Source organism: Dipodomys merriami, unplaced genomic scaffold, assembly GCF_024711535.1.
Source record: "Dipodomys merriami isolate MVZ:Mamm:240054 unplaced genomic scaffold, mDipMer1.0.p SCAF_6, whole genome shotgun sequence".
NCBI lineage: Eukaryota > Metazoa > Chordata > Mammalia > Rodentia > Heteromyidae > Dipodomys > Dipodomys merriami.
The window spans coordinates 4,720,260-4,862,711 of record NW_027206179.1 but is presented as its reverse complement, the minus strand read 5'-3'; the positions used below and the strand labels follow the sequence as shown (position 1 = coordinate 4,862,711).

Genomic DNA, 142,452 nt, shown 5'->3' with positions numbered 1-142,452 from the left:
TCAACCTCAGTCACTCCCAAATCTGTCTAATTCCATTTTCACACATACTCATTGAATGTTATGTTGATTTTCCCCACTCATCCATTCCTGATCTTTTGAATTTATCCTTTAACTGCTACTCCACTACTCCAAGTGTTCGTTTTTTACACTGTCAGTAGATCAGAAAAGTTAACCATGGAGTTCTATCCCTCTGTATATCATACTTTAGTCAGATTGATCATGTATATATGTAAGTGGCTATGTGTGTGTTCCATATTTATTCATAATACATGTTCATATTTTAGATCTAACATTCACATATGAGAGAACACTTTTCTTCTCGTTCTGAGTCTGTTTACTTCATTCAACATAATATCTTGTGTGTGTGTATGTGTGTGTGCGTGTGTGTGTGTGTGTGTGTGTGTGTGTGTACATATGAATGCCAATACAGGGGCACAAATTCATGGCCTCTTGCACTTCCTTGGCAATTTCCCTGAGGACTTGTGCTGTACCAATAGAGTAACACATTTACCTTGTGGTCTTTGTTGGTTAGAGATGCAAATTTCCTGATTAGCTAGGGTAACCTGTGTAAGCATCAGTTCCTTGCTCAACATATCTTCATCGTGCAAAGTCATTTTCCATTTCCTGATTTATTAAAAAATTGTTGATAAGGTTTCAAAAAATAAATTATCCAATTATCTGCTCAAATCTTCCATCAGTTTTTCCAAACTGTGTAAAGATATATTTCCAACTACCTTAGAGTAGTTCATGAATAGAGTCTTTTCCCATCTTCCTCTTCTAACACCTAAAATACCACCAAATTAGATGTTTTTATACCTTTCACACCTCCCATCCGCACCTGTGGAAATCTATATAGTCCTAACAGTGTCCCAATCTGGTCAGATGTTATTCCTCATGTTCCTTTAAGTACTCCTATAGACCTGCTGTCTCTCACACAAGAGTAGTTTGGAATCTTGTATTTCCCAAAGAGACAAATGAAGGGATTCTTAAACATTGTCCAAGCTCTGAAGTGAACATCATAGATATCAAATCCCAAAGTTAAATGATGTAAAAGATCATGGTTGTTTTTGATTTCCTCAATAGCAAAAGGCAAGACCAAAACACACTGATAGTTCTTGAAGATAAGCCTGCATAATGAGTAAAGAAATCGAAGAGGAGTATTTAAAAATTAAGGCTTTGATACATGAAATGATTGCTTCTTTGCCAATGAATATGTTCAAATATTACTCCAATTAGAATGGATGTAAATGAAGTCTCTTATGCTTCCATATAGAATGAGGTAAGGACACAAAGGACGTTTGTCATGAATGAGATTCACATACTTATTTAAATCAAGGGAGAGTTTGTTTTTCCCTATTACCACATGCATCACAGCAAAAGGTTTTTGTCTGTTGGATTCGGTTATCATGAGACAGCAAATGTATTGCCTTTACATTAGAGCAACAAGCTTCACCTCTATTGAAAATAATTTTTTGTGTTTTCAGTCACCCAGTTTATGTTATGTGTTAATATGGCAGGTTAGGCTAACTAATGAATGTTTAAATTAAGAGCAATATTCAGATGCAAAATGTTATTTATGAATGATTCTATAGCAAGCTCTGCTCACAGACACACTGAATAGCTCTTACTGATAACAACCAGAAAAAGAGCTAAAATATGAGAAGAAGAAATTTTACTTTCATTTATGTAGCAAAACAAAAGGCATGCACCCAATTTCAAGGAACTAATTTTAGAAAGAGGAACCCATGATGTGAGTGTTGAGGAAAGAATGATAGGTAAGCTTTGTATGGAAATCCCAGTTTTAGGGCTCCGTGTAAAATGAACAGATCACTGCACTCTTCCCAATATATTTAGATTGACATACATAAAACTACCCAATGGAAAGAAAGAAAGATGATCAGTGTATGTTTCTTTCTTTCTCTGTGTCCTGTTTTTGTGCACAAGGTTATGTGAGTGTGTTTGTGTGTGAGTGTGTGAGGACATTCTAAAGAAATCAACATAATGAAATAAACCAGCATTGTTTAAAAGGAAACAATGAAGTCACATTGGAAATACAAATGAAAGGATGAAAATTTTAATGTATATTATACGTATATGTGAAGTGATCACAAAGAATACTTATCATGTTTTGAAATATTCTAAGGAGAAGAAAATAGTGACCTTGATGAAAATCTAATTGAACATACATATTTGGAGGAATAAAATGTAGGAATGAAGATATGTGAAAAACGCTTGTCAAAAGTTGTCAAGAGTATTTTCCAAAACACCAAATGTAGAGATGCACACAAACTAAAAGACCAAAAGATGAAGGGTTATTCAAATTTTTGAACATGATATCTATAACAAGCTGCGTTCACATGAAGCACTCACAAATGAAATACATATACAGCGATGATTCTCTAAAGTATAACAGAAATGGGAACCATGTCCCATACGTGGGCACAAATTTGCACAATAGATGATGTCTCAGTAGAATCCATGTACGTCAATAGAACATGGCAAGAAGATGTTTAGAGTTCTGAAGATAAAAACAATCTAAATTATCCACCAAGGGAATTGAACATAGTCAAGCTTTCCTGTTGAAATGAAGGAAGGATAAAGATGTTCCCAGAGAAGCACAATTAATAAAATGGTTCTCCACTAGACCCTTCCTACATGAAATACTAAAGTTAATTTTTTCAGATCACAAAAAAGAAGCATTAATAACAAAGAACAATACACAAGAATGTATACTTTGTGTCCTGTGAACACAATGAATCACAGAAAATACTCAAACCCAAGGAAACTGGGCAATTCATTGATGAGTTTTTATGAGTTCTTTGAAGAGAGAGATAAGAAAGGAAATTTAATCATTTCTGGGACTCAATGTGAAAGCATACATAAAATATCAACTCCATTGGCCCACAACAAAAGCATGTCTCAGAGGATAGTCCATTATCAACATATAAGATAAACCTCATCAGTACCTAAACGATGAATTTCATAGGCAGAACTGACACTTCTTGGAAGATTGTGTAAACTACTTAGATGTGTCTGACAAAACAGCTATTTAGGTTCCCTGCATCCACTTCACCTCGAGAGATCCACAATGATCAAACTTTAAACAGAGACTCATTCAAATACAGAAGAAATTTCACAGCAGAAACACAGCAGCAGAAGACAGCAAGACAGCCTGCAGAACCCTGCAGAGTAGCTGCAGCCTTGGCCCATTTCTTCTCCCGGCAGCCCAGGCAGACCCAGAAGGACATGCCTGAAGTGCCACCAGTCCAACCTTAAACAGAGAACAGTGTGATGCTGACAAAATCACACCACAAACACTAACCCTAGAAACACAAGGTGGGAAAGTGGGGAAGACATCGGAATCAGCTTGGGGACCCCTATTGAGAGGCTTCTGCTGCAGCCAAGCAATACAAAGGAGGAGAGACACCACAGGACCAGTGTAAGGTGAAACAGTCAGAGGAGATTGAGACTGCCACATCCAGGCACACAGGCACCTCAAGAAGACTCCTGCAGCCCAGCTCAATAATTTCTCTGGAATCTGTGAGTACCTCATATGAGACTCCATCCTTGGAGGACCAGTTCCAGGTGATGATCTTACTAGCCAATAACAATTAAGGCAAATGAAATGGCAATAAAAGCCTCCCATTCATGAAAAGCTCAGGAGCAGATAGATTCACATCAGGACTATATAAGGTCTTCAAATAGGAACTCACTTTCTTATTCGTCAAACTCTTCAGTGAATTAGAAAGGGAAAGATCACTACCAAAGTCATTTTGTGAAGCCAACATAACACTCATTCCCAAACTACATAGGATCTCATCAATAAGGGATGGCGCTGGGGAGGGGGGATTGGATGAAGATATGAAGGTGTGGGAAGGGGAAACAAAAGAGGAGGCAACAATGCTTGAAAAGAAATGTACCCATTACCGTGCCCATGTAATAGTAAGCCTTCTGTATGGTATTTTTACAATATAAAAAGAACTAAAGAATCATTTTTTGATGGATGGTGATGCAAAACTGCTGAACAGAATTCTAGCCAGCTGAATTTAAAAATTAACCAAAACATATCATACATATGTTCAAATGGGGTTCATTCCAGGATTGTAAACCTGGTTTAATATACACAAGTCAATTAATGTAATTCAACATATCAACAGAGATAAGAGCCACATGTTCATTTCAATATATGCAGAAAAATTATTTGACAAGATTTAACATCCCTTTATGATAAAACCTCTAGAGAAGCTATGAATCCATGGAAGGTTCTTCAATATGATAATGGCTATCTATGCCAAACCTAGAGTCAGATATATACTTAATGGGGAAAATTTAAAACCATTCCTTCTAAAATGAGAACAAAACAAGGATGTCTACAAACTCCATTCCTGTTAAACATGCTGCTGGAATTCCTAGGAAGAGAAATAAGGCAAGAGAAACGCATAAATGAGTCTAAATAGGGAAAGAAGAAGTAAAGGTATTCATCTCCAAATAAGACAAGGCCACACTGAGAAAAGACAACTCTTATCTTTCTCCTCGATGAACATTGATGCAATACCCCTCAACAAAATACTGGCCAATAGAATACAACAACTAATCCAGAAAGTCGTGCACTATGATCAAGGGGGATTCAGACCAAGGATACAAATCTGGTTTAACATATGCAAGTAAATTAACATATTACAGCACATCAGCAGAAGCAAGTGCAAAACCCACATAATTAACTCAATTGAAGCACAAAAACACCTGTGATGATATCCACATCCCTTTATGACAAAAGGTCTGGAGAAGCTAGGAATCTTTGGAACACTCCTTAATGTAAGCAAGACTGGAAATGGATAATATATAGCCACTTTTATGCTTTATGGTGAACAACTGAAGGTATTTCACCTAAATTCAGGAACAAAACAAAGATGTCCATTTTTTCCATTTCTCTTCATCATTGTATTGGAATTCCTAGGAAGAGCTGTATGCCGAGGAAAAGCATTGAGGTGAAGGAAGAGTAAAACCATCACTTTTTTACAGATGACGTGATCATGTATTTAAGGGAGCCCCAAATCTCCTCTTACAAAGCTACTAAAATTTATCCTGAACTTTGAGAAAATATCCAGGTACAAAATGAAGTTACAAAAATTAATTGCCTTTCTTTATTCCATTGACAGAAGATTAAGGCAGAAATTACAATAGCATCCTATTTGCAATTGCCTCAAAAATATAAAATACCTGGGAATGAACCAATTGGGGAAAGACCACCATAATAAAAATTTAACAGTATGAAAAAGGAAAGCGAGGAAGACTTAAGAAAATGGAAAGATATACAGTGCTCCTAGGCTGGAAGAATTCGCATTGTGAAAATGAAAAAAACTGCCCAATATAATTTACAAATTCAATACAATATGCAAAGATCTCAACAAAATTATTCAGAACCAGAGAAAGTGCTCCAAAGACTCATAGTGAATCAGCAAAGACCGTGAAAAGCAAAGCAATTCTTAGTGGTCAGAACAATTGCGGACAAATAACAATACTGAACTTCAAGCTGTATTAGAGAAGCCTAGTGATGAAAACAGCAGGGTATTGGCAAAAAGATAAGCCAGGAAACCAATGGAACAGAAGTCCATGAAATGAACACAAAGACCTATAGCCAGCTAATATTTGTAAGGGGCCAAAACCTGGCAAGGAACTGGTCACAAGGGAACTCTATTGCATTGGTTGTGGCACTCAAAATTTGTTCAGCCAGTCTGGAAAGCAGTATGGAGGGTCCTTAAAACAGCAAGCATAGAACTACCTTATGACAGAACAACTCCACTTCTGAGCATATAGTCAATGAAATGTTAAAGCTACCAACCCAATTATGTTTTCATTTGTATGACAATAATATTTCATAAACTTTTAATAAGATCTGTACTATTTTAATTTTATTGCAAGTGTGATATACAGAGGGGTACTGTTACATAAGCACAGTGATAATTAAATTTCTTGGAGAACATGGTCCCTCTCTTATCTTAAAATGCTAAACAAAAAGTTTCATTAAATATTAAAGAAAAGGTTTCATTATAACATGTCTCTATCTTCAGTTAGGGATTTGATCAGAGCCTTTACTATTTGTGTATGTGTATCTGTGTTCTTTTTCTATTATCCTCATCATCGAAGATAGTTGTCATGATTTTTATCTGTCTATTTTAAGCCCCATAAGTACCATAAATTCTATAACAGACAAATGAAAACTCATAATCCTAAAGTCAAAACTCACTACTATTGAACTCAATAAACACTGAAGTTTCTAAATAAGATGAAGGGAGGAAGACAGTTCAATAAACCAGGGTAATAAGGTACATAATGGTAATGTTAAGAAGTGATCTGTCAGTAATGATTGGGAAGTCAAAATCTACACATAACAGTTAGAATGCCTGGATGAATAAAAACCTCAGTCCAAAAGATAGTTTGATTCCAAAAAATGTCAGTTCACGATAATGGCTTTCAATGAAACAAATGTAAGCCAGATCCACAGAAACATGTGTTGTATGCTTTCTCTAAATATAGAATGTACCTGCAAACCTACAAGAAACCAAACCAAATGGTAAAAAAAAAAAGAAAAGATTTGCACATGATAAAGCATACAGGTCGCTAGGTATTCCCCACAGAAAAAATAAAGGAGATTATACTCAGGAAAGGAATACAGAGGTGTAGTATGTCCATCTGATCATATAAACTACTTTTCAAAAAGAACTCAGGAAATGGGAAAAGGAGAGTTTTATTCTTTGTTGTTGTTTTGTGAGCATGGAGTCACAGAAAAGTTGGAATAAAAGCTAAAACAATTCAGCAGTGCTACTCACTGAACACTCTGTTGAATCTAAACTATGGACCTGGTGGGTGCAGATGGGAAAGAAAAATAGAGAAGGAAGGGTTGACATTATGCAAAATAAATGTTCTCTTCATCTTACTTATGTAACTGTAACCTCTCTGAACATAATCTTTATAATAATGATAAACAATACATCAAAGGAGGAAAAGGAATGGAATAAGGCAGTGCAAGCAAGTGAAAGAGAAAAGAAAGCATAAATATCCAGAAATTATCACATCAAATACACCTTAATCAAAGCAATTAAATGTGCTAAGTTTGTAATCCAATGAAGAAGCAATCCTGAGAACAAGATGACTTAACCATTGTAAATGAGTATGAACACACAATCAAAGCACTTACCTCTGTGTAAGAAGACTTTGGGATAATTGGCCACAATAATAGCTGCAGATTTCCTGGAGAGCCCCTCCAGACCAAGTCAACAGAGAGGTATCATAATTGAATTTCACCCTCTATCAGATGAGCCTCACATACACCTACAGTTCATTTCACCCAAAATCTGAATAAACCATCTCTCGCCAATTTATTTAGCATTCTCCTGGAGAGTTAATGGGATAGGACACAAAACAGCCAGATTAGAAAGAATGCATTCAGAAATAAAGCCTTTATTTGGCAGTTGTTTCTTTGAGGATTTGTTGTTATAAAAGAATGAGTGAAGAAAATCAAAGTATGTGCCATGCAGTGTGGCACTACAACACGAACAAGGTGCAAACATCATATTGTATCAAAATTGGCAAACATCAGCTAACATCAGTGGGCATAGACTTGAGTCAAATCTCTCATCTACTAATGTCTAATCGCAGTGCTATATTTGTTTATGAATAAAACTTAATCAATAAATATTTCCATGAATATATTACAGGAAGGAATAGGAAAAATTCTAGGGCCCCAGCTAGAATGGGTATATTCAAGAAATCTAATAACAACAGATACTGGAGATGATGTGGCCAGAAGGGAACCCTACTACATTGTTGGTGGGAGTGTCAACTTGTTCAACAACTATGGAAAGCACTATGGAGGTTCGTCAAATAACTCCACATAGAGCTCCCTTAGGACCCAGAAATCCCACTTTTGGGCATTTACCTAAACAATCACAAACAAGGTCATACCAAAGCTACCAGCACAACTATGTTTATCTCAGCATTATTTACCATAGCTAAGATATGGAACCAACCCAGATGCCCTTAAGTAGATGAATGGATCAAGAAAATGTGGTACATATATACAATGGAATTGTATGCCTCCGTCAGAAAAAATGGCATTGCCTCTTTTGTTAGGAAATGGAAAGACTTGGAAAAAATCATATTAAGTGAAGTAAGCCAGGCCCAAAGAAACAAAGGTCCTATGGTTTCCCTTGTTTGCAGTGACTAGTACATGTCTAGATCAAGCAGAGTATGTCAAAGTGTATGTACATATGAATCACATGAGTTAATGTTAAGCAAAATGTACCCCATGACAGGGACATAAGGTTTTTTTTTCTTTTTCTCTTTCTTGCTAGTGTTCTTAATGTATTTACACTATACTATGCGATTCTTTTGTTTCTAGTGCATGTTCTTCCCTGGTATAACCCCTGTTTTCACTAGTTTTGATGCTAATGTTCTGCACCTTGTATATATTTTTTGTAATTTGGGGAGGGGAAGGGATATTGTAGAACACTTAAATGCGGATCAGACTGATCCATTGTGACGAGATGTACAGTACACTATATTGAAAACAAACTTTACAATGTCAGAGTGGAGGGGAGTGGGAGGTATATGGCAGGTGGGGAGGGAAGTGATGGTAGGGAGAAAATGAAGGAGGAGGTTAAAATACTCGCTATGAAATATACTTATTACCCTACTCATGTAACTCTAACCCCTCTGTACAACAATTTTACAATAAAAATAAAAAAAACTTAGTCAATAAATATTCTATCTCTAGGCAATCATATGCATAAATTTTTTACTAACCCAGACCAGATTTACTTTGTTTCCAGAGCAGCAAATATTCAACTGCTGAAAATATACTAATCAACATGTCTATATTAACAACTTCACAAAAATACTCAAATATACATTGGGAAATTCAAAGAATGAAAATCAGCTAAACATGGGTAAATACTGCCAAATACTAGAATAAGCAAAGTTTGACAGTAGTGCCTCACACCTTTATTCTTAACTACTCTTAAGCCTGAGACCTGAGGATCATGTTTTCAAGGCAGAGTGGACAAGGATCTCTGTGAGTCTCTTATCTCCACTTAGCCACAAAAAAATGCCACAAGTGGAGCTGTTGCTCAAGTGCTAGAACAATACCCTGAAGAAAAAAATGCTCAGGGAGCCCCACAGGCTCCAATATCCCAGAACCAGGACAAAAGTAAGAAAGATAAACATATCAGTGACATATACAACAATGCCATGTAACTTCTATAGCCCAGAAAAGAGTAATTCCTATCCTGGGACCTTTGTTCTCAATTGTGGGCAGCTGCCTCTGGCTATAGTTGTCAAACCAGCCCTTAAAAAGCAGTGCCAATGATGGAGAAAATGACATTTTCTTTTGCAATAGTATTCAGAGAGTTTGCTAGACTTTCTTGAAGTTCTGTTTAGTCAATTTTCTTTTCTTTTTCTCTTAGTACATCCAATTATTAATGAGAGACGGTTACTGAAGAAGTGTCGAGAGTATGCAGGTGCACAAGGAAAGAAGAACTCATCGGGAGCAGATAAAATTTCCCCACAAAGAGTCTTTCATAACAATGAGCTGCCTGATAACACCTGGTTGTGGAGTCTATCTGACATGAAACAATGCCACAAGGCTTCATTTGAAACCATAACTGCTTGTGTACACTCAGAATGTGTGTGTATGTGATTGTGTGTGTGCACATGCACATGTTCACACCAGTTCTAGGGCATAAATCAGTTCCTGGGCACTATTCTGTAGCTTTTCACACAAGGTTTGCTGGCACTTGAGCAACACTTTTATTTCCAGCTTTTGTTTGGTTAATTGGAGATAAAAGTCTCACATAATTGCCTTAGCTGGCTTCAAACCTTCATCTTCAGATATCAGACCCATGAGTAGTTAGGATTACAGGCATTTTATCAACATTCCCAAAATATAGGTGTTACTAAAGATATCTGGTTTACAGGTAAGGAAATATAGTGGCAGCCTTTTAAAGCAGTACTCATGCAAGTGACTCAGGTTGATTGTAGTAACATCATTTCATTTTCCATATTGATAACTCAAATGGAATACAAATAGGCATGCTGATGAAAAGTGAAGAACTTACAGTCGTTGAAGGGAAAAGCTACATGGAAGGGAATAGAATCCTTTCTTGCTAGCAGGCAGAAAATCACTCAACAGGAGATGTAAACAACATAATGAAACTGAGCTGCTCCAGATCCAATAAGAATGGAAGTCAGTATAGAGGAGAGAGAGATCATTGATGTGTGCACCCAGAGTTCCCTCTCCCATCAGACATCCTCAGAATAAAACAGTAAATGGAAATGAAATATTAAATTACTTACATCTTGTTCTCTTCTTTCCTGGAAGTATGGATGTTCCTATGATCTATTCCCAACATGTAGAGATCATTACATCTCCATCCATGGGTGCTTGGTGCTTCATTGTAGAAATACAGTTAGTGCCAGTCAAGGATCTGACAGGGAGGGGAAGATAGAGAAGGAGGAGCATGAAAGCCAAAGGGCACATCCCTGAAGCATCTGTCTACCAGAAATGCTAGCCAAAAGTGAGGCACACAGTTTCAGGTACATATATTCAAATATCTTTGTATATGTGCATATGTGTCTTTTTTTTTTTTTTTTTTTTTTTGGTCGGTCGTGGGGCTTGAACTCTGGGCCTGGGCGCTGTCCCTCAGCTCTTCAGCTCAAGGTGAGCGCTCTACCACTTGAGCTACAGCGCCACTTCCGGTTTTCTGGTGGTTTATTGGAGATAGGAGTCTCGCGGTCTTTCCTGCCCGGGCTGGCTTTGAACCGCGATCCTCAGATCTCAGCCTCCTGAGTAGCTAGGATTACAGGCGTGAGCCACCAGCGCCCGGCCATATGTGTCTTTTTATTGACAGAGATCTACACTATAGCTCAGCTCTAATCTAAGTCTCTTTTGGGTCCTCAGAAATAATGTGTAAGACTATTCCCAGGGGCTCTACATTTTTACCCTTGCCTCAGGTAGAAAAACATGAGTTAGAAAACATGTTTGCCAATTTGTCTTCTTCATCACACGGGCTGTGATTTCACTGAAGACCACAGATAGTAAGGCCCCAGAAATGGAGTTATCTTGGTTGGAGATTTTCCCAAACTCTGTGTCAAAAAATTACTTGCATGAAAGTCATTTGGGATGATGCAATTGGATTGCATGGGATGATGTCATGTCATGTGAATGACGAAATAGCCACAAATAGTCTAGCCTCTGAGTTGTCAACTAAATTTATGAGGTCATTTTACTTACAGGGTGATTCATGCACAGCATATCCATAACATCCACAGAACATTGATAGATTATACAGGCTGCCTTTGATAAGAATTCCGTGTGAACAGGCAGGCCCACAGCACCGCATCCATTTACTATTTCCTGAGGAAGCAATAATGCTGTTGAAACCCACAATACACATAATTTAGTACAGACATGGAATTAGGATGAAAAATCACATGATTATCTTGATTCATGCAGAAAAATTACTAGATACAAATTGTTTTCCCAATGTGCATGTTGGTATCCTTAGATACTCAGGAGCCTGGGATTGGAGAATTGTGGTTTGAGGCCATCACTGGGAGGAACTTCTGTGCGTGGCTTATGTCCAATTAAGTACCATAAAAGCCAAAAGCAGAAATGTGGCTCAAGTGGAGAGCATTATCGTTGAGCACAAGAGCTCAGGGACAGTGCCCATGACCAAATTTATAATCACAGGCTCTACACGTACACTCCCACACTGACTCACGTGCTTGCACATTCATGTGCATGCAGATGCAACACACAGACATACAAATTCAGTACAGATACAGACAAGAAGGCAAACATCCTCTCATTGCAAATGATATTTCAAAGTTTCAATGCCACAAAGCTGACAGCAGAAAACTTTACACATAGACAAACTCACTGATGAGGAAAGAAACCCTTGTAACCACCCATTTACCACAGCCTCCAAAGATGTCTAGGGGAAATTGAACCTAAGGCATTAAAGTCCTCTATCAATGTTAAAAACCAGAGGAGGGAGGAGAAAGCATCAGAGGAGAGAATAGAACAGGAAGCACCTCCCATTTCTATGGATGAGAAGGAATACTGGTGAAAGGCCCAATTTACAAAGAAACTCACAAATTGATTTCCCTTCAGAATTCCAATATTTTTCCTCACAAAATTCAAAAACACCTTAAAATTTATGTGGATTCATACAATTGATGCAAGAACAAAACCATGAGGAACAAGCACAATGCTGAAGATAGGGCAAATCTGATTTCTAACAGCTCACACAAAGACTAGGCACATTTTTTATGATGACTGTATTTCCTAATCCATTGGCTTCCCTCGCCAGGCCAATCCCATTATTCTCAAATTAGGCTTTCTGATTGTATCTTGTATCTTTTTCTCTATGTAGTCTAAACTATCTTGTGCCTCAGAAATTCTGTCTACTGCTTCCTCGATTCTGCTTTCAAGGCTTTTTACTTTGCTATTTATCTCCTTTCCTTCTTGCTGGTATTTCTTAGTGGTAGCCATAAATCTTGAATAAATTGCCCTACCTCCTAGAGTTGGTTTTTGACTTGTCTTTCCACTCCTTTATCTGGGTTTGTATCTTTTCATTGGACTCTTTCTCCTCCTATTGGAGTTCCTTTATCTTTTTACTTGTGGAAGCCATGAAGTCATCTATAAGTTTCGGTTGGCTGTGTCTCGTTCTCTTATATCCCTATGAAGTGTGTCCAACTTTTCATTCAGCAGATTTACCAACCATGCTTTTAAAATATCTTGAGCATTCTCCTCTAGGTCACTCTGGGTCTGATCTATAACTTATTCATATGGAGATGGAGTTGGGGTTAGTTGATGGGCCATGTTTTGTGCATATCTGCTGTTAGTTCTACCCATTTGGAAGCAAGGGCCATTCCAATAAGACAATAGGATGGCCTTTTAGGGCAGAAAACAGCCCCACGTCTTGTAGATATACAGATCTTAGGGTTTCAAAAATATGGGTAGGTGTTTCCCTATTTAATTCTTTTTTTTTTTTGCTTGGAGAGGGATGTTATGGTTCCTGGGTAGAGATTATGTATGCTTGTAACTTGTGAGATGATCTGGGTTTGGCTGACAAGTAGTCTACACCTGAGTTTAATAAGATGAGACCCTTGTACTCAGTTAAAATGGAACCAACTGCAAGTTACTTCAGATATAATCCATTAAATATCAATGTACTGAAGAAAATGGAGATGAGGAGAGTTAGCATTGGAGAGATATAAGATTAATTTAAAAAGAGAAATTGGATGTAATGATAGTAGAGGGATAAGAACAGCTTAGAGGAGAGGTATGTGTAGTAGGAAGATTATAGAGACCTTGCTTCAGAGTGTAAAAGGTAGAAAAGAATTTGAAGAATGATTATGCAAGGAATAGCTTAGAAATCTAGATGAAGATAAGAAAAGAAATATATGGGGCCGGGAAGGTGGCTCAGTGGTAGAGCGCTTGCCTTGCATGCTCGAGGCCCTGGGTTCGATTCCTCAGCACCACATAAGTAAAAAGAAAAAAGCAGGAAGTGGCATTGTGGCTCAAGTTGTAGAGCCCTAGCCTTGAGCTGAAGAGCTGAGGGACAGCACCCAGGCCCAGAGTTCAGGCCCCACGACTGGACCCCCCCAAAAAAATAAATATATATGTAAGTATACATATATATATGTATATATATATATATATACACATATGTATTTGGAAGAATTGCTGATATTAGAAAAAGTTCAGGGGTGGTGGAGGGAGGATTTGGGGAGGGAAAGGATGTTAGGGGAAAAGCAAAGGAGGAGGTTACAATGCTCCATACAAAATGCACTCATCACCTTACTCATGTAACTGTAAACTCTCTGTATAGTATTTTTACAATAAAAAATACAAAGCCCCCGAAACAACAACAATGAAGAAAGAATAACGAGGCTATTAAAGATATCCATTTTAAGTACCAAAAATATTGGAAAGTTGATTAAGAAAATTCTTTTAATTATTATGTTTATATACATAGAAGCCCTTTCTTTGTGCATAGAACTAAGCAGGTTAGCTCTGATGGACTAGTAGTGCAATGTGGAGTGAAATGAAGAGGTAACAGTGAGAGGCAAAAAATTAAAATTAAGAAATTGAAAATTGGAAGAAAGAACTAAATAATAGTTAACAAATAGAAGACAAGTAAAATAGCAGATCCTAAAAATACGACAAAAAAATAACACAAAGAAACAAAAACAAAAAACAAGCAATCAAACAACTAAAAATCTGAAGAGTGAGTTTTTTGACTTGTTGAGAGAGCTTGAGAATCCAGAAAGTCCTCTTGTGTGCCTCCAAATAGTCAACTTTCCTAATGGGTTGGTTGGATCCAGATGGCCTTTTGACAAGGGAAAGTGACTGCTACCTAGAATCCCACTCTCAAGCCTGATGGCCAGGAATTGGAGGGATTTGTACTTGTAATCTGGTATCACAGGTGTGGAGCCACAGGACGTTTAGGAATGGAGCTTAGATCTGTGTTCACTTTTGATGTGATCCAACCCTTTTGGGTGGAGGCTTGTGTTAGAGGGCTTTGGGACCCTACAGAGAATTGCCATCCCCCGAGATTGTACCCAATTGGATTCATTCCAAGATCTGTAGCTGGTGATGCGCTGGACTACAGAGTGTGTGTTATGCTGGTCAGGATGGTGTTAGTGGGTTCTCAGTGGGAGGGTCTTGGCATTGGCAGGACCATCTGGGGGATTAGCATGTATAGCAGCTGAAGAGTCATGCTCTTTGGTGTGGGGAGTCTGGGCCATTGGGGGACCAGGGGGGGCTTGGGATGTTGGGCTGTGGTGGATGGGCAACAGTGGTGCGGGGCTGCAGTGGTGGTGGTGGGCAGGGTGGCGGCTGGCGGCTTCGGGCTCTGTCAGAGGCAGCGTGGCAGGGCAACCTAGTTTGGCGGGTGATGCCATCTATAGCAGCTCTAGACTGTGCTGGCAGCTGGTGATGAAGGCACAGGCTTGGCTTGTGCAGGGTTGCAGAGCCTGCAGAGTGATGCCAAAGTGACTGTAGGAGCCTGGGGTCAATGATCAGTGGTGGCAGAGAGGGAGCAGTGTCTCAGCAAAGTGCCCAGTGGCCGGGCAGACAGCCCCTGGGCCCAGGGATTGGCTGGGCTGAGGTTCGCAGGTGTCCTTGCGTGGAGGTGGCGAGGTGCACAAGGATCCTCCCCGTGCTGCTGACACAGATCCTTACATTGGGTCCAGCCACGACTTTGGTGCTCTTATCCGGTTGTGCCAATCTCTATCAGTTGCACTGGTGGTATTTTCTGAGTCCACTCCTCCTCCGTAGCTGCCCAGCAGGCGAGTTGCATCTGGGGTCCACCTGCCGATTTTCACTTCACCAGGTTCCCTCATACCTTTCCACAGTCCTCGGATTGAGCGTTATCTTTAGTTTCTCTGCGAAAAATCTGCAGAAAGTCTCAGCGTGGCACAGAGCCACATAGTGTGTCACTCATCAGGAGTCCTGCTCACTTTCTATTTTTGCATTCCTTGGTAGCCTGTTGAGATATTCCTCTTGCAGTAGGAAAACTGTAGATATTTAGAGTTTGATTCGAGTGGGTCACTTGAGGTAAAGTGTGTGCTGTGACCCTATATATTATTTTGGTCAGGGACACATAGTGACAATCTTGCCTAGACCTTTCCCCTGTTTCTTTTGTATAAGTTTATCTGATTTGAGAAGGGAAGGGAATTAGGGGAATAAAAGGACAGAGTGAACCATTGCAACAGTGATATACACTAGACACTATGTAGAAAATGAACTGGATATGTTGTGGGTAGAAATGGGCAGGAAAGACCGGAAGAGAGTGATGAAAGAACAGACATGATTCAAAAAGAATTGTTCTCCTTACCTATGTACCTGTAACCCCTCTGTACATCAACTCTACAATAACAGTAATTCATGATAAAAAATAAAATCCATAAATAAAATAAACAGGCCCTTCACAAGCAATGAAATTGAATTGGCAATAACAAACCTCCTTCTCCAAAACTGTCCAGCACCTGATGCTTTACAGCCAAATTCTAAAAGACCTTTAAAGGAGAAATGTCACCAGTGATCCTCAAACTCTTCAATGAAATAGAAAGGGAAATAACACTACTAATTCTATTAAGACAGCATTACACTCATCTCCAAACAAGAGAAGGCGACACTGAGAAAAGACAACTTTACATCTTCTTCCTCGATGAACATTGATGCAATACCTCTCAACAAAATACTGGCAAATAGAATACAACAACTGATCCAGAAAATCATACATTATGATCAAAAGGAATTCATTCCAGGATGCAAATCTGGTTTAACATATCTAAGTCAATTAACATACTATAGCACATGGCAGAGAGGAAGGGAAAAATCCACATGATTAACTCAATTGAAGCAGAAAAAAACCTTTGGTGATATCCACACCCCTTTATGATAAAAAGTCTGGAGAAACTAGAAATCTTTGGAACATGCCTCACTGTAAGAATGACTATGTATGAACACTCTAGACCCATTTTGTGTGTATTTGTGAACATCTAAGGATATTTCACCTAAATTCAGGAACAAAATAAAAATGTCTTCTCTCTCAATTCCTCTTTAACATAGTACTGGAATTACTAGCAAGAGCAGTATGCAGGAGAAATGAATTTAGGTGAACCAAATAATGAAGGAAGTGTAAAACCATCCCTTTTAACAGATGACATGATCATGTACTTAAGGAATCCCCAAATCTCCTCTTCCATGGCTACTAAAATTGACCCTGAAATTTAACAAATAGCCAGGTACAAACTCAAGTCAAAAAAGTTAATTGCCTCTCTTTATGCCATTGACAGAAGATCAAGGCTGAAATTACAAGAGCACTCCATTTCCAATTGCCTCAAAAATATAAAATACCTTGGAATGAACCAATAGAGGAAAGGCCACTATAGTGAAAACATTAATAATTTGAAAAAGGAAAGTGAGGAGGTCTTAAGAAATAGAAAGATAAACTGGGTGCCTGTGGCTCATGCCTGTAATCCTAGCTACTCAGGAGACTGATATCTGAGTATCACAGTTCAAAACCAGCCCAGGTGAGGATGTCCTTGGGACTTTTATCTCCAATTAACCACCAGAAAACTGAAAGTGCTACTGTGGCTCAAATGGTAAAGCTCTAGCCTTGAGCTGAAGGGCTAAGGAACAGCACCCAGGCCCAGGGTTCAAGATCGACGACTGATGGAAAAAAAAAGAAAGGGAAAGATACTCTATGCTCCTGGACTGGAAGAATTAGCATTATGAAAATGGAAAAACTGACAAAAGTAATTTACAAATTCAATGCAATATGCAAAAAAAAACAACAACAAAATTATTCAAAGACAGAGAAAGCAATCCAAAGCCTCATAGAGAATTAGGAAAGACTGGAAAAAGCAAAGCAATTCTTAGTGGTCAGAAAAATGTTGTACTAATAACAATTTCAAACTTCATCTCTTTTAAAGAGAAAGAATAATAAAAAGTGCATGGTCTTGGCAAAAAGATAAACCAGAGGATCAATGGAACAGAAGTTGATAAAATGGATAAAAAAAAACCTATAGCCATCCAATAGCTGATAAAGGCATCAAAAATATAGACTGAAAGAATGATGCTGCCAAAACTGGACATCCATGTGTACAAAATTTAAATTTTATATATATATATATATATATATATATATATATATATATATATATACACACACACACACACACATATAGATAGATAGATCGATAGATAGATAGATAGATAGATAGATAGATAGATAGATAGATAGATAGATAGATAGATAGATAGATAGATAGATGTACCTTGTACCAGTATCTATTTAAAATGGATCAAAAACCTCAATGTAAAACCAGATAACATGAAACTTTACACAGAGACAGGTAGGGGAAAGAGGACTCCTCAGAAGAAATTAAAAACTCTCTAAATAAAATTCCTGAACCAGAACGAATAAAAAATTGATAAATGTGACTAAACCAAACTTAAAATTTTCTGCACTTCAAACCACATAGGTAACAACCTAATAGAAAAACCACAGTACAGGAGATTTTACAAGCTTTCCTTCAAAGTCCCCATATCCAAAATATACATGAAGCTCAAAATGCTGATTCCTCCAAGACTAAACATCCAAACTAATAAATGAACTAATGACTCAAGAGTAACATCTCAGAAGAAGAGATAAGAATGACCAACAGACACATGAAAAAATGTTCAACATCTCCTGCCATAAACAAAACACAAATCAAGACCAAACTGGCATTGTGCCTCACCCCATGTAGAATGGCCATTATCAAGAAAGTAGTAAGAAAGGCTGGTAAGGAAGTGCCCAAAAAGGAATTCTATTATATTGGTTTTGAGACTGAAAATGTGTTCAGTCAGTCTGGAATGCAACATGGAGGGTCCTTAAAACACCAAACATAAAAGTAGCCTATGACAAATCAACTCCACTTCTTAGCATATATCCAATAGAGCATGAACAAGGATATATTACAGCTACCACCACTATCATAGCCACAATACAGAATCATCCCAGATGCCTCTATATATGTACCGGGGGAATGCATTAGATAGAATGACATTGAGCGATTCTTAAAGAAATGGAATGACTAGATTCTGTTAAGTGAAAAAGCCACACCCAGAGAAGCACAGATTGCATGATTTCTGTCTTTAATTGAAAGTAGAATAAACCTATAAATCTAGAAGTAAGCTCACTGGATTGTACCCAAGCAATTATAAATGAATTAACTGAAGCATAATAGAATCTATGGGGAGCACAAAGCGTACAATTCCTTAGCAAGATAAAGGCAAAGGCCAACAAAATGAATACTACGAATACCTGCGGGGTGTGGGAGGCCAAATGTAGAGCAATAGATGCATGAATGTGGGAAATGAGTACAACACAGTCAAGAATGCATTGTATATGCCACAAAACTGGGGAAAATAAGGGAAGGACTGGGTAGAACACGTGAAGCATATTGAAGGGATGACACAGACCCAGATGCTTTGTATACATGAATTGCTTTGTTAAATGGCAAAAATTCGAGACATAATCTAAAATTAAGAATAGTGAGGGATGGGTTTGTGGTGGGAGTGGTGGGTGAGAATGTTAAAAGGGGTGACATTGATCTAAACACACTGTATTCATCAACTGCTCTGTTGAATGGTAAATCCTTTATAAAACTACATAAAGAAAATAATATTTAAAATGTATTAAGTTTATTGGTAAGTGTATATATAGTATATATATATATACTATATAAAACATGTATATAAGTATATATATAAAACTTTAGATAATATATATATAACTATATATAAAGTACATAAATTTTCTGATTAATGGCAAAATGTATAATACATAATCCAAAATTAAGAAAAAGATTGAGTGGGTTTGGAGATATGTGTGAGAATGTTAAAAGAGTTAATATGGTTTAAGAGTCACTGTATTCATAAACTGGTCTGTTGAATGACAATTCTTCATAAAACTACAGAAGGAAAATAAAAATTTAAAAATGTATCAAATTTATTGGTGAGACTGAATGTACAAGTGAACTGAGAATATTCTAACATTATAAATATGGTAGACAAATCTTACACATAATTTTTATGAAGAGGGAAATTATTAACAGACTTCATAATTTCCATAAAACAATGTAAAATTAAATATTCAACTTACAAATGATGGGAGGAATAGAATGTAGTGGCAATTTTCACTTGTATGGAATGAAACCTTAAATATATATTTTATTTTAATTTTATTGCCAAGATGATGTACAGAGGGGTTCAGTTACATAAGTAAGGTAGTAAGAACATTTCTTGGAAAATGTTACCCCTTCTTATCTTAAAATAATAAAGAAAAATTCTTTAAAAGTTAAAGGAAAAATTTCATTATATCCTTAATTTCTCTACATTCACTTATAGATTTGATAATAACCCTCTAGTATGGTGTGTGTATGTTTTCTTTATTTATTATTTTTACTTTATTATTTATACTCCTAAAGTCAAAACTCACTACTAATGAATTCACTTAATAAACACTGAAGTGTTCAAAGGAGAGGAAGGGAGGAAGAAGTTTCAATAAACCAGGAGAATAAGATATATATAATGGAAATGTAGAGAAGTGATCTGTCCATAATTATTGGGATTGCAAACTCTTTTTTTAATATTATTTTATTTTATTTGAGAACATACTGTACAGAGGGGCCACAATTACATGGGCAAGATAATGCATACATTTCTTACCAAGCATTGCAGCCTCCTCCTTTGTTTACTCTTCACCTCCCTTCCCAGCCTCCCCCCTCCCCCCACCCAATTATACCCCCCTGCCCCCCCACCGACATTGTAAAGCTGGTTTTGACATGACATTTTGTACTTCTCATTGTTGCAACAGGTCCACCTGAGTCCTTAAACGACTTGTTTGCCCCCATCTCCTCCACAAGTTATGCTGACATCAAATATAGTGAAAGCAGGGGTTACAATGTGGGGGAGGGACATACAAAGCAACAAAGAAATAATCTTATAAATGCGTTAGAAACATATGCATGAAAGACACGAAAACATTAAAATAAATATTTAAGGGTTCATTTTCCTAACATCACATTATCTGACCTTTTCTGCTTGACTCATACCTATACTAGATATTGCAAATAAGGGAAACCATGGGACCTATGCTTCTTTGGGCCTGGCTTACTTCACTTAATATAATTTTTTCCAAGCCTTTCCATTTCCTAACAAATGGGGAAATGTCATTCTTTCTGATGGAGGCATAGAATTCCATTGTGTATATATACCACATTTTCTTGATCCATTCATCTACTGAGGGGCATCTGGGTTGGTTCCATATCTTAGCTATGGTAAATAATGCTGCAATAAACATAGTTGTGCTGGTAGCTTTAGTGTGGTCTTGTTTGTAAACATTTGGGTAAATGCCCAAAAGTGGGATTGCTGGATCATAGGGGAGATCTATGTGAAGTCTTTTGAGGAACCTCCAGACTGCTTTCCAAAGTGGTTGAACAAGTTTACATTCCCACCAACAATGAAGTAAGGTTCCTTTCTGTCCACATCCCCTCCAGCATCTGTTGTTAGAGTTCTTGATTTTTGCTGTTCTAACTGGAGTGAGGTGATATTTCAATGTTGTTTTGATTTGCATTTCTTTTATGGCTAGGGATGTTGAACATTTCTTCATGTGTCTATTGGCCATCCTTCTTTCTTCTTCAGAGAAGCTTCTCTTTAAGTCTTTTGCCCACTTTTTTATTGGGCAGTTGTTTCTTTGAGGATTTGTTGTTGGGTGGTTTAATTTTTTGAGTTCCAAGTATATTTTAGATATGAGACCCTTGTCCGTTGTATGGCTAGTAAAGATCTTCTCCCAATCGGTGGGCTTTCTAATGATCTTGCTAGCTATGTCATTTGCCCTGCAGAAGCTCTGCAACCTTATGCAATCCCATTTGTCCAACCTTTCTTTGATTTGTTGTGCTTCCGGGTCTCTATTCAGAAAATTTCGGCCTGAGCCAAGGAGAACTAGGGTTTCTCCTATTCCATCCGGTAATATTTTCAGAGTGTTTGCTTTGAGTTCAAGGTCTTTGATCCATTTGGAGTTGATTCTGGTGCAGGGTGATATATAAGGATCTAGCTTTAGTTTTCTACATGTAGTTAACCAATTTTGCCAGGACCATTTACTGTAGAGGCTGTCATTCTTCCATTCTATTGTTTTAGCTTCCTTATCGAATATTAGATGGCTATAGGTCTGTAGGTTCATTTCTGGGTTTTCAATTCTATTCCATTGGTCCTGAGGTCTGTTCTTATGCCGATACCAAGCTGTTTTGATTACTATGGCTTTATAGTAGAGTTTGAAATTTGGTATTGATATTCCTCCAGCAGTGTTCTTTCCGTTGAGGCGCATTTTTGCTATTCGGGGTCTTTTATTGTTCCATATGAATTTTTGGATTGCCTCCTCTATTTCCTTGAAGAATGAGGGTGGAATTTTGATAGGTATTGCGTTGAATTTGTAGATAGCCTAAAGAAGTATTGCCATTTGCACGATGTTAATCTTTCCAATCCAGGAGCATGGGAGGTTTTGCCATTTTTTAAGTTCTGTGTTGATTTCCTTTTTCAAGATTTTAAAGTTTTCATCATAGAGGTCCTTCACTTCTTTGGTTAAGTTAATTCCTAGGGATTTTATTTTTTGTGGGGCTATTACAAATGGAGTTGCTTTCCTAATTTCAGCCACACTTCTCTTTTTGTTGGCATATAGAAACGCCATTGATTTTGGGGGGTTAATTTTATAACCTGCTACTTTGCCAAAGTTTTGAATCAGCTTGAGTAATTTGGGAGTGGAGTCCATGGGATTCTTTAAATACAAGATCATGTCATCTGCAAAGAGGGAGAGTTTTATTTCTTCTTTCCCTATTTGGATCCCCTTTATGTCTGCATCTTGTCTTATTGCTGTAGCTAGGCATTCTAATACTAGATTGAAGAGAAGTAGAGAGAGTGGGCATCCTTGTCTTGTTCTGAGTTAAGAGGAAATGGCTTTAGTTTTTCACCATTGAGTATAATGCTGGCTGTAGGTTTGTCATATACAGCCTTTATTGTATTGAGGAATGTTCCATGGATTCCTATTTTTTCCAGAACTTTCATCATAAAGGGGTGTTAGATCTTCTCAAATGCTTTTTCTGCATCTATTGAGATAACCATGTGGTTCTTATTCTTGCTCCTGTTGATGTGATGAATAATATTAATTGATTTGCGTATATTGAACCAGCTTTGCATCCCTGAAATGAATCCTGTTTGATCATGGTGTATGATTTTTTGGATGAATTGTTGAAGTCGATTGGCCAAAATTTTGTTGAGAAGTTTTGCATCAATGTTCATCAAAGAAATGGGTCTATAGTTCTCTTTCTTTGATGAGTCCTTGCCTGGTTTTGGGATGAGGGTTATGATGGCTTCATAGAATGTGTTCGGTAGTGAGCTTTCTCTTTCAATTTCATTGAAGAGTTGGAGGAGTATTGGTGTGAGCTCTGCTTTGAAGGCCTTGTAAAATTCCGCTGTAAAACCATCTGGTCCTGGACTTTTCTTAGCTGGGAGGTCTCTTATTGCTGTTTCTATTTCAATGCTTGATATGGGCCTGTTAAGCTTGTTTAACTCATCTTGGTTTAGTTTTGGCATGTCAATATTTGCTAGGAAAAGGTCCATTTCTGTCAAGTTCTCAAACTTATTAGCATAAAGTTTTGAGAAGTATTCCCTTATAATGTTCTGAATCTTGGTTGTTTCTGTGGTGATGTTTCCATTCTCATCTCTGAGTTTATTAATTTGGGTGTGTTCTCTCCTTTTTCTGATTAGATTTGCTAAGGGTCTGTCAATTTTGTTAAGTTTTTCGAAGAACCAACTCTTTGTTTTGTTGATTCTTTCTATAGTTTTTTTGGATTCTAATTCATTTAATTCTGATTTAATTTTGATTATTTCTTTCCCTCTATTGGATTGGGGTTTATCTTGCTGCTCTTTTTCAAGGAGGTTTAGATGTGTCATTAAATTGTTAGTTTCCGATCTCTCCAATTTGTTGATGTAGGAGCTCAGAGCTATAAACTTGCCTCTGAGTACTGCCTTTGCTGTGTCCCAGAGGAGCTGGTAATATGTGTGTTCATTTTTGTTGAATAGCATGAACATTTGAATTTCCTTTCTAATCTCTTCCATGACCCACTCATGATTCAGCAGTGTGTTGTTCAGCCTCCATGTTATACCGGACTTTCTTTGGTGGCTTTTGGTGTTGAGTTCTAATTTTATTCCCTTGTGGTCAGAGAGAATGCAAGGTATAATTTCAACGTTTCTGAATTTAGACAAGTTTGCTTTGTGGCCTAAAATGTGGTCTATTTTAGAAAACGTTCCATGTGCTGCTAAGAAGAACGTGTATTCTGATGCTGCTGGGTGAAATGTTCGGTAAATGTCTGTTAAGTCTAGTTGATCTATGCAGCTGTTTAGATCTGCGGTTTCTCTGTTGAGTTTTTGCCGAGTTGATCTATCTAGTGGGGAGAGTGGTGTGTTAAAATCCCCAACAATTAATGTCTTTGGATCTATATGGGATTTGAGGGAAAGTAGTGTTTCTTTGATAAATTTGGGTGCTCCATTGTTTGGCGAATAGATATTTAGAATTGTAATATCCTCCTGAAGGAGAGATCCTTTAATTAGTATGTAGCGACCTTCTTTATCTCTTCTCACGAATTTTAGTTTGAAGTCTATTTTATCTGATATTAGGATTGCAACTCCCGCCTGTTTAGGAGGGCCGTTTGCTTGGTAGATTTTGTTCCAGCCTTTAACATTGAAGATGTGTTTGTTTTTACGGGCAAGATGTGACTCCTGCAGGCAGCAGATAGAAGGGTCTTGTTTTTTAATCCAACTAGACAGTCTATGTCGCTTAATTGGAGAGTTCAGTCCATTAACGTTAAGAGATAGTACTGAGAGGTATTTGGGAGTTCCTGCCATGTTATCCACCTTCTTGGGGGCTGCGAAAACTGGGTTCTTCCTAAGGTTCTTGGATTCTCAGTTTGGGTGCAGTTTCTTGGCCTTTGTGGCGTTCTTGTTGGTTTTCTATGTGTAGGACATCTTTAAGAATCTTTTGTAGGGCTGGTTTGGTGGAGATGTATTGTTGCAATTTTTCTTTGCTATATAAGGTTTTTATTTGGCCTTCAGTTATGAAGGAGAGTTTAGCTGGGTACTGTATTCTTGGTTGATAATTATTTGTTTTTAGGGCATGGCATACGTCATTCCAGGCTCTTCTTGCTTTGATTGTCTCTGCTGAGAAATCTTAGGTAATTCTAATTGGTTTCCCTTTGCAGGTGATTACCCTTTTCTCCCTGACAGCTTTAAGGATCTTTTCCTTGGTCTGGGTTGATCCTGTGTGGATTATAATGTGATGGTGGGATGTCCTATTCTGGTCTGGTCTATTTGGGGTTCTAAAAGCTTCTTTTATCTGAATAGGCCTATCTTTTGTATGTTTGTGAAGTTCTCTGCTAGGATCCTGTTAAACAAATTTCCTAGACCATTAACTTCTGTTTCTAGGTGCTCCTCTACACCCATTATCCTTAGATTGGGCCTTCTGATGGTGTCTTCCAGGTGTTGAATAGACCTATCATATTTCTTGGACTTGTCTTGGATGGTTGTATGTTCTTTCTCTATAATATCTAGGCTGTCTTCAATCCCTGAGATTCGATCTTCTGCATGGTCTAACCTGCTGTCAAGACTCTCTACTTTGTTTTTTATCTCTTTTCCTTCTAGTTGGTCAGTTTTGATGGCTTCAAGTTCTTTGTTGAAGCTCTGTTTTAGGTCTTGTATGAATTTCTTTACTTCCTTAATTTGGTGTTCAGTGTTTGTTCTCAAATCACTTAGTTGATTTGTTATGGTTTCTTTGGACTCCCATTCCTTCTGTTGGGTTCCATTCAGCATTCCCTTTGTGGTCTCCCTGACTTCCTTCAGCTCTTTGTTAATGGATTCCATGAATGCCTTTAGTGATCCTTGTGTATTCTCTACCTGGTCTCTCAATTCCTGAATTACTCTTTGATTAGCTTCTTCCAGTCTGTGGGATTCTTACAGTTCTCTTTCTTCCCGTTCGTGGGAATCCTGCAGTTCTCTTTGAGTGTTCTCTGCCTGCTCACGCCATTCCTCCCTTTCTCTTTGAGCATTCTCAAGTTGTTCACGCAAATCCTGTATCAGTTTTTGAGTAGCTTCCTCACGCTTATTATATTCCTGTATAAACTTCTGGGATGCCTCCTCTCTCTCCCTATCACCCTCATACAGAGTCCTTTGTACATTGTCAAACTTCTCATTTATCATGTTTGCTATTAGTGTTTGTAGAGCTATTTGGGAACTGTCCTCTGGATTATTCTTTATCTGTTCTAATCCCTGATTATCAAGATTGGGAATTGAGATACCCGAATTTGCCATTTTTCTTGTGTTTTTCCGGCTTACTCGGCCCATTTGAGATAAAGATTGCACCAGTTTTGTGCTAGAACACTATCTTAAGGCAACCATCAACCAAAGTTTGCATTTGTACAGTCAATAGTCTACAGATACAATCTAGTTCAACAGATACATCTATTCAACATCAAACAACTATATGTTAAAGTACTTCGAACCGCAGAAAAGAATTTGGAAAACCAGAAATTATTAGGATTAGGGAGAGATGTGGGTAAAAAATAGGAATAGATTGGTGTGGGGAGGCACAGGGAGAGTTAACTATGTCCTAATCACAATGCAGGAAATGGGTTGGGTAGGATGCAAGTAGAGAGAGAGAGATACCAGAAAAAAAATAGAAACGTAAAAATTAATGTTATTATAGAAGTTAAAAGACCGTCTATTTAGAGAGGAATGTGAATATGTTCTGAGAAGGGGAGGGACATAGAGGAGATATGAAAAGCTTTAAGGATGGGAAAGGGAGAAGAAAAGATCAGAAGTTCAGTAGAGCTAGACAAAAAACAAAAAGATAATTAAGAAAGAAAGAAAAAGAGAAAGAAGACAAGAAAAGAAAGGAAAACGCTCATTCACATATTCCTAAAATAAAAATTATAAGATGAAAAAAAATAGTTACTGGAAAACAATTATTTTTTCAGAAGAGGCAAAAATTAAAGATTAATAAATGTTTTAGAAGGGAAAAAATATATATATAAGGTAGCAAAAAACAAAAAACAAGCAAAAAAAGAAAAGAAGAAAAAAAAAGAAAAAAAAAGTCTTTTGATTTTTTTTTGGGGGGGGGAGGAGTGGGAAGAATCCTGTATCTCCCTTTTGTCTCTAACCAGTCTCTTGTTGGAGTCTCTGGTCAGCTTGAGGTCCTGTGGGTTGATTGGTTTCTTAAGTCGGTTGGTTGGAAGAGGCAGAAAAATGCTCTGCTTTACCCAAGATTTTGAGATCCCCCTCCCAGGTTAGTTTTCTGGGAGGGTGATCTGCTTTGAGAGTCACAAAAGACGGGGATGTGGTGATGGGGTAGGTTCTGGGTAGAGTTGAGGCCTTTCAACAAACAGTAGCTTTTCCCTGGGGCTATTTTGTGATAAAGCTCACAGCGCCCAGCCTGGAGCCATTCTCAGGGTTTCTGTTTTTCAATTGATTATGGTGGCTGCTAGAGGGAGGGGCAGCCTCTGGCTCTGGTTACCCAGTGAGGCAAGGCACTCCTACGGCTGGCGCCTGAGCTGGGTGACTTTTCCCTGGATGGAGCTGAGTCTGGCAGGTCATTTCGCCGTTAAGTTCTTGTGACCTGCTAAATGACTCGTTTTATTCCAAGGCCTGAGCTGGAGCTAGCAGCTCCTCCGAGCTTTGTTGGTATCCAAGATGGAGATCACCGGTGCTGGGGGGGGAGGGGTAGCCTTCCTCCTTTGCTTCCTGAGAAGGAGTGAGGATGTCGGTCTTGTACTCACGCCGAATCTTGGATCCTGGGTCGTCTCTGGTCTGCAAACAGCAGGATGAAGATTTCCGCTCCTTGTCGGTTCTTGTTGGTGTTGAGTAGAATCCGCTCGTCTGCTGCGTCTGGCTCCTTCGTCCCGGACTCTCTGTGTCTCAGGTATGACCCCGCGGCGGTGGTCGCCACCGCGACCCTGCCACCGTAGCGGCAGCTGATATGTTTCCTCGGCTTCCTCTCTCTTGTCTAACTCTCTGTCCTGTGATGGCACACTTGGTGTGATTCTCTGGCTTAGGACTGTTCACTAGAACTCTAAAATTGCTTTCTATGCAAGAGCTTGTTCAGATTCCAGCTTCTCCTCCGCCATCTTCCCGGAACTCTTCGATTGCAAACTCTTTATCCAGTTGCTCTGGATACAATAGGAATGGAGGTCAGTGTAGAGGAGACAGAAATCATTAATGTAGGCATGCAGAGTTTCCTCCCCCGTCGAACATCCTCAGAATAAAACAGTAAATGGAAACAAAATATTGAATTACTTACATGTTGTTATCTTCTTGCCTGGAAGCATATATGTTACTGTAATCCATTCCCAAAGTGTTAATACGTAAAAACCCAATGATCATCATGTCTCCACCCATGTGTGCTCAGTGCTTCATTGTAGAAAAGCAGCTAGTGCCAGCCAAGGACCTGACAAGGAGGGGAAGATGGAGAAGGAGGAATGCAAAAAGTCAAATGGCATATCCCTGAAGCCTCTGCCAAGCAGAAATGCTGACAGGAAGTGAGGCTCGCAGTTTCAGTTATGTATATATACATATGTGTCTTTTTATTGACAAAGATCTATACTATAGCTCACCTCTAATCAAAGTCTTGTGTCAGTCCCCAGAAGTAATGTGTAAGACTATTCTCAGGGGTTCTGGATTTGTAGCGTTACCTCAGGAAGATAAACATGAGTTAGAAAAATAAGATTTGCCTTCTTCACTGCAGATGCTGTGATTGCATCCAAGACCACAGATAGTGAGGCTCCAGAGATGGAGTTATCTTGTTTGGAGTTTGTCCAAAGTCTGTATCAAGAAACTACTTGCATGAAAGTCATTTATGATGATGAAACTGGATTGCATGAGATGATGCCATGTCATGTGAATGGTGAAATGGCCAGAAAAAGTCTGTGACTCTGAGTTGTCCACTAAAGTTATGAGGGCATTGTACTTAGAGGGTCGAGTCATACACACCATATCAAGGCTCTATTTGCAAATGATATCTTATAGTTTCAAGGACATAAAAATGCTAGCAGAATGCTCTACACCAACCCAAACTCACTGATGAAGAAGGAAACCCCTCTACCTACCTGTCCACCACAGCCTCCAAAGATGTCTAAGGGAAATGCAATCTAAGGCATCAAAGTCTTCTGTAAATCTTGAAAACCAGAGGATGTAGAATAAAGTATCAGAGAAGAGAAGAGAACAGGTAACTCCTCCCATTTCTATGGATGAGCATGAATATGGTTGAAATGCCCAATTTACAAAGAAACTCACAAATTCATGTCCCTTCAAAATGTTGTCTTTCACAAAAATAAAAAATAATCTCTTAAAATGTATGTGCATTCACACAATAAATGAAAGAAAAAAACCACGAGGAAAAAAACACACTTCTTGAAATATGGCAAACCTGATTTCAAACTATACTACACAACCATTGAAACAAAGTCACATTGATACTGGTGTGAAGAACAGATGGAAACCAGTAACATAATGAATGATCCAGAACAATCCCACATAGCTACAGTCAACTGATTGGTGGCAACATGGCCAATTACATATAGTGGATACAACATTGCTCACTAACAAATTTTGTTTGTAAAACTGCATTGCCACTTGTAGAAGACTGGAAATAGTTCCATCATTCCATTAACATCCTCAAGAGCTTCAAATATGAAACTATCAGCTAGATACATAAGAGAAACACTTGAAGAAATAGACAAAATTAATGATTTTCTAAGCAGTACCGTATTACCTTAAGAAAGAAGAGCAAAACTTGATGAATACTGCCTGGTCTGTGGTTCAGTTTTAGATCCTGGTTTCCATATCCAGGACACTAAAGAACTAAGCCAGGCATGGAGTCTCATGACTGTAATGCAAGGTGCTCATGGCTCAGATTGGGATCACAGTTCACACATACTACATGACTTCTATTCAAGCTATTTGTGTGTGTGTTCTGAGAGGGATGGCTGAGATTAGAACGATTGTGATTCCAAGCCAACCCAGTCAAAAAACAATATCCTGAGATTCTGTGTTAATAGAAGAAGCTGGATATTGAGGCATATGCCTGTTATTCCAGCTGTGGCAGCCAGCAACAATAGAAAGACTAGACCCAGGTATGGACATAGAGCAAAAGCAAGATACTATCAGAAAAATACTCAGTGCAAAGAAGGGCTGGAGATAGCCTCATTCTACAATACCTTCCTATCATGGTCCTCAAGAAAGCATTGACAAGTGGGTGTTTAAGAATAAAAGAATCTGTACAGTCCACAAAGGAGCTGAGGGAAATCACTCTTGCCCTGAGTTCAAGCCATAATACTGGCACAAAAATGATCAATAGAAATGTATGGTGGAAATGAAATACAGGTCACGTCTTGTGGTGGAGGCAGAAGGTCAATGGAGATGTAACAGCTTCCATATAATCTATGTACTTAATATACGTTTATAAATATGGGATAATTAGATCTGTAGAAATCATCATAAGAAGGTTTGGGATTAAAGCATGTTTTTGTGGTATGTATATTGTATACATATATGGACAAAATACCTTAAAAATTTTTACTTTTGTCTGCTCAAGTATTAAATTTAAATTATCTTTAGATTGCTGTACATTAGAGTTACCTTTAACAAAGTAGGTTATGAAATCACATATAGCTTGAAAAATGTCACCTTTTCATTTATCCCTCCCTAACTCCTTTTTCCATCTTTTGTTTATGTTGGTCATGGAGCCTAAACTCTGTACCTGGGCACTTTCCCTCAGGTATTCAGCTGAAGGGTAGCACTCTACCACTTGACCCATAGCTCCACTTCCAACTTTTTTCTGCTTACTTGGTGCTGAGGAATCAAACCCAGGGCCTCATGCATACAAGATAAGCACTCTACCTCAGAGCCACTTTCCCAGACACACTTTCATCTTTTCTTTTTTAGGATATATATTGCATGTGTGACTGCATTATCCTCTTCTGCTCTTCATTTCTCGACCCCTTTCCACTGTCTTGATCCCACCCTTTTTGTGCAACTATATCCTGTTTTTTTTTAATTTTGCAGAAAGTTGACTTTGTCTTTGTAGGGAATTACAATATTACAATATATGAATTCTCCCATGAATCTACTGTATTTCAGTTAATATATTTGAATACACGCATACCACCCAAGCTTTTACTTCATAAACTACTTCTAGCTTCCATACATAAAGGAAAACATTCATGCTTTATTTCTCTGGGCCTGACTTACTTCATTAAGTAAATATTTTTCCAGTTTTTCCATCTCATTACAAAAGGTATATCATTCATTCTTATGGATGAACAAAACCCATTGTGTATGAAGACCAAAATTTTGATCCTTTTATTCCTTGAAGGATATCTGGACAGATTCCAGACCTTGGTTATAGTGAATAGGAATTCAGTGAATATTGTTGTGCTGGTAGCATATATCTCAGTTTGTAATCTTGGTAAGTGCCCAGGAGTGGAATTGCTAAATAAAAGGCTAGTTCCAAGTTGGATGTTTGTTGTGGTTCAGCAGTGTCCCTGAGCATTTTTGCTCTAAGTTACTATTGTAGCAACTTGGAGCCAGAATGCCACTTCTGGTTTTCAAGTGGCTCACTGGAGATACGCATCTCTTGAACTTTTCTGCCTGAGCTGGCTTTAAACCACGATGCTCAAATCTCAGCCTCCTGAGTAGCTAGGATTGCAAGGATGAGCCGAAAATTAATGGCTATGATTAATTATTTAAGGATTGATAGTAATTGAGGAATAATGGTTTTTGACGAACTCATTATATTTGCACTGTTGTTTGTACTGTGGATATGCCAATTTTCTTTCCTCCCACCAGAGGCCAGACATTTGCATTCTTACATTCATCAGACCTTTCTGCTCCATGCTATCCCTTCAGGTGAGAATTATGTTTAATCTTTTGGGGAATCTACAGAGTGGTTTTACACTGTTATATTGCCTCCAGCAGGGTAGTAGGGTTCTCTTTTGGCCACCTCCCCTCCAGCATCTGTTGTTATTAGATTTCTTGATTATTTCCATTCTCAATGTAGTTTTGATTTGCATTCCTTTTATGGCCAGAAAAGTTGAGCATTTGTTCATGTGTCTATTGGCCATTCTTTCCTCTTCATAGAAGTGTCTCTTTAAGTCTTTAGCCCATCTGTTAATGGGGAAATTGTTTCTTTGAGGATTTGTTTTTGGGGGATTTAAATTTTTGAGTTCTAAGTATATTTTAGATATGAGGCCCTTGTCTGTTGTATGGCAAGTGAAGCTCTTCTCCAATCTGTGGGCTTTCTATTGATCTAGCTAGCTTTGTCCTTTGCCATGAAGAAGTTCTTAAGTTAAATGCAGTCCTTTTTTTTCACTGATTTGTTTTCTTTTATTTGTTTCTACAGGTCAACCAGTTTCAGCATCTACATTCACCCTCCTCCCTCCATCTAGTGCCGCCCAATGATAGCCCCTCTGTTACACTCATATTATTCATATGAAATATATAATAACTCTCAAAAGAGCTCTCACTGTGATAATGTCATTCATGGATATGTTATACTTCCACTGGACTCACATGACTCTTCATTTTTTCTACCCTCCAATTTTCACTGAGTTATCCCATATCCATGCATATACATGATGTAGTTTGTTATTATTCACCCTTTACATTTTTATTTTTTTCTCCCTGTCCTCTTCAAATGGTCCCCATGATTATAGCAAGTTCTGTGAATGCAAAGTATGTATTTATGTGTATGTTTAGGCCTAGCTTTCCAATATTACAAACAAAAAACCTCTGTTCTTTGTACTTATGAGTTTGTCCCTCACTGGAAATGAGGCTTTGCAGATCCATTCATTTCCCTTCATATGACAAAATGAGGCTAAATGTAAGGGGTGACCAGATCAGGATATACATAAATAGATGTATTTGATTGAAACTAACTTCTACAGTGATTTGTTTATTTTATTGTAAAGGGGCTATACAAATGCATTACAGTTACATGAGTAAGGAAATGAGTATATTTCTTGTTGAATGTTGTTACCGGTTTCTTCATTTTCCTTCCATTACCCTTCCCTCCTCCCAAAAGTTGTAAATTCATTTCTAAATTAGTGTCTTGTAAGTATCATTGTTGCATTGGGTCACCCTTTGTTCTTGTTTCAGCATTTTGTTATTCCCCTTCCCTTCCCCAAAGTAGATAAATGTATATAGAACACAGTGTACCAGAATCAAAGACATTGAGTACTTTTCTTTATCTGTAATATCTATGCTATCTTTACTCCCAGAGCTTTGATCTTCTGCATGATCTAACCTACATTCAAAACTTTCTACTTTGTTTTTTTCTTCCTTTCCTTCTAATGGGTCAATATGGGTGTCTTGAATTTCTTTGTTGTAGCTTTGTTTTAAATCTTGTATGGATTTCTTTACTTCCTTGATTTAGTTTTCAGTGTTCACTCTCAAATCCATTGGTTGAGTAGCTACAGTTTCACTGGACTGCCATTCCTTCTGTTAGAATTCATCCAGCCTTCTTTTTGTGTATTCCAAGAATACAACTAGCCTCATCAAGCTCATAGATAGCCCTATTCAGGCTTTTAATCTTTCCATTCAGCACATTGTCATTCAGCAGTAGTATTGTCAATTTATTTTGAGAACTATTCTAATGGTTTTTCATTAACTGCTCTGTTGCCTGTTTGTCTTGAATGGGGTTGAGGTTCCTTGACTTGACATTTTTGTCTAGTGTTTTTATACTTTTTTCCGCCCATTTGTAAATGAGAAAACATTCAAGTCCTCATTCAAACACCCAACCCATAGTCCTGTAGTTCCACAGACTTCAGAGTCTTACAACAAACTATGTGTGTTTGCACTCTATCTCACCTTTTTGGGTAATGACAGTATAACCAATTCCATATCACAACACAATTCTAAGACAGGCTCCAACCCACAGCCCTGTAATTACACAGATTTTGTAGAGTCTCAATCAGAGATATGTCTCCCTGTTTAGAAATTCAAGAACATTCAATTCCATACCAGAATACAATTTTAAGGCAAGAACCCACCCAGAGCCCTGTGGTTCCACACACTTTGGAGGTTCACGGTCAGGGTTAGGTGTTTTCATTCTATGTCTCCTTTATTGGATATGAAAGTAGACCCATTACCAACAAGGAGCACAGATTTAAGACAAACCCAACCGTGGGCCATGTATTTACACCAATTTTACATGTTCACCATCATAGATAGATATTCCCCTATTTATCTCTGCTTTTCTCTGTCAGGGGAGGTGTATTGTGTTTTAGAAGTGGGTATTTTATATAGTTATAATCAATGAGCATGTCTGTTAGGAGGTTTGAAGCATTTTGGACCAAAACAATAGTACCATCAGCCACTTTGGTAAAGTCTCACTGACTAACAGATATAGTCTAGCTTATGTCTCACAACTGGGGATCAAAACTGGAGTAAAAAAGAAAAGAAAAGAAAGAAGGAATGAAGATCCAGGAATAATGGAAAATGGGTTGAGTTAAAATTAGAGGAAAGATTAAGATATATAAAAAGTAACAGAAAATCAGGATAGAGGGATGAAGAGAAGGAATGGAACAGTGGGAAGAAAACTAAGACAAATTCAGAATAAAAAAGAAGAAGATAAAGAAAGAAGGAAAAAGAAAAATATAAAAAATAAAATGTGAAGAGATAAAGTTTGGTGCTGGGAAAGTGGCTCAGTGGAAGAGTGCTTGCTTGCCTTGCCTCCCATCCATGAATCCCTGGTTCTATTCCTCAGCACCACATAAGCAGAAAAATGCCAGAATTGGTGCTGTGGCTCAAGTGGTAGAGTGATAGCTTTGAGTTGAAGAGCTGAGGGACAGCTCCCAGGCACAGATTTCAGGCCCCATGACCAACCAAAAAAAGAGATAAAGTTTAAAAATTATATGAAGTAATAGTACTAAAACTAAAAATACGAAGATTTCACAGTAGAGAATTGTGTAATCAACTTATATTTTGAATGAAGTACAGACATAATTAAGAAGAAAGCCCATTAATTACCATAGACTGTGTATTCAGGAATGAACAGAACAGTAATGAGGAAGAAAAAACAAATGGGGTTGTATAAAAAAGTAAACACAAAAAATCAAAATAAAAAACAAAACACAAGAAACAAAAAGGAAAATGAGTAACAGAAAGTAAAAATAGTTTCAGAAAGAGAGTATACACACACACACACACACACACAGACACACACACACACACACACATATATCATAATAGGGAAGAAAATAAGCCTATTTATTTGGGAGATCTTGTGTCTCCCCTATATCCTCTTTCCAGTCTCTTGATGGTGTCTTTGGTTTGCTTCCATTAGTCGGTTTTTCTTGGAGCTTGGTTGGTTCCCCGAATCAGATTGTTAGAGTGTTATTTTTATGGGCTTAGGTTTTGTGACTTTCTTCCCAGAATACTTTAGTGGCCACAAGATCTGCTTTTTATGTAATGCAGAGAGGAGGTGGCTGGCTTCTGTGGTTTGTTGCTGAGAGTGACTTTGATGTAGGTGGGGTTCAAATCTGTGGCTTTATCTGGAAGGGGTAGCACCTTCCTGGCTAGCCCTTAGTTTGGCTAGGCTTTTATAGCTTATACACATTAAAAAAAATTCCCAAACTGTATTTCTCTGTATCTAACTTTTCCTTCTAGAAGCTCAATACCTAAAGCCATGTTCACTTGCACTTTTTTATTGTGAAAATACTGCACAGAGGGGTGACAATTACATGGGCAAGGTAATGAGTACATTTCTTATCAAGCATTATTGCCTCCTCCTTTGTTCCACTTCCCATTCCTTCCCATCTTCTCCCCCCAGCCCTCATCCCCGGCCAAAGTTGTAAAGTTCATTTTTCGACATAACGTCCTGTCTAGCTCATTGTTGAAATGGGTCCACTTGTATCCCTATTTAACAATTTTTTTTCATTCCTCTCCACAAATTATACCAACAGCAAATACAGTGAAAACAGGGGTTATACCGTGGGGGAGGAACATACAAAGGAACAAAGAAATCATCTTTTAAATATGTTAGAAACAATAGCAAGAAAGAAAAAAAATTGAATCCTTATCTTGGGGTTCATTTTGCCTAACATCAACTTATCTGACCGTTTCTGCTTGTCTCAGATATAGACTAGTAATTGCAATTAAGGGAAACCATGGGACCTATGTTTTTGGGGCCTGGCTTACTTTACTTAACATATTTTAAAAAGTGGTTTTTAGTGAAATTTTACAGAATTTTGGCTTTGTAATTCCTGTAGCTGTCTAAGCTGCAGGATTGATTGCTCCCTGCAGGGAAGCAGGGCTGCTCTCTGCTTGAATTTTTCCTCACTGAGAAGAATCTGCACTATGATGGCTCAGTTGATCTGATTTTCCCTTAAGTGTGAAAACTGGTTTCTTGGACAGAACTCAATTAGGTCCCAGCTACACCTCCACCACCTTCCTGCTGGCTCTTGAAGTTATTTAATATAACAAAAATCAAGTAAGTGTAATAAACTCTTTGCTCCTCTTTGAAGTTACATTAATTGACGCTGAAAGAAACAGTGACTTATTGTCCATCTTCTACATGTACAGCTCCAGTTTTGGGATTTTTCTGCAATGATACAACACTTGTGTGTGTGTGTGTGTGTGTGTGTGTGTGTGTGTGTGTGTGTACGTGTGTGTGAATGTGCATAGTAGGCTCCTTTGTCAAACTCATTTTGAGGTCATCTGATCTGTTCTGTTGGTATTCTTCTTCTTCTTCTTTGTTTGGGCAAGTACCATTCTGGCTTTGATACTTAGACTCTGTATATAATTTGAAGTCTGGTGTCATAGTAAATCCTGCATTAATCTTTATTCTCAAGATTTCTTTGGCTTAGGAGAGTCTTTGTTTTTGTGTATCAGTATTAGGATTGAATTTTTTATTTCTATAAGTGATTTGGGACGTTTATAAGGATTTCTTTGAATATGTACTTATATTTTACATAAATACACAAACACACACATATATATAGATATAGATATATAAAATTTTGAGTGGTGCGGATATTTTCTCAATACTCCTTTTCCCAATCTATGCCCAATGGAGATTTTTTCTTTTTATGTCTTCTGCTTTTTTTCATAAATTTATAGTTTTCTTTGTAGACCTCTTTCACTTCCTTGGTTGCATTTATTCCTATGTATTTAAGATATATTTCTTAGGTACTATTTAGAATCTGATGGTTTCTCTGACTTCTTTCTCAGTCTAGTGATTGCTGGAATATTGACTACTTTGCTGAATGGGTTTAACTTAAATTTGTAATTTTTTGTCACAGTTCTAATTCCATTTCTTGCAAGTGACAATTTGAAGCTAGTAGGCTTTTGAGATATCTTACTGTAGAATTGAGTCTATTAAGCATCCATTTTCCAGCATAGAAGCTCAATACAATCTTCAATGAAAGTATTAGCTGTCTGAGCCCTTAATCCCTGAGCCTCTCATAGTTCATACCAAGACTGTCTTTTCCTTCTCCCAAATCAACCATCAATTCACAATTTAATCTTCTCTTGTCCATTATTTCCCTCCTCGGAAGCTGCTGAGTTGTGGTTTTACCCAAAGCCAAAAGGAAATTTAGAGATGTAACTGGCCCCAATGTCCTGTTCACTTGAGGCCTCTGACCTTTGTTTCTCTAACAAATTTTATGTAGGGAGTGTTCAGTGTTTCTCTGCTAAGCTCAAGTCTTTCCATGGGTTTTGCTGAAGCTTGTTTATATCTGGGATTTTAGAGGAGGCAACAACTGTGGTGATCCTTGTCTTTCCATTCCCTGAAATCCACTCTGGGTTTTTTTTTTATTGAATCCAAGCTACTTTGCTTCCCACCCTCATTTTCTTAGCCCTTCTGTTTAAGTCATGTGTGAGACAGGCTATTTTAGTAGATAATTCCCACAATGAAAACTAAAAGGTAATGTTACTCCATCCAATCCTACTATGTCTCTTCCACTCTGTGACTTTGGAGGTTTTAGTTTTACTTTGTTTTGTCTTTGTTTTCTTTTATTGCTGTTTTGGGTAATCAGGTCCTCCACACTGTTCTTGAGCTTTTTGGTTAATGTTAGTAAACTTCTAAAGCACTATTTCCAGAATTTTTGGTAGTTAATTGTAAATAAGTTGTTTAATGTCTTTCCTGTCCTGTCTGGCTTTGAACTGTATTGCTCATATCTCAGCTTGGTGAATACCAAGTGTTACAGACATAAGTCACTAACACCCAGCTTGCTCTGTGTATTTTTGACATGTTTTCACTTCATATCAATGCAAACAAAGGGATTTCAATGCATTTCTACATTTCCATCACAGCTGTGGTTATAGGCATGCATCACTGTTGTGACTATCACCCACATAGCACTGCCCTGGAACTCTCATTTCCTCAATTTCCACCTCTTACAGAGCTGGCATCACAGATATCTGCCACCCCACCCAGGCAAAACATTCCAGAACCTTTCTTTCCCTGCCTGGATTCAGAGAAGGATCTTCATAATCTCACTGATTTGGCTTACTATACATGTTTATACTCCTACAAAAATACACTGTAATTTTCAGTGGAATAATATTCAATACATAATAGCTCTCAAGAATATAGCCAATTTTGCAAATTTAATTCTGCCACACTCAGAATGCAGGATGTTTTGCCACCTGCTTATCTAATGTCTTATATGATAGCTTTCTTGTTCACTCTAGAGGTCTTTAGAGATCTTTACTTAGGTTTTTGAGTCCTTGGCATTAGTTTTTTTAAGCCACTATTTGAAGGGATATGTGAAATCAACTTGGGACTCATCTCTACTTTATTTTATTTTCAGTGATTACAAAATGAAGTTTGGTCCAAATACAAAAGTGAGATGTTATTTTTCCAACTCTACCTAGATTGAATTTAAATTTTATTTTTGTATTATTTTAAATTTTTACTAGTGTATATATTTAAAATGGTTTTATGGGCTGGGAAGGTGGCTCAGTGGTAAAGCACTTGCCTTTAATGCCTGAGGCCCTGGGTTCAATTCCTCAGCACCACATAAGCGAAAAGAAAAAAGCCAGAAGTGGAGCTGTGGCTCAAGTGTTAGAGTGCTAACTTTGAGCTGAAGAACTGAGGGACAGCACTCAGGCCCAGAGTTTAGACCCCACAACCGGACCCCCTCCCCGAAAATGGGTTTCATTATGATAGTTTTATATGACCACATAAAGTCTTTTATCTAAAACATTTTAAAGCAAAAAAGAGCAGGTAAAACCTTATGGCAGTTGATTCCCAATAACAACACACACACACACACACACACACACACAGAGAGAGAGAGAGAGAGAGAGAGAGAGAGAGAGAGAGAGAGAGAGAGAGAAGATAGTAAACCATGATTCAAAGTCCAAATCCAGCCTGCTTCGTATTAATAAAGTATTATTGTAACAAAAACAAAAATCTTTCAAATGGCTATATTTTCCTCATTCCTTTCTTATCTTTGTTCTTCTACCTATTTACCCATGAACTTTTCCTTTACATTCCATTTAATTTATCCTTGGCTCCTGTCTATTCAATTTTACTTCAAGAAATCAATCCATCATATGAATACATGCTTATTCTTTCATTATTTCATTTAAGGGAAGAAGTGTTGTGTAAGATCACTCAAATCCTAACTCAGAAAAAAATAGCAAATGCTACAAAATACTATGCAAAATCACTGAAATCACATATTCTCCCAATAATTTCACATAACACATTTTACTCTACAATATAAAATCAACCCTGGTCATGTGTCTATTGGCCATCCTTCTTTCTTCTTCAGAGAAGCTTCTCTTTAAGTCTTTCGCCCACTTATTTATTGGGCAGTTGTTTCTTTGAGGATTTGTTGTTGGGTGGTTTAATTTTTTGAGTTCCAAGTATATTTTAGATATGAGACCTTTGTCCGTTTTATGGCTAGTAAAGATCTTCTCCCAATCAGTGGGCTTTCTATTAATCTTGCTAGCTATGTCATTTGCCCTGCAGAAGCTCTGCAACCTTATGCAATCCCATTTGTCCAACCTTTCTTTGATTTGTTGTGCTTCCGGGTCTCTATTCAGAAAATTTCGGCCTGAGCCAAGGAGACCTAGGGTTTCTCCTATTCCATCCTGTAATGTTTTCAGAGTGTCTGCTTTGACTTCAAGGTCTTTGATCCATTTGGAGTTGATTCTGGTGCAGGGTGATATATAAGGATCTAGCTTTAGTTTTCTACATGTAGTTAACCAATTTTGCCAGCACCATTTACTGAAGAGCCTGTCTTTCTTCCATTCTATTGTTTTAGCTTTCTTTTTTTTTTTTTTTTTTTTTTTTTTTTTTTTTTTTTTGTCGGTCGTGGGGCTTGAACTCTGGGCCTGGGCGCTGTCCCTCAGCTCTTCAGCTCAAGGCGAGTGCTCTACCACTTGAGCCACAGAGCCACTTCCGGTTTTCTGGTGGTTTATTGGAGATAGGAGTCTCATGGTCTTTCTTGCCCGGGCTGGCTTTGAACCGCGATCCTCAGATCTCAGCCTCCTGAGTAGCTAGGATTACAGGCGTGAGCCACCAGCGCCCGGCTTGTTTTAGCTTTCTTATCAAAGATTAGATGGCTATAGGTCTGTAGGTTCATTTCTGGGTTTTCAATTCTATTCCATTGGTCCTGAGGTCTGTTCTTATGCCAATACCAAGCTGTTTTGATTACTATGGCTTTATAGTAGAGTTTGAAATTTGGTATTGATATTCCTCCAGCAGTGTTCTTTCCATTGAGGAGCGTTTTTGCTATTCGGGGTCTTTTATTGTTCCATATGTATTTTTGGATTGCCTCTTCTATTTCCTTGAAGAATGAGGGTGGAATTTTGATAGGTATTGCGTTGAATTTGTAGATAGCCTTGGGAAGTATTGCCATTTTCACCATGTTAATCTTGCCAATCCAGGAGCATGGGAGGTTTTGCCATTTTTTAAGTTCTGTATTGATTTCCTTTTTCAAGATTTTAAAGTTTTCATCATAGAGGTCCTTCACTTCTTTAGTTAATTCCTAGGTATTTTATTTTTTGTGGGGCTATTACAAATGGAGTTGCTCTCCTAATTTCAGCCACACTTTTCTCATTGTTGGCATACAGAAAAGCCATCGATTTTGGGGGGTTAATTTTATAACCTGCTACTTTGCCAAAGTTTTGAATCAGCTTGAGTAATTTGGGAGTGGAGTCTATGGGATTCTTTAAATACAAGATCATGTCATCTGCAAAGAGGGAGAGTTTTATTTCTTCTTTCCCTATTTGGATCCCCTTTATGTCTGCATCTTGTCTTATTGCTGTAGCTAGGCATTCTAATACTAGATTGAAGAGAAGTGGAGAGAGTGGGCATCCTCAACATCCCTAGCCATAAAAGAAATGCAAATCAAAACAACATTGAGATATCACCTCACTCAAGTTAGAACAGCAAAAATCAAGAACTCTAACAACAACAGATGCTGGAGGGGATGTGGACAGAAAGGAACCTTACTTCATTGTTGGTGGGAATGTAAACTTGTTCAACCACTTTGGAAGGCAATATGGAGGTTCCTCAAACGACTTCACATAGATCTCCCCTATGATCCAGCAATCCCACTTTTGGGCATTTACGCAAATGTTTACAAACAAGACCACACTAAAGCTACCAGCACAACTATGTTTATTGCAGCATTATTTACCATAGCTAAGATATGGAACCAACCCAGATGCCCCTCAGTAGATGAATGGATCAAGAAAATGTGGTATATATACACAATGGAATTCTATGCCTCCATCAGAAAGAATGACATTTCCCCATTTGTTAGGAAATGGAAAGGTTTGGAAAAAATTATATTAAGTGAAGTAAGCCAGGCCCAAAGAAACATAGGTCCCATGGTTTCCCTTATTTGCAATATCTAGTATAGGTATGAGTCAAGCGAATAAGGTCAGATAATGTGATGTTAGGAAAATGATCCCTTAAATATGTATTTTAATGTTTTCGTTTCTTTCATGCATGTGTTTTTAACGCATTTATAAGATTATTTCTTTGTTGCTTTGTATGTCCCTCCCCCACAGTGTAACGCCCGCTTTCACTATATTTGATGTCAGTATAACATGTGGAGGAGATGGGGACAAACAAGTCGTTTAAGGATTCAGGTGGACCTGTTGCAACAATGAGAAGTACAAAATGTCATGTCAAAACCAGCTTTACAATGTCGGTGTGTGGGGGGGAGGGGGGTATGATTGGGTGGGGAGGAGGGGGGAGGCTGGGAAGGGAGGTGAACGGTAAACAAAGGAGGAGGCTGCAATGCTGGGTAAGAAATATATGCATTATCCTGCTCATGTAATTGTACCCCCTCTGTACATTATGTTCTCAAATAAAATAAAATAAAATAAATCAACTATATTAATGAAATTCCTAAAAAAAGAAAGAATATAGTCAAAAACTCATTAGAAACTAATGAGTACTTTGATTTTATCTTGATTACCACACTGAGGAATTTGAAAATTAATTACATTTTCATTTTTTTTAAAATAATGCCCTTAACAACAGATCAAGCACACAATATTTTTGCCAAATTATTGTTATATTTTCAATTAGAAATTTAATTTATAGAAAGCTATAGTAAGTTACATAGTCATGTATTTATTACAAATGTAGATGTGAGCCGGGCGCTGGTGGCTCACGCCTGTAATCCTAGCTACTCAGGAGGCTGAGTTCTGAGGATCGCGGTTCAAAGCTAGCCCGGGCAGGAGAGACCGTGAGACTCCTATCTCCAATAAACCACCAGAAAACCGGAAGTGGCGCTGTAGCTCAAGTGGTAGAGCGCTCACATTGAGCTGAAGAGCTGAGGGACAGCGCCCAGGCCCAGAGTTCAAGCCCAAGGACCGACAAAAAAAACAAAAAGCAAATGTAGATGTGAGAAGAAATTTGAATCAGCCTAGGGAACAAAGTGTACGAGAGTCTTATTTTCAGTAAGAGGACAAACAGAAACGGTTCAAGTGGTAAAGAAGCATTGAGTGAAAATGGTGAAGAACAGTATAGGTCTTGATACAAGTATGCATAAATGAATTGAATTATAATAAAAATACTCAAGTAAAGAACTGTTGAACAGACAAGCAATGAGTTCAATTGTGTCTATATCTCTTAAAAATGTAATTATGTAATCATAGTATAGGACCCCCTAAATCAATCTATTTGAAAAAATAAATAAAGCTTACCTTATCAAGATTTTGAAATGTGGCAATTTTTTCTGTTTTAACAAATTGTAAGTTGTAATGATATTACAAGAAATAGCCTTATATATTTAACATTAAAAATTCTTTGTGTCAAATTAATGAAGAGATATTATCAACCATGTAATGAAGAGTATATCCAGGAAAGAAAGGGCTTACCAGTATGCATGATGGACTTTAATTTTAGGAGAAAATTCAAAAATTTTTTCTACATTGTAAATTTAAAAGAGAGTTCATTTTTGTAACATATACATATCATTCCCAAGTTATATGAGGGAAGCAGTGTGAGAGGGAAGAGAAAGACAAAGAAGGAGATGGAGAAAGACAAAGAAAAAGAGAGATCAGGACAGAGAAAAAGGTCCCACAAAAGAGACTTAGGATAATTTCAAAAGGGCAACATGTGAGTAGAAATATACAAATATCGAAGAAAACAAAATCTAAGGACCACATTAAAAATGTAAATTTGTGAAGAGGAAAATATTAATGAACTGTATTGGAGGATTCTGCAACATGGCAGTGAGCAGACAGGAAGTTAATAAACATAATGATGTAGAGGCATTATTGAGAAAGACAATAGATAATCTTACCAGACTAGCAGAAAAACTATGTACATATGATCATATAAGATGGTGCTAGCCATATGCCGATGGCTCATGATTGTAATCCTAGCTATTCAGGAGGCTGAGATCTGAGGATCACGGTTCAAAGCCAGCCTAAGCAGGAAACTTCATTGAGATACTTATCTCCAATAAACCACTAGAAAAACCAGAAGTGGTTCTGTGGCTCAATTGGTAGAGCACTTGTCTTGAACTGTAGAGTGCAGGGAAAGCACCCAGGCCCAGACTTAAAAAAAAAAAAAAAGATGATGGATGATACTAAGTGAAATAATCCCCAAGACAGGGACACAATAGTTTTTATCTTTTTCCTGTCAATTTAAATAGGTTAAGTAAATGTTTTTCTTTTGTATGTTCTATCCCCATGGTATAACCCCTGTTTTTACTGTAACTGATTCTGGTGCCCTGATCATGTACATACATTTTTCTAATTTGGGGAGGGGAAGGGAAATAAAATGCTGAAACAGGGGCTGGGAAGGTGGCTCAGTGGTAGAGTGCTTGCCTTGCATGCCTGAGGCCCTGGGTTCGATTCCTCAGCACCACATAAGCAAAAAAAAAAAAAAAAAAAAAAGCCGGAAGTGGCGCTGTGGCTCAAGTAGTAGAGTGCTAGCCTTGAGCTGAAGAGCTGAGGGACAGCACCCAGGCCCAGAGTTCAGGCCCCACGACCGGACCCAAAAAAAAAAAAAAATAAAATGCTGAAACAAGGACACAGATTGACCTATTGTAGCAATAAGATGTACAAGACACTATGTTGAAAACAAACATTACAACTTGGAGGGGGAGAGCAGGGAAGGAATAAGGACATGGGACTGAAGGGATGGTAGGGGAAAAGAAAGGAAGGGTTAAAGATGCTCGATAGGAAATGTACTCATTATCTTACTCACATAACTGTAAACACTCTGTACAGTATCTTTACAATAAAAATATACATATGTAAAAGATAATAGAGAAAAGACTTAAGGAAGAGGGGATAATATAATTAAGTGCAGATTAAATAGGAAGAACCAAGACACATAAGCAAATCTCGAGCATAAATTGTTATTACCATCACTTGTGACTACCATTGCTAGGAAATAACTGTACAACCTTACTTATTGAAGTAAAAATTCTATAATAAAAACTATGACAAGAAGAGATAATTACTATAACTATAGGTTTAGATCACATCTTCTGTATGCGAATCAAACCTAGGTACTTAATATTAAGTATGCTGATTTCTCCAACTATGTCTTTCATCCCTGAAGCCATAAAGAGAATTTCTATTTGGCATTAACAAGAGGATATAACACTTGGGGCAAAAATGCAGCCTAAGATCCCTGCACCAGAGGCCAAGATGGAGAAGACCTCCACAGGCACCATGACTTTCCTATTGGTACTGTGGTAGACAGGTAGAAAGATGAGCCACACACTGCAGAACACCAGCATACTGAAGGTCAGGAACTTGGCTTCATTGAAGGTGTCAGGCAGGTTCCTCACCAAAAAAGCCACAGTGAATCTGCACATGGCCAAAAAGTCCAGGTACCCAAGACACAGTAGAAGGGAGTGAGGGAGCCCTTCTTGCACAGGATGATGATGTGGCCATGTTCAGAGTGTGCATCTGAGTCCACAAAGGGAGGAGGATAGGTTCCCAGCCAGAGGCCACAGAGGGTCACCTGGATGAGGGTGCAGATGGGGATGTTGAAGTTAAGAGCCCCTGATACCAGCAGCCACCTCACCCTTCTCCATGGGGAAGTGGACTTGAAGGCCAGAACCACAGTCACTGTTTTGGCCAACACTGTGGAAATAGCCACAGTGAATACAACCCCAAATGTGATCTGCTGTAGGATGCAGGTGGCAGTTTTGGGTCAACGAAGAAAGAGCAAAAAACAGAGGAAACAGAAGATGAGGGAGATGAGCAAGATGTAACTGAGAGCCCGGTTATTGGCCTTGCCAATGACAGTGTCTTGGTGTTTTACAAACATCCCAATAACAGCAGTAGTTAGTATAGAGAAGCAAAGAGCCATGCAGGCCAGAGCCATGCCCAAGGAATATCCAAAAGCCAGGAAATCTGCAGCTCTCATGAAACACTGAGTCTTCTGTGTGTTGGCATACTGGATCTGGACACTTCACACATTGCTTCATATCTGGTGAGACATTTATAAAACCCATTACTTTTTATGAATCTAGTTTTCTTCAAAGAATTTTGGAAAATTTTCATTTAGTTGAAATCCTCAGATTTCAGCATTTACTATCATAAAAGTTTTTTTGTACTTTTTCACAAGCCGTACCTGGCTCCAATTTTTATATTCTTCTTTATTCAAGCATCTTTATTCAACATATGTTGTTGCTAATTGATAATTATATGTATTGATTATATAATAGTTGGGCTACTGCAATGTCTTATTAAAATTTTATACTTTTTGTCATGCTAATTAGAGTCCTGGATTGTATTATAATTGGAATTATACAGCTTACATTGCTTGGTATATTTCTGTAAGATATCAACATTACATTGTGGTATATTATCTTTGATATCATCTCATTATGCTTTTCTTACCTGCTCCTCTGTGAAGTTGTAGGAAGAAACTGATCACTCTTGGACCCTCTATAGTCATGCTCAAGTCTTAAACTGATTCTAGCTTACTGAGCCCTTGTCCTTTGCCAAGACATATTTTGGGCACTGAGAAATAAAGATAAGCAAGATCCAAGTTTTCTGTGTGAGTAAAATATAAGTTTTAAGATGAATACTTTCCTTGTAGAACTTATGTCTAATTTTATTATAGAGGTTAGACTTGTGCTAAGGATTAGTAATAAGGATTCCTGGAGACAACTTTGCCTGCAATAGACTGCAAAATCATGTTAAATATGTATTTCAAAGCCATATTCTATCATATTTCCATTAGTAATACCACCATTTGTCAGACTTTAGTTTTTAACAGAAAAAAGGAGAAGAGGCTCTGTAATCCTAATACACAGTTTTTCATTAACCTGTTTAAATTGAGGATAACTAAAGAGAAATAAAGGATTTCTTTATAAGACACAACTCACCTGTCCCATTAGCAATCTCATTTTCTGGACAAGGTGTACAATCAAAGCAACAGGCAGCCTTTCCCTCCTGAGGAGATTTCTGGAATCTAGGATCACAACTCTCACTACAGGCAGAGTGAGGAGTCTGAGGAAAGGCAGGGATATGTCTGTAATTGTTCAGACTTGTACCAAACATTACAGCAATCCATGCCTTTCAAATGGGATGTTGAAGCATAATGTTTTAAGCAGGTAAGTGCAGCTGATTTATTGAATTCTATTATAGATTACATATTCAATGATTCCCCAAGGCTATGTGTACAATCTTGATTTCTAGGCTCTTGTCAGTAGTGGTGAGAAAGTAATTTTTAGTGTACAGCCCTGTGGTATATCCTTGAATTCCTGGCACTAAATGCTTTCTTCTACTTATCTGTGACATTCGAAAGTGCAAGAGGGAGCCCTCCACTTTATAGAGTTATGTGAGCCCTGGGATCACTTTATTTTTCCTCTTTGTTTTCCTTTGTTCATGAGGTGAAAATCTTCTCACAGGTGCCTTCAATGATTCGTATAACCTGAGATGGTTAAGGAGGAGGTCAATTAACCAATGAATGAATCTCCACAGAAAGGAACAATAGCAACCTTTCAACCCCATAATTTAACTCTTCAGGTAATTTATCACAGTGTTAGAATCCCAAAGAGAAAAATATTATTTATATCTTATGAAAATACTCAAAATCAACATGTAGAAACACACTTAACTCTTTTGGTTCTGCTCCTGGGGATTGAAATCAAGGACTGGGCACTGTACTTGAAAACTATTTTGTCCCAAGGATAGCATTCTACTACCTTAATCACAGCTCTACCTCCAAATTTTCAGAGGTTTATTGGCAATAGTAAACTCACAAATTTTCATGTGTAAGCTGACTGTAAACTATGATATTCCTTTCAGATATATTAGACGCCGGTCCAGCTAGATTCTCCAATAGCAAAACCTAGTTGGACCTGATCCAGGTACAAACGTAAAGGGTGACTTTGCTGATTCGTGTGTGCTTAAAATTATGAGGGTTAGATCCAACTCACCCCTGTAGTTGCAAAGGCCCACTCTACCATATCTTCAGATAAAGACAGTTGATTGCCATGTGGAGTATATGGAGAAAATTTTCTACTTTCACCTCAACTTCAAGGCTCTCTGGAAAATCCAAATATCAGAATTTCATACTCTGGTTTCAATTTATTTTTCTCATCCCAAATCACTTGATCTCCAGTAGGACTGTAAAACTGGATGACATTTTTTTTAATTTTTAATTTTTTATTTTATTTTTTTTTGTGAACATACTGCACAGAGGGGTTACAATTACATGGGCAGGATAATACGTACATTTCTTATCAAGCATTGCAGCCTCCTCCTTTGTTTACCCTTCACATCACTTCCCAGCCACCCTCCACAAGCCTCCTCCCCTCCCCCAACCCCCAGCACCAACGTTGTAAAGCTCATTTTCGACATGACACCTTGTACTTCTCTTTATTGCAACAGGTCCACCTGTATCCTTAAACGACTTGTTTTTCCCCATCTCCACCACAAGTTATATTGACATCAAATATAGTGAAAGCAGGGGTTATACTGTGGGGGAGGGACTTACAAAACAATAAAGGCATAATCTTATAAATGCTTTAGAAACAAAGGCATGAAAGAAAAAAACATTAAAATACATATCTAAGGGTTCATTTTCCTAACATCATATTATCTGACCATTTCCACTTGACTAACACATGTATTAATATTGCAAATAAGGGACCTATGTTTCTTTGGGCCTGGCTTACTTCACTTAATATAATTTTTTCCAAGTTTTTCCATTTCCTAACAAATGAGGCAATGTCATTCTTTCTGATGGAGGCATAGAATTCCATTGTGTATATATACCACATTTTCTTGATCCATTCATCTACTGAGGGGCATCTGGGTTGGTTCCATATCTTAGCTATGGTAAATAATGCTGCAATAAACATAGTTGTGCTGGTAGCTTTAGTGTGGTCTTGTTTGTAAACATTTGGGTAAATGCCCAAAAGTGGGATTGCTGGGTCATAGGGGAGCTCTATGTGAAATCTTTTGAGGAACCTCCATACTGCTTTCCAAAGTGGTTGAACACGTTTACATTCCCACCAACAATGAAGTAAGGTTCCCTTCTCTCCACATCCCCTCCAGTCTCTGTTGTTGTTAGAGTTCTTGATTTTTGCCATTCTAAATGGAGTGAGGTGGTATCTCAATGTTTTGATTTGCATTTCATTCATGGCTAGGGAGGTTAAGCATTTCTTCATGTGTCTATTGGCCATCCTTCTTTCTTCTTCAGAGAAGTTTCTCTTTAAGTCTTTAGCCCACTTTTTTTATTGGGTAGTTGTTTCTTTGAGGATTTGTTGTTGGGGGATTTAATTTTCTTTGGTTCCAAGTATATTTTAGATATGAGACCCTTCTCTGTTGCATGGACAGTGAAGATGTTCTCCCAATCCGTGGGTTTTATATTGATCTTGCTAGCTATGTCCTTTGCCATGCAGAAGTTCTGCAACTTCATGCAATCCCATTTGTCGAACCTTTCTTTGATTTGTTGTGTTTCTGGGTCTCTATTCAGAATATTTCCGCCTGAGCAAAGAGGACCTAGGGTTTCTCCTATTCCATCCTGTAATGTTTTCAGAGTGTCTGCTTTGACTCCGAGGTCTTTGATGCATTTGGATTTGATTCTGGTGCAGGGTGATATATAAGGATCTAGCATTAGTTTTCTACAAGTAGTTAACCAATTTTACCAGCACCATTTACTGAAGAGCCTGTCTTTCTTCCATTCTATTGTTTTAGCTCTCTTATCAAAGATTAGATGGCTATAGGTCTGTAGGTTCATTTCTGGTTTTCAATTCTATTCCATTGGTCCTGAGGTCTGTTCTTATGCCAATACCAAGCTGTTTTGCTTAATATGGCTTTATGGTAGAGTTTGAAATTTGGTATTGATATTCTTCCAACAGTGTTCTTTCTGTTCAGGAGCGTTTTTGCTATTCTGGTTCTTTTATTGTTCCATGTGCCTTTTTGGATTGCCTCTTCTATTTCCTTGAAGAATGAGGGTGGAATTTTGATAGGTATTGCGTTGAATTTGTAGATAGCCTTAAGAAGTATTGCCATTTTCACGATGTTAATCTTTCCAATCCAGGAGCAGGGGAGGTTTTGCCATTTTTTAAGTTCTGTGTTGATTTCCTTTTTCAAGATTTTAAAGTTTTCATCATAGAGGTCCTTCACTTCTTTGGTTAAGTTAATTCCTAGGTACTTCGTTTTTTGTGGGGCTATTACAAATGCAGTTGCTTTCCTAATTTCAGCCACACTGTTCTCATTGTTGGCATATAGAGAAGCCATTCATTTTGGGGGGTTAATTTTATACCGTGCTACTTTGTCAAAGTTTTGAATCAGCTTGAGTAATTTGGTAGTGGAGTTCATGGGATTCCTTAAATACAAGATCATGTCAACTGCAAAGAGAGATAGTTTTATTTCTTCTTTCCCTTTTTGGATCCACTTTATGTCTGCATCTTGTCTTATTGCTGTAGCTAGGCATTCTAATACTAGATTGAAAAGAAGTGGAGAGAGGGACATCCTTGTCTTGTTCCTGAGTTAATAGGAAATGACTTTAGTTTTTCACCATTGAGTATAATGCTGGCTGTAGGTTTGTCATATACAGCCTTTATTGTTTTGAGTAATGTTACATGGATTCCTAATTTTTCCAAAACCTTCATCATAAAGGGGTGTTGGATCTTGTCAAATGTTTTTTCTGTATCTATTGAGATAACCATGTGGTTCTTATTCTTGCTCCTGTTGATGTGATGAATAATATTAATTGATTTGCATATATTGAACCAGCTTTGCATCAATGAAATGAATCCTGTTTGATCGTGGTGTATGATGTTTTGAATGAATTGTTGAAGTCGATTGGCCAAAATTTTGTTGAGAAGTTTTGCATCAATGTTCATCAAAGAAATGGGTCTGTAGTTCTCTTTCTTTGATGAGTCCCTGCCTGGTTTTGGGACGAGCTTTATGATAGCTTCATAGAATGTGTTCGGTAGTGAACTCTCTCTTTCAATTTCATTGAAGAGTTGGAGGAGTATTGGTGTCAGCTCTGCCTTGAAGGCCGTGTAAAATTCCGCTGTAAAACCATCTTGTCCTGGACTTTTTTTTTAGCTGGGAGGTCTCTTATTGCTCTTTCTATTTCAATGCTTGATATGGGCCTGTTAAGATGGCTTAACTCATCTTCATTTAGTTTTGGCATGCCAACATTTGCTAGGAAAAGGTCCATTTCTGTCATGTTCTCAAACTTATTAGCATAAAGTTTTGAGAAGTATTCCCTTATAATGTTCTGAATCTTGCTTTTTTCCGTGGTGATGTTTCCATTCTCATCCCTGACTTTATTTATTTGGGTGTGTTCTCTTCTTTTTCTGATAAGATTTGCTAAGGGTCTGTCAATTTTGTTAATGTTTTCGAAGAACCAACTCTTTGTTTTGTTGATTCTTTCTAGGTTTTTTTTGGATTCTAATTCATTTAATTCTGATTTAATTTTAATTATTTCTCTCCATCTACTGGATTGCGGTTTATCTTGCTGCTCTTTTTCAAGGAGGTTTAGATGTGTCATTAAATCGTTGGTTTCAGATCTCTCCAATTTGTTGATGTAGGAGCTCAGAGGTATAAACTTGCCTCTGAGTACTGCCTTTGCTGTGTCTCAGAGGAGCTGGTAATTTGTGTCTTCATTTTGGTTGAATAGCATGCAAATTTGAATTTCCTTTCTAATCTCTTCCATGATCCACTCGTGATTCAGCATAGTGTTGTTCAACCTCCATGTGTTACTGGACTTTCTTTGGTTGCTTTTTGTGTTGAGTTGTAATTTTATTCCCTTCTGGTTAGAGAAAATGCAAGATATAACTTCAATATTTCTGCATTTAGACAAGTTTGCTTTGTGGCCTAAAATGTTGTCTATTTTAGAAAATGTTCCATGTGCTGCTGAGAAAAACGTGTATTCTTATGCTGCTGGGTGAAATGTTCGGTAGATGTCTGTTAAATCTAGCTGATCTATGCAGCAGTTTATATCTGCGGTTTTTCTGTGAGTTTTTGCCCAGTTGATCTATCTAGTGGGGAGAGTGGTGTATTAAAGTCCCCAACAATTAATGTCTTTGGATCTATATGGGATTTGAGGGAAAGTAGTGTTTCTTGGATAAATTGTTTGGCGAATAGATATTTAGAATTGTAATATTATACTGAAGGAGAGATCTATTAATTTGTATGTAGCGACCTCCTTTATCTCCTCACGAATTTTAATTTGAAGTCTATTTTATCTGATATTAGGATTGCAAATCCTGCCTGATTATAGGGACTGTTTGCTTGGTAGATTTTGTTCCAGCCTTTAACATTGAAAATGTGTGTGTTTTAATGGGCAAGATGTGATCCTGAAGGCAGTAGATAGAAGGGTCTTGTTTTTTAATCCAACTAGACAGTCTATGTTGCTTAATTGGAGAGTTAAGTCCATTAAGTTAAGAGATAGGACTGAGAGATATTTGGGAGTTCCTGCCATGTTATCCACCTTCTTGGGGGCTGTGAAAACTGAGTTCTTCCTATGGTTCTAGGATTCTCATGATCCATAGGTGCAGTTTGAGTGCAGTTTCTTGGCCTTTATTGTGGTCTTGTTGATTTTCTATGTGTAGGACATCTTTAAGAATCTTTTGTAGGGCTGGTTTGGTGGAGATGTATTGTTTCAATTTTTCTTTGCTATGGAAGGTTTTTATTTGGCCTTCAGTTATGAAGGAGAGTTTAGCTGGGTACAGTATTCTTGGTTGATAGTTGTTTGTTTTTAGGGCATGGCATATATCGTTCCAGGCTCTTCTTACTTTGTCTCTGCTGAGAAATCTGAGGTGATTCTAATTGTTTTCCCTTTATAGGTGATTAATCTTTTCTCCTTGACAGCTTTAAGGATCTTTTCTTTGGTCTGAGTTGATCCTGTGTGGATTATAATGTGATGGTAGGATGTCCTATTCTGGTCTAGTCTATTTGTGGTTCTAAAAGCTTCTTGTATCTGAATAGGCCTATCTTTTTGCATGTTTGGGATGTTCTCTGCTAGGATCCTGTTAAACAAATTTACTAGGCCATTAACTTCTGTTTCTAGGTGCTTCTCTACACCCATTATCCTTAGAATAGGCCTTCTGATGGTGTCTTCCAGGTGTTGGATAGATCTATCATATTTCTTGGACTTGTCTTGGATGGTTGTATGTTCTTTCTCTATAATATTTAGGCTGTCTTCAATCCCTGAGATTCGATCTTCTGCATGGTCTAACATGCTGTCAAGATTTTCTACTTTTTTTTTTATCTCTTCCTTCTAATTGGTCAGCTTTGATGGCTTCAAATTCTTTGTTGAAACTTTGTTTTAGATCTTGTATGAACTTCTATACTTCCTTAATTTGGTGTTCAGTTTTTATTCTCAAATCAGTTAGTTGATAGGTCATGGTTTCCTCAGACTCCCATTCCTTCTGTTGGGTTCCATTCAGCATTCCCTTTGTGGTCTCCCTGACTTCCTTCAGCTCTTTGTTAATGGATTCCATGAATGCCTTCAGTGGTCTTTGTGTATTCTCTTCCTGCTCTCTTAATTCCTGTATTACTCTTTGATTAGCTTCCTCCCGTTCATGGGATTCCTGTAGTTCTCTTTGAGTGTTTTCAAGCTGCTCATGCCATTCCTGCCTTTCTCTTTGAGTATTCTCAAGCTGCTCACGCAAATCCTGTATCAGTTTTTGAGTCACTTCCTCACGCTTATTATATTCCTGTATAAACTTTTGGATTGTCTCCTCTCTCTCCCTATCACGCTCATACAGAGTCCTTTGTATGGTTTCAATCTTTTCATTTATCATGTTTGCCAGCAGTGTTTGTAGAGCTATTTGGGAACTTTCCTCTGGATTATTCATTATCTGTTCTGTCCCCTCATTATCAATATTGGTAATTAAGATACCCAGACTTAGCATTTTTCTTGTGTTTTTCAGGCTTACTCTGTCCATTTGAGATGAAAATAGCACCAGTTTTGTGCTAGAACACTATCTTAAGGGAAGCATCAACCCAAGTCTGAATTTGCACAGTCAATAGTCTACAGATACAATCTAGTTCAACAGATACATCTATTCAACATCAAACAACTATATGTTAATGGGCTACGAACCTCAAAGAAGAATTTGGAAAACCAGAAATTATTACAGTTAGGTAGAGATGTGGGTAAAAAATAGGAATAGATTGATATGGGGAGGCACAGGGAGAGTTAAATAAGTCATATTCTCAAAGCAGGAAATAGGTTTGGTAGGATGAAATTAGAGAAAGAGAAAAAAAGAAGAAACGGAAAGGGAAAAGAAAAGAGACCAGAAAAGATAGAAAAGTAAAAATTAATAATATTAAGCAGAAACGAAAACAATCTATTTAGAGAAGAACGTGAATATATTGAGAGAAGGGGAGGGATATCAAGGAGATGTGAAAAATTTTAAAAATAAAAATGCTTAAAATATTATATATGTATAAAGAGGTAGTACTGCTATCAAGGAATTTAAGTCTCAGAGGTTTTGAATTGAGTAATAAATTTGTGGATTAAGTGTGTACACAATGGGGGATAGGGTCTAATAGTTCAACTACGGGTTTATCTGAGGATGTGCATGACAAGAATTAAGTCACATAAAGAAGAACGAAAGAGAGGAAAAGGTGAAAAGGATAAGAAAGGAAGAAAAAAGATCAGAAGTTCAGTGGAGGTAAACATAAATCAAAAAGATAATTAAAAAAGAAAAAACAGAGAAAGAAAACAAAAAAAAAGAAAGAAAAACACATACTCACGTTTCCGTAAAATAGAAATTATAAGAGGAAAAAAACAATTTTTTTTAAAAAGGCAAAAATTGAAGATTAAAAATAGTTTTAGAAAAGAAAAAAAATGTTTTATATAAGGTACCAAAAGAAGAAGAAGAAGAAGAAGAAGAAGAAGAAGAAGAAGAAGAAGAAGAAGAAGAAGAAGAAGAAGAAGAAGAAGAAGAAGAAGAAGAAGAAGAAGAAGAAGAAGAAGAAGAAGAAGAAGAAGAAGAAGAAGAAGAAGAAGAAGAAGAAGAAGAAGAAGAAGAAGAAGAAGAAGAAGAAGAAGAAGAAGAAGAAGAAGAAGAAACAAAAAGTTCTTTGATTTTTTTTGGGAGGGGTGGGAAAAATCCTGTATCTCCCTTGTGTCTATAACCAGCCTCTTGTTGGAGTCTCTGGTCTGCTTGTGGTCCTGTGGCTTAGTTGGTTTCTTAAGTCAGTTTGTTTGAACAGGCGGAAAAATGCTCTGCTTTACCCAGGATTTTGCAATCCTCCTCCCAGGCTAGTTCAATGGGAGGCAGATCTGCTTTGAGCATCACAAAAGAGGGGGATGCAGTGATGAGGCTAGGTTCTGAGTAGAGTTGAGGCCTTTCAACAAACAATAGCTTTTCCTGGGGGGCTAGTTTGTGAAAAACTCACAGAGCCCAGCCTGGAGCCATTCTCAGGGTTTCTGTTTACTGAATTTCAATTGATTGTCGAGGCTGCTAGAGGGAGAGGCAGCCTCTGTCTCTGATTACCAAGTGAGGAAAGCCACTCCCAGGGCTGGCGCCCAAGCTGGGTGACTTTTCCCTGGGTTGAGCTGAGTCTGGCAGTTCATGCCACCATTAAGTTCTTGTGACCTGCTAAATGATTCGTTTCATTCCAAGGCTTGAGTTGGAGCTAGAATCTCCACTGAGCTTTGTTGGTATCCAAGATGGAGATCTCCAGTACTGGGGGAGGGGGGAGGAGTGGCCTTCCCTCCTCTGCTCCCTGAGAAGGAGTGAGGATGTCAGGCTTCTACTCATGCCGAGTCTTGGTTCCTGGGTCATCTCTGGTCTTCAAACTGCAGGATGAAGATGTCCGCTCCTTGTCAGTTCTTGTTGGTGTTGAATAGAATCCGCTTGCCCGCTGCTTCTGGCTCCTTTGTCCCAGACTCTGTGGCTCAGGTATGGCGCCGGCGATTGCTTCTGCCACCACCGCTGCCGCCGCCACCGCTGCCGCCACAGCAGAGGTGGCTAGCAAGAGCTCAGATGTGTCTCCTTGCCTGGATTTTCCCTCTCTGGCTTGACTCTCTGTCCTGTGATGGCACACTTGGTGTGATTCTCTGGCTTAGGACTGTTCACTGGAACTGTAAAACTGCTTTCTATGCGAGAGCTTGTTAAGACTCCAGCTTCTCCTCCGCCATCTTCTCTTGACCTCCTCCAAACTGCAGCTAAAAAGAGACATCATCTTATGTTCAAGTATGTTCCAGAGTTAAGACAGAAAGCTAAATATTAAAAGCTCCTGATTGCCTTTAATCTCTGATTCTGAATTCAAGAATAGTAGAGACACCTAGTGAAGTATCCCAAAAGAAAATCTTTGGAGGAATCAAAATAATCTTTGTGAAAAAATAATCCTTCCTGATCACTCAGAAAAAGAGGAGGATTTTCAGAAAAGTCATTTTGCCACAACCATTCCTTTGTGAATGTTTATAGTTTGTGCTTGCTAAATAATTAATACCAAATGTTGGATGAAACTAGGGTACTCATGAAAAACATGGAAAATTGTTTTCAGCAAGCTATCCTTTGCTATGACTAAAGAAACTCATATGGAATTGCTGAATTTACAGATTTTTAAAACACTATCTATGTTGACAATAATCATAACTAATGAGTTCATTAACAGGAGCTGGTGGCTCAAGGATTTAATACCAGCTAATCAAGAGGCTCAGATCAGAGATCATGCTTCCAAGCGGGCCACGGCAGAAAGGTCAGTGAGAACATTGTATCCAATTAATTTTTCAGAAAAAGTCAGAAGTTTTGCTATGCTTGAAGTGATTGTGTGCTAACTATGAACACAGACTCAAGGACATACCCAGGCACTTTGTTCAAGCCTCTGCACTGGCCAAATTTAATTTATAGAAAGATGGAATATGTTTTATCCTTGTTACTGGCCTGTTGTTTTCTTCAGAGCATATTGAAACATAAAAATTTCATAGGGTTTGGGAAAGCACATGAAATATTTACTGTTTTAAATGTGAATATACATTTGTTCAAATTTGTATTTCCAATAGTTTCTCATAATATAATGGAAAAAGTTTAAGAGTTGAAACAATTATGTCAAATACTGAAATATATACTCATTAATATCAGCAAGCTGGATATGTATGATCTAGGGATACAAATAAATATATGATGTGTGTTAATATGTGTGTATGTACATGTACCATATATAAAAACAGAATCATACATGCACACATACAACAGTATTTAATTTCCTACAGAAAGAAACTCCTCTAGCAAGTGCTCTTGCTCATGGTTTGTGTGCTCCAAAATAGAAGAACTTACCTGAGTAGAGGAAGGCAGTTCTCCTTTTCTATTTCCCATTGTTTGAACTTCTGTTTCATGAAGAAGTATATCATGGAGAGCCTGGGCAAACACAGCGTTATATATATTGTAACTGTCTACAGATATAGTCATGTCAAAAATATTCCCAGGTAACCAGTCCAAAGAGGCATCATGAGCACAGTTGTCCCATGTTACACAGTCAGACTCAGAGTCAGAGCAATTAAGAGAGAGAAACCACAGCCGGAAGAAAATGTCTTCTGGGTATGTGGAAGGCTTAGCTGCCTTACAAAATCTGTGAATCCAGAAACATCTACAAGATGGTGTGTAAAAATAAGAAGTACATGAAATGAGCCCAGCATGAACTATCTCCTTTTCATGGTGAAATACCACTGAGAATTCATGATACAAACTTTTCCATGTATAAAATTTGCTCAATAAATAACAGAAAAACCATCAGTGAATCATTATCACCATATATGATGAGGACATTTGCTGTAGATAGATTCATTTAAAGATGTACTTCTATGTGTTTGAAGAAGTCTTGGGTGGTGATCAATAGCTCATAGGCTACACAAACTCTGTTGTTGGCTATCTCTTCTTTCAATTCAGCAAGAATCCTTGCACCATTTTCATCTTGTGTACTCAATAGTCCCACCCAGCTCCAACTGAAGTGGAGCAGTAAGGAGACCATAGCACTGGCTATTGATGTGTCCTTTGGTGCCATCTGATAGAGAGCAGGAAACTTGTTATGGTCACTCAGGGCATGACCAAAAGGCCCAAAGGTAAACTAAAGGGAACAAAAAAAAATTAGATGCTCCTTGAATGAGAAGATTATGATGCATCATAATCTCAGTCTTGAAGTCTGCTAAAACTATCTCAAGAAGATGGAAGGTAGGTTTTATATTAGTTTTTGAAAAATAATTTGTTTTTGGATAGTTGTATACCACATAAATTTATTTGTAAAAGAATTCTTATTTGTCACTATTTCCCATCAACACTTCCCATTTATAGCCCCACACACTCCCCAACTTTCCTAATTCCATTTTGACACATGACCATTGAATACTATGTTATTTCCCCCACCAATCCTTTTCCTATTCCTGTGTATGTTTCCCTTAAAACCTATCCCACTCAGACAAGATATGCTCACTTCACACTTTTTGATTTTGATTTTTTACACTGTCAGTAGATCAGAAAAGTTTACACCATGGATTTGTACTCCTACCTATAACATACTTTAGTCAGATTGATAATATATATATTTGTAAATAGCTATGTGAGTAAATAGGATTGGTGGGGGAAATAACATAGTATTCAATGGTCATGTGTCAAAATGGAATTAGGAAAGTTGGGGAGTGTGTGGGGCTATAAATGGGAAGTGTTGATGGGAAATAGTGACAAATAAGAATCATTTTACAAATAAATTTATGTGGTATACAACTATCCAGATTCATTTCATATATCATGTTCATATATTAGATCTAACTTTCACATTTTTGAGGATATGGTTATACTTTCTCATTTTGAGCTGGATTTATTTTATTCAAAATATTGTCATCTGTGTGTGTGTATGTGCACGTATATTTACACATGAACACTATAGGGGCACACATTCGTAATCTCTTTTACGTCATTGGCAATTTTCCTCAAGACTTGTGCTGTAACAATGGAGTCACACATTCACCTTGTGCTCCTTGCAGTTTAATTGGAGAAACAAGTTTCCTGATTAGCTAGGATTAGTTCATTTTCCATTTCTTGATTTATTAAAGAAAATTATTCATAAGGATTGAAACAATAAATTATCCAATTATTTGCTCAAATTTTCCACCTCTTTTTTCAAAATGTGTTAAAATTTATAATTGACTACCATTAAGTAACTACACTTAGATATCACAAAATTTGATTTGTTCGTGAATCCAGTCTCTTCCTATCAATCTCTTCTAACACCTGAAATGGCATGAAATTAGACATTTTTGTGTCCTTCCACACTTTCCACCTTCACCTGTGGAAATCTGTGGAGCCCTAGCAATGTTCCAATCTGGTCAGATGTTATTCCTGATGGTCCTGTAAGTATTGCTATAGACCTGCTGTCTCTCATGCAGGTGTAGTTTGGAATCTTATGCTTCCTAAAGAGACAAATGAAGGGATTCTTAAACATTGTCCAAGCTCTGAAGTGAACATCATAAACATCAAATCCCAGAGTCAGGTTATGTAAAACATCAATGTTTTTGTTGATCTGCTCAATAGCAAAAGCCAAGGCCAAAACACTTTGATAGTTCTTGAAGATAAACCTCCATAGTAAGCAAAGAAATTTCAGAGAATTATTTCAAAACTTAAGACTTCAATAAATTAAATGCTTGCTTCTTTGTCATGGAATAAGTTAAAATATTACCCCAATTAGAATGGAACATAAATGTAGTCTCTTATGCTTACAAATAGAATTCAGATACTTATTTAAGTTGAGGGAGAACTTGTTTTCCCCATTACCACATGTACCACAGCAAAAGGCTGCTGTCTGTTGAATTAACTTTTTATGAGACAGATAATGTTGTGTTTCCTTTACATTAGGGCCACTAGCTACATCTATTTTGAAAATAATTCTTGTGTTTCCAGTCACTCAGTTTATGTTATGTGTTTATACAGCAAGTCACGCTATCTAAAGAATGTTTAATTTAGGAGCAATATTCAGAAGCAAAGTGTTATTTATGAATGATAGTATACCAAGGTCTGTTCACAGATATAATATATGGAATAGCTCTTACTGATAAGAACCAGGAAAAGAGCAGAACTATCAGGAGAGGGATTTTTTTATATTTCTTTATGTAAGAAAACAAAAGAGATGCACCTATTTTCAAGGGACTATTTTGGAGAGCGAAACCCCTTACATGAAGGTTGAGGAGAGAATTATAGGTAAACTTTGCATAGAAATCCCAGTTCCTCCATTGTAAAATGCACTGATCGCTACTCTCTTCCCAATATATTTAGATAGAGATGCTGAAAACGAACCAACACAGCAAAACAAATAGGATCAATGTACTTTTCCTTCTTTCTTGATGTCCTGTCTGTGTGCTCCCGAGTATGTGTTAATGTGCATGTTTTAGTGTGTGTTTATATTGATTACTATGAGTGTACATATTCTAAATAAATTAATATAATGAAATTAACTGGTATTGTTTAAATGGAAACAATGGGGGCAGGGAAGTTGGCTCAGTGGTAGAGTGCTTGCCTCGCATGCATGAGGCCCTGGGTTCAATTACTCAGTACTACATAAGCAGAAAAAAGCGAGAAGTGGTGCTATGACTCAAGTGGTAAGGTGTTAGCCTTAAGCTGAAGAGCTGAGGGACAGTGCTCAGGCCCAGAGTTCAGGCCCCTTGACCGTCAAAAAAAAAGGTTGCAGAGGGTTACAGTTACATCAGTGAGGTAATGAGTACACTTCCTCTTGAACATTGTTACCCCCTCCATTGTTTTTCCCCTACCTTCCCCAAGGTTCTTTTTTTTTTTTTTTTGATTGTGATTAAGTGAGTACATAATTTCTGGAATTTCACAGTATTGTGGAATAATGATGCTCATTTAAAGTCACAAGTTCATTCTATCTTTCCTGGAGCAAATTGTCTATCACAGTCTATAACATATAACGGTGTTCACATGTTATACACCATACATGTGATCAGCAGCATGGGGATATTTAGTAGTGATTCAACCAGATGAGTGGGAGTTCATTGTTTCTTAAGTCCTGTTAGTTTTGTCGTATCACCTAACATTTTGGATTTAGCATCCACTTATCAGGGAGACCATGTACCGTTTGTCTCTTCGCTCTTGGTTTACCTCTCTCAATATGATTCCTTCTAGCTCCATCCATTTCCCTGTAAATGGCATTATTTTGTCATTTCTAATGGCTGCATAATATTCCATTGTGTATAGATACCACAATTTTTGGATCCATTCATCTGTGGTGGGGCATCTGGGTTGTTTCCATATCCTAGCTATTGTGAACAGTGCTGCAATAAACATGGAGGTGCACGTGTCCTTGCATATTGGTTCCTGTTGTTCAGGGTAGATGCCTAGAAGTGGTATGACTGGGTGTAAGGGAGGTCAATCTTTAGCTTTCTAAGGACCCTCCAGACTGCGTTCCAAAGTGGTTATATAAGTGTACATTCCCACCAGCAGTGTAATAGGGTTCCTCTTTCTCCACATCCCCTCCAGCATTTGTCATTGGCTGATTTGTGGATGTGGGACATTCTGACTGGGGTAAGGTGGTATCTCAAGTTGTCTTTATTTGCATTTCCTTCACCACCAGGGATGATGAACATATCCTCATGTGTTTCTTTGCCATTTTTATTTCTTCCTTTGCGAAGTCCCTCTTTAGTTCCCTTGCCCATTTAGTAATTGGTTTGTTAGGTTTGGGAGGGATTAGTTTCTTGAGTTCCCTGTATATACAGGATGCTAACCCCTTGTCTGATATATTGCTGGAAAATATTTTTTCCCAATTAGTTGGTTGTCTTTCTAGCTTGGTTGCGATAGATTTAGCTGTGCAGAAGCTTTTTATTTTAAGGTAGTCTCATTTGTCGAGTCTCTCTCCAACTTGTTGTGACCCTGGGACTCAGTTCAGGAAGTTCCTTCCTGTGCCTATTAGTTCAAGTGTTTCTCCTACTCTGTCCTGCAGTAGTTTCAGATATTCAGGCTTAATGTTAAGGTCTTTAATCCATTTTGAGTTGATGTTGGTGCATGGTGAGAGGCTGGGGTCCACTTTTAGTTTTCTGCATGTGGCCACCCAGTTTTCCCAGCACCAGTGGTTGAAGAGGCTGTGTTGCTTCCATTGTATGTCTTTGGCTCCTTTGTCGAATATCAGCTGGCTGTAGGCCTGTGGATTTATTTCTGGATCTTCTATTCTGTTCCATTGGTCTTCGGGTCTGTTTTTGTGCCAGTACCATGCTGTCTTTGTTATTATAGCTCTGTAGTAGACTTTGAAGTTCGGCATGGATAGCCCTCCCATATTGTCTTTATCCCCTAGAATTGTTTTGGCTATTCTAGGTATTTTGTTGTTCCATATGAATTTTTGGACTGTTTTCTGTATTTCAGTGATGTACATCATTGGGATTTTAACAGGAATTGCATTGAATTTGTATATTAGTTTTGGAAGTATTACCATCTTTACTATATTAAGTTGGCCTATGCAAGAGCATGGGAGGTCTTTCCATTTCCTACTGTCATCTGCAATTTCTTTCTTTAACTTTTTATAGTTTTCATTAAATAGTTCTTTTACATCTTTGGTTAGGTTAATTCCTAAACATTTTATTTTTGGGGAGGTTATTGTGAATGAGGTTGCTCCCTTTATTTCCCTCTCTTCTTGTACATTGTCAGTGTACAGGAAGGCCACTGATTTTTGTGGGTTTATTTTGTATCCTGCTATTTTGCCAAAGTGATTTATGATTTCTAAGAGTTTGTGGATGGAGTTTTTGGGATCGTGAAGGTATAGTATCATGTGGTCTGCAAAAAGGGATAGTTTAACTTTTTCTTTCCCTATGTGGATCCATTTAATGTCTTTTTCTTGCCTTATTGCCCTGGCTAAGGGTTCCAGGACTATATTGAAGAGGAGTGGAGACAGTGGGCATCCTTGCCTTGTTCCTGATTTTAGGAGAATTGGTTATAGCTTTTCCCCTTTAAGTATAATATTGGCTATTGGTCTGTCATAAATGGCTTTTATTGTTTTTAGAAATGTTCCTTCTATTCCTATTTTCTCCAGAGCTTTTAGCATGAATGAATGTTGAATTTTATCAAAGGCCTTTTCTGCATCTGTGGCGATAATCATGTGATTCTTGACCGTGGCTCTATTGATGTGTTGGATTACATTTATTGACTTAAGTATGTTAAACCATCCTTACTTCTCTGGGATGAAGCCTACCTGGTCATAGTGTATAATTTTTTTTATATGTTTCTGGATTCTGTTAGCTAGAATCTTGTTAAGGATCGTTGCATCTGTGTTCATCAAGGAAATTGGCCTGTAATTCTCCTTTTTGGTTGAGTCTTTGCCTGGTTTGGGAATGAGTGTGATATTGGCTTCGTAGAATGAGTTTGGGATAGCTCCCTCCTTCTCTGTTTCTCTGAAGAGCTTGAGGAGTATGGGTATTAGTTCTTCTTTAAAGGTCTTATAGAATTCTGCTGTGACTCCATCTGGTCCTGGGCTTTTTTGGTTGGAAGACTTTTGATAGCTTTCTGTATCTCGTTATAGGATATTGGCTTATTTAATTGGTTTACTAATTCTTTGCTCAGTTTGGGCAACTTGTATTTCTCTAAAAATGCATCCATTTCTGCCAGATTTTCTTCCTTTAGAGGGTATAACTTTTGAAAGTAGTCTGTTAGAATTGTTTGGATATCTTGGGCACATGTTGTGATTTTTCCAGTGGCATCCCTAATCCTGTTAATATGGGTTTCTTCTCTTCTTTTTTTAATTAATCTTGCCAACGGACCATCAATTTTGTTTATTTTTTCAAAGAACCAGCTTTTTGTTTGGTTTATTTTGGTTATAATTTTCTGATTTTCTAATTGGTTAATCTCTGCTCTTAATTTGGTTATCTGGCTTCATTGAGTAACTTTAGGTTCCATTTTTTCTTGTTTTTCTAGCTGTTTTAATTGCAACATGAGATTATTTACTTGGTCTGTCTCCATTCTCTTGATGTGGGCACTGAGCGCAATAAATTTGCCCCTCAGGACTGCTTTTGCTGTGTCCCACAAGTTTCTTTGTGAGGTGTTTTCATTTTCATTGAGTTGTAGGAAATGCTTTATTTCTTCTCTGATCTCTTCCGTTATTTAAATGATCTCTTCCATTATTTAAATCTTGCATTGTTTAAATGGAAACAATGAAGGCATGTTGGAAATCCTAATGAAAGGATCAACTTGTTCAATATATACTATGGGTACATATGAAGTGATCACAATGAAAGCCTATCATATTCTGAAATATTCTAAACAGAAGGAAATAGTGAGCTTGAGACTAATTTCACATACACAAATGGAGGAATAAAATGTAGGAATGAAAATGTGTAAAAAAGCTTTGTCAAAAGTTGAGGAGAGTATTTTCAATAAAGCAAAAGCATATGTAGAGACACATACAAAGTAAAAGGCCTAAAGATGAAAGGATAATCAATATTTTTATCAATCTTGGGGCCTGAAATCTGGGACTGGGCGCTGTCCCTCAGCTCTTCAGCTCAAGGCTAGCTTTATCACTTGAGCCACAGCACCACTTCCAGCTTTTTCTGCTTATGTGATGCTGAGGAATCAAACCCAGGGCTTCATGCATGTGGGGCAAGCATGCTACCAATGAGACACTTTCCCAGCCAAAGATAATCAAATTATTGAGCATAATATCTACAGCAAGCTGTCTTAGCATGAAGCACTCACAAATTAAATGCATATACAGGAATGATTCTCTAAACTAGAACAGAAATGGGACCGATATGCCATAGGTGTACACCCATTTCCATAACATCTTACTCCTCAGTAGAGTCTATATAAGTCAAGATAACATGGCAAGATATCTTTACAATATTGAAGATAAAAATCTAAATTATCTACCAAGAGTATTGCACCTAGCAAAGCTATCCTGTAGAAACCACAGAAGGATAAAGATGTTCTCAGAGAAGCACAGTTAAGAGAATGTATCTACCCAAACCCTTCCTACAAGGAATTCTAAAGTAAGATTTTCAGAACGCAAAACAGAATCATTAATGTACAAGAAAAGGATATGAGAATATATAACCTCTGTCCTGCAAAGACAATGAAAGTTGAAGTACAACAGCAAAATGCATTACAGAAAATAAACTCAAGAAAAATGAGTAATTCATTGATGAGACTTCAGCAGTTATTTGAAGAGAAACATAAGAAAGGAAATTCAATCATTTCCATGATTCGATGTGTGAGAACAAATAAAATATCAACTCCTTTGGCACACAAGGGCAGTTCTCAGAAGACAGTGTATGTCTATAAAGACTTGCATCAACAAATTAGAAAAATCTCAAATCAATACCTCAACGATGCACCTTAAAGACAGACCTGACACTTTCAGGAAGTTGGTGGCATCATCACAGCTCAACACCTTGCATGTGTCTGACAATTCCTGTATCAACTTCACCTCATGAGATCCACAACAACCAAACATTAAACAGATGGAGACTCATTTAAATAAAGGAGAAATATCACAGCAGCAACACAGGAGCAGAATACATCAAGACACCATGCAGACCACTGTTGAGTGGCTGCAGCCTCTGCCCCTAGTCTCTCCAGGCAGCCTAGAGAGACCCAGAAGGACATGCCTGAAGTGCCACCAGTCAAACCTTAAACAGAGAACAATGTGATACTGACAAAATCACACAGCAAAACACTAAGCCTACAGACACAAGGATGGAAAGCAAGGCAGCCTTCCAACTCAGCTTGCAGACCCCTATGGGGCTGCTGCTGCTGCCAGACAACACTAAGGAGGAAAGAAACACCACAGGACAAGGGTAGGAAGAAATGGGAAGAGGAGCTTGAGGCTGCCATATCCAGACACAGAAGTCCCCTCAATAAGACTCCTGCTGCCCAGCTCAAAACTGGCTCCAAAATCTGTTTGTAATAGGGACTCCATGATCTTTTCAATATATTCAGGAAAATTATTTGACAAGATTCAACACCACTTCATGATAAAATGTTTAGAGAAGCTATCAATCCATGGAAGGAGCCTCAATATAATAAAGGCTATCTGTGAGAAACCTAGAGCCAGCATTATACTTCACAGAAAAATTTAAAGCCATTCACTCTAAATTCAGAACAACACAAGGATGCCTTCTATCTCCATTCCTATTGAACATACTGCTGGGATCCTTAGAAAGAGAAAAAGGCAAGAGCAAAACATAAATGGGATCCAAATAGGGAAGGCGAAGTAAAGGTATCTCTCTTGATGAGCAATACGATCCTGTACTTAAAGAATCATATAGGAATCCTCACCCCAAGCTACTTGAGTTGATTCAAACTGTGGCAAAGGAACAAGGTATCAAACCAAACAACAAAAATCCATAGCATTTGGAAGTGGCACTGTAGCTCAAATGGTAAAGTGCTCATCTTGAGCTGAATTGCTGAGGGATAGCGCTCAGGCCCAGAGTTCATGCCCCATGATCAAAAAAAAAAATCGATAGTTCTCATCTGTTCCAACAATGAGAAGAGTGATACTGAAATCAAGAAAGAAACACAATTTGTAATAGCCTCACAAGATACACAGGAATTAACCAAATATGGGAAGGACCTATATTGTGAAAACATTTAAATCTCGTATAAAGACATTGAAGCTGACTTAAGGAAATGGAAAACCTTCCCATTCTCCTGGTTTGGAAGAATTAACAGCATAAAAATCGCAATTTTGCCCAGAGCAATATACAAATTCACTGTAATACCAATAAAAATATCTGTAACTTTCTTCTAAGACTTAGAGAAATCAATCAAAACATCCATATGGAATAATAAAGATCGTGAATAGCAAAAAAGACATCCTTAGCAGGAGGAACAGAGCTGGAGGAATATCAATACCAAAGTTGAAGCATTATTACAAAGCCATAGTAATAAAAACATCTTGGTACTGGCATACAATAGGTCTGAAACCCAATCAAACAAAACAGAAGACACAGAAACAATCCCACAAGCATACAGCCACTTAATATTTGATAAGGGATCCAAAAACACAGCTTCCAAGAAAGATAGCCATTTACACTAACAGTGCTGGCAAAATTGGCTATCTACATGCAGAAAACAGAGGCTTTTTACCCATATATCATATTGTACCAGAATCAACTCTAAATGGATCACATAGCTTAATGTAAGGCCCGACAATGTGAAAATGTTACCGGAAGTGCTAGGGAAACACCTGAGTCTTCAAGCCACAGAGTGAATCATTCTAAGCAAAGATACATAATCAAAACAAATCAAACACTGGATAAATGGAACTGTATTGAACTGAATAGATTCTGAGTAGCAAGGGACATAGCTAGGAAGATATTTGAACAGACCACAGAATGGTAGAAAATCTTGACTACCTATACATCAGATAATGAGTTCATACCTAACATATACCCAGTGCTAAATTTTAGCAAGACAAAAGGTAACTCCAAAACTCAACAACCCAATCAATAAAAGGGCCAAAGGCCTTAGAGAGATATCTCAGAGGAAGAAAATAATGGTCAATAGATACATGAAGTAGTGTGTTCAACACCTCAGGAAACATTACATTTGTCTTTCATTTGTTTCTGCTGTGGTTTTTTTTTTCCGAATGGTCAGAGTTACTGGTATCTATACCCTTTTTCATCTATATAAGCTTATCTGATTTGTGAATGGAAGGAGAATCAGAGAAACAGAGGGACAGAGTGAACCATTACAACAGTGATATTCACTAGACACTATGTTGGAAATAGAACTTTTAACTTGGGAAGGAGGGAAGATGGGGAAACCAGGGAGAGATTATTGCTGTTTAAAAAATGTGCTCCTTACATGTGTACCTGTAACCCCTCTTTGCATTACCTTTCCAGTAAAATAAAATTTAAAAAGAAGAAATGCAATTCGAAATAACATTAGGATTCTGCCTAGTCCAGTTACAATGACAATTATCAGGAAAAGTTACAATAACAATGGTTGGCAGGGAGGTAGCCCAAAGGGAACCCAATTACACTTTTTGTGCGAATGTTATTTGTTCAACCACTCTGGAAAGCAATATGGAGGCGCCTTAAAAGACTAATTATAGAGCTTCCCTATGACCCAGCATTTCCTCTTATTGGCATTTATCTGATGGATCACAAACTAGACCACACAAAAGCCCCAAACAAAAAAACGTTATGGCAGCATTGTTTACCATGGCCATGATATGGAATCATCCCTGATATCTCTAGGTGGATGAATAAACAAGAAAACATGGTACATATATGTATGCACACACACAAACACACACACACAGTGGTGATATACTTATCTATCAGAAAGAATAATACTTTAACTTTTTCAACGAAATGAAAAACCTTAGAAAAATTATATTAAGCAAAGTAAGAAATATGGGCTGCATAGAATGTCCCAATAAGTCTATAAGTAAACAAACTAAAAGCAATAAATAATATATATTTATGCACAGATGCTGGAACATGATAATATATATAGGACCCTAGACATTAATATATGGAGAATATACATAAGAGTGGTGGAAAAGGCTCAATGGTTATGTAAAGATTACTATATTAAATAATATTTTATGAAATTAGCTCCAAAGCAGAAGCATTTTTTTTTTAATTTCAATTGTTGCTATTTCATTCTCTTTAACTTTTGTTTGTTTGTATTTTTGCCTCATTTTTGGGGGGTGAGGTCCGGTCGTGGCCCTGAGCTCTGGGCCTGGGCGCTTTCCCTCAGCTCTTCAGCTCAAGGCTAGCACTCTACCACTTGTGGCACAGTGCCACTTCCGGTGTTTTCTATTTGCTTATGTGGTGCTGAGCAATCGAACCCAGGGCCTCATGCATGCAAGGCAACCGCTCTACCACTGAGCCACCTTCCCAGCCCTGTTAGTTTGTATTTTTAAGAGTAAGGGAGAACATATAAAATATGGAACAAGGATGAACTAACACATCAGTGCCTAGTTCACTCGGCTCTATGTGGAAAATGAACTAGACATGTTGTGGGTGGGAATAGGAGGGAAAGACAGGGAAATGGTTGTGAAAAAACAGACATGATTCAAAAAGAATAGTACTCATTACTCATGTACCTGTAACCCCTCTACATATCAACTCTACAATAAAAATAAGATATGATAAATACATTTAAACCCCATAAGTAAAATAAACAGGCCCTTCAGAAGCAATGAAAAGTGTGGGATGAGGTTAGGTTGGGAGTGGTGGGGGAGGATAATGATCAAGAGGCACTGTATTCATGAAATGCTAATGGCAACTCTTGTATAACTACATAAAGAAAATCATATTTAAAAATGAACTAAATTTACTGGTAATAATAACTACACCACTGAGATGGGCATGTCCTGACATTGTGATTATACAATGAGGATACACTAATGCTACCACCACAATCACGTGTATTGCAGCTTTATTTACTAGAGCCATGATATGGAAGCAGCCCAGATGTCCTTCAATGAACAAGTGAAACAAGAAAATGTAGTCTATATACGCAATGGAAATCTGCTCAAACATTACAAACAATGGCATAAAACCATTCATAAACAAATGGAAGTACTTGAAGAGGACTACATTAAGTCAAGTAAACCAGATCCAGAGAACCATAAATTGTATGAGGTCATATATTAGTAGGAACTAGAACATGTCTGGGTGGTAGGCAAGCATTTGTAATTGAATTAACTGAGCTATAATTGAATCTATGGAAAACACAAATAGTATAAGTTTTAGAAAGATAGAGTCAAAGTCACAGACGTAGACATGAATACTTAGAATATCTGTACAATGTATATGGATTTGTGGGTGTGTGTATATGGTGTGCGTATATATGTACACACATACACACACATATACATATGTACATTCATTATTGAAATGTCAAAATTCAATGCACAATCCAAAATTTAGCCCCATGGCAACCAAAAAAGAAAAAGAAAAGAAAAGAAAAGGAGGGAGTGGGGTTGGAGGTGTGGGTAAGAATGTTAAATGGGGTGACATGGTTCAAGAGACACTCTATTCATAAACTGATCTGTTGACAACACTTTATACTATTACCAAAAGAAAATAAAATTTTAGAAATGAATAAAACGTATTGTCATCAATGATTATACAAGCCCAGTTGAGTAGGTTCTAACAATATAAATATGGTAGACAAATGATACACATAATGTTTATAATGGGGGAAAATTATTAACATATTTAGTAATTGCCATAGAACAATGTAATATTAAATATTCAATTTACAAATAATGAGAGGAATACAATGTAGTTGCCATTTTCATTTGTATGGTCTAGTATATTATCTTAAAATATGTTTTATGTTTTTATTGTTAAGATAATGTATAGCAATGTTAAAGTTACATGAGTAAGGTAAAGAGTACATTTCATATAGAGCATTATAATATTTTTTATTTTAATTTTATTGCCAAGGTGATATACAGAGGGGGTATAGTTACATAAGCAAGGTATTAAGTATATTTGTTTTCTAACTCATTACCCCTTCTCATCTTAAAATATTAAATGAAAAAGTGTCATTATAATTAAATGAAAAGATTTCATTATAACATGTCTCTACATTCACTTATGAATTTGATCATAGCCCTGCACTACTTGTGTGTGTATATTTTCTTTTCTTTTCTCCTTATCATCACAGGTAGTTGTCATCATTCCAGAACAGATTGTTTTAATCTATTTTAAGTTCCACAAGTACCACAAAATCTGTAGCAGACAAATAAATCTCATAATATATAGGTCTAAAAGTCACTACTATTGAACTCACTTAATAAACAATGAAGTCTCTATAAAAGAGGAAGCTTAGAAGAAGCTTCAGTAGGCCTGGAGAAGAAATTACATAATAGAAACAGTGTGACATGATCTGTTAATGACTGGGAATGGAAATGCAGTAAATTCTATCAACAATAGTTAGAATAGCTGAATGAATAAAATCTCCAGTCCAAACAAAAGGTTGATTCCAAGAAATTCAGTTCACTATCAATGGCCTTCAATAAGAGTAAGAAAATAATGTAAGCCAGACCTAGAGGAACAAAAGTTTCATGGTTTCTCTGAGTGTAGTAGCTAGAATGTACCTATAAATCTACAAGTAAACAAAAATGTTGTAAATAACGAAATGACAACAACAAAAATCTTGAATGTCATAATTTATACAGGTCTCTAAGCATTCCCAATAGTAAGAACAGGGGAACATACTTGGCAGAGAAACACAAAGAAGTAATACCTATGTGCATCTGATCATGTAAAATAATATTTGTCAAAAAGAACTCCAGGAAATGGGAACAAGAGAGATTTTTTTCTTTATTAATGTTTTTGTGCGCATGGAGTCACAGAAATGGTGGCAAAAAGGGTGAACAAATACAGCAGTGCTACTCACTAGACACTATGTTGAAAATAAGCTATAGAACTGGAGAGTGAGGATGGGAAAGAAAAATAGCGAGAGAAGGGGTGACATTGTTTGAAAAGAAACGATCTCTTCATCTTACTTATGTAACTGTAACCTCTCTATACATCATGTTTATAATAACAATAAACAATACATCAAACAGAAAAAGGAGTGGAAGAAGGTAGTCCATGAAATGAAAAGGAAAAAATGCAGAAGCATCCTTATCATATCACATCAAATAGATTTTAATCAAGGCAACCAAATGTGCCAAGTTCGTAATGAAATGATGAAGCAATCAGATCAACCAGATGACATAACAATTGTAAATGTATACTAACTCATGATCAAAGCACTTGAATCTATATAAGCTGACTTTGAGCTAATCTTTCATACAATTATAGCTGAAGATTTCTTAGAGAGATATCTAGAACAAGTAAACAGAGAGGTATCAAAATTAAATTTCACCCTTGATTAGATGAGCCTCACATCCACTTACAGAACATTTCATCCAATGTCTGAACAATCCATCTCTCATCAACATATTGAGCATTCTCCAGGAGAGATCATGAGATACGACACAAAGCAGGCAGATTTTAAAAGTATAAAAAGTAAATTGAACACACCTACAAACCACACTGTAGTAAGTCTAAAAATTAAAAAGGAACACACAGAAAGAAAATATGCCCATAACATCTAAATGAAATGCCTTGTTTCTCAATCAGAAACAAAGCATTTAATTTAAGAGCATTCAATGTAATTAAATGATTGATACATTATTAAATTATTTGTTTTTCAAGGCATATTTCAAGAAGTTTACTGAACTTTGGAACAATATCAGAATCTATGCATATAAAAAACAACAACAAAATGAAACTGTAACAACCTTTATTGGAATCAGGAATAGAGATGCTATACTAGAGAACCTATGTGGCATCTCAAGGAGCAAGAAAAATAAAAACAAAATTGGTAGAAACAATGAAATAATGAAGTAGAAGGAAAAGAATTAGAGACTAAAAACAATAAATTAGAAACTAGAAACAATCAATAAAGCCAAAAGGAAGTTCTACAAGAACAACAGGGTGATAAAACTGAAGTAAAGGAACAAAATTCCACATATCAAGCAACAACTCCAATTATTCTGGATGGGAGAATCAGTATGGTGAAAATACCAGTACTAAGCTGGGCACCGGTGGCTCATGCCTATATCCTAGCTACTCAGGAGGCTGAGATCTGAGGATCGTTGTTCAAAGCCATCCAGGGCAGGAAAGTCCGTGAAACTCTTACCTCCAATAAACCACCAGAAAACCAGAAGTGGCACTGTAGCTCAAGCGGTACAGCGCTAGCCTTGACCTGAAGCGCTAAGGGACAGTTTCCAGGCCCAGAGTTCAAGCCCCACGACCGACAAAAAAAAAAAAAAAAACATACCCGTACTAGTGAAAAACCATTTACAAAAGGTCCAGTACAGTCTATATTAAAATTGCTGAGGGCGAACAATTGTAACAGTGATGTACACAAGACAATGTTGGAAACTATCCGTACAGCTTGGGGACAGAGGTTTGCGAAAGGGAAAAAATAGGAGAAAATTGAAGAAAAGGGTAAAAGATGACAATAAATGTACTCATTGCATTACTTACGTAACTAAAACCCTATGTACATCACCATGAGAATAATATATAAATATTCAAAGTCTAGCAAAATTAAATGAAAATTTCTATTATTTCCTTCACAGAAATAAAAAAGGCAAAACAAAATGTTATGTAAAAGAACCCTCCATTATCCTGGGCTATCTTAAGACACAAAAATAGCTCAAAAGAAATCCAATCAAGGAACAGAAGCTTGTGATGAAATGTACTCATTATTTTACTCCTGTAACTGTAACCCCTGTGTACAGTGTCCTTACAATAAAATATATATTAAAATATAAAAAAATTAGAAATAGAATCACAACGAAAAAGGATATTCAATCATATGGGCAATCCGGACATCCTGTAATTATTTATTAACCCAGAGAAAACTTGCACTTTGGGTAATAGCATATAAAAATTAAAGTTTGGAGATCTTCAAGAAATTAAAACTATCTCTACTGGTGGCTTATACCTGAAATCCTGGCTAAAGAAGAAGCTGACAGCTAAAGATTCTTAGTCAAAGCAAACTGTCCAAGAAAAGTCCAGGACATATTTTATCTGCAGTCAAGCAACAAAGAGCTAGAAGTGGAGGTGTAGCTCAAGCGGTAGAGTGTCAGTGTTGAGATAAAAATGCATGCAAGATTCCAAAGTAAGCCAATCACTACTGGCTTATTCCTAGCTATCTCAGAAAAGTGAAACTGAGTAGAAGAAATTAGAGATATGGGAGGGAAAAAATGATGTGTGACACTATATGGAAATGTTTATAAATTAGAGAGTGAGTATAATCAAAGTACGTGACATGAAGTGTGAAACTACCACCTGGACCAGATACTTGGTACAAGCACCCTATTTTATCAAAATTGGCAAGCATCAGCTAACCTCAGTGGGCATAGACACGAGTCAATCTCTCACCTACTGATGTCTAACTGCAGTGCTTTATTTGTCTATAGGAAAACCTTAGTCAATAATATTTCTATCTGGAGTCAATAGCATATATAAAATGTTAATAACCTAGACCAGACTTTATTTGTATCTAGGCTTAGCAAAGAAACATCCATCGGCTGAAACCATATTACTCAGCATGTGTATATTAGCACCTTATCAAAAGTACTTAAACACAATTTGGAAAATTAAAAGAATGAAACTCAGCAAAACATTGGGAAATCGTGTGGAATATAAAGAATAAGCTAAGCCAGACCTTAATGCTTCACACCTTTATTCTTTTTTTGGGGTGGGGGGTCCGGTTGTGGGACCTGAACTCTGGGCCTTGGCACTGTCCCTCAGCTCTTCAGCTCAAGGCTAGCGCTCTATCACTTGAGCCACAGCGCCACTTCCTTTTTTTTTTTTTTTTTTTTTTTTTTTGCTTATGTGGTGCTGAGGAATCGAACCCAGGGCCTAAGGCATGCAAGGCAAGCGCTCTACCACTGAGCCACCTTCCCAGCCCCCACACCTTTATTCTTAACTACTTATAAGACTGAGAACTGGGGATCATGTTTTTAAGGCAGCTTGGGCAGGGATATCTGTGAGTCTCTTATCTCCATTTAACTACCAAAAGGTACCAGATGTGGAACTGTGCCTCAAATGCTAGAGCACTACCCTTTAAAAAAAAGTTCAGGAATAGTCCACAGGCCCAGTGTTCCCAGGACCAGCACAAAAGTAAGACAGATAAACATATCAGTGATGTATAAAATGAATCCATGTATGTCCTATAGCACAGAGAGAGTAATTCCTATCCTAGAATCTCTGCTCACAATTGTGGGCAGCTGCCTCTGGCTATACTTGTCATACCAGCATTAAAAAAAGGTGTCAATGATAAAGAAGATGATTTTTTTTTTTGCAAAAAAGAATCAGATAGTTTGGGAGAAGTTTTTCTATTCTTTTCTATTCGTTTTTCTATTCTTTTTTTAATTGTGAAAATACTGTACTGATGAGTTACATTTACATGGGCAAGATAATGAGTACATTTCTTATCAAGCATTGTTACCTCCTCCTTTGTTTCCCCTTCCCATCCCTTCCCAGGTCACCCTTCACTCTTCCCACCCCACCTTGCCAATGTTGTAAAGTTCGTTTTTTGACATAACGACTTCTACATTTCGTTGTTGAAACGGGTCCACCTGTATCCCTATTTAAACTATTTGTTTTTTCCCTTCCCCTCCACAAATTATACCAACATCAAATACAGTGAAAGCAGGGGTTATACCATGGGACAGTGACACACAAAGGAACAAAGAAATCATCTTATAAATATTTTAGAAGCAATCACATGAAAGAAAATACATTTGAATAATTCTTTTCTCTTTCCTTTAGTATACCACTTATTAGTGAGACTCTGAGATGCAAAAAAATTCAAAAATATGCATGTAAACAAGTGGAAAGAACTAAACTTGGGAACATAAAATTCTCCCACAAGGAATCATTCATAATGCTGAGCTGTCTGGTAACACTGGGTGGTAGAGCATATCTGACATGAAAGAATGCCAAAATACATAGTTTGGCACAGTAACTGCTTGTGTACACTAAGACTGTATAAATGTGTGTGCACATGAATATGTGTGTTTGTGCCTGTTCTAGGGCATGAAATCAGTGCAGGGCAACTGTTGTTGTGCTTTTTGGCACAGCTAGAACACTATTACATGAGCCACAACTTCATTTCCAGCTTCTGCCTGGTTAATTGGAGATAAAAGTCTTATAGGGCTGGGATGTAGCTCAGTGGCAAAGCGCTTGCCTAGCAAGTGCAACGTCCTGGGTTCGATCCCCAGTACCAAAAAAGAAAAGACAAAAAAAAAAGTCTTATAGATTTTCCTTTCTGGCTGGCTTCAAACCTCCATCCTCAGATATCTGCCCTATGAGTAATTTGGGATTATAGGCATGAGCCACCATAAGAAATTTTATCAACATTCTCAAAATATAGATGTTACTACTGGCCTAGCGGTAAGGAAATGGAGTGGCAGTCTTTTAATACAGAACGAACGTATGCCACTTACTGTAGTTGATTATTATAACATCACTTCATTTTCCACAGTGACAGATGAAATGGAGGAGATACAGGTATGCTGAAGAAAAGTAAAGAAGTTACAGGAGAAACTACATGGAAAGAAATGGAGCCCTCTCCTGCCAGCAGGCAGAAAAATCACTCAATAAGAGATGTAAGGCAAAATAATGAAACTGAGCTGTTCCTGGGGCAATAAGGATGGAGGTCAGTATAGAGGAGATAGAGATCATTGATGTGTTCACCCAGAGTTCCCTCACCCATCGAACATCCTCAGAATAAAACTGTAATAGATATAACATATTAAATTCCTTACATCTTGTTCTCTTCTTGCCTGGAAGCATGGCTGTTACTGTGATCTATTCCCAAAGTGTAGAGGGGGAAAACCCCAATTATCATCACATCTCCATCTATGTGTGCTCAGTACTTCATTGTAGAAAAGCAGCTAGTGCCAACCAAGGACCTGACAGGGAGGGGAAGATGGAGTAGGAGGAGTATCAAAGTGAAAGTGTACATCCTGAAGCGTCTGCCAATCAGAAATTCTGGGTGGAGATGAGGCTCACAGTTCCAGCTTGTGTATTCTTATATCTTTGTATATGTGCATATGTGTCTTTATTGACAGAAATCTACACTATAGCTCACCTCTAATTAAAGTCTCTCTGAGTCCTCAGAAGTAATGTATAAGACTGTTCCAAGTGGCTATGCATTAGTAGCCCTACATCAAGAAGAAAATCACAAGTTAGAAAACATATTTTCAGATTTGCCTTTTTCACTGCAGGTGCTATGATTTCATCCAAGACCACAGATAGTGAGGCCCCAGATATGGAGTTACCTTAGTTATAATTTGTCCAAAGTCTCTATCAAGGAAGTATTTGCATGTAAGTCATTTGGGATGATGCAACTGGATTGCATAAGATGATAGCATCTCTTGTGAATGGTGAAATGGCCAGAAAAAAGTGGTTGTGTTTGACTTGCCAAGTAAAGTTATAAGGGACTATTACTTAGAGTGTTGATTTCAAACACACCATATCCAGACGAATATCCTCTTTTTCCAAATGACAACTCATGTTTTCAACACCATAAAGATGCCAGCAGAGTCCGGAGAAAGATGAAAGAGGAGAAGCTGGTGGCTAATTAAGCTCTCACATAGAAAGCAGTTTTAATTAATATAATTCATCATATCAACAGGAGCAATGATAAGAAGCATGTGATTATCTCAATAGATGGAGAAAAATATTTGACAAAATCCAACACCCCTTTAAAATAAAGCTCTGTAAAAACTAGGAACACATGGAACATTCCTCAATATAATAAAAGCTGTATATGACAAACTTATAGCCAGCATTAGACTTAATGGTGAAAAGAAAGCCATTTCCTTAAAATCAGGAATAAGAGAAGGATGTCCATTGTCTCTACTTCTCTCCAATTTAGTATTAGAATGCCTAGCTACAGCAATAAGACAAGATGTAAACAGAAAGAGAATCCAAATAGTGAAAGATGAAATAAAACGCTCCCTCTATGCAGATGACATGACCTTGCATTTAAAGAATCGCATAGACTACACTCCCAAACTACTTGAGCTGACTCAAAACTTTGGCAAAGTAGCAGGGTACTAAATTAACTCTCAAAAATAAATGGCTTTTCTGTATGCCAACAATGAGAAGAGCATGGCTGAAATCAGGTAAGCAATTCCTTTGGAATAGCCTCACAAAACATAAAATACATAGGAGTTACTTTAAAGAAGTGAAGGACCTTTCTGATGGAAACTTTAAATACCTGAAAAATGAAATCAAAGCAGAACTCAGGAAATGGAAAAACCTCCCATGATCCTGGATCCAAAGGATCAACATTGTGACACTGGCATTACTTCCAAAGGCTATCTACACGTTCAATGTGATAACTATCAATATTCCAACCTCATTCTTCAAGGAACTAGAAGAAGCAATCCAAAAATTCATGTGGAACAATAAAAGAACCTGAATAGCAAAAACAATCCTTAACAGAAAGAATAGTGCTGGAGGAATATATATACCAAATTTCAAACTCTACTACAAAGCCATAGTAATCCAAACAGCTTGATACTGTCACAAGAACAGACCTGAGGACCAATGGAATAGAACTGAAGACCCAGAAATGAACTCACAGACATATAGCCACCTAATCTTCGACAAGGAAAGTAAAAAATTGAACAGAATAAAGAAATCAACATCAATAGATGGCGCTTGCAAAATTGGTAAACCACCTGTGAAGAAGAAAATTTAAATCCTTATATCACCCTGCACCAGAATCAACTCCAAATAGATCACAGATCTCCAAGTTAAAGCAGACAACCTGAAAACATTATAGGAAGGAACAGGAGAAACCCTGGCTAAGGCCTAAATTTTCTTAATAGAGGCCCAGAAACACAATAAATCAAAGAAACTTTGGACAAATGGGATTGCATGAAGCTGCAGAGCTTCTGTATAGCAAAGGCCGTAGCGAGCAAGATCAATAGAAAGCCCATAGATTGGTAGAAGAACTTCGTTCGCCATACAATGGACAAGGGTCTCATATCTAAAATATACTTAGAACTCAAAAAATTAAATCCCCCAATAACAAATCCTCAAAGAAACAACTGCTTGATTAATAAATGACTTAAAGAGAAACTTCTCTGAAGAGGAAAGAAGGATGGCCAATAGACACATGAAGAAATGCTCAACCTCCCTAGCTATAAAAAAATGCAAATCAAAACAACATTGAGATACCAACTCATCCCGGTTAGAATGGCTATAATCAAGACCTCTACTAACAACAGATGCTGGAGGGGATGTGGACAGAAGGGAACTCTACTGCATTGTTGGTGGGACTGTAAACTTGTCCAACACTTTCGAAAGCATTATGGAGGTTCCTCAAAAGACTCCACACAGTGCTCCCCTATGATACAGCCATACCATGTTTGGGCATATACCCAAATGATAACAAACAAGGCCATACTAAGGCTCCCAGCACAACTATGTTTATTGAAGCATTATCTACCATAGCTAAGATATGGAGTCAATGCAGATGCCCCTCAGTAAATGAATTAAGTGAAGTGAGCCAGACCCAAAGAAACATAGATGGTATGGTTTCCCTTATTTGCAATAACTAGTACATGTCTAGGACAAGCACAAAAGGTGAAAAACTATGTACATATGACCATATGAGATATATAAGATAATGTTATGTGAAATAAACACCAAGATAGGGACACAAATATTTTTTTCTTGCTTGCTATTTTTTCTAATGTATTTTTAATGTACCATGTGATTTTTCTGTTTCTTTGTATGTTCCTTTGCCACTATATAACCCCTGTTTTCACTGCATCTTGTACATACATTTCTCTAATTTGGGGAGGAGAAGGGAAAAAACAAAATGCGTAAATAGGGATACAGTTTGACCCATTTTAACAATGAGATGTACAAGACATTATATTGCAAATGAACTTTACAACTTTGGTGGGGGGGGAGGGGAGGGCCGGGTGGAGATAATTTTGGAGGTGGGAGGGACAGGATTGTAGGGAAAAAACAAAGGAGGAGGCCACAATGCCCGATAGGAATTATACTCGTTACCTTGCTCATGTAACTGTAATCCCTCTGTACAATATTTTTACATTAAAAATGTACAAAAAATGAAGCCACAGGAAAACCACACACCACAAGCAAGCCAGAGACTCCTCCAAGAGACTGGTTATGGACACAGGGGAGATGTAAGTTTCTCCCCTCTCCCCCAAAAAATAATCTAAGAACTCTTTTTCCAACCTAATTTTTAGAATTTTTTCAAAAATTATTTTTTCATCATTTTTATTTTTGGTGTGTGTGTTTGTTTTTTTAAACTCTACACTTGTCACTTTTGGTCTTTTGGGGTTATTTTTGAGTGACTTAATTGCTGTTCTGCTCATCCCCAGATATATACCCATCTTCAATTATTAGACTTTATCATTCATTATGTGCATACCTAAATTAAAAATTTATTACTCAATTCACAAACACTCAGTCTTAACTCTTTTAATAGTAATAGTATCCCTTTATACTTATATAATGTAAGTGTTTTATTTTTTAATTTTTAATTTTTCATTTTTTCATTTTTCATTTTTAACCTCTCTCCTGTCCTTCTATCTTTCTTCTCTCAATATTTTCTTTATACTTATATAATTTTTATGTTTCCTTTTTTAAATTTTTTCATTATTCCTTGTTTCTTTGTTTCTCTCCTCCTTTCCTTCTGTTTCCTCTCTCTGAATTTACAATTTGGTTAAATTCCCTCTCTCCTTTTCCTTTCTCACATTCTTCTAATCTTATTTTCTTCCCACAATGCTCCCTAAGCCTAATAATTTCTGCTCTACTGAATTCTTCTTTGAAATTTTTAGTCCATTGATCTATAGTTGTTTGTTGTTGAACTAGATTGTACCTGTTGAAATAGATTGTATATGTACTCATTTTGACTGCTTCAAACAATCTGGGCAACTACACAGTTATGGTTGATGCTTGCCTAAAAATAGTGTTCTAGAGAAAAATTGGTTTTTCTTTCATATGAAATGGGCAGAACAAGCTGAAGAAACACAAGAAAAATGGAAAGTCCAAGTATATCAATTCCCATTCATAATAATCAGGTGACAAAGAGGTTAATGGATAATCCAGAGGATAGTTCACAAAATCCTTTACAAACACTACCTGTAAACATGCTGAATGAAAAGATTGAAAGACTGCAATGGGTCCTGTGTGAGTGTGATAGGGAAACAGGTGAGCACGATAAGGAAAAGTGGGAGTGTGATGTGGATAAACTAGGATTAACACAGTAAATTTGTGAGCATGATGAGGCTAACCAAAGATTAATACAGGCATTGCATGAGAGTAAGGAGACTAACTAAAGATTAATACATGCATTGCAGGAGGATGAGGAGGCTAACTAAAGATTAATACAGGAATCCCGTGAGCATGAGGAAGCTAATCAAAGATTAACACAGGAACTGAATGAGCAGATGAGAACAGACAAAGATTAATACAAGAATTTCATGATATTCAACAAAAATTACCTGCTCCTCTTGGACATATCAAAGGCATTACTCACAGCCAAGTTTATATCTCTGAGTTCCTATATCAACAGATTGGAGACATCTGAAGCAAACAATTTAATGAGACACCTGAAGCTCCTTGAAAAAAGAGCAACAACCTAAACCCCAATCCAGTAGACAGAAATAATTAAAATTAAGTCAGATTTAAATGAATTAGAACCGAAAAACCATAGAAAGTATCAACCAAACAAAGTGTGTTCTTTGAAAAAAATTTTAAAAATTGACAGCCCCTTAGCAAATCTTATCATGAAAAAAAGAGAACACACCCAGATAAACAAACTCAGAGATGAGAATGGAAACATCACCACAGAAAAAAACAAGACCGAACATTAGAAGTGAATACTTCTCAAACATTTATGCTAATAAGTATGAGAATCTAGAAGACATGGATGATTTTCTAGCAAATATCGACATGGAAAAACTAAATCAAGATGATTTAAATCAACTTAACAGACCCATATCAAGCATCAAAATAGAAACAGCAATAAGAGACCTCCCAACCAAGAAAAACCCAGGACCAAATGGATTTACAGCTGAATTCTACAAGACCAACAAAGCAGAACTCATACCAATACTCCTCCAATTCTTCAATGAAATAGAAACTTAAAGTACACTACCAACCTCTTTTTCTGATGCCACCATAACCCTCATGCCCAAACCAGGCAGGGACTCATCAAAAAAAGAGAACTGTACCCATTGCTTTGATGAACATTGATGTAAAACTTCTCAACAAAATTTTGGCCACAGCCTCCAAAGATGTCTCAGGGAAATTCAACCTAAGGCATTAAAGTCCTCTATCAATCTTGAAAACCAGAGTGTACAAGAAAGACACTATGTTGAAAATGAATTTTACAACTTCAGGGGTAGGAGGGGAGGAAGGAGTCTGGAGGTGGGGAAGAAATGTATGGTAGGGAAAAAACAAAGGAGGGAATGATAATGCTCAATAAGAAATGGACTCATTACCTTGCTCATCTAAATGTAACCCTCTGTATGGTATCTTTACTAGATAAATAGATAGATAGATAGATAGATAGATAGATAGATAGATAGATACATACATACATACATACATACATACATACATACATACATACATACATACATACATTGAGATATAATCCGAGAAGGGTATAGAGCAGGAAGCTTCTCTAATTTCCATTCATGACGATGAATATTTACAAGGAAACTCTCAGGTTCATTTCCCTTTATAATTCCAATATTGTCATTCAAATTTTTTTAAAAAATCTTTTTTTATTGTGAAAATACCATACAGAGGGCTTACAATTACATGGGCAAGATAATGAGTACATTTCTTATCAAACTTTGTTGTCTCCTCCTTTGTTTCCCTACCCGTCCCTTCCCAGCTCCCACAAACTCTCCCCCTCCCTCCAAAATTGTAAAGTTCCTTTTTTGACATAACATTTTGTAAATCTATCTCATTGTTGCAATGGGTCCACCTGTATCCCTATTTAAATGATTTTTTTTTCCCATTTCTTACTGGTCTTATTAACTCTTGACACACAGTGTTAGCGTTTTCCCAAGCTAAATGTTTTAGAATTATTTGCGATCCCTCAGAAGGAGGGAGCATCCTAGTAATAGCCTCCTCTAATCTGGCTATAAATTCCTCATACGGTTCCTCAGGCCGTTGCTTAATTCCTGATAAAACAGTAGTCCTTCCTTCCCCTGGTGGTAACTTTCTCCAGGCCATAACTGCGAGTTTAGTAATAGTTTCCAAGGCCTCTTTTGGGAGCTTAAGCTGCTTTTTAATACCTGCGTAATCTTCCTGACCAGTTAACATGGAGACTGTAGGCTTAAAGCCTGAAGTGGTGAATAATCGCCTCTGCACTTCCCCTTTTACTAGATCCTCATATTCTGTCCTCCACAGTACTGTCCCGGGGTAAACACAGATTTTGCAGTTTGACCAATCATAAGGAGTCAGCCAATTGCTTGCTATGGAGTCCATTATTGTTAAAGTAAAAGGGGCAGAAGGACCCACAGTCTTTACTGCTGTTTGTAGTTCCTTTAATAATTTTAATGATAGGGGCTCCCATTGCAGAGCACCATAGTCCAAATCTATAATAGGGAAAGTGAAAGCAGTATGGCCGAGCTTTTTGGCTTCTAACATGGCTGCTCGAAAACCTGTGGGTGGAAGTGCGGACGTTTTTACTTTCTCAATATCAATATCCCAGTCTCCGTCTAAAGCTATAAGTGGTTTTTCCTCATTGTCTATTCCCATTTTAGAGGCTCTTTTAGTCGTGCCATAGTTAGGACACTGGTCCGTATCTTTCAATTCAAATGTTTCCTCTGCTGTAGAATATGTTTCTTCTGCTAACCACTCAAATTCTGTCTTTTCTTCATAAGATCTCTTATTTGTGTCAATAAGGAGAAAGCTGTCATAGGGACTGCTGCTGAGCCATGAGCTTGGTAGAACTCCTTCATCCCCCATCCTACCCTTTTCCAATCTTGTAGAGAAAGGCTTCCTTCCTCCGGGAACCAAGGATTAGTTTGTAACACAAAAACATAAAATTCTCCCACTGGCGCTGTGGAGGCTTTAATGCCTTGTGCTTTTAGCATATGTTTTAAAATAGAGACAAACATATCCTTATTCTTAGAAGATGAACTCCCCATGATTCACTCCTTATCTTTCTCAGCCGCAGCTGAGGGGCCTGCAGCACCCCAATGAGTATTAGACTAACTATTCCAGGTGAAAAGAAAAGAGAGAAGGAAAGATATTTACCTCCCAAGGTTCCTTGGCCAAAGAGACTCCTTCGAGCCCCACGTTGGGCGCCACCTGCGGCAGACCGGCTCTTCGGGAAGGCGGAGGACACCTAGTGGGGGTAACTGGAACAGGTAGGGAGATGGCAAACAGACAACTCACACACAAGAGGAGTGAATGCTGAGGGCGATTTATTGCAGAGGATGACAAGCTTTTATAGAAAAAAGTCTCCATGGGAAAGGGCAAAAGGTTACACAATCTTGTTGCAAGGCTTTGGGTGGTCACCAGCTGGTTGCCTGATCTTGTTTTTGGATGATGAGCTATGACAATAGGCACTTGTTTCAGGCTTTACCTCAACAACCCCATAAGAATAGCAAAGTACAATCGGTTTTGAGATGCTTCTCACCTATTAACCATTAACCAGAGCATATGGGCAAGGTGTTAGACAGAAAGGCATAAACTCTAGTATTTTATTTTTACTTCTGCTTAGTTTTGTACTTTATACGTTCCAAATCTTTTCTAAGCAATTGTGCTTCTTTGCCATTCTTTAGAAGGTCCCTAATTTGTGGCCAAAAATCATGATATTCAGTATACTTAGCTAAATCTGGCCATACATCAAATTCAGGCTTATAGTGTCTTCTCTGTAACCCTTTCACATATCGTTTACTCTTCTCCATAGAGGCCTTAACTGTCTCATAAGATCTTCCTTGTTCTTTTTTGATAGTAAGCACCAAGGAAGCCTAGATCTAGCAAGTATCTCAGTAAATGGAAGTTTACTGAGTAATAGGAAGTTTTTTCTCCTAAGTAATTTACCCAACGGTTGCCATCCTTATCATACACACCTGTAAAAGGCTATGGATCTGGGGAGGCCCTCTTGATAAGGCAGGATCCCACCAGCATCCCCTAATAATCTACTGCCACCTTCCATCCACAAATCTTTTAGGAATCTTATTTAGTTTTTGGTCTAAATATCCCTCTACATCTTTCTTATCTACGGGATATCCATATGGGTCTATTGTACATGCTTCAGGATTAAAGGGAAGTCTCCAATAGCCATACACTCTTTCTGCTCTAGCCGTGCCTACAGCTCCTTGTAAATCTCTTACAAACAATTCCTACTGCTGAAGTGAAGTCATAAAACCCCCAATGCTTTTATTTTCACTTATGACTTGTCTAATAGCCTCCATAAGAGGGGTTTTCAGGGTAGCACTTAAATCTGGTGGATTAGTCATATTCTCAGGAGCCCTGAATAAGAGAATGGGTATGAGTATGAGAATGAGCATGAGTAAGTATAACAAGCAGCAGGAACAGTAAAAGAATAATGGGCACTCCTATGCAGTGAAGAAAAGAGAAACAGGAACAGGAACACATCTTTCCCAGGGGATTGCCAGACTTTCCAGGAGGTAGGCCTCTTTGAAGCCCCATTCTCAGATCGGATACCAGATGTTCCATGCTAAGCAGACTCCACTGGAGTAGCCGTGGCAAAGAAAGGCAATCCTCTGGATGCGATGCTACCTCTGCCTGGACCGAGTGACTTCCCCAGGGTGGAGCTGAGCCTGGCAGGTCAGGTCAGGCTCCTGTGACTTACTAAATGACTTTTTTGTTTTTTTCCAAGGCCTGAGTTGGAGCTAGCTGCTCAGCTGGGCCTTTGTCCATATCAAAGTTGGAGATTTCTGGTGGTAGGGAATGGGCAGCCTTCCCTCCTCTGCTCCCTGAGAAGGAGTAAAGATGTCAGGGTTCTACTAATGCGAGAGTCTTGGTTCCTGGGTCTTCTCTGGTCTGTGATCTGTAGGATGAAGATAGTTGCTCCTTCTCAGTTCTTGCTGGTGGCGAGTAGAATCCACTCGCCTGCCATGTCTGACACCTTTGTCCTGCACTCTCTCTGTTGGTATGGCAGCTATGGCCACTGTCGCTGCCATTGCTGCCTCCGCAGCCACAACTACTGGCAAGTGCTCAGATCTGGCTCCTTGCCTGGATTTTCCCACTCTGGCCAAACTCTTTGTACTGTGATGGCACACGTGGTGTGATTCTCTAGCCTAGGACTATTCACTGGAACACTAAAACTGCTTTCTATGCATGAGCTTGTTTAGCCTCCAGCTTCTCCTCCACCATCTTCCTCTGAATCCAAGTCTGGAGTTTTTTGCTACTACAACCACAATTACCGCAGCCCCAAATTGAGTTGTGTTGCTTCCTTGGGCCAGAGGAGAGAGGCACGGGGATGGGGAGGCTAGGGTCCTTGGCCACTGCTGCTGCCACTGCTCTGCCTTGTCTGGCGCTGCCTCCCCAGGCTTATGCATGCCAGTGCAGGGTGGCTCTGAGTCCTGCAGCATGTCTGGGGTTGCCCCGGGCTGGGCCCAATTCTTACAAGGGCCGGTGCAGAAAGGGGCTCACTGTGCTACAAGCCTGGAGACTTTTGAAACTACCAGCACAATTACTATAGCCTCAAACTGAGTTGGGTTGCTTTCACAGGCTGAGGGAGAGAGGCACAGGTCTGGGGAGTCTAGGGTCCTTCGCTGCTGCCACTTCCACCGCCCTGCCTCGGCTGCTGCTGCCAGCTCAGGCTTATACAGGCCAGTGCAGGGAGGTGCTGTGCACTGCAGAGAGTCTGGGGTTGCCCCAGGATAGGCCCATGAAAGCCAATGCAGAAAGATGCTGTGTGGTACTGACAGCCTGTGCTTGTTTGTTGCTGCTACTGCTGTTGGGTCTTCCCTGGTCTCGACTTGGCTGTTCCTGGAGGCCGATGTGGAGAGACTGTGAACTGCACATCTGGGGTGGTTCGTCACCACTGTCACTGCTACAACCACTGCTGCTGCTGCTGTTGCTGGCTGCCACTCAGGGCTAGGCTAGGCTGTTTATCTTGGCCTGGGTGGAGGCACTGTGCCTTGTGGGGGGAGGGGATCTTCATGCAGGTTCTGCATTCCAAGTTTTCTGCTTATATTATCCAGTTTGGAACTGGCTATTGGGAATCGTCCCAGAGCCTTGGGACACTTGTAGCTCTGTGGTTTCAGGTGTGGAGCCCTGCCACTCTGTATGGAGCCCTGCTGACTGCAAGGGGTGAGGGAAGGGTCTTCCTACTTTACTGTCTTTATGTAAGTTCTGGAGTTTTTCCTTTTTCTTTTTTTCACTTCTGGTATCTCTCTGAATAATCACCTTTTTGTTGTTGTTGGTCTTTTGAAGAAAGGGAGCATTAAAACCTGAACTCTCTATTTGGTTGTAGAGAACTGTGGTGTTTCCCTACTGTTCCATTGCCATCTTGCACCCCTCTCTATTTATTTATTACACATTCTTATTGTTATTGTAAAAGTGATAGACAAATGAGTTTAATTATGTAAGACAGATACGGAAACACTTATTTTAACCGCAGATGATATGCCATATATTAGTTAGACATCAACATTTGATTATAACATTAACCAGTTTTGAAAAAGGAGGCTCTGAGATGGGAGGGAAAGGATGGTAGGAGAAAAACAAAGGAGCAGGCACAATGCTTGATAAGAAATGTACTCATTGGGGCTGGGAAGGTGGCTCAGTGGTAGAGTGCTTGCCTTGCATGCCTGAGGACCTGGGTTCGATTCTTCAAAACCACATAAGCAAAAAGAAAAAAGCCAGAAGTGGCGCTGTGGCTCAAGGGGTGGAGCCCTAGCCTTGAGCTGAAGAGCTGAGGGACAGTGCCTAGGTCCAGAGTTCAGGCCCCATGACCCGACCCCCCCCCCCCAAAAAAAAAAGAAAAAAGAAAAAAGAAAAATGTACTCATTACCTTGGTCAGGTAACTGTAACCCCTCTGTACAGTATTTTCACAATAAAAAACATTTTACAAAGAATGTAAATACATTAACCAGTTTAGAATAACTAAAACCAAGCAAGTTATTCCTGTTGTCAAGTGTTCTGTTAATTGTTATGCTATTTTCTAAAAGGAATTACCAAACTAAAATAACCCATTTATTTCCATCTGATGAAATTTGCACAAACTGAAGTTCAGTGAATGATGGATGGCTTTTCCAAAGTTGGGAGAAATTATTTCTTTGACTCAATGTCATGGAAGCAATGTGCCCTTATGAAACTGTTTTTATTCCTTAGAAAGACAGTCAGGGTTTCAGACCTTTTTGAATGAATCTTGGATACTGTTGTTTTGTATTATGAGAACACTGTGACATCTGAAAAATCAATGTTAATCAGGCATAATAGATTTTGATGCACTAATGGGATATCTTGGATTTCTTTCTTGAAGCTTTCTTTAAGAACGTGTATTGACTTCTTCACCTCCTAGATTTAGTTTTCGGTGTTCATTCTCAAATCCCTTAGTTGAGTGGCTATAGTTTCATTTGGCTCCCTTGCCTTCTGTTGGAATTCTTCCAGCTTTTGGTGTACTACATGCATTCCTCTAGCCTTCTCACGCTCATGAGTAGCCTGATTCAAGCTTTCACTCTTTTCATTCGGCATGTTTTTATTCAGCAATATTGTTTGTACAGCATTTTGAGAACTAGTCTCATGATTTTTCTTTAACTTCTCTGTTGCCTGTTTGACTTGAATGGGCAATGAGGTTCATTGACTTGCCATTTTTCTTGTGTTCCCATGGCTTTTTCTTCCCATTTGGGAATGAAAGAAAATTCACCTCACTAGAACACAAAGGATAAATGCAGAGCCATGTAGTTGTGCATACTTTGGAGGCTAACAACAAAAAATGTGTGTTTTCATTCTATGTCACCTTTTTTGAGAATGAAAGTATAACCAATTCGATACCACAACACAATTCTGAGATAAGTTTCAAACCAGAGCCTTGTGGTTGCACAGACTGTGTAGGGTCCCAATCAAAGATAAGTGTTTTCACTGTATCTCTCCTTTATTGGAAATGAACACAAGTTTAAGACACACACCACCCAGAACCCTGTGGTTGCAAAGATTTTAGAGGTTCACAAACAAAGATAGGAGTTTTCACTATATCTCTACATTTTTGGAGATGAGAGTATATCCACTTCCACCCCAGATCACAATATTAAAACAAGCACCATCCAGCTACTGGTGGCTAATGCCTGTAATCCTAGCTGCTCAGTAGGCATAGATCTGAAGATCGTGGTTCAAAGTCAACCTGAGCAGGAAAGCCTGTGAGACACTTATCTCCAATTAACCACCAGAAATCCAGAAATGCTGCTATGGCTCACTTGGTAGAGCACTAGCCTTGAAATGAAGAGTTCAGAGACAACACACAGGCCCAGAGTTCAAGCCCCACAACTGGCAAAAAAAAAAAAAAAAACAAGCACCAATCTGGTGCCCCTAAGTTCAGTAGTCTTCCCAGGTTCATACTCAAAATTAGGTATTTTCCCTCTGTCTCTCCTCTTTTGGAATGGAAAATTTCTATTCCACAGCAGAATACAATATTAAGGGAAGCCTGAAACCAGAGCCCTCTATTGCACAGAGTTTGGAAGTTCACAATCAAAGATAGGTGTTTGCACTATCTCTGTGCTTTTTAGGAAATAAAAGTACATTCAATTCCACACCAAGACACAATTTTAAGACAAGCAGCAACCCAGAGCCCTGTGTTGCATAGATTTTGGAGGATACTTGTTTTCACTCTATCTCACTTTATTTGATATGGAAGTAGGTCCATTACCAACATGGAGCACAGTTTTAAGACAAATCCAACCCTGGACCATGTATTTACACTGATTTTACATGTTCACCATCATAGATAGGTATTCCCCTATTTATTGAGTTTTAAGAGTTTGTATTATATATAGTTCTAACCAAGGAACAAGTGTGTTATGAGATTAGAAATAATTTGGATCAAAAGGATAGCAACATGAGCCACTTTGGTATAGTCTTATTGGCTACAGATTTAGTTTAGCTTATGTCTCACAACTGGGGAACAACAAAGTAAAGAAAGCAAAGAAGGAGTGAAGGACCAGGAATAATGGAAAATGGTTTGAGGTGAAATTAGAGGAAAGATTGAGAAATATAAAAAGAATTAGCAGGAGAAATCAGAGTAGAGTCATGTAGAGAAGAAATGGAACAGAGGGAAGAAAATTAGGACTTACATTCAGAGTAAGAAAAAAGAAACAGAGAGAAGAGAAAAAAGAAAAGGAACAACTTAAAAAAATAAAAAATAAAGTTTAATTATATGAAGTAATAATACTAAAGTTAAAAATATTAAGAATGTGCAGTAGAGAATTGGGTAATCAACTTATATTCAGAATCAAGTACAGACACAGTTGTGGAGAAAGCCCAGTAATCACCATAGGCTGTATTTTCAGGAATGAACAGAACAACAATTAGGAAGAAAAAGCAAATGGGCTTGTATAAAAAGAAAACACAAAAAAATCAAAATCAGAAACAAAACACAAGAAACAGAAAAGAAAATGAATAAACAAAAAGTGAAAATTGTTTAAAAACAAGAAAAATTAAATATAGATATATATAAACATTATAATAAGGAATAAAAAATACTATTTATTTGGGGGATCTTGTGTCTCTCCTGAGTCCTCTTTTCAGTTTCTTGATGGTGTATTTGGTTTGCTTGCAGTAGTCAGTTTTTCTTGCAGCTTAGTTGGTTCCCCAAATCAGATTGTTTGAATGGGAATAAATAAGTTCTATGTACAGGACTGGGATCTTTGTCACCTTCTTTCAAGACTAATTTAGTGGTCACAAGATCTGCTTTTCATTCAATGCAGAGAGGAAGTGGCTGGCTTCTGTAGGTTGTTGCTGAGAGTGACCTTGAGTGTTTGGGGATTGGGGTTGGTTGGAATCAGTGGCTTTATCTGATGGGGGTAGCACATTTTTGGCTAGCCCATTTATGGATAGCCCATTGTTAGGCCCAAGCTGGAGACTGGAGACACTACGGGCTTTTATAGTCTGTCCCCTCCCCCTTTATTAGATGATTTTTAGTGAGATTTTACAGATTTTTGGTTTTGTAATTCCTGTAGCTGGTTAAGCTGTAGGTTTGGCAGTTCCCTGCAGAGGAGGAGGGCTGCTTCTCTAGAGTCACCAGAGTTGTTCAGCCCTGACCCTGTGAGAAGTTTTCTCCTGGCCGGGGAAGGCTTCCTCAGAGTGGAGCTGATTCTCACAGGTCCAATTTATTTGCTCTGATGAAAAATGGTGCCACAATCGTTTCTCAGCCTTAGTTATCTGCTGGCCATTATGGCAGGATCTATGCCAGTTTCAAATATGGCATTCTTCTCAGGTTGCAGTAAGGAGAGCATTACCTTCCATAGCCCTTTCTGTGGGAAGGAGTAGATGTCGTTTTGGGGATGCTCATAGGTTCCCTTGGCTTTTCAGACTGATCTGCAATCCTCAGTGGCCAGCAGAATGTTGATTTCCACTCCTATTTATCCAGCTCCCACTAGAGGAAGGGAGAGATGAGCACTCTCAGCCTCTGGCGCCTTTTTACCAGCTTTGTCTGGCCCTGCTGCAGCTGCCACTGGCAACATCTTTTACTCAAGTATGTCTTCTCATGCAAACTGCCTGAATTTTTCCTCACTGGGAGGAATCTCTGTACTATGATGGCTCAATTGATGTGATTTTCCAGTAATGAATTTTTCCCTGAAGTGTGAAAACTGGTTTCTGGGAGAGAGTTCAAATAGGTCCTACCTACACCTCTGTCATCTTCCTGATGGCTTTTGCAGTTATTTAATATAACAAACATCAAGTAAGTGTAATAAACTCTTTGCTCCACTTTGAAGTTGCATTAATTGAAACTGAAAGAAACAGTGACCTATTTTCAATATTCTACATGTACTGATCCAGTTTTTGGACTTTTGTGCAATGATACAACTCTTGAATGTGTGTGTCTGTGTGTGTGTGTGTGTGTGTGTGTGTGCACAGTAGGCACCTGTGTCAAACTCATTTTGAGGCCTTCTGATTTGTTCTGTTGGTCTTCTTGTTCTTCTTTGTTTGGGGAAGTACAATGCTGACTTTGTACTAGGGCTCTGTAGTATAATTTGAAGTATGGTGTCATAATATCTTCTGTATTACTCTTTATGCTCAAGATTTCTTTGGCTTAGTGGGGTCTGTTTTTCTGTATCAGTTTTAGGATTGAATTTTCTATTTCTATGATAAGTGACTTTGGGATGTTTATAAGGATTTCTTTGAGTGTATATATATATATATATATATAATACATAAATATATGTATATATAATTTGAGTGATGCAAATATTTTCACATTAGTCCTTTTCCCAATCTATGCCCAATGGAGGTTTTTTTCCTTCTATGTCTTCTGATTTTCATAAAATTATGGTTTTCTTTGTAGATCTCTTTCACTTCCTTGGTTGCATTTATTCCTATGTATTTAAGATATATTTCTTAGGTACTATTTGGAATTTGATGGTTTCTCTGATGTCTTTCTCAGTCTGGTGATTGCTGACATACTGACTACTTTGCTGAATGGGTTTAACTTAAATTTATGATTATTTGTCACAGTTCTAATTCCATTTCTTGTGAGTGACAATTTTAACCTAGTAGGTTGCTTTTGAGATACGTCACTATAGAATTGAGTCTATTAAGCACCTATTTTCCAGCATAGAAGCTCAATACAATCTTCAATGAAAGTATTAGGGGTCTGAGCCCTTAGTCTGGGAGCCTCACACAATTCTTACCAAGACTGTGATTTTACCTTCTCCCAAATCAACCATCAATTCACAATTTAATCTTCTCTTGTCCATTATTTCCCTCCTTGGAAGCTACTGAGCTGTGGCTCTACCCAAAGCTAAAAGGAAAGCTTAGAGATATAGTTGCTCCAATGTTCTGCCCACTTGAGGCCTCTCACCTTACTTTTACTAACAAACTTTACATAGGTGTGTTCATTGTTTCTCTCCTAAGGTAAAGTCTTCATGTGTTTGTGCTGAAACTTGTTCATGTCTGGGATTTCAAAGGATGATATTGATTGAATCCACGCTACTTTCCTTCCTACCCTCATTTTCTTAGCCCTTCTGCTTTAAGACATGTGTGAGAAAGGCTATTTTAATAGAGGATTCCCACAATGAATACTAAAAGGTAATATTACTCCATCCCAAGCCCACTATGTCTCTTCCACTCTGTGAATTTGGAGGTTTTGGTTTTTGTTTTGCTTTCTTTTGTCTTTGTTCTACTTTGTTGCTGTTCCTGGGCAATCAGGTCCTCCACACTGTTCTTGAGGTTTTTGGTCAGTGTTAGTAATTTGCCATTTTGAGCCAAACCCCTATATCCAGCTTTTTTTGTAGTTAATTGTAGATAAGTTGCTCAATGTCTTTCCTGTCCAGGCTAGCTTTGAACTGAAGTGCTCAGATTTCAGATTGGTGAATACTAAGTGTTACAGACATAAGTCACCAACATCCCTCTTGCTCTGAGTATTTTTGAGATAAGTTTTCACTTCATAGCAATGCAAACAAATGGACTTCAATTCTTTTTTACATTTCCATCACAGCTGTGATTATAAGAATGCACTAATGTTGTGCATAATATTCACATAGGATTGTCCAGAAACTCTCATTTCCTCAATCTCCACCTCTTACAGAGCTGGCATCACAGATATCTGCCACCCCACCCAGGCAAGACATCCCAAAATTATTTTTCCCATGCTGTATTCATAGAAGAATCTTCTTAGACTCAACTAGGGTAATCAGATTTTCCCATTGGTTTTGGATTAGTATTAATTTTTATACTTTTACAAAAATACACTGAAATTTTCAGTGGAATTAATTTGTAAATTTAATTCTGCCAAACTGTGAGTGAAAGGTTTTTTTTCCACCTTCTTATCTAGTGTCTTGTTCTTTGTAGATGTCTTTACAGATCTTTAATTTGGTTTTGAGTCCTAGGTATTAGTTTTTTTGAAGCCTCTATTTTTAAGGGATATACGAAATCAATTTTGGACTTATGTGGACTTTATTTTAATTGATTACAAAATGAAGTTTGGTCCAAATACACAAAAGAGATTTTATTATTCCAACTCTAAGTAGATTGAATTTAAATTTTATTTTTTATTTATTTTTAATTTTTACTAATGTGTGTATTTAAAATGGGTATCTTTATGATAATTTTATGAGTACATAAGGTCTTTTTTCTAAATGCCTTTAGATCCATTATACTTTATTTCCTCTAAAAATTTCAATGATTCTAAAGGGTTCCATTGTTTTATTTTCATTCATGAATGTGATATCCCCAATATTTGATAGAGTATATGTAAAACATTTTAAAGCAACAAAAAATCAGCTAAAAACATATGGCAGTTGATTCCTATTACCACACACACACACACACACACACACACACACACACACACACACATAAACACAGTTGCATGCACACATGCACACACAGAGGATAAGTAAACCATGACTCAACTGCCAAATCCAGCTTACTTCTTATGAGTAAAGTATTATTGTAACAAAAACAAAAATCTTTCATATGGCTACATTTTCCTTGTTCCTTTCTTATCTCTGTTCTTCTACTTATTTTTCCATGAACTTTTCCTTTATATTCCATTTACTTTCTCCTTGGTTCTCCTCCATCCAATCTTACTGCAACAAATCAATCCATCCTGTGTGTACATTATATTCATTTCTTTATTTAAGGGAAAAAGTGTTGTGTAAGATCACGGAAATCCTAACAGAAAAAAATAGCAAATACTATAAAATACTATGCAAAATCCCTGAACTCACATATTCTCCCAATATTTTCCCATGACCAAATGAGGATTCTGCATCTTACTTAATAACATAAAAAAACTCTATTAATTAAATTCCTAAAAAAAGAATGTAGTTGAAAACTAAGTAGAAATATATGAGTATTTTGATAATATCTTGATTGCCATACTGAGGAAGTTGAAAATTATGTACATTTTCATTTTTTTAAACATCATGCTCTCAACAACAGAACAAACACACAATATTCTTTTGTGAAAATATTTGTATATTTTCAACTAGAAATTTAATTTATAGAAAGCTATAGTACATTACATAGCTATATATTTATTACAAATGTAAATATGAGAAGAGATTAGAAGTCAGCCAGGGAGCAAAGTGTATGAGAGTCTTATTTCCAGTAAGAGGACAGTTAGAAATGCAACTGCAGTTCAAGTGGTAAAGAAGCATTGAGGGAAGAAGTGAAGGAGAGTATAGGTCCTGTTACAAGTATGCATAAATGAATTAAATTATTATCAGAAGAAATAAAAAGATAATTCTTAAACAGGCAAGAAATGAGTGTAATTGTGTCTATAGCTCTTAAAAATGTAATTATGTAAACATAGTATAGGGCCCATTAAATCAACCTATTTAAAACAATAAGTAAAGGTTGCCTTATAAATATTTTGAAATGTGGAAAATAAAAATTTTCTTGTTTTAACAAATTGTAAGAAGTGATGATATTACAAGAAATAACATATACAATATTCAAAATTCTTTGCATCAAATTAATGAAGAGATATTATCATCCATAAAATGAAGAGTGTATCTAGGCAAGAAAGGGCTTACTATTATGCACAACAGACTTTAAACTTAGGAGAAAATTGAGAAAACCTTCTTCATTGTAAACTTAAATCAAAGTGCATTTTTGTAACATATACAAGTCATTCTCAAGTTATATGAGGGAAGCAGTGTGAGAGGGAAAAGAGATGGAAAGAGACAAGGAGAAAGAGAGATCAGGCCAGAGAGAAATGTCCCACAAAGTGACTCAGGATAATTTCGAAAGATGAACATGTGAGTAGAAATATACAAATATTTAACAAACAAAATCGAAAGACAACATTAAAAATGTAAATTTGTGAAGAGGAAATATTAATGAACTGTAATTGAGGACTCTGCCACATGGTGGTGAGAAGACAGGAAATTAATAAACATAATGATGTAGAGGAGTTATTGAGAAAGTCAAAGATAATCTTACCAGACTAGCAGCAAAACTATGTACATGTGAACATATAAGAAGATACTAAGTGAAATAATCCCCATGATAGGGACACAATAGTTTTTTAAAATCTTTTTCACTGTCATTTTTATTGTACTCTGTGAATTTCTTTTTCCTTTTGTATGTTCTTTCCCCAAGTTATAACCCCTGTTTTCCCTGTAATTGATTGGAGTGCACGGCATCTTGCATACAAATTTTTCTAATTTGGGGATAGGAAGTGAAATAATAAAATGCTGAAACAAGGACACAGGTTGATCCATTGTAACAATGAGATATACAAGACACTATGTTGAAAACAAACTTTACAAGTTGGAGGGGGGATGCAGGGAAGGGGTAGGGACATGGGGCTGAAGGTATGGTAGGGGAAAACAAAGGAGGGGTTAAAGATGCTTGATAGGAAATGTACTTATTAACTTACTCATATAACTATAAACACTTTGTACAGTATCTTTACAATAAAATATACATATATAAAAGACAATATAGAAAAGAATTTAGGAAGAGTGGATAATATAAATAAGTGCAGATTAAATAAGAAGACCAAGATATAGAAGCACAACTCCAGTATAAATTGTGATTACCATCAGTTGTGACTAGCATTGCTAGGAAATATACAGTACAGCCTTACTCTTTGAAGTAAAAATTCTATAATATAAACTATAACAAGAAGAGATCATTACTATTACTAGAGATTTAGATCACACCTTCTGTGTACTAATCAAACCTAGGTACTTAATACTAAGTATGCTTATTTCTCCTACTCTGTCTTTTATTCCTGAAGCCATGCAGAGAATTTCTATTTCTCATTAACAAGAGGGTATAACACTTTGGGGCAAAAATGCAGCCTAAGAGCCCTGCACCAGAGGCCAATATGGAGAAGACCTCTACAGCCACCATGACCTTCCCCTTGGCACTATAGTATACAGGCAGGAAAGTGAGCCACACACTGCAGAACACCAGCATGCTGAAAGTCAGGAACTTGGCCTCATTGAAGGTGTCAGGCAGGTTCCTGGCCAGAAAAGCCACAGTGAAGCTTGCCAGGGCTAGGAAGCCCAGATATCCCAGGACACAGTAGAAGGCAGTGAGGGAGCCCTTGTTGCACAAGATGATGATGTTGCCATGTTCAGAGTGTGCATCTGTGTCCACAAAGGGAGGAGAGGTTCCCAGCCAGAGGCCACAGAAGGTCACCTGGATGAGCGTGCAGATGGGGATGATGAAGTTAGGAGCGCCTGATACCAGCAGCCACCTCATCCTTCTTCCTGGGGAAGTGGCCTTGAAGGCCAGAACCACAGTCACTGTTTTGGCCAACACTGTGGAAACAGCCACAGTGAACACAACTCCAAATGTGATCTGCTGCAGGATGCAGGTGGCTGTTTTGGGTTGACCAAGAAAGAGCAAAGAACAGAGGAAACAGAAGATGAGGGAGATGAGCAAGATGTAACTGAGAGCCCGGTTATTGGCCTTAACAATGGCAGTGTCTTGGTGTTTCACAAACATCCAAAGAACAGCAGCAGTTAGCAAAGAGAAGCAAAGAGCCATGCAGGCCATAACCATGCCCAACGGATCTTCAAAAGCCAGGAAACTTTCCCCTCTCAAGAGGCACTGTGTCCTGGGTGTGTTGGCATACTGATGATCTAGACATTTCACACATTGCTCCATATCTGGTGAGAAATGTACATCACCATTACTTTTTTATTAAGCAAGTTTGCTTCAAAGAATTTAGGGAATTTTTCCTTTAGGGGAAATTCTCAGATGTCTGCATTTACTATCATAAAAATTCTTTTGTATTTTTTGCAAGCCGTAACTGCTTCCCTTTTTTTTCTTCATCATTCAGGCATTTTTATACAATATTTTTAAAAAATGTCTATCACACATATAGATTAAATAATATGTGGGATATGACATTATCTTATTAACTTTTTTATACTTTTTCTGATGCTAATTAAGAGTGGTGTAATCATATTAAAATTGGAAGTATACAGCTTACATTGCGCTATGTGTTTCTGTAAGACATTAATTTTTACCCTGTGGCATATTATCCTTGATTTCCTCTCATAATGCTTGTCTTGGCTCTTCACCTGTAACGTTGTACAAACAAACTCATCACTCTTTGACCCTCTATGGTCATTCCTATTTCCTAAACTGATTCTAGCTTACTGAGGCCTTGCCCTGTACCAAAAGAGTTCTCGGCACTGAGAAATAAAGATAAGCAAGATCCAAGTTTTTTGTGGGAGTAAAATGTAAGTTTTAAGATGAATACTCAACTTATACCACTTATGTTTAATTTTATGGTAGAGTTTAGACTTGTCCTAATGATTGGTGATAAGACAGATTCCTGGAGTAACTGTCCCTGCAATATTCTGGAATATCTTTCTAAATACATAATGCAAAATCATGTTCTATCACATTGCCATTAGCGATACTACCACATCTCAGAATTTAGTTATTAACAGAGAGAAGGAGAATGAGCTCTGTGATCCTAATACACAATTTTTGCATTGACTTGTTTTGATTGAGGATAACGAGAGAGAGATAACTGATTTCTTTATAAGCATGACTCACCTGTTCCATTAGCAATCTCATTTTCTGAGCAAGGTGTACATTCAAAGCAACAGGCAGCATTTCCCTCCTGAGGAGATTTCCGGAATCCAGGACCACAACTCTCACTGCAGACAGAGTGAGGAGTCTGAGGAAAGGTAGGGTGTGTCCATAACTGTTCCAACATGTACCAAACACTACAACAATCCAGTTTTACAATGGGATGCTTAAGTATAATGTTTTAAACAGGTAAGTGCATTTGGTTTATTGTATTCTGTTATAGATTCCATATTCCATGATTCCCAAAGGTTAAGTGATTCAATCTTGATTTCTAGCCTGTAAGGCATGGGTTTTTTTAAAAAGTGGAAAGTAGTGGTGAGAAAGTAATTTTAGTTTCCAGCCCTATGGGATTTCCTTGAATTCCTGGCACAATATGCTTTCTACTACACATCTGTGACATTAGAAAGAGCAAGGAGGAGACCTCCACTTTATAGGGTTATATGAGCCCCGACGTGATAATAGTTTTTTCTTTGTTTTCAAGCATTCATGAGGTGAAATCTTCTTACAGGAGCATTTAATGATTACTCTAAACAAAGATAGTTAAGTTGCAGTTCGATTAACCAATGAAAGAATCTCCACAGAAGGGAGCAAAAGAAACTTTCAACCCCATAAATTAACTCTTAAGCTACTTTATTGCAGTGTTAGAATCTCACTGAGAAAAATATATTTTACATCTTATGAAAATATTCCAAATCAATATGTAGAAACACTTTTAACTCACTTGGTTCTGATCCTAGGGCTTGAAATCATTTCCTGAGCATTGGACTTCAGCTATTTTGTCTCAAGTGTAGCACTCTAGTACACAGCTCTACCTCCATATTTTTGGAGATTTATTGGCAATAGGCATCTCACAAAGTTTCCTGTGTGAGCTGACTGTAAACTATGACATTCCCATCTGAGCTATATTAGACTCTAGGTTTATAGGATAACCTAGCTGGAACTCAACCAGGTAGAAACTTAAAGGGTGACTTTTGCCAATTTATGTGTGTGAAAAATTATTAGGATCAGATCCAACTCACCTCTGTAGTTTCAATGGACCACTGTACCATATCTTCAGATAAAGAAAGTTGATTGCCATGTGGAGCATATGGAGAAAACTTTCCTACTTTCACCTCAAGTTCAAGACCCTCTGGAAAATTCCAAACATTCATAATGTCATACTCTGGCTCCAATTTCCTTTGCTTGTCCAAAATTTCTTGATATCCAATAGAATTGTAAAACTTGTTATTCTTCAGAAAAGTGTGCAGCTAAAAGTAGACACATCTTATGGTCAAGTGTATTCCAGAGTTAAGACAGAAAGCAAAATATTCAAAGCTCCTGATTGCCTTTAATCTCTGATTCTGAATTTGAGAATAGTAGAGATAACTAGTGAAGTATCGCAGAAGAAAATCTATGGAGGAATCAAAATAATCTTTGTGAAAAAATAATCTATCCTGATCACTCAGAAAAAGAGGAAGACTTTCAGAAAAATTCACTCCACTCTTTTGTGAATTTCTATGGTTTGTGCTTGCTAAATATGTACTACTTAAAGTTGAATGAAACTCAGTCACTTATGAAAAACATGAGGAATTGGTTTCAGGAAGTCATCCTTTGCTATGACTGAAGAAACTCATAGGGAAAAGCTGAATTCACAGATTTTAAAACATGAGCTATGAACATGTTGATATTATTCGTAACTAATGGGTTCATAAACAGGGTGCAGGTGGTTCAAGGATGTAATATCAGCTAATCAGGAGGCTCACATCAGAAGATCATGCTTCCAAGCAGGCTGGTGCAGAAAGGGCAGTGAGAATTTTTTATCCAATACACTTTTCAGAAAATGTCAGAAGTTTTGCTATGCTGAAGTGGTTGTGTGCTAACCTTAAACACAGACTCAGGGATCTACCCAGCAACTGTGTTCAAGCCCCCTGCACTGGTCAAAATTAATTTTTAGAAAGATGGAATATATTTTATCCTTGTTATAGGCCTGTTCTTTTCTTCAGAGCATATCCCCACATGTCTAGAATACATCAACGAAATTGAAACATAAAGAATTCATAGGGTTTGGAAAAGCAACTGAAATATTTAATGTTGTAAATGTGACTATACATTTGTTCAATTTTGTACTTCCAGTAGTTTCTCACAATAGAAAGGAAAATGCTTAAGAGTTGAAAAAATTACTTCAAATACTGAAATATATACCCATTAATATCAGCAAGACAGATATGTATGACATAGGAATATAAATATATATATTTGGTGTGTATATATATATATGTTTGTATATATACACATGCCATATATATAAACAAAAACCCACATGTACACATACAGAACTACTTAATTTCATACAGTAAGAAACTCCTCTAGCAAGTGCCTTTGCTCATGGTTTGTGTACTCCAACATAGAAGAACTTACCTGAGTAGAGGAAGGCAATTCTCCTTTTCTATTTCCCATTGTTTGAACTTCTGTTTGATGAAGAAGCATCTCATGGAGAGCCTGAGCCACAGCATACACACCGTTGTATATATTGTAACTGTCTACAGACATAGTCACGTCAAAACTATGCCCAGGTAACCAATCCAAAGAGGCATCATGAGCACAGTTGTCCCATGTTACACAGTCAGACACAGAATCAGAGCAATTAAAAGAGAGAAACCACAGCCTCGCAAGAAAAATGTCTTCTGGGTATTTGGAAGGCTTAACTGCCTTGACAAAATCTGTGAATCCAGAAACAACTACATGATGGTGTGTAAAAATAAGAGGTACATGCAATGATCCTATCATGAAATATCTCCTTTGCAGGGTGAAATCCCACTGAGAGTTCATGATACAAACTTTCCCATGTGTAATAATTTGCTCAATATATATCATAAAAATCATCAGTGAATTATTATCACCATATATGATGAGGACACTTGCTGAAGATAGATTAATATAACGATTAACTGTTATGTGGTTATATGCATCTTGGGTGGCGATCACTAGCTCATAGGCTACACAAACTCTGTTCTTGGCCATCTCTACTTTCAATTCAGCAAGAATCTTTGCCCCATTATCATCTTGTGTGGTCAATAGTCCCACCCAGCTCCAGCTGAAGTGAAGCAGTAAGGAGACCATAGCAGTGGCTATTGATGTGTCCTTTGGTGCCATCTGATAGAGAGCAGGAAACTTGTTATGGTCACTCAGGCCATGATCAAAAGGCCCAAAGGTAAACTAAAGGGAATGAAAATTGCATGTTGTGTGAACGAGAATATTGCCATGAATCACTATCTCAGTCTCAGCCTTTATTTTTTATTTTTTTGCAATTGAAAGAAATTTTCTTTATTTTATTTTTATTGTGAAAATTCTGTACAGAGGGGTAAAAATTACATGGGCAAGATAATGAGTAAATTTCTTATCCTCCTCTTTTGTTGTATCTTCCTCTTTGGTTTCCCCTTCCCATCTCTTCCCATCCCTCCCCTGCCCCGCCACCCAATCCTCCTCCCCCACACCAAAGTTTTAAAGTTGGTTTTTCCACAGAATGACTTGATCATCCCATTGTTGCAATGCATCCACCTGTATCCCTAGCTAACTGATTTGTTTTTTCCCTTCCGCTCCACAAATTATACCAACCTCAAATACAATGAAAGCAGGAGTTATACCATGTGGGAGGGACATACAAAGTAACAAATAAATAGTCTTATAAATGTGTTCGAAACAATCACCTAAATAAACAGTTGAATACATATCTTAAGGATCATTTCCCTAACATCAACTTATCTGAACTTTTCTGCTTGACTCAAACATGTACTAGTTATAGACCCAAAGAAACTTACATCTCCTTGTTTCTCTTATTTACAATCTCACTCTTGAACTCTGTTAAGAACTAGTTGAAGTATTTGGAACGTAAGATTGTTTTTTAGTTTTAGAAAAAATAATTTGTTTTTGAATAGCTGTGTATTTGTAAAATATTTTTTAGTTTTTGTCACTGTTTCCCATCAACACTTCCTATTTGTAACGCCACACACTCCCCAACTTTCAAAATTCCATTTTGACCCATGCCCATTGAATATTATGTTGTATTCCTCCACTCAACCTTTTCCTTTTCTTCTGTATTATTCCCTTAAAACCTATCCCACTCAGACAAGATATGCTTCACCTTTTTTTGGTGTTCATTTTTCACACTGTCATTAGATCAGAAAAGTTACACTATGGAGTTCCACCTTTATATATATCCTATGTTAGTCAGCTTAATAAAGTGTATGTACATATACATATATACACATTATACATACATATATATGTGTGTGCAATGGCTATTTGACTATTCCATATTTATTTCATGTAATATATTCATATTTTAGATGTAACTCTCACATTTGTGAGGATATGGCTACACTTTCTTATTCTGATCCTATTTATTTTGTTCAAAATATTATTTTCTCTGTGTGTGTGTGTATGTGTGTGTGTGTGTGTGTGTGTGTGTGTGTTTACACATCAATGCCAGTACAGGGGTCCACACTCATACACTCTTGCACTTCTTTGGGCATTTTCCTTAAGACTTATTCTATACCAATGGAGTCACACATTCATCTTATGCTCCGTGTAGGTTAATTGGAGATACAAGTTTTCTGATTAGCTAGGATTACTTTTGTGTGCTATCAATAACCTTCTCAACATAACTTCACACTGCAAAGTCATCTTGCATTTCCTGATTTATAAAAGAAAATTATTCATAGAGATTGAAACAATAAATTATCCAATTATTTGCTCAAATCTTTCACCTCTTCTTTCAAAATGATTAAAATTATATTTCTGACTACCATTAAGTAATTACACTTTGATATCACAAAATCTGATTTATTTGTGAATCCAGTCTCTTCCTATCATTCTCTTCTAACATCTGAAATGGCATGAATTTAGACATTTTTATATACTTGCACACCTTCCACTCTCACCTGTGGAAATCTGTAGAGTCCAAGCAATGTCCCAATCTGGTCAGATACTACTCCTGATGGTCCTGTAAGTACTGCTATAGAACTGCTTCCTCTCACGCAGGAATAGTTTGGAATCTTATACTTCCCAAAGAGACAAATGAAGGGATTCTTAAACATTGTCCAAGAATTGAAGTGAACATCATAGACATTAAATCCCAGAGTCAGGTTATGTAAAAGATCAGGGTTTTTGTTGATCTCCTCTATAGCAAAAGCCAAGGCCAAAACATACTGATAGTTCTTGAAGATAAACCTGCATAATGACCAAAGAAATTTTGAAGAAGTATTTCATATCTTAAAACGTCAATATACCAAATGCTTGCTTCTTTGTCAAAGAAAAAGTTAAAATAATACCCCAATTAGAATGGAATGTAAATGTAGTCTCCTATACTTACATATAGAATTCAGATACTTATTTAAGTTGAGGGAGAGCTTGTTTTCCTCCTTACTACATGCATCATAGCAAAAGGCTGCTGTGTGTTGGATTAAGTTTTCATGAGGCAGGAAATGTTGTGTTTCTTTACATTAGTGCAACTAGTTAACCTGTATGGAAAATATTTCTCGTGTTTTCAATCACCCAGTTTATGTTTTGTGTTTATAGGGTAGGTCAGGCTAACTAAGGAATGTTTAATTTAAGTGCAGTATTCAGAAGCAAAGGGTTATTTATGAATGATACTATAGCAAGGTATGTTTACAGACACAACATATGGAATAGTTCTTACTGATAACAACCAGGAAAAGAGCAGACCTATAAGGGGAGAGATATTTATTTTTCTTTATGTAACAAAACAAAAGGTATGAATCTAATTTTACGGAATTCATTTTGGAGAGAGAAACTACTTACTTGAAGGTTGAGGAAAGAATTGTAGGTATGCTTAGCCTAGAATTTCCAGTTCCAAGACCTCCATGATAAAATGTTGATCACTATTCTCTTCCCAATATATTTAAATTGAGACTCTCAAAAGGAACCAAAGTAGCAAAATAAAGAGGAACAAAGTATTCTTCATTCTTTCTTTCTCCAAGTCCTGTCTGTGTGCACCAAATATGTGTGAATCTGTGTTTTTTTGTGTTTATGTGCACGCTTGCAAGTGTGAATATTATAAAGAAATTAATATAGTAAAATCAACTGGTATTGTTTAAATGGAAACAATGAAGGCATGTTGGTAATGGAATGAAAGGACCAACTTGTTCATTATATGCTGTAGGTATATGTGAAGTGATCATGAAAGCCTATCATATTCTGAAATGTTATAAACAGAAGAAAATAGTGAGCTTGAGAAAAATCTAATTGCACATACACATATGGAGGAATAAAATGCAGGAATGAAGATGTGTTAAACAGCTTTTTTCAAAAGTTGAATAGAGTATTTTCAACAAAGCAAAAACAAATGTAGAGATACCTACAAAGTAAAAGGCTTAAAGGTGAACGTATAATCAATATTTTGATTAATCTTGGGGCAGAAATCTGGGCCTGGGAGCTATCTCTCAGCTCAAGGCTAGCACTTTATCACTTGAGACACAGCACCACTTCTAGGTTGTTCTGCTTATGAGATGCTGAGGAATTGAACCCAGGGCCTCATGCATGTGAGGCAAGCACACTACCAATAAGCCAACTTCCCAGCCAAGGATAACCAAATTATTGAACATAACATCTACAGTAGCCTGTCTAAGCATGAAGCACTCACAAGTTAACTACATATACAGGATGATTTTCTAAATTAGAATAGAAATGGGACCCATATGCTATATGTGTGCACCCATTTTCATAACAGCTAACTCCTCAGCAGAGTCCATATAAGTCAAGAGAGCATGGCAAGAGATCTTTACAATTCTGAAGATTAAAAAAACTAAATCCACCAAGATTATATCCACCAAGATTATTAGCACCTAGCAAAGTTACCCTGTAGAAACAAAGGAAGGATAAAGATGTTCTCAGAGAAGCACAGTTAAGAGAATTTATCTACACTAAACTCTTCCTACAAGAAATACTAAAGTAAGTTTTTCAGACCACAGAACAGAACCATTAAAGAACAAGAAAAAATACGTGAATGTATAACTTCTTTCCTGTCAACACAATCAAAGCTGAATACAACCAAATGAGTCACAGAAAATAAACTCATGGAAACTAAGCAATTCATTGATGAGACTTCAGCAGTTTTTTTGAAGAGAGAGATAAAAATCAAAATTTAATTGATTCTGGGATTCAATGTGAAAGAACAACTAAAATATCAACTCCTTTGGCACACAGCCAAGGTAAATCTCAGAAGACGATTCAAGTCTTTCATCAACAAATTAGAAAAATCTCAAATCAACACCTCAATGATGCACATCAATGCAGACATGACACTTCCAAGAAGATGGTGGCATCATCACAAGCAAACTCCTTAGATGCATCTAAGAAAAACAGCTGCGGGCGCTGGTGGCTCACGCCTGTAATCCTAGCTACTCAGGAGGCTGAGATCTGAGGATCGAGGTTCAAAGCCAGCCCGGGCAGGAGAGACCGTGAGACTCCTATCTCCAATAAACCACCAGAAAACCTGAAGTGGCGCTGTAGCTCAAGTAGTAGAGCACTTGCCTTGAGCTGAAGAGCTGAGGTACAGAGCCCAGGCCCAGAGTTCAAGCCCCCACGACCAACAAAAAAAAAAAGAAAAGAAAAGAAAAGAAAAAGAAAAACAGCTATTTAGATTCCCTGCATCCATTTTACCTCAAAAGAGACAAAAAAAATCGAACATTAAAGAGATGGGGACTCATTCAAATACATAAGAAATCTCACAACATAAACACAGAGCAGAATACAACAAGACAACATGCAGACCACTGCTGAGTGGCTGCAACCTTTGCCCCTAGCCTTCTCAGGCAGCCCAGGGAGACCCAGACATGAAGTGCCACAGATCAAATCTTAAACAGAGAACCATGTGATACTGACAAAATCACACAGCAAACACTAATCCTAGAAACACAAAGATAGAAACAAGGGCAGACATGCAAATCAGCTTGCAGACCCTTAAGGAGTGGCTGCTGCTACTGCCACACCACACAAAGGAGCAGAGAGACACCACAGAACAAGGGTATGGAGAAATAGAAAGAGGAGATTGATAATGCCACATCCAGAAACAGGGGCCCCTCAATAAGACTTCTGCTGCCCAGGTCAAAGCTGTTTGAGCTCAGAATCTGTTTGTGCCTGCTCAGAGACTGCTTCCATGGAGGAAGAGTTCCAGGTGGTCACCTACATTGCCCATAAAAATGAATACAATTGAAATGGCAACAAAGCCTCCAATTCAGGAAAAGCCCAGGAGCAGATGCATTCATAGAAGGAATCTTTAAGTCTTCGAATAGGAACTCACTCCCATGCTTCTCAAACTCTTCAATGAAACAGAAAGGGAAAGTTCACTACCAAAATCTTCCTATGAAACCAACATAACACTTATCCCCAAACCAGATAGGAACCCATCAGTAAAAGAGAACTATAGACCCATTTCTCGAATAGACGTTGATGTAAAATGTCTCAACAAAATTCGGGCCAACCAAATTCAATAAGTAATAAAAAATACCATTCCTTATGTTCAAATTGAATTCATTCCAGGATTGCTAACCTGGTTCCATATACACAAGTCAATTGATGTAATTCAACACAGGAACAGACATAAAGATGAGAAGCACGAGTTCCGGGAAGATGGCAGAGGAGAAGCTATAATCTGAACAAGCTCTCGCATAGAAAGCAGTTTTAGAGTTCCAGTGAACAGTCCTAAGGCAGAGAATAACACCAAGTGTGCCATCACAGGACAGAGAGTTAGACAAGAGAGGGGAAGCCAAGGCAAAAAGACACTTCTGAGTGCTCGCCATCCGCCACCGCGGCGGTGGCGGCGGCAGGGTCACAATCGGCGGAGACTGCAGCCGGGGCCATACCTGAGCGCTCACACAGAGAGTCCAGGACGAAGGAGCCAGACGCAGTGGGCGAGCGGATTCTACTCAACACCAGCAAGAACCAACAAAGAGCGGACATCTTCATCCTGCAGCTTGCAGACCAGAGACGACCCAGGATCCAAGACTCGACATGAGTAGAAGCCCGACGTCCTCACTCCTTCTCAGGGAGCAGAGGAGGGAAGGCCACCCCTCCCCCCCCAGGACCAGTGATCTCCATCTTGGATACCGACAAAGCTCGGAGGAGCTGCCAGCTCCAACCCAGGCCTTGGAATAAAACGAGTCATTTAGCAGGTCACAAGAACTTAACAGCGAAGTGACCTGCCAGACTCGGCTCTATCCAGGGAAAAGTCACCCAGCTCAGGCGCCAGTCATTGGAGTGGCTTCCCTCACTGGGTAACCAGAGCCAGAGGCTGCCGCTCCCTCTAGCAGCCTCAACAATCAATTGAAAAACAGAATCCCTGGCTGGGCTCTGGGAGATTTTTTTTTTGCACAAAACAGCCCCAGGAAAAAGCTACTGATTGTTGAAAGGCCTCAACTCTACCCAGAACATAGCCTCACCACTGCATCCCCCTCTTTTGTGATTCTCAAAGCAGATCACCCTCCTAGAAAACTAAGCTGGGAGGGGGATCTCAAAATCTTGGGTAAAGCAGAGCATTTTTCTGCCTCTTCCAACAAACCGACTTAAGAAACCAATCAAGCCACAGGACCTCAAGCTGACCAGAGACTCCAACAAAAGGCTGGTTACAGACAAAAGGGAGATACAGGATTCTTCCCACCCCTTCTCCCCCCCCAAAAAAAAATCAAAGGACTTTTTTTTTCTTTTTTTTTTCTTCTTTTCTTTTTTATTCTTTGTTTTTTGTTTTTTGTTATCTTATATATATATAAAAATTTTTTCTCTTCTAAAACTTTTATTAATCTTTAATTTTTGCCTCTTCTGAAAAAATAATTGATTTCCAGTAACTTTTTTTTTCTTTCTCTTATAATTTTTATTTTAGGAATATGTGAATGAGCGTTTTCCGTTCTTTTCTTATCTTCTTTGCCTTTTTCTTTCTTTCTTAATTATCTTTTTGTTTTTTTGTCTAGCTCTACTGAACTTCTGATCTTTTCTTCTCCCTTTCCCATCCTTAAAGTTTTTCACATCTCCTCTATGTCCCTTCCTTTCCCTCAACATATACACATTCCTCTCTAAATAGATGGTCTTTTAATCTCTATAATAACAATAATTTTAACATTTCTATTTTTTTTCTGGTCTCTTTTCATTCCCCTATCCCTCTCTTCTTTTTCTCTCTCTCTCTACTTGCATCCTACCCAACCCATTTCCTACATTGTGATTAGGAACTAGTTAACTCTCCCTGTGCCTCCCCACACCAATCTATTCCTATTTTTTAGCCACATCTCTCCCTAATCCTAATAATTTCTGGTTTTGCAAATTCTTTTCTGCGGTTCGAAGTCCTTTAAAATATAGTTGTTTGATGTTGAATAGATGTATCTGTTGAACTAGATTGTACCTGTAGACTATTGACTGTACAAATGCAAACTGGTTGATGGTTGCCTTAAGATAGAGTTCTAGCACAAAACTGGTGCTATCTTCATCTCAAATGGGCAGAGTAAGCCGGAAAAACACAAGAAAAATGGCAAATTCGGGTATCTCAATTCCCAATCTTGATAATCAGGGGTCAGATCAGATAATGAACAATCCAGAGGAGAATTCCCAAATAGCTCTACAAACACTGGTGACAAACATGATAAATGAGAAGTTTGACAACGTACAAAGGACTCTGTATGAGCGTGATAGGGAGAGAGAGGAGGCATCCCAGAAGTTTATACAGGAATATCATAAGCGTGAGGAAGCTACTCAAAAACTGATACAGGATTTGCGTGAACAACTTGAGAATACTCAAATAGAAAGGGAGGAATGGCGTGAGCAGGCTGAGAACACTCAAAGAGAACTGCAGGAATCCCACGAACGTGAGGAAGCTAAACAAAGAGTAATACAGGAATTGAGAGAACAGGTAGAGAACACACAAAGATCACTAAAGGCATCCATAGAATCCATTAACAAAGAGCTGAAGGAAGTCAGGGAGACCACAAAGGGAATGCTGAATGGAACCCAACAGAAGGAATGGGAGTCCAAAGAAACCATATCCAATCAACTAAGTGATTTGAGGACAAAAACTGAACACCAAATTAAGGAAGTAAAGAGATTCATACAAGACCTAAAACAGAGCTTCAACAAAGAACTTGAAGCCATCAAAGCTGACCAATTAGAAGGAAAAGAGATAAAAAACAAAGTAGAGAGTCTTGACAGCAGGTTAGACCATGCAGAAGATCAAATCTCAGGGATTGAAGACAGCCTAGATATTATAGAGAAAGAACATACAACCATCCAAGACAAGTCTAGCAAATATGATAGATCTATCCAACACTTGGAAGACACCATCAGAAGGCCTAATATAAGGATAATGGGTGTAGAGAAACATCTAGAAACAGAAGTTAATGGCTTAGGTAATTTATTTAACAGGATCCTAACAGAGAACTTCCCAAACATGCAAAAAGATAGGCCTATTCAGATACAAGAAGCCTTTAGAACCCCAAATAGACCAGACCGGAATAGGATATCCCACTGTCACATTATAATCCACACAGGATCAACTCAGAACAAGGAAAAGATCCTTAAAGCTGTCAGGGAGAAAAGGGTAATCACCTATAAAGGGAAACCAATTAGAATCACCTCAGATTTCTCAGCAGAGACAATCAAAACAAGAAGAGCCTGGAATGAAGTATGCCATGCCCTAAAAACAAACAACTATCAACCAAGAATACTGTACCCTGGTAAGCTCTCCTTCATAACTGAAGGCCAAATAAAAACCTTCCACAGCAAAGAAAAATTGAAACAATACATCTCCACCAAACCAGCCCTACAAAAAAATCTTAAAGATGTCCTACACATAGAAAACCAAGAAGACCACAAGAAAGGCCAACAAACTGCACCCAAACTGAGAATCCAAGAACCATAGGAAGAACCCAGTTTTCGCAGCCCCCAAGAAGGTAGATAACATGGCAGGAACTCCCAAATACCTCTCAGTCCTATCTCTTAACGTTAACGGAATGTACTCTCCAATTAAGCGACATAGACTGTCTAGTTGGATTAAAAAACAAGACCCTTCTATCTGCTGCCTGCAGGAGTCACATCTTGCCCATAAAAACAAACACATTTTCAATGTTAAAGGCTGGAACAAAATCTACCAAGCAAACGGCCCTCATAAACAGGCGTGAGTTGCAATCCTAATATCAGATAAAATAGACTTCAAATTAAAAATCATGAGAAGAGATAAAGAAGGTCGCTACATCCTAATTAAAGGATCTCTCCTTCAGGAGGATATTACAATTCTAAATATCTATTGGCCAAACAATGGAGCACCCAAATTTATCAAAGAAACACTACTTTCCTTCAAATCCCATATAGATCCAAAGACATTAATTGTTGGGGATTTTAACACACCACTCTCCCCACTAGACAGATCAACTCAGCAAAAACTCAACAGAGAAACCGCAGATCTAAACAGCTGCATAGATCAACTAGACTTAACAGACATTTACCGAACATTTCACCCAGCAGCATCAGAATACACGTTCTTCTCAACAGCACATGGAACGTTTTCTAAAATAGACCACATTCCAGGCCACAAAGCAAATTTGTCTAAATTCAGAAACATTGAAGTTATACCTTGCATTCTCTCTGACCACAAGGGAATAAAATTAGAACTCAACACCAAAAAAAAGCCACCAAGGAAAGTCCGGTATCACATGGAGGCTGAACAACACACTGCTGAATCAAGAGTGGGTCATGGAAGAGATTAGAAAGGAAATTCAAATGTTCATGCTATTCAACAAAAATGAACACACAAATTACCAGCTCCTCTGGGACACAGCAAAGGCAGTACTCAGAGGCAAGTTTATAGCTCTGAGCTCCTACATCAACAAATTGGAGAGATCTGAAACTAGCAATTTAATGACACATCTAAACCTCCTTGAAAAAGAGCAGCAAGATAAACCCCAATCCAGTAGAGGGAAAGAAATAATCAAAATTAAATCAGAATTAAATGAATTAGAATCCAAAAAAACTATAGAAAGAATCAACAAAACAAAGAGTTGGTTCTTCGAAAAACTTAACAAAATTGACAGACCCTTAGCAAATCTTATCAGAAAAAGAAGAGAACACACCCAAATTAATAAACTCAGAGATGAGAATGGAAACATCACCATGGAAACAACCAAGATTCCGAACATTATAAGGGAATACTTCTCAAAACTTTATGCTAATAAGTTTGAGAACTTGACAGAAATGGACCTCTTCCTAGCAAATATTGACATGCCAAAACTAAACCAAGATGAGTTAAACTATCTTAACAGGTCCATATCAAGCATTGAAATAGAAACAGCAATAAGAGACCTCCCAGCTAAGAAAAGTCCAGGACCAGATGGTTTTACAGTGGAATTTTACAAGGCCTTCAAAGCAGAGCTCACACCAATTCTCCTCCAACTCTTCAATGAAATTGAAAGAGAAAGCTCACTACCGAACACATTCTATGAAGCCATCATAGCCCTCATCCCAAACCCAGGCAGGGACTCATCAAAGAAAGAGTATTATAGACCCATCTCTTTGATGAACATTGATGCAAAACTCCTCAACAAAATTTTGGCAAATCGATTTCAACAATTCATCCAAAAAATCATACACCATGATCAAACAGGATTCATTTCAGGGATGCAAAGCTGGTTCAATATACGCAAATCAATTAATATTATTCATCACATCAACAGGAGCAAGAATAAGAACCACATGGTTATCTCAATAGACGCAGAAAAAGCATTTGACAAGATCCAACACCCCTTTATGATGAAGGTTTTGGAAAAAATAGGAATCCATGGAACATTCCTCAATACAATAAAGGCTGTATATGACAAACCTACAGCCAGCATTATACTCAATGGTGAAAAACTAAAGCCATTTCCTCTTAACTCAGGAACAAGACAAGGATGCCCACTCTCTCCACTTCTCTTCAATCTAGTATTAGAATGCCTAGCTACAGCAATAAGACAAGATGCAGACATAAAGGGGATACAAATAGGGAAAGAAGAAATAAAACTTTCCCTCTTTGCAGATGACATGATCTTGTATTTAAAGAATCCCATAGACTCCACTCCCAAATTACTCAAGCTGATTCAAAACTTTGGCAATGTAGCAGGTTATAAAATTAACCCCCCAAAATCAATGGCTTTTCTGTATGCCAACAATGAGAAAAGTGTGGCTGAAATTAGGAAAGCAACTCCATTGTAATAGATCCACAAAAAATAAAATACCTAGGAATTAACTTTACTAAAGAAGTGAAGGACTTCTATGATGAAAACTTTAAAATCTTAAAAAAGGAAATCAACACAGAACTTAAAAAATGGCAAAACCTCCCATGCTCCTGGATTGGCAAGATTAACATCGTGAAAATGGCAATACTTCCCAAGGCTATCTACAAATTCAACGCGATACCTATCAAAATTCCACCCTCATTCTTCAAGGACCTAGAAGACGCAATCCAAAAATTTATATGGAAAAATAAAAAACCCCGAATAGCAAAAACGCTCCTCAATGGAAAGAACACTGCTGGAGGAATATCAATAACAAATTTCAAACTCTACTATAAAGCCATAGTAATCAAAACAACTTGGTATTGGCATAAGAACAGACCTCAGGACCAATGGAATAGAATTGAAAACCCAGAAATGAACTTACAGACCTATAGCTATCTAATCTTCGATAAGGAAGCTAAAACAAGAGAATGGAAGAAAGACAGCCTCTTCAGTAAATGGTGCTGGCAAAATTGGTTAACTACATGTAGAAAACTAAAGCTAGATCCTTATATATCACCCTGCACCAGAATCAACTCGAAATGGATCAAAGACCTTGAACTCAAAGCAGACACTCTGAAAACATTACAGGATGGAATAGGAGAAACCCTAGGTCTCCTTGGCTCAGGCCGAAATTTTCTGAATAGAAACCCGGAAACACAAGAAATCAAAGAAAGGTTGGACAAATGGGATTGCATAAGGTTGCAGAGCTTCTGCAGGGCAAATGACATAGCTAGCAAGATCAATAGAAAGCCCACGGATTGGGAGAAGATCTTTACTAACCATACAACGGACAAGGGTCTCATATCTAAAATATACTTGGAACTCAAAAAATTAAACCACCCAACAACAAATCCTCCAAGAAACAACTGCCCAATAAATGAGTGGGCGAAAGACTTAAAGAGAAGCTTCTCTGAAGAAGAAAGAAGGATGGCCAATAGACACATGAAGAAATGTTCAACATCCCTAGCCATAAAAGAAATGCAAATCAAAACAACATTGAGATATCACCTCACTCCAGTTAGAACAGCAAAAATCAAGAACTCTAACAACAACAGATGCTGGAGGGGATGTGGACAGAAAGGAACCTTACTTCATTGTTGGTGGGAATGTAAACTTGTTCAACCACTTTGGAAAGCAGTATGGTGGTTCCTCAAAAGACTTCACATAGATCTCCCCTATGATCCAGCAATCCCACTTTTGGGCATTTACCCAAATGTTTACAAACAAGACCACACTAAAGCTACCAGCAGAACTATGTTTATTGCAGCATTATTTACCATAGGTAAGATATGGGACCAACCCAGATGACCATCAGTAGATGAATGCATCAAGAAAATGTGGTATATATACACAATGGAATTCTATGCCTCCATCAGAAAGAATGACATTTCACCATTTGTTAGGAAATGGAAAGATTTGGAAAGAATTATGTTAAGTGAAGTAAGCCAGGCCCTAAGAAACATAGGTCCCATGGTTTCCCTTATTTGCAATATCTAGTATAGGTATGAGTCAAGCGGAAAAGGTCAGATAATGTGATGTTAGGAAAACGAACCCTTAAATATGTATTTTAATATTTTCATTTCTTTCATGCATGTGTTTCTAACGCATTTATAAGATTATTTCTTTGTTGCTTTGTATGTCCCTCCCCCACAGTGTAACCCCCGCTTTCACTTTACTTGATGTCAGTATAACATGTGGAGGAGATGGGGACAAACAAGTCGTTTAAGGATTCAGGTTGACCTGTTGCAACAAGGAGAATTACAAAATGTCATGTCAAAGCAAGATTTACAATGTCGGTGGGGGGAGGGGGGGTATGATTGGGTGGGGTGGTGGGGGGAGGCTGGGCAGGGAGGTGAAGGGTAAACAAAGGAGGAGGCTGCAATGCTTGGTAAGAAATGTATGCATTATCCTGCCCATGTAATTGTAACCCCTCTGTACAGTATGTTCTCAAATAAAATAAAATAAAATTTAAAAAATGAAAAAAAAGATGAGAAGCACATGATCTTTTTAATATATTCAGAAAAATGATTTGACGAGATTCAACACCAAACTACCTGATAAAATGTCTAGAAACCTATGAATCCATGGAAAGTTCCTCAACATAATAAAGGTTATCTGTGCCAAACCTAGAGCTATCATTATACTTCATGGAAAAATTTAAAGCCATTCCCTCTAAATGCAGAACACAAGGATGACTTCTCTCTGCATTCCTATTGAACATACTGCTGGGATACCTCGGAAGGGAAATGAGGCAAGAGAAACACATAAATGGCATCCAGATAAGGAAGATGAGGTAAAGGTATCCCTCTTGGTGAGCAATAAAATTCTGTACTTAAAGAATCATATAGAATTCCGCACCCTAAGCTACTTGAGTTGATTCAAACTGTGGCAAAAGAAAAAGCTCTGAAATCTAACAACAAAAATCGATAGCATTCATCTGTTCCAACAATGAGAAGAGTGAAACTGAAATCAAGAAAGAAACACAATTTGTAACAGCCTCACAAAATACTTAGGAATTAACCAAAGATGGCAAGGATCTATATTGTGAATTTTTAAAAAAAAATCTTATAAGGACATTGAAGCTGACTTAAGGAAATGGAAAAACATACCATGCTCCTGGTTTGGAAGAATTAATATCATAAAAATAGCAATTCTGCCCAGAGCAATATACAAATTCACTGCAATACCAATAAAAATATCTGTAACTTTCTTCAAAGAATTAGAGAAATCAATCAAAATACTCATATGGAATAATAAAGATCGTGAATAGCAATAAAGACATCTTTAGCAGGAGGAACAGTACTGGAGGAATATCAGTACCAAAGTCAAAGCGTTATTAGAAAACCATAGTAATAAACACATCTTGGTACTGGCAAAACAATAGGCCTGAAACCCAATGAAACAGAACAGAAGATGCAGAAACAATCCCACAAACATATAGGCACTTAATATTTGATAAGAGAGACAAAAACACAGCTTTCAAGAAAGATAGCCTCTTACAGAAACAGTGCTGTCAAAACTGGCCATCTACATGCAAAAAAACAGAGGCTTTATACCCATATATCACATTGTACCAGAATCAACTTTAAATGGACCACATAGCTTATTGTGAGGACAGACACTGTGAAAATATTACAGGAATTACTAGGGAAACACCTAAGTCTTCTAGCCACAAAGTAAAACAACCTAAACAAAGATACATAATCACAGCAAATCAAAGAAAGCCTGGATAAATGGGACTGTATTGAACTGAATAGATTCTGAGTATCAAGGGACAATACTAGGAAGATATATGAACAGAGCACAGAATGGTAGAAAATCTTGACTGGTTATACATCAGATAAAGAGGTCATATCTAACAAATACTTAGAGCTAAAATTTAGCAAGACAGAAGGAAACTCCCAAACTCAATAACCCAAGAGACTTAAGAGAGACTGCTCAGAGGAAGAAAATCATGGTGAATAGATACATGAAGTAGTGTGTCCAACACCTCAGAAAACATCATATTTGTCTTTCATTTGTTTCTGCTGTGGAATCAAAGTCCAAGGCTTGAATACTTGGAATAACTGTGCAGGGTATATGTATCTATAAAGTGTACATTCATTATTAATGTCAAAAATTAATATGTAATCCAAAATTAAGAAAAAGAGAATTTCAAGCCCCATGACTAATAAAAAAATAAAAGAAAAAGAGGGAGTGGGGTTGGAGGTATGGGTACGAATTTTAAACAGGGTGACATGGTACAAGGGACACTATATTCATAAACGGATCTGATGAATGGCAACATTTTGTACTACCACCAAAAGAAAATAAAATTTTAGAAATTTTCAAACTTACTGCTGAGAGTGATTATACAAGTGAGTTTATAGGTTCTAACAATGTAACTATGGCAGACAAATATTACACATAATGCTTATGAAGAGAAAATATTAGTAACATATCTAGTAATTTCCATAGAACAATTTAAAATTAAATATTTAAGTTACAAATGAAGAGAAGAATACAATGTAGTTGCCATTTTCATTTGTATAACTTTAATATATTTTCTTTAAAAATGTTTTATATTTTTTATTTTTAAGATACTGTATAGAGGTGTTAAAGTTACATGAATAAGGTAAAGATTATATTTCCTACTGAGCATTAAAATATTTTTTATTTTAATTTTATTGCAAGGAGATATACAGAGTGGGTACAGTTTTATAAGTAAGGTAGTGAGTATATATCTTGTCTAACTTGTTACCCCTTCTCATCTTAAAATATTAAGTGAAAAAGTTTCATTAAAATTTAAATGAAAAGATTTCATTATAACATGTCTCTCATTCACTTATGAATTTGATCATAGTCCTGTACTACCTGTGTATGCATATTTTCTTTTCTTTTCTCCTTAGCATCACAGGTAGTTGTCATCATTCCAAAAGAGATTGTTTTAATCTATTTTAAGTTTCACAAGTAACACAAAATCTGTAGCAGACAAATAAATCTCAAAATCCAAAAGTCCAAAAGTAAGTATTATTGAACTCAATAAACAATGACATCTGTGAAAGAGGAAGCATAGAAGAAGATTCAGTAAACCTGGAGAAGAAGTTACATAATGAAAACAGTGTGACATGATCTGTAAATGACTGGGAATGGAAAGGCAGTAAATTCTTCCAGTAAGATTTAGAATGGCTAATTAATAAAATCTCCAGTCCAAACAAAAGGTTGATTCCAAGAAATTCAATTCACGTTCAATGAATGGCCTTCAATGAGAGTAAGAAAATAATGTAAGCCAGACCCAGAGAAACAGAAGTTTCATGGTTTCTCTGAGTGTCGTAGCTAGAATGTACTTATAGATCTACAAGTAAATGAAAAATGGTAAAAAAAAAAAGAGAGAGAGAGAGAGAGATAACAACAACAAAAACCTTGCATGTCATAAATTGTACAGGTCTATAGGCATTCCCCACGGTGAGAACAAGGAGAACGTACTCAAAGAGAAATACAAAGATGTAATACCTATGTGTATGTGATTATAAAAAATAATATTTTTCAAAAAAGAACTCCAGGAAATGGGAACAAAAGAGATTTTTTCTTTATCAATGTTTTTGTGGGCATGGGGTCACAGAAATGGGGGAACAAAGGGTAAACAAATACAGCAGTGCTACTCACTAAACACTATGTTGAAAATAAGCTATGGATCTGGAAGGTGAGGATGGGAGAGAAACATAGCGAGAGAAAGGGTGACGTTGTTCGAAAAGAAATGTTGTCTTCATCTTACTTATATAACTGTAACCTCTCTGTACATCATCTTCATAATAGCAATAAACAATACATCAAAGAGAAAATGGAGTGGAAGAAGGTAGTCCATGTAAATGAAAAGGAAAAGTAGGCAGAATTATCCTTATCATATCACATCAAACAGATTTTAATCAAAACAACCAAATGTGCCAAGTTTGTAATGCGATGATGAAGCAATCAAATCAACCAGACAACATATCAATTGTAAAAGTATGCTAACTCATTATCAAAGCACTTAACTCTATAAAAGCAGGCTTTGAGCTAATCCTCCATACAATAATAGCTGAAGATTTCCTAGAGAGACATTTAGACCAAGTAAACAGGGAGGTATCAAAATTAAATTTCACCCTTGGTTAGATGAGCCTCACATCCACCTACAGAAGGTTTCACCCAATGTCTGAATAATCCATCTCTCATCAACATATTGAGCATTCTCCAGAAGAGATGGGATACAACACAAAACAGCCAGATTTTAAAAGTATGGAAAGTAAATTGAACTCACCTATGAACCACACTGTGATAAGGCTAGAAATTAACAAGAAAAACACTGAAAGAAAATACCCCCATAACATCTAAATGAAATGCCTTGTTTCTCAGTCAGAAACAAAGAATTTAATTTAATTAAGACCATTCAACGTAATTAAATGATTAGTACGTATTAAAGGATTTCTTCTTCAAAGCATATGTCAAGAAGTTTTCTGAACTTTGGAACAATATCAGAATCTATCAATCAATCAATCAGTCTCTCTCTCTGTCTCTCTGTCTCTGTCTCTCTCTCTCTCTCTTTATATATATATATATATATATATATATATATATATATAAAGAGCAATGAAATGAAATTGTAACAACCTTTATTGAAATCAGGAATAGAGATGCTATATTAGAGAACCTATTCGTCACCTCAAGGAGCTAGAAAAATAAAACCAAAATTAGTAGAAGGAATGAAATAATGAAAATGAAAAAGAACTATAGACTAAAAAAATAAATAAAAGACTAGAAACAATCAATAAAGCCAAAAGGAGGTACTACAAGAACAATAGGGTGATATAACCGAAGTAAAGCAACAAAATACCATATATCAACCTACACTTCCTATTGTTCTGGATGCCAGAATCAGTATAGTGAAAGTACCTGTACTAGTGCAAAACCATGTACAGAAGATTCAATACAATCTATATCAAAATTTCTAAGGAAGAACAAATGTAACACTGCTGTACACATGACAATGTTGGAACTGATCTGTATAGCTTGATGGGGGGTTGGGGGAAAGGGAAAAAATAGGAGAAAATTGAGGAAAGGGGTAACAAAGGTGGCAATATTAGCAACTTAACACAAGTACTTAAATATGTTCTGGAAAATTAAAAGAATGAAACAGCAAAACATGGGGAAGTAGTGTGGAATATAAAGAATAAGTAACGCCAGACAGTAGTGCTTCACACGTTTATTCTCAACTACTCATAAGGCTGAGACTTGAGGATCATGTTTTCAAGGCAGCTTGGGCAGAGATATCTGTGAGTCTGTTATCTCCATTTAACTACGAAAAGATGCCAGAAGTGGAGCTGTGCCTCAAATGCTAGAGCACTAGCCTTCAACAAAAATGTTCAGGAACAGCCCACAGGCCCTGAGTCCCCAGGACCAGCATGAAAGTAAGAAAGATAAACATATCAGTGACATATAAAATGCATCCATGTATTTTCTATAGCACAGAAGAGAGTAATTCCTATCCTGAGATCTCTGCTCTCAATTTTGGGCAGCTGCCTCTGGCTATAGTTTTCATACCAGCACTTAAAAACCAGTAACAATGATAAAGGTAATTATATATTTTTTGCAATAAAAATCAGATAGTTTGAGAGAATTCCTTGACATTCTGTGCAATCATTTTTCTTTTCTTTTCTCTTTTATTATACCACTTATTAGTGAGACTCTAAGTTATAGACAAAAAACTTAAAGAACTTGCATGTGCACAAGTGGAAAGGATTAATATTGGGAATATAAAATTCTCCCACAAGAAATCTTTCACAATGCGGAGCTGTCTGGTAACCCTGGATGGTAGAGGATATCTGACATGAAACAGGACCAAAATACATAGTTTGGAACAGTAACTGCTTGTGTACACAAAGAATGTGTGACTGTATAAGTGTGTGTGCACATGAGTATGTGTGTTTGTGCCTGTTCTAGGGCATGAAATCAGTGCCTAGCCTCTTCATTTTCCACAGTGACAGGTGAAATGGAGGAGACACAGGTATGCTGTAGAAAAGAAAAGAGCTTATGGATATGGAAAGGAGAAACTACTTGGAAGGAAATGGAGCCCTCTCCTGCCAGCATGCAGATAATCAGTCTATAAGAGATGTAAGGCAAAATAATGAAATTGAGCTGCTCCTCGAGCAATGAGAAAGGAGGTCAGTAGAGGGGACACAGAGATCATTGATGTGCACACCCAGAGTTCCCTCACCCATGGAACGTGCTCAGAATAAAATAGTAATAGAGTTAAAATCTGAAATTACTTACAACTTGTTGTCTTCTTGCCTAGAAGAATGGCTGTTACTGTGATCTATTCCCAAAGTGCACAGGGGCATAATCCCAGTTATCATCACATCTCCATCCATGTGTGCTCGCTGCTTCATTGTAGAAAAGCAGGTAGTGTCAGCCAAGGACCTGACAGGGAGGGGAAGATGGAGAAAGAGAATTATTAAAGTGAAAATATACATCCCTGAAGCATCTGACAAGCAGAAATTCTGGCTGGAATGGAGGATCACAATTTCACAGCTATTCTTATATCTTTCTATATGTGCATATGTGTCTTTGTTGACAGAGACCTACACTATAGCTTGCCTCTAATTAAAGTCTCTCTGAGTCTTCAGAAGTAATGTGTAATAATATTCCCAGGGGCTATGCATTAGTAGCCTTCATCAAGGAGAAAAACACGTTAGAAACATGTTTTCAGATTTGCCTTCTTCAGTGCAGGTGCTGTGATTTCATCCAAACCACAGATAGTGAGACCCCAGAGATGGAGTTTTGCTAGTTGTAATTCGTACAAAGTTTGTGTCAAGAAAGTATTTGCATGAAAGTTATTTGGGATGATGCAACTGAATTGTATGAGATAATGCCATATCATGTGAATGGTGAAATGGCCAGAAAAAATGTATGTCTCTGAGTTGTCAACTGTATTATGAGTGCATTATAGTTAAGAATGTCAATTAAAATGACCAAATCCAGGCAAATATCCTCTCTTTATATCTCGTAGTTTCAACACAATAAAAATGCCAGGAGTGTCCAGAGGAAGACGGTAGAGGAGAAGGGGGGAGCTAATCAAGCTGTCATATAGAAAGCGGTTTTAAGTAATATAATTCATCCTATCAACAAGAGCAAGGACTAGAACCACCTGATTATATCAAAAGATGCAGAAAAAGCATCTGACAAAATCCAACACCATTTTATGTTGAAAGCTCTTGAAAAAGTAGGGATCCATGGAACATTCCTTAATATAAAAAAGCTGTATATTACAAACCTACAGCCACCATTATACTTAATGGTAAAAAAATAAGTCATTTCCTCTAAACTCAGGAATAAGTTAATGATGTCCACTCTCTCCACTTCTCTTCAATTTATTATTAGAATTCCCAGGTCAGCAATAAGACAAGATGTAAACTTAAAGAGGATCGAAATGGGGAAAGATGAAATAAAAGTCTCCCTCTTTACAGATGACATGATCTTGTATTTAAAGAATCCCACGGACTCCACTCATAAATTACTCAAGCTGATTCAAAACTTTGGCAAAGTAGCAGGGTATAAAATTAACCCTCAAAAATAAGTGGCTTTTCTCTCTGCCAACAACGAGAAGAGTTCAGCTAAAATCAGGAATGCAATTCCTTCTTTTGTAACTATAGAAGTGAAGAATCTCTACGATGAAAATTTTAAAAACTTGGAAAAAGAAAACAAAGCAGAACTTCGGAAAAGGGAAAATCCTCCCATGATCCTGGATTGGAAGGATCAACATCATGACAATGGCAATATTTCCAAAGGCTATCTACACATTCAATGTGATACCTATCAATATCCCAACCTCATTTTTCAAGAACATAGAAGAAGCAATCCAAAATTGCATATACAACAATAAAAGACCTCAAATAGCAAAAATGATCCTTAACAGAAAGAATAGTGCTGGAGGAAGATCCATATCAAATTTGAAACTCTACCACAAAGCCATAGTATTCAAAACAGCTTAGTACTGGCACAAGAATGGAACTGGGGACCAATAGAATAGAACTGAAGACCAGAAATGAACCCACAGACATATAGCCACCTAATCTTCAACAAAGCAGCCATAAAAATTAGAATGGAAGAAAGACAGCCACTTCAGTAAATGGTGCTAACAAAATTGAGTAATCACCTGTAGAACACTAAATCTAGATCCTTAAATATCACCCTACACCAGAGGCAACTTCAAATGGATCAGACACTCAGAAAACATTACAGGAAGGAACAGGAGAAACTTGGCACAGGCTCAAATTTTCTTAATAGATACACAGAAACACAAGAAATCAAAGAAATTTTGGACAAATGAGATTGAATGAAGCTGCAGAGCTTCTGCATGGCAAAGAACATAGCTAGCAAGATGAATAGAAAGCACACGGATTGGGATATCTTCACTAGGTATACAAGGGACAAGGGTCCCATATCTATACTATGACCCATTGCAACAATGAGATGTAGAAGATGCTATGTCGAAAATAAACTTTACAGTTTAGGCCGAGGGAGGGGAGGGAATGTAGTTGTGGAGATGGGAGGGAAGGGAGGGTAGGGGGAAAACTAACGAAGAGGCAAGAATGCTTGATAAGAAATGTACTCATTACCGTGCTCATGTGATTGTAAAATCTCCGTACAGTATTTTCACAAGAAAAAACTTCTTTAAAAAATATAAAATAAAAATAAAATATACTTAGAATTAAAATCATTAAATCCCTAACAACAAATCCACGAAGAAACAACTGCCCGATAAATAAGTGGGCTAAAGACTTAAAGAGAAACTTCTCTGAAAAGGAAATAAGAATGGCCAATAGACACATGAAGAAATGCTCAACCTCTCTACTCATAAAAGAAATACAAATCAAAACAATATTGAGCTTCCACCTCACCCCAGTTAGAAAGGCTATAATCAAGCAATCTAATAACAACAGATGCAGGAGGGGATGTGGACAAAAGGGAACTCTACTGCATTGTTGGTGGTAGTGCAAACTTTTTCAAACACTTTGAAAAGCAATATGGAGGTTCCTCAAAAGACTCCCATAGAGCTCCTCTATGATGCTTCAATCCCACATTTGGGCATTTACCCAAATGATCACAAACAGGGCCATACCAAGGCTTCCAGGACAACTATGTTTATCACAGCATTATTTTCTAAGATATGAAACTAATGCAAATGCCCCTCAATAGATTAATGGATAAAGAAAATATGATATATATGTATATATGCATATATATGTATCTATATATAGACACACATATATAGATATGCATCTATATAGATGCATATATGTATCTATATGTATATATACAGATATACTATAGAGATATAGATATAGATATAAAGTGGAATTTTATGCCTCTATCAGAAAGAATGGCATTGACCCATTTATTGGGAAATGGAAAGACTTGAAAAAATTATATTTTGAAGTAAGCCAGGCCCAAAGAGACATAGGTCTTCACACTCACAAAATTCCTGTATTAATCTATGGTTTCTCTCCTCTCGCTCGCAGGCTCACACTGAGTCCTTTTCATGTTTTCATTCTTTTCATTCACCATGTTGACCAGTAGTATTTGTAGAGCCTTTTGGGATCTCTCCTCTGGATTATTCATTAACTGTTCTGTCACCTGATTATCCTGAGTGGGAGTTGACATACTAATCTCAAAGAGGAAAATAGTTTTGACAGAATGATAGGAGAGGAATAGAAAAAAAAAAAAACAAGAAAGTATGGAAAAACAAAAATTTAAATTTAAGAAGTAAAAAACTAAAAATTATGTAAGTTTAAAGAAATGATATTGAGAAAAGAAAGGATAGGATGAAAGGAGAGCAGGGATAGAAAGGAAACATTAAACACTAAAAAATAAAAATTCTTAAAATTGGAATACTTGAAAATTATATAGATATGAAGAGATAATACTGCTTTTAAAGCAGTTAAGTCTTAGCAGTTGTGAATTGAGTAATAAATTTCTGGATTAAGTATGTACACAATGGGGCATAAGGTCTAATAATCGATGGATGACAGGTATATACCTGGGGATGAGCAGAACAGCAATTAACTCATGCAAAAAAGAAAGAGAGGAAAAAAGGAAACAAAAATAATTACCAAAAGGTTAAAAGTGGTTCTCAAAAAAGCACAGAAACACACACACACACACACACACACATACACCTAAAATAATTTCTTTTTTTTTTTTTTGGTTCAGTCATGGGGCCTGAACTCTGAGCCTGGGCAGTGTCTCTCAGCTCTTCAGCTCAAGGCTATCACTCTACCACGTGAGCTACAGCTCCATTTCTGACTTTTTTTTTTTGTTTTTGCTTATGTGGTGCTAAGGAATTGAATCCAGGGCCTCATGCATGCAAGGCAAGTGCTCTACCACTAAGCCACCTTCCAAGCCTAACTAAAATAAAAATTATGAGAGAAAAAATAATAGAAAAAATTTTTAATCAAAATAAAAAAGGTAGAAAAAAGAGTTCTTCGATTTGGGTGGGGGGAATAGGGCAGCAAAGATTGTTTTTTTCCCCCAGTCTCTTGGTGGAGTTTCTGGTCTGCTTGTGGTGTTTAGCCTTCCTGTGGCTTGATTGGTTTCTTAAGTCAGTTTGTTTGAGCAGGCAGAAAAGTACTCTGTGATACCCAGAATTTTGAGATCCTCCTCCCAGGCTAGTGGAGTGGAAGGGAGATCAGCTTTGAGTATCACAAAAGAAGGAGATGGCTCTTTCCCTGATTTGGAGGTGCTGTGATGAGGTTAGGTTCTGGGAAGAGTTGAGGCCTTTCAGCAAACAGTAGCTTTTCTGAGGGCCTGACTTCTGAGACACTCACAGAGCCCAGCCTGCAGTCATTCTCAGGGTTTATGTTTACTGAATTTCAATTGTTTGTCCAGGCTACTATAGGGAGGGGCAGCCTCTGGCTCAGTTTACCCACTGAAGAAAGTCACTCCTCTGGAGTGGGAGCTCTCTCTGCCTGGGTGGGGTGACATTCCCCAGGGTGGATCTGAGCCTGGAAGTTCAGTTCAGGCTCCTGTGACCTACTAAATGACTTTTTTGTTTTCTTCCAAGCTTTGAGTTGGAGCTAGCTGCTCACATGGGCCTTTGTCAGTATCAAAGTTGGAGATCTCTGGTGGGGGGGATGGGCATCCTTCCCTCCTCTGCTCCCTGAGAAGGAGTGAGGATGTCAGGGTTCTACTCATGCTAGAGTCTTAGTTCCTAGATTTTCTCTGGTCTGCAATCTGCAGGATGAAGATACTTGCTGCTTGTCAGTTTTTGCTGGTGATGAGTAGAATCCGCTCTCCCACCATGTCGGGCGCCTTTATCCTGGACTCTCTCTGTTGGTATGGCAGCTCTGGCCACTGTCGCTGACATTGCTGCCTCCACACCTGGAGCTGCCAGCAAGTGCTCAGATCTGCCTCCTTGCCTGAGTTTTCCAATTTTGGCCAAACTTTCTGTACTGTGATGGCACACTTGGTGTGATTCTCTAGCCTAGGACTCTTCACTGGAACACTAAAACTGCTTTCTATGCATGAGTTTGTTTAGACTCCAGATTTTCCACCATCTTCCTCAGATTCTAAATCTGGAGTCTTTTGCTACTACAGCCACGATTACCACAACCCCAAACTGAGTTGTGTTGCTTCCTCCAGCCAGGAGAGAGAGTCACGGGGATGCGGAGGCTAGGTTCTTTGGCCACTGCTGCGGCCACTGCTCTGCCTTGGCTGCCGCTGCCACCCCAGCCTGGGTGGGTCACTAATGCAGGCCAGTGGACGCAGGTTCTGTGCCCTGCAGCGAACCTGAGGTTGCCCTGGGCAAGGCCCAATGCTTACAAGGGCTGGTGCAGAAAGGTGCTTTGCTGACTGCAAGCTTGGAGACTTTTGAAACTACCAGCACAATTACTCAAGCCCCAAACTGAGTTGGGTTTCTTTCACAGGCTGAGAGAGAGCGGCACAAGGCTGAGGAGTCTAGGGTCCATCGCTGCTGCCCCCTCCAATGCCCTGCCTCGGCTGCTGCTGCCACCTCAGGCTGGGTTGGGCCACTTATACCGGCCAGTGCAAGGAGGTTCTGTGCCACACAGAGAGTCTACGGTTGCCCCAGACTGGGCGCATGGGAGCCAGTGCAAAAAGGTGCTGTGTGGCTCTGACAGCATATGTTTCTTTTCTGCTGCTACTGCTGTTACCTCTGCCCTGGACTGGGCTGGGCTGTTCCTGCAGGCCGATGTGGAGAGACTGTGAATGAGCACCTGGGGTGGTTCGTCGCCACTGTCACTGCCACCACCACTGCTGCTGCTGCTGTTGCTGGCTGCCATTCAGGGCAAAACTGTCTGCCTGTGCTGAGGCACTATGTCTTTGGGGAGTCTTTGTGCAGGTTCGGCATTCCAGGTGTTCTGCATGTATTATCCAGGTTCGCACTGGCCCTGGGGAATCTTCCCAGAGCTTTGGGATGCTTGCAGCTCTGCGGTTCCTGGCCCCGAGCCCTGCCACTCGACATGGAGCCCACTGACAGTAAGGGGTGGGGGAAGGGTCTTCCTACTTTACTGTCCTTGTGTAAGTTCTGGAGTTTTTCCTTTTTATTTTTTTCACTTTCCTGTATCTCTCTGTGTAAGTGCCTTTTTGTTGTTGTTGGTCTTTTGAAGAAATGGAACATTAAAACCTGAACTCTCTATTTGGTTGGAGAGAGCTGTGATGTTTCCCTACTGTTCTGTCGCCATCTTGGACTCCTCTCAATTTCGTTAATACACATTTTTTATTGTTATTGTAAAAGTGATAGACAAATGGGTTACAATTATGTAAGACAGATACTGAAACACTTATTTTAACTGCAGGTGGCTCATGCCTGTAATCCTAGCTACTCAGAAGGCTGAGATCTGAAGATCGTGGTTCAAAGCCAGCCTGGGCAGGAAAGCCTGTGAGACACTTATCTCCAACTAACCACCAGAAATCCAGAAATGCTGCTGTGGCTCACTTGGTAGAGCACTAGCCTCGAACTGAAGAGTTCAGGGATAGCACACAGGCTCAGAGTTGAAGCCCCACAACTGGCAAAACAAACAAACAAACAAACAAGCACCACTCCGGAGCCCCTAAGTTCAGTAGTCTTCCCAGGTTCAAACTCAAAATTAGGTATTTTCACTCTATCTCTCCTCTTTTGGAACTAAAAGTTTCTCCTATTCCAAAGCAGAACACAATATTACAACAAGCCTGAACACAGAGCCCTGTATTGCACAGAGTTTGAAAGTTCACAAATAAAGATAGGTGTTTGCACTACAGCTGTACTTTTTAGGTAATAAAAGTACATCCAATTCCACATCAGAACACAATTTTAAGACAAGCAGCAACCCAGAGCCCTTTGTTGCATAGATTTTGGAGGTTCACAGTCAAGGATAGGTATTTTCAATCTATCTCACTTTATTGGATATGTAAATAGGCCCATTATCAACATGGAGCACAGTTTTAAGACAAATCCAACCCTGGGCCAAGTATTTACACTGATTTTACATAGATAGCTATTCCCCTATTTATTGTGTTTCAGTGGGTATTATATATAGTTCTAATCAATTAACAAGTGTGTTATGAGGTTTAAAGCGATTTGGACCAAAAAGATATCAATATGAGCCACTTTGGTTTGTCTCATTGATTACAGATTTCGTCTAGCTTAATGTCTCACAACTGGAGAGCAAGAGAGTAAAGATAACAAAGAAAGAGTGAAGGACCAGGAATAATGGAAAATGGGTTGAGGCAAAATTAGAGCAAAAACTGAGAAATGTAAACAAAATTAGTAGGAGAAAATGAGAGTAGAGTCATGTAGAGAAGAAATGACACATAGGGAAGAATATTAGGACTTACATTCAAAGTAAGAAAAAAAGAAGAAACAGAAACAGGAGAAAAAAGGAAAAAATTTTAAAAGAACAAATAAAGAGAAAAAGTTTAATGATATGAAGTAATAATACTAAAGTTAAAAATATTAAGAATGTGCAGTAGAGAATTGGGTAATCAACTTATATTCAAAAGCAAGTACAGACACAGTTAAGGAGAAAGCCCAGTAATCACCATAGGCTGTATTTCCAGGAATGAACAGAACAGCAATTAGGAAGAGAAAACCAAATGGGCTTTTATAAAAAGAAAACACAAAAAATCAAATCAAAAACAAAAAAAACAGGAAACAGAAAGGAAAATGAATTAACAAAAAGTGAGAATAATTTAAAAGCAAGAAAAATTAAACATAGGTAAATATATGTGTGTGTGCGTATATATATATATATATGTATATAATTATGATAAGGAGGAAAAAACAATATTTATTTGGGGAATCTTGTGTCTACCCTGAGTCCTCTTTTTTTTTTAATTTAATTTTATTTTATTTTTGAACATACTGTACAGAGGAGTTACAATTACATGGGCAGGATAATGCGTACATTTCTTACCAAGCATTGGAGCCTCCTCCTTTGTTTAACCTTCACATCCCTTCCCAGCCTCTCCCCTCCCCCCCATCCCAATCCTATTCCTTCCTCCCTCCCCCCCCTCCCACACCGACATTGTAAAGCTCGTTTTGGACATGACAACTTGTACTTCTCATTGTTGCAACAGGTCAACCTGTATCCTTATAGAACTGGTTTTTCCCCATCTCCTCCACAAGTTATACTGACATCAAATATAGTGAAAGCAGGGGTTATACTGTGGAGGAGGGACATACAAAGCAACAAAGAGATAATCTTATAAATGCGTTACAAACACATGCATGAATGAAAAAAACATTAAAATACACATCTAAGGGTTCATTTTCCTGACATCACATTATCTGACCTTTTCCGCTTGACTCATACATATACTAGATATTACAAATAAGGGAAACCATGGGACCTATGTTCCTTTGGGCCTGGCTTACTTCACTTAATATAATTTTTTCCAAGTTTTTTCATTTCCTAACAAATGGGGCAATGTCATTCTTTCTGATGGAGGCATAGAATTCCATTGTGTATATAGACCACATTTTCTTGATCCATTCATCTACTGAGGGGCATCTGGGTTGGTTCCATATCTTAGCTATGGTGAATAATGCTGCAATAAACATAGTTGTGCTGGTAGCTTTAGTGTGGTCTTGTTTGTAAACATTTGGGTAAATGCCCAAAAGTGGGATTGCTGGGTCATAGGGGAGTTCTATATGAAGTCTTTTGAGGAACCTCCATACAGCTTTCCAAAGTGGTTGAACAAGTTTACATTCCCACCAACAATGAAGTAAAGTTCCTTTCTGTCCACATCCCCTCCAGCATCTGTTGTTGTTAGAGTTCTTGATTTTTGCCGTTCTAACTGGAGTGAGGTGATATCTCAATGTTGTTTTGATTTGCATTTCTTTTATGGCTAGGGATGTTGAACATTTCTTCATGTGTCTATTGGCCATCCTTCTTTCTTCTTCAGAGAAGTTTCTCTTTAAGTCTTTCGCCCACTTATTTATTGGGCAGTTGTTTCTTTGAGGATTTGTTGTTGGGGGTTCAATTTTTTGAGTTCCAAGTATATTTTAGATATGAGACCCTTGTCCGTTGTATGGCTAGTAAAGATCTTCTCCCAATCCGTGGGCTTTCTATTGATCTTGCTAGCTATGTCATTTGCCCTGCAGAAGGTCTGCAACTTTATGCAATCCCATTTGCCCAACCTTTCTTTGATTTGTTGTGTTTCCGAGTCTCTATTCAGAAAATTTCGGCCTGAGCCAAGGAGACCTAGGGTTTCTCCTATTCCATCCTGTAATGTTTTCAGAGTGTCTGCTTTGAGTTCAAGGTCTTTGATCCATTTGGAGTTGATTCTGGTGCAGGGTGATATATAAGGATCTAACTTTAGTTTTCTACATGTAGTTAACCAATTTTGCCAGCACCATTTACTGAAGAGCCTGTCTTTCTTCCATTCTATTGTTTTAGCTTTCTTATCAAAGATTAGATGGCTATAGGTCTGTAGGTTCATTTCTGGGTTTTCAATTCTATTCCATTGGTCCTGAGGTCTGTTCTTATGCCAATACCAAGCTGTTTTGATTACTATGGCTTTATAGTAGAGTTTGAAGTTTGGTATTGAGATTCCTCCAGCAGTGTTCTTTCCGTTGAGGAGCTTTTTGCTATTCGTGGTCTTTTATTGTTCCATATGAATTTTTGGATTGCCTCTTCTATTTCCTTGAAGAATGAGGTTGGTATTTTGATAGGAATTGCGTTGAATTTGTAGATAGCCTTGGGAAGAATTGCCATTTTCACCATGTTAATCTTTCCAATCCAGGAGCATGGGAGGTTTTGCCATTTTTTAAGTTCTGTGTTGATTTCCTTTTTTAAGATTTTAAAGTTTTCATCATAGAGGTCATTCACTTCTTTAGTTAAGTTAATTCCTAGGTATTTTATTTTTTGTGGGGCTATTACAAATGGAGTTGTTTTCCTAATTTCAGCCACACTTTTCACATTGTTGGCATACAGAAAAGCCATTGATTTTGGGGGGTTAATTTTATAACCTGCTACTTTGCCAAAGTTTTGAATCAGTTTGAGTAATTTGGGAGTGGATTCTATGGGATTCTTTAAATACAAGATCATGTAATCTGCAAAGAGGGAGAGTTTTCTTTTTCTTTCCCTATTTGGATCCCCTTTATGTCTGCATCTAGTCTTATTGCTGTAGCTAGGCATTCTAATACTAGATTGAAGAGAAGTGGAGAGAGTGGGCATCCTTGTCTTGTTCCTGAGTTAAGAGGAAATGGCTTTAGTTTTTCACCATTGAGTATAATGCTGGCTGTAGTTTTGTCATATACAGCCTTTATTGTATTGAGGAATGTTCCATGGATTCCTAATTTTTCCAAAACATTCATCATGAATTGTGTTGGATCTTGTAAAATGTTTTTTTTTCTGCATCTATTGAGATAACCATGTGGTTCTTATTCTTGCTCCTGTTGATGTGATGAATATTAATTGCTTTGCGTATATTGAACCAGCTTTGCATCCCTGAAATGAATCCTGTTTGATCATGGTGTATGATTTTTTGGATGAATTGTTAAAGTCGATTGGCTAAAATTTTGTTGAGAAGAAATGGGTCTATAGTTCTCTTTCTTTGATGAGTCCCTGCCTGGTTTTGGGATGAAGGTTATGATGGCTTCATAGAATGTGTTCGGTAGTGAGCTTTCTCATTCAATTTCATTGAAGAGTTGGAGGAGTATTGGTGGGAGCTCTGCTTTGAAGGCCTTGTAAAATTCCACTGTAAAACCATCTAGTCCTGGAGTTTTCTTAGCTGGGAGGTCTCTTATTGCTGTTTCTATTTCAATGCTTGATATGGGCCTGTTAAGCTGGTTTAACTCATCTTGGTTTAGTTTTGGCATGTCAATATTTGCTAGGAAAAGGTCCATTTCTGTCAAGTTCTCAAACTTATTAGCATAAAGTTTTGAGAAGTATTCCCTTATAATGTTCTGAATCTTGGTTGTTTCCGTGGAGATGTTTCCATTCTCATCTCTGAGTTTATTAATTTGGGTGTGTTCTCTCCTTTTTCTGATAAGATTTGCTAAGGGTCTGCAAATTTTGTTAATGTTTTCGAAGAACCAACTCTTTGTTTTGTTGATTCTTTCTAGTTTTTTTGGATTCTAATTCATTTAATTCTGATTTAATTTTGATTATTTCTTTCCGTCTACTGGATTGGGGTTTATCTTGCTGCTCTTTTTCAAGGAGGTTTAGATGTGTCATTAAATTGCTAGTTTCAGATCTCTCCAATTTGTTGATGTAGGAGCTCAGAGCTATAAACTTGCCTCTGAGTACTGCCTTTCCTGTGTCCCAGAGGAACTGGTAATTTGTGTGTTCATTTTTGTTGAATAGCATGAACATTTGAATTTCCTTTCTAATCTCTTCCATGACCCACTCTTGATTCAGCAGTGTGTTGTTCAGCCTCCATGTGATACCAGACTTTCTTTGGTGGCTTTTGGTGTTGAGTTCTAATTTTATTCCCTTGTGGTCAGAGAGAATGCAAGGTATAACTTCAATGTTTCTGAATTTAGACAAGTTTGCTTTGTGGCCTAAAATGTGGTCTATTTTAGAAAACGTTCCATGTGCTGCTGAGAAAAATGTGTATTCTGATCCTGCTGGGTGAAATGTTTGGTAGATGTCTGTTAAGTCTAGTTGATCTATGCAGCTGTTTAGATGTGCGGTTTCTCTGTTGAGTTTTTGCCGAGTTGATCTATCTAGTGGGGAGAGTGGTGTGTTAAAATCCCCAACAATTACTGTCTTTGGATCTATATGGGATTTGAGGGAAAGTAGTGTTTCTTGGATAAATTTGGGTGCTCCATTGTTTGGCAAATAGATATTTAGGATTGTAATATCCTCCTGAAGGAGAGATCCTTTAATTAGTATGTAGAGACCTTCTTTATCTCTTCTCACGAATTTTAATTTGAAGTCTATTTTATCTGATATTAGAATTGCAACTCCCGCCTGTTTATGGGGGCCTTTTGCTTGGTAGATTTTGTTCCAGCCTTTAACATTGAAAATGTGTTTGTTTTTATGGGCAAGATGTGACTCCTGCAGGCAGCAGATAGAAGGGTCTTGTTTTTTAATCCAACTAGAAAGTCTATGTCGCTTAATTGGAGAGTTCACTCCGTTAACTTTAAGAGATAGGACTGAGAGGTATTTGGGAGTTCCTGCCATGTTATCCACCTTCTTGGGGGCTGCGAAAACTGGGATCTTCCTATGGTTCTTGGATTCTCAGTTTGGGTGCAGTTTCTTGGCCTTTGTTGCAGTCTTGTTGGTTTTCTATATGAAGGACATCATTAAGAATCTTTTGTAGGGCTGGTTTGGTGGAGATGTATTGTTTCAATTTTTCTTTGCTATGCAAGGTTTTTATTTGGCCTTCAGTTATGAAGGAGAGTTTAGCTGGGTACAGTATTCTTGGTTGATAGTGGTTTGCTTTTAGGGCATGGCTCTTCTTGCTTTGATTGTCTCTGCTGAGAAATCTGAGGTGATTCTAATCGTTTTCCCTTTATAGGTGATTACCCTTTTCTCCTTGACAGCTTTAAGGATCTTTTCCTTGGTCTGGTCTATTTGGGGTTCTAAAAGCTTCTTGTATCTGAATAAGCCTATCTTTTTGTATGTTTGGGAAGTTCTCTGCTAGGATCCTGTTAAACAAATTTCCTAGACCATTAACTTCTGTTTCTAGGTGCTCCTCTACACCCATTACCCTTAGATTAGGCCTTCTGATGGTGTCTTCCAGGTGTTGGATAGATCTATCATATTTCTTGGACTTGTCTTGGATGGTTGTATGTTCTTTCGCTATAATGTCTAGGCTGTCTTCAATCCCTGAGATTCGATCTTCTGCATGGTCTAACCTGCTGTCAAGACTCTCTACTTTGTTTTTTATCTCTTTTCCTTCTAATTGGTCAGCTTTGATGGCTTCAAGTTCTTTGTTGAAGCTCTGTTTTAGGTCTTGTATGAATTTCTTTACTTCCTTAATTTGGTGTTCCGTGTTTGTTCTCAAATCACTTAGTTGATTGGTTATGGTTTCTTTGGACTCCCATTCCTTCTGTTGGGTTCCATTCAGCATTCCCTTTCTGGTCTCCCTGACTTCCTTCAGCTCTTTGTTGATGGATTCCATGAATGCCTTTAGTGATCTTTGTGTATTCTCTACCTGGACTCTCAATTCCTGAATTACTCTTTGATTAGCTTCCTCCAATCTGTGGGATTCCTGCAGTTCTCTTTCTTCCCGTTCGTGGGATTCCTGCAGTTCTCTTTGAGTGTTCTTAGCCTGCTTACGCCATTCCTCCCTTTCTCTTTGAGTATTCTCAAGTTGTTCATGCAAATCCTGTATCAGTTTTTGAGTAGCTTCCTCACTCTTATGATATTCCTGTATAAACTTTTGGGATGCCTACTCTCTCTCCCTATCACGCTCATACAGAGTCCTTTGTAAGTTGTCAAACTTCTCGTTTATCATGTTTGCCACCAGTGTTTGTAGGGCTATTTGGAACTCTCCTCTGGGTTGTTCATTATCTGATCTGACCCCTGATTATCAAGATTGGGAATTGAGATACCTGAATTTGCCACTTTTCTTGTGTTTTTCCGGCTTACTCTGCCCATTTGAGATGAAAATAGCACCCGTTTTGTGCTAGAACACTATCTTAAGGCAACCATCAACCAACGTTTGCATTTATACAGTTAATAGTCTACAGATACAATCTAGTTCAACAGATACATCTATTCAACATCAAACAACTATATGTTAATGGGCTTCGAACCGCAGAGAAGAATTTGGAAAACCAGAAATTATTAGGGTTAGGGAGAGATGTGGGTAACAAATAGGAATAGATTGGTGTGGGGAGGCACAGGGAGAGTTAACTATGTCCTAATCTCAATGCAGGAAATAGGTTGGGTAGGATGCTGGCAGGCGCTCAGATGTGTCTTTTTGCCTTGGCTTCCCCTCTCTTGTCTAACTCTCTGTCCTGTGATGGCGCACTTGGTGTGCTTCTCTGGCTTAGGACTATTCACTGGAACTCTAAAACTGCTTTCTATGCGAGAGCTTTTTCAGATTCCAGCTTCTCCTCCGCCATCTTCCGGAAGTCTCTCCTGAGTCCTCTTTTTAGTCTCTTGATGGTGTACTTGATTTACTTGCAGTAGTCAGTTTTTCTTTTTGTTTGTTTGGTTCTACAAAACAGATTGGATGGGAAGAAATAAATTCTATACAGACTTGGAATCTTTGTAACCTTCTTTTCAGACTAATTTAGTGGCCACAAGATCTGCTTTTCATGTAATGCAGAGAGGAGATGGCTGGCTTCTGTAGGTTGTCGCTGAGAGTGACCTTGAATGTTTGGGATTGGGGTGGTTGGAATCAAGGGCTTTATCTGATGGGGGTAACACATTTTTGGCTCGCCCATTTTTGGCTCGCCCATTGTTAGGCCCAAGCTGGAAACTGGAGACACCATGGGCTTTTATAACCTGTCCCCCTTTTCTTAAAAGAATTTAGTGAGATTTTACAGATTTTTGGTTTTGTAATTCCTGTAGCTGGTTAAGCTGTAGGTTTGGCTGTTCCCTGCAGAGGAGGAGGGCTGCCTCTCTGGGCTCACCAGAGTTGTTCAGACCTGGCCCTGTGAGAAGTTTTCTCCTCCTGTATGGGGAAGCCTTCCTCAGAGTGGAGCTGACTCTCACAGGTCCAATTTCTTTGCCCTGATAAAAAATGGTGCCACAGTCGCTGTTCCTCAGCCTTAGTTATCTGCTGGTTATTATGGCAGGATTTATGCCAGTATCAAATATGGCGTTTTTCTCTGGTGGCAGTAGGGAGAGGGCCACCTTCCATAATCCTTTCTGTGGGAAGGAGTGGATGTCGTTTGTGGGATGCTCATAGTTTCCCTTGGCTTTTCAGACTGTCCTGATCTGCAATCCTCAGTGGCCAGCCGAATGTTGATTTCCACTCCTATTTATCCAGTTCCCACTAGAGGAAGGGAGAGATAAGCACTCTCAGGCCCTGGCACCTTTGTACCAGCTTTATCTGGCCACTCCTGAAGATGCCACTGGCAAGAGCTTGTACTCAAATATGTCTTCTCACGCAGACTGCCTGAATTTTTCCTCACTGGGAAGAATCTCTGTACTATGATGGCTCAATGGGTGTGATTTTCCAGTAATGGATTTTTCCCTGAAGTGTGAAAACTGGTTTCTTGGAGAGAGCTCAATTAGGTCCCACCTACACCTCTGTCATGTTCCAGCTGGCTCTTGAAGTTATTTGATATAACAAAAGTCAAATTAGTGTCATAATCTATTTGCTCCACTTTGAACTTACATAAAAATTGATGCTGAGGGAAACAATGAGCTATTTTCAATCTTCTACATGTACAGATATCTTTTTTGGACTTTTCTGCAATGAAACAACTCTTGAATATGTGTGTGTGTGTGTGTGTGTGTGTGTGTGTGTGTGTGTGTGTGTGTGTGTGTATGTGTGTGCACAGTAGGCACCTGTGTCAAACTCATTTTGACGTCTTCTGATCTGTACTGTTGGGTTTCTTGTTCTTCTTTGTTTTGGCAAGTACAATGTTCGCTTTGTACTAGGGCTCTATAGCATAATTTGAAGTATGAACTCCTGCATTACTCTTTATGCTCAAGATTTCTTTGGCTTAGTGAGGTCTGTTTTTCTATATCAGTATTAGGATTGAATTTTCTATTTCTATGATAAGTGACTTTGGGTTGTTAATAAGGATTTCTTTAAATATATATGTATAATACACAAATATATATATATATATATATATATAATTTTGAATGATGCAGATATTTTCACAATAATCCTTTTCCCAATCTATGCCCAATAGAGATTTTTTTCCTTCTATGTCTTCTGATTTTCATAAAATTATGGTTTTCTTTGTAGATCTCTTTTACTTCCTTGGTTACACTTATTCCTAGGTATTTAAGATACATTTCTTAGGTACTATTACGAATTTGATGGTTTCTTTGACTTCTTTCTCAGTCTGGTGATTGTTGGAGTATTGACTAATTTGCTGAATGGGTTTAACTTAAATTTGTGATTATTTGTCACAGTTCATTTTATTTCTTTCGAGTGACAATTTTAACCTAGTAGGTTGCTTTTGAGGGATATCACTGTAGAATTGACTCTATTAAGCACACATTTTCCAACAAGGATGCTCAGTACAATCTTCAATGAAAGTATTAGGGGTCTGAGCCCTAATTGTGGGAGCCTCACATAATTCTTACCAAGACTGTGATTTTACCTTCTCCCAAATCAAACATCAATTCACAATTTAATCTTCTCTTGTCCATTATTTCCCTCCTTGGAAGCTCCTGAGCTGTGGTTCTACCCAAAGCTAAAAGGAAAGCTTAGAGATTTAGCTGGCTCAATGTCCTGCCCACCTGAGGCTTCTCACCTTAATTTTACTAACAAATTATATGTAGATGTGTTCATTGTTTCTCTCCTAAGGTAAAGTCTTTTCATGAGTTTGTGCTGAAGCTTGTTAATATCTGGGAAATCAGAGAAGGCTATTGATTGAATCCAAGCTACTTTGCTTCCCACCCTCATGTTCTTACCCCTTCTGCTTTAAGTCATGTGTGAGACAGGCTATTTAAGTAGAGGATTCCCACAATGAAGACCAAAAGGTAATGTTACTCCATCCCAAGCCTACTGTGTCTCTTCCACTCTGTGAATTTGGAGGTTTTGATTTTGGTTTTGCTTTGTTTTGTCTATGTCCTCCACAGTGTTCTTGAGCTTTTTGGTCAATGTTAGTAATCTACCACTTTGAGCCAAAGTGCTATTTCCAGGTTTTTAGGTTGTTAATTGTAAATAAGTTGTTCAATGTCTTTCCTGTCTAGGCTGGCTTGAACTGAACTGCTCAGATCTCAGATTGGTGATTACCAAGTATTACAGACATAAGTCACCAACACCTAGCTTGCTCTGTGTATTTTTGAGATTAGTTTTCACTTATGGCAATGCAAAAAAAATGGATACATTTCCATCACAACTGTTATTATAAGCAAGCACCACTGTTGTGACTAATATCCACATAGAACTGCCCAGAAACTCTCATTTCCTCAATCTCTACCTCTTACAGAGCTGAAATCACAGATATCTAACATCTCACCCAAGCATGACATCCCAGAACCATTTTTTCTCATGCTGTATTCAGAGAAGTATTTTCATAGTCTCAACTAGGGTTATATGAGTTTCCCACTGGTTTTGGATTGGTGTTAATTTTTATACTCCTACAAAAATACACTGATATTTTCAGTGGAATAAAATTGAATGTATAGAAGCTCTCAGTAAAATAGCCACTTTTGCAAATTAAATTCTGCCAAACTGTGAGTGAAGGATGTTTTTCCACCTTCTTATATAGTGTCTTATATGATAGCTCTCTTGTTCATTGCAGACGTCTTTTGAGATCTTTAATTTGATTTTGAAGCCTCAGTATTAGTTTTTTTGAACCCACCATTTTAAGGGATATATGAAATTAATTTTGGACTCATGTTACTTTATTTCAATTGATTACAAAATGAAGTTTGGTCCAAATACACAAAAGAGATGTTATTTTCCCAACTCTAAGTAGATTGAATTTAACTTTTATTCTTGTATTTATTTTAAATTGTTACTAGTGTATATATTTAAAATGGGTTTCATTATGATAGTTTTATGAGCACATAAAGTTGTTTTTCTAAATGCCTTTGGACCCATTATATTTTATTTCCTCTAAAAATTTAACTGATTCTAATGGCTTCCATTATTTTATTTTCATTCATGAATATGATATCCCCAATGTTTGATAGAATATATGTAAACCCCTTTAAAGCAAAAATAATATCAGCAAAAAACATATGGCAATTGATTTCTATTATCACACACACACACACACACACACAGAGAGAGAGAGAGAGAGAGAGAGAGAGACAGAGGAAGAGAGAGAGAGAGAGAGAGAGAGAGAGAGAGAGAGAGAGAATAGGTAAACCATGACTCAAAGGCCAAATCCAGTCTACTTCTTATGAATAAATTATTATTGTAAAAAAAAACAAAAATCTTTCAAATGGCTGCATTTTCCTTGTTCCTTTCTTATCTCTGTTCTTCTACTTCTTTTTTCCGTGAACTTTTCCTTTGTATTCTATTTACTTTCTCCTTGGCTCCCATCTATCCAATCTTACTTCAACAAATCAATCCATCCTATGTATACATTCTTTTCATTTCTTCATTTAAGGGAAAACGTGTTGTGTAAGATCACTGAAATCCTAATTCAGAAAAAAAAATAGCAAATACTACAAAATACTAGGCAAAATCACTGTACTCACCTACTCTCCCAAATTTTCACATGACAATGAGGATTCTGCATTTTACTCAATAATATAAAATCAATTCTATTAATGAAATTCCTAAAAAATGAAACAATGTAGTCAAAAACTCAGTAGAAACTGATGAGTATTTTGATTATATCTTGACTGCCATACTGAGGGCAATTACATTTTCATTTTTTAAACATCATCCTCTCAATAAGAGAACAAGCAGACAATATTCTTTTGTGAAAATATTTTTATATTTTCAACTATTAATTTAATTTATAGAAAGCTATAGTGTATTTCATAGCCACATATTTATTACAAATGCAAATATGAGAAGAGATTTGAAGTCAGCCAGGAGCAAAGTGTACGAGATTCTTATTTCCAGTAAGAGGACTAACAGTTACAAATGCAACTGCAGATCAAGTGGTAAAGAAGCATTGAGAGAAGAGGTGAAGGACAGTATAGTTCCTGTTACAAGTATGCGTATATGAATTGAATAATTATCAGAAGGAACAAGAAAAGAACTCTTGAACAGACAAGAAATGAGTGCAATTGTGTCTATATCTCTTTAAAATATAATTATGTAAACATAATATAGAGCTCTCAAAATCAATCTATTTAAACCAATAAGTAAAGCTTGCCTTATCAATACTATGAAACGTGGAAAAAACTTTCTTGTTTTAATAAATGATGATATTACAAGAAATAACTATATATATAATATTCAAAATTCTTTGCATCAAATTAATGAAGAGATATTATCATCCATAAAATGAAGAGTATATTCAGGCAAGAAAGAGCTTACCATTGTGCATAAGACTTTAAACTTAGGAGAAAATTGAAAAAAACTTTTTCATTGTAAACTTCAATCAAAGTGCATTTTTGTAACATATACAAGTCATTCCCAAGTTATATGATGGAAGCAGTTTGAGAGAGAAAAGAAAGACAAAGATGGAGATGGAAAGAGACAAGGAGAAAGAGAGATCAGGCCAGAGAGAAAGGTCCCACAAAAGAGACTCAGGATAGTTTCAAAAGATGAACATGTGAGTAGAAATATACAAATATTGAACAAAACAAAATCTAAAGATATTAAACATGTAAATTTGTGAAGAGAAAAATATTAATGAATTGTATTTGAGGACTCTGCAACATGGTGGTGGGAAGACAGGATGTTAATAAACATAGTGATGTACAGGAGTTATTGAGAAAGACAAAGTTGATCTTACCAGACTAGCAGAAAAGCTATGTACATTTGACCATATAAGAAAATGCTAAGTGAAATAATGCCCAAGATAGGGACATAAGAGCTTTTTCAAATCTTTTTACTGTCATTTATAGTGTACTTCATGATGTTTTGGTTTCTTTTGTATGTTCTTTGCCCAAGGTATAACCTGTTTTCAATATAATTGATTGGAGTGCACTGCATCTTGCATACACATTTTTCTAATTTGAGGAAGGGAAAGGAAACAAAAAATGCGGAAACAAGGACAGAAGCTGACCCATTGTAACAATGAGATGTACAAGACACTATGTTGAAAATGAACTTTACAACTTGGAGGGGGAGGGCAGGGAACAGGTAAGGACATGGAGCTGAAGGAAGGGTAGGGGAAAACAAAGGAAGTATTAAAGATGCTCAATATGAAATGTACTCATTACCTTACTCATGAAATTATAAACACTCTCTAGAGTACATTTACAATTAAAATAAGCATATAAAATACAATAGAGAAAAGACTTTAGGAAGAGGGGATAATATAATTAAGTGCAGATTAAATAGAAAGAACCAAGATATACAAGCAAAATTCCAGTGTAAATTGTGATTATCATCACTTGTGACTACCATTGATAGGAAATATACAGTACAGCCTTACCCTTTGAAGTAAAAATTCTATAATGTAAACTATGACAAGAAGAGATAATTACTATAACTAGAGATTTAGATCACACCTCCTGTGTACTAATCAAACCTAGGTACTTAATACTAAGTACGCTTATTTCTCCTGCTATGTTTTTTATCCCTGAGGCCATGCAGAGAATTTCTATTTGGCATTAACAAGAGGGTATAACACTTTGGGGCAAAAATGCAACCTAGTAGCCCTGCACCAGAGGCCAAGATGGAGAAGACCTCCACAGCCACCATGACATTCCCCTTGGCACTGTGGTAGACATGTAGTTAGGTCAGCCACACACTGCAGAACACCAGCATGCTGAAGGTCAGGAACTTGGCTTCATTGAAGGTGTCAGGCAGGTTCCTGGCCAGAAAAGCCACAGTGAAGCTGGACAGGGCCAGAAAGCCCTAAGGACCACATTAAAAATCTAAGGACCACATAAAAAATGTAAATTTGTGAAGAGGAAAATATTAATGAACTGTATTGGAGGATTCTGCAACATGGCAGTGAGAAGACAGGAAGTTAATAAACATAATGATGTAGAGGCATTATTGAGAAAGACAATAGATAATCTTACCAGACTAGCAGAAAAACTATGTACATATGATCATATAAGATGGTGCTAGCCAGATGCTAGTGGTTCATGCTTGTAATCCTAGCTATTCAGGAGGCTGAGATCTGAGGATCACGGTTCAAAGCCAGCCTAAGCAGGAAACTTCATTGAGATACTTATCTCCAATAAACCACTAGAAAAACCAGAAGTGGTTCTGTGGCTCAATTGGTAGAGCACTTGTCTTGAACTGTAGAGTGCAGGGAAAGCACCCAGGCCCAGAGTTAAAAAAAAAAAAAAAGATGATGGATGATACTAAGTGAAATAATCCCCAAGACAGGGACACAATAGTTTTTATCTTTCTCCTGTCAATTTAAATATGTTAAGTAAATGTTTTTCTTTTGTATATTCTATCCCCATGGTATAACCCCTGTTTTTACTGTAATTGATTCGGGTGCCCTGATCATGTACATACATTTTTCTAATTTGGGGAGGGAAAAGGAAATAACAAAATGCTGAAACAAGGACACAGATTGACCTATTGTAGCAATGAGATGTACAAGACACTATGTTGAAAACAAACGTTACAACTTGGAGGGGGAGAGCAGGGAAGGAATAAGGACATGGGACTGAAGGGATGGTAGGGGAAAACAAAGGAAGGGTTAAAGATGCTCGATAGGAAATGTACTCATTATCTTACTCACATAACTGTAAACACTCTTTGTACAGTATCTTTACAATAAAAATATACATATGTAAAAGACAATAGAGAAAAGTCTTAAGGAAGAGGGGATAATATAATTAAGTGCAGATTAAATAGGAAGAACCAAGACACATAAGCAAAACTCCAGCATAAATTGTTATTACCATCACTTGTGACTACCATTGCTAGGAAATAACTGTACAACCTTACTTATTGAAGTAAAAATTCTATAATAAAAACTATGACAAGAAGAGATAATTACTATAACTATAGGTTTAGATCACATCTTCTGTATGCTAATCAAACCTAGGTACTTAATATTAAGTATGCTGATTTCTCCAACTATGTCTTTCATTCCTGAAGCCAGAAAGAGAATTTCTATTTGGCATTAACAAGAGGATATAACACTTGGGGCAAAAATGCAGCCTAAGATCCCTGCACCAGAGGCCAAGATGGAGAAGACCTCCACAGGCACCATGACTTTCCTATTGGTACTGTGGTAGACAGGTAGAAAGATGAGCCACACACTGCAGAACACCAGCATACTGAAGGTCAGGAACTTGGCTTCATTGAAGGTGTCAGGCAGGTTCCTCACCAAAAAAGCCACAGTGAATCTGCACATGGCCAGAAAGCCCAGGTACCCAAGACACAGTAGAAGGCAGTTTAGGGAGCCCTTCTTGCACAGGATGATGATGTGGCCATGTTCAGAGTGTGCATCTGAGTCCACAAAGGGAGGAGGATAGGTTCCCAGCCAGAGGCCACAGAGGGTCACCTGGATGAGGGTGCAGATGGGGATGTTGAAGTTAGGAGCCCCTGATACCAGCAGCCACCTCATCCTTCTCCCTGGGGAAGTGGCCTTGAAGGCCAGAACCACAGTCACTGTTTTGGCCAACACTGTGGAAATAGCCACAGTGAATACAACCCCAAATGTGATCTGCTGTAGGATG

General features: G+C 37.7%; 2 protein-coding genes and 1 pseudogene across 2 annotated transcripts; all 3 read right to left on the bottom strand.

Annotated features, from left to right (window-relative positions):
- Positions 1-44,668: 44,668 nt before the first annotated feature.
- LOC138813689 (uncharacterized) lies at positions 44,669-83,099 on the bottom strand. Its single transcript, XM_070002076.1, is given in 9 exon segments — positions 44,669-44,763; positions 44,766-44,996; positions 44,999-45,561; positions 45,563-45,590; positions 46,495-46,618; positions 57,395-57,661; positions 58,877-59,000; positions 80,615-80,673; positions 82,152-83,099. Coding segments are annotated over 9 exon segments (2,439 nt in total).
- A 12,876-nt stretch (positions 83,100-95,975) lies between these two features.
- On the bottom strand, positions 95,976-125,931 carry LOC138813688 (vomeronasal type-2 receptor 116-like). The gene is made up of 8 exons (XM_070002075.1): positions 125,669-125,931; positions 119,906-120,052; positions 106,615-106,755; positions 102,755-103,043; positions 100,233-101,030; positions 98,855-99,082; positions 97,800-97,923; positions 95,976-96,898 (listed from the first exon to the last, which is right to left on the bottom strand). Exons 1-8 carry the CDS (start codon positions 125,929-125,931, stop codon positions 95,976-95,978), a joined length of 2,913 nt encoding a protein of 970 aa, XP_069858176.1.
- Positions 125,932-140,344: 14,413 nt separating this feature from the next.
- LOC138813687 (vomeronasal type-2 receptor 116-like) overlaps positions 140,345-142,452 on the bottom strand; it is a 13,772-nt pseudogene continuing 11,664 nt past the window's right edge.

What these genes read in the sequence shown, in the direction of transcription:
- LOC138813688 (XM_070002075.1), bottom strand. Translation starts at nt 125,931, where the DNA reads ATGGCAGCCAGCAACAGCAGCAGCAGCAGTGGTGGTGGCAGTGACAGT. An exon ending in GAACCTCCTTGCACTGGCCG is followed by an intron (nt 120,053 to 125,668) that starts GTATAAGTGGCC and finishes CCTCCCTGTCAG; the next exon opens with GTCCTTGGCTGACACTACCT. An exon ending in GGTCCATTGAAACTACAGAG is followed by an intron (nt 97,924 to 98,854) that starts GTGAGTTGGATC and finishes ACCTTTCCTCAG; the next exon opens with ACTCCTCACTCTGTCTGCAG.